Below are 144179 nucleotides of genomic sequence, written 5' to 3'. Positions count from 1 at the left end.
AACGGTCACACTGTCTGTCTGTCTGTCTGTCTGTCTGTCTGACTGACTGTTCAAAACACTTTTTCTCAAGAACGGGTGGACGCATCAAGTTGAAGTTAGTCACATATTGAGGTCTACGGTTACTTGGCCATGTAAAGAAGTGAAGCATCTAAGTCCGTGCTATCAAAGGATACTGCCATTTATCTCTCATAATTTGATACTCCCAAACTCACTCATCAAAACCTAGAGGGTACTTCCTCTGGACGTAGAACAATGCAATTTGGCAAGAAGAAAGGTCTCGCAGTATACATAAAGGAAGAAAATCAGAAAATGTTAATTTATATCACACAAAAAATATTTAACATTTGTTATCCAACTTCAGACTTGAAATTGAAATATTCGTGAATGTATTGGAAACCGTGGGACCGATATCTTGCCAGTATCAATGTCGATGACAGGCAAAAGTCGTAGAAGAGATCCTAGATTCCTGGAGCCTACAAACTGTCAATATACATAATTAAGCTTGTACGGAACATTCATTGCGTGAGTTCTAATCGAAACTGGCCAATTTTTTCGTCTAATGTTGTAGGTATGGATATTATTATTATTATTCTCAAATTGTGGATTAGATAAAGTCCGTGGGTGAACACCACATATTATTATTCTTACTGTTCTCTTCTGTGCGTTCAATTGGGTCACCCCCCCCCCCCCCGAAAATTATTTCATAACACATTATTGAGTGGAAATGCCAGGACATTGATTCGTTTGTTTCAAAGACTAGCAGTCATACGAACAGCAAAAGTAGCTGACCTTAATTGGTTGAGCAGCTCATTAAAATGCTTCTTCCATTTCAAGTTTTCTTCAAAACGTACACACAAAAATAGCCTGTCGGCCTCCTCCGAGCAGTTCAGTACTCACACACAAACATTTTTTTTCGCATTTTTGTTGCCATGGACCCATCTTCAGGTTGTCTACTGTATAGCGGCTAGTTTTAATTTTCAAATCTGCGACTGCAAGGGTCACCCAGAATGTAGAATTCATAATTTTCAGTGTTTAACGGATGATAAATACTTTTTAATGTTGTTGACCAATTTGTCTGAAATCGGCCATCGTGATGTTACATAAATATCAGACATTCTTAGCTGACCTCTAAATGTTTAGTGGTGCTCTTCATATTAATCGAAGTGTTCAAATAGTTGATCACGTATTTGAGTAGCATTTAACAACGTAATTAACAAAATGTTGCTTTTTGTTCGAATCTCTCTCTTCCCTCCGTGGTGTCCTCCACGGTCTTCAGGCAGCGGAAGCTCTGAGCAGCTAATTGTACAGAACCATCGTTACACCTCTCCGAAGTGTTGTTTGCAAGCTACAACTGCGCTGCGTGAGAAACGGCAGGCGAAAACACGTAACTGACCGATTCGACGTGACTTCTGGAGCTGAGATATTCTACAAGACTGCAGTACGTCTTGCGAAGACAGGCGGGCGGTAATCCTAACAACCCGTCAGTGACGTTGCAAGAAATAAACCGAGCTTACAGTCACGCTGGCAAGACCTGTCATTTCGCCTGAGAGATTCCGAGTCTTACGACATCTCGTGTGCCGGGCTCTTTCCCCTGATGTAGGTCTGCCATTCAAAGGGATTGTAGCAGCTGACCGCGCAAGTCGGCGTTAAGCCAGCAGACGCACTACACGATGTTGCAAAAAGATTCGCTCGATTTCACAAGACTAGTATCTTTCTTCTGCTTTAACGAAGACAAAAACTTAGGATGCATTTTAATTTTCGCATCGACACTGTAAGTTTACCTCGACGCCGTTTGTAAGTAAACGGTAGGGCTATCTCTAGTGTATCTCGCTCGCTAGCTCATTCATTAACCAGCGCTCCGAATCGAGAACATGTCAAAAATTTCATTTTTCAAGTGGACGCAGCAGCAGAGGCAGTAATCCAGTGTAAGCTGCATATAACACCTTTCCTTAGTAATGAATTGCATCAAAGATGGATTTACCGTAAGGGGCGCACGGATCTCGCATTGTACCACTGACCTCCAATATCACCTGATCTGGCGGTTTGCATCTCTTTTTAAAGTATACGTGAAAAACTCCTAAGTGGCTACCCTTCCTACAGTTTTGGGTGAACTGGACTCCGCATAGCAAAAGTAGTATACAGGGTGTTTATAAATGAATATCGGGGTTTTAACGCTTTATAATATTTATTATATTAAACTTACAGTTATAAATGATATGTGAAATGAAAGAGCAACTGCCGGCCGAAGTGGTCGTGTGGTTCTAGGCGCTGCAGTCTGGAACCGCGAGACCGCTGCGGTCGCAGGGTCGAATCCTGCCTCGGGCATGGATGTGTGTGATGTCCTTAGGTTAGTTAGGTTTAACTAGTTCTAAGTCCTAGGGGACTAATGACCTCAGAAGTTGAGTCCCATAGTGCTCAGAGACATTTTTTTTTTTGAAAGAGCAACTCAGTCTTACTAAGAACCTCATAAATGTTCAATGTGAGCACCATTTGTCACACAGCAAGTCTATAGCTGAGTTCTTCCCAAACGTTGATAAGTGTGTCTTCAGTGATTGTAGCAACAGCTGCTTCAATGCGGTTTCTTAAATCAGGGAGGTCTGCTGATAGCGGAGGCACGAGCCTTGATGAAGCCTCCAAAGGAAAAAATCACATGGCGTTAGGTCGGGTGGGGGCCATGCAAATCAAGCCCTGTCATTGGGCTCCTTGCGGCCTATCCAGCTCTTGAGTACGGTGAAGTTCAACCAGTTGCGTACTTCGCTATGTCAGTGAGGTAGTGCACCATCTTGCTGGAAAATGAAGTTCTCTGGCTCATCTTTTTCCAACTGAGGGAAGAGCCATTGCCCTAGTGTATCAAGGTAAGAAGTGCTAGTTACAGTAGGTTCACCAAAAATGAAAGGCCCATAAACTTTCCGCCGGGATTCGGCACAAATGGTACTCACATTGAACATTTATAAGGTTCTTGGCAAAACTGTTGCTCTTTCATTTGACGTATCATTTCTAAGTTTAATTTAATAAATATTATAAAGCGTTAAAACCCCGATATTCATTTATAAACATCCTGAATTATACAGTAGTTCCAGACATTCTCGAAAAGTATCGATCGAGTTTAATTATCCCCTGCACATGTATTGCTCGTCTGGATATTCGCGAAAAATAAATGAAAAGTTGGTCGCAAAAGTAAGTGAAAAAGTGCCACTAGCCTGTAATGCACGCGTTTACAAGATGCAGCGCAGTAAAATCGGATAGTTCTTTCGAAAATAAAATCTCTGTAATCTTAATTCATCCACAGCTTTTTTCTTTTTTTCGTTTATGTAGATAATATCGTCTAGTGAAATAACATGGATGTTCCTGAACCACTTTACATTTTGCGGGGCGCGATGAATACTTCCGGTGGTCTGGACTTTGAGGATGAAGCATTCGTGCATACTATTGAAAAGTGAAGCGCAGAACAGTTCCAGTTCTTTTACAGCTCTGCTGTTATAACTTCTGGTAGCCTTGAAGTAGCCAGATATATGTTCCCGGCGGTTCTTTCTTCTACGTATTTACGCACTTCATGCTGCCCGAGAACCACAGGCTAAGGTAATCGAGTGTATTCAGTGTTTCTGTGATTGCGAAAAGATGTCTGTTATTGAAAGTATATTAATAAAATTTGTATCTACGGTCTAAAACGAATTTTTTTCTTTGTAGTTGTAGTTTCGTGGCAGTACAAAAACAGTATTTTGCGATTTTCCCTTGAGAAATGAGACAATACCGCTGATGCGATAATTGTTTATACAACGATATCAGTTATTTAGGAAATAATCTCAAGGTAGTCGTAAATGAAATTCACGTGAAAGCAGTCAGCAGTACCCAGTCGGTTATTGACAAGATTGCGACACTATTCAAAGATTGGAAGGAAGGAGATAGAGAAGATCCAAAGAAGAGCGGCGCGTTTCGTCACAGGGTTATTTGGTAAACGTGATAGCGTTTCGGAGATGTTTAGCAAACTCAAGTGGCAGACTCTGCAAGAGAGGCGCTCTGCATCGCGGTGTAGCTTGCTGTCCAGGTTTCGAGAGGGTGCGTTTCTGGATGAGGTATCGAATATATTGCTTCCCCCTACTTATACCTCCCGAGGAGATCACGAATGTAAAATTAGAGAGATTCGAGCGCGAACGGAGGCTTTCAGACAGTCGTTCTTCCCGCGAACCATACGCGACCGGAACAGAAAAGGGAGGTAATGCAGTGGCACGTAAAGTGCCCTCCGCCACACACCGTTGGGTGGCTTGCGGAGAATAAATGTAGATGTAGATGTGGAAGTAAGGAAGGAAGTTTACGGTGTAACATGCCGTCGACGAAGGGAACATTAGATACGGGGCCCAATCGCCGACTGGGGAAAGTGGGGGAAGGAAATGTGCCGCATCCTTTCGGAGGAACAAGCGCGGGAAAACTAAATCCGGACAGCTGCCCGAGGATTTTGAACTGCCGTTCTCAAGACGACGGGTGCGGTGTGTCACCACAGCGACACCCCCTTCGGTCGACATAAACAAGACTGTTCACACAACACAATTAAAAAAGTTGAGAGAGCTGATAAATGAAGGATTAATAATAACTTCCGACGACAAATATCTGCGGCGTTTAAATATTTGTAAGCAGTAATCCGTAGGAATAAACATGGAACATTCTGCAGGGGCGTTTGTACCTAAAGTAAGCAAGATGGTTTTTTTCACTGTCAAAATGTAGAGAATCTAGTTTGTAACCGAAAGAAATCTGTTATTTAAACAGTAATACCATCCGTACTGTACCATTGCTTGGATCTGATTGCAGTATACGTGCAACTACAGTGGCAGGAGTCGTGGAAAAGACACACAGCAGCCCTGCTGGGATATCCAGCGCGAATGCGCAGTGTTAGATTCACGGGAAATTGCCACAGACATGTTGAAACATTTGCACTGGCAGAAACTAGAAGGAAGGAGTCTCTTGTCTAAAGGAAAAGAGCTTACAAAATAGCATAAACAGATTTCTAGAAGTAATTTCAGCATGCTCTTCAGTCCCTTAGATAAATTTCTTGTAGGATCTGAAGATTCTACTGCGCTAGTAGCTGCCTGCTCTGCTCCGTATTACCTATCATGCTTCACATGTGTAACAGAGTGAAGAGCACCCACTGCTAAGCGCCTGCAGTGGTTTACAGCATACAGAATAGAAGATAGTCCCATCTGGACGGTCCTGTACTTTTAGTATAGTTCAGTGGTGCCGTTTGGCACGGGCGCTGTGGATATGGTTGGAAAGTGTGCCGTTGTTCCAGCGGTAAGTGTCCGTTACAGAGACGGCTATTTCAGTTACGTGCCCACTGCTCCTTCCGTAGGCTAAAGTGTGGCAACCTTGTAACGAGAAGCCCCTCACTGTTCTGAAAAACTATCGCACATACGGAGGAATACTCACATCGAGGTCAGCTCTTGCAGTTACTGCAGGAAGATGAAATTTCAACAAACATTTAGTGGGAAGCAAAAGTGCCACATACAAGAGGATATGAGAATGTGCATTGTCTTTGGAACACTGTAGTTTGAGGGACGTTCACATCTACTAGTTTAGACATCTCCAAGGCCATAGAAATCTTACTAGGCGAGCTGGGCAGTGGGTATGACACTGAGGATCAGATTTAAACTGCCTATTTTTCCAGGGGCCGCTAAATCGTTGTAGGTCAATACATGAAGATTTCGTCCATGATGCCCTTGTCAGTTGTCCATACGATCCAGTGCTGTTACAGGAATCTTTATAGCTCTCCGTTTCATTTTAAGCTCTAAAATTGATATGAACATCAGTTGAGGTGTCGAGGTACGTTTTGTTCTACACCTCGCTGAAAAGATGGCTGCTTCAGGAGCAGGGGCTGCCCAGACGCTACCATTTACTCCAGTGATTCCGATCTCATCTGAGAAACCTGCCCGTCATCAGATACTGACTCCACGGACAAAGTTTAGTCCAAATTTCAGAAGGTGTTCTTTTTCTTTCTTCGAACACTGATTTTTAAAATGAGGAAAGTTAGGCTGTATTTAGCTAATGTTCAAACAAGTGTCAAATTTTTCGTTGTTTTATTAAACCAAGAATTGAGTCAGTGAGACAACATGCTCTGTTCATTTGAAATAACGTTTTGTTACATTCACTTTGGCCAATAGCCACCGTAAGTCGTGCTCTACGTTCATTCCCTCGTTTCTGTTCCCGTTCCTATCGCAGTTTAAAAAATATATTTTCAAGCCACCAGTCTTGGACGTCGTATTTCTTTCACAGTGGTGAGGTCGAGCTGTATATTTACGTAGCAGTGATACAGTAGTTCTGGGCCCATGGCCTCCAATGAAAGTTCACTGTCTACAATGAAGGTAGACGATTATCACGGAACCTGCTTCCTGTGTTCCAATCCTTTAACTTACAACTTCTTCTTCCCGCAACACCCTCAAAAATCTTTTAAGTTAGGTCCGCACACTGGACTTTTTGTAATAGCATCATTACTAGACTGGACTGTCTTCTTCCGAACGCGTAGAAGCCGGAATACTTCAGTCCGCCACTCTTTTGTGTCCAGTCACTGCCAATCTTGGAAACAGATCCATAGTAGTATATAAATAGCCCCTTGTTGGAAACACCTCCAGTTGTCAATTTCGCTCAAATCTGAACATAACTTTCACCTTATCATTCGTAAGCGTAAACAACAATGTGCTTGAATTTATCGTATAAAGAGAGTTACAACCAAACGAGATGGCGCAGTGGTAAAATATTGGGCTCGCATTCGGAAGAACAGCGGTTCAAATCCCTGTCCAACCATCCAGATACAGACTGTTGAGGCAAGACATTACTAGCGTTTTTGTGGACTACTGAAACGCAGTACAGAAGCGATTCTGTGTGGCTTTGGTTCGACAAGTCCATGGTAGGTTTTATAGAGCTATGTCGAAGCATGTGTTTACACACCGGTCAAACAGTTCCCGTAAATTACGGGCCGTTCGTTAATGAGCACGGGGCTTGTTCCCTCCAGCGTTCGGGATGTGTTCCATCAGGTTCAGATCAGGCTGTTTCAGTTGCCAAGAAACCAACGTGAGTTTACTATCAAGTTTCCAGAACCACTGACGGAAGATAACTCACCGTTTGTAATGGCCATACGAGTTATCCGTTTCGACCAGTGAGTCAGCAGCGAAACCAGATAAGTAGCTGCTCCTTATGAGTCCTGTGGAGATAGCTTCAGAATGTCAAACTGTGCAAACAGACGTGAGATAACGGCCTGGCTAAATCAGCCGACTGCCTTACGAAGGCTTTCAAAACGCGAAACACAAGTGCTCACTTTCCCTGTGTTACTCGTGAAACCCTAATGTGAGTGAGGCTCTCATCCTGGTTGTCAGTATTTGTTAGTGCTCTGGAGGAAGTAGTTAAGAAGGAAACAACGTCTTTCGCACGTCATTGGGTGAGCAATGCTGTGGATGCGGTGTTCTGGGAACCGAAAGGAGAGGAGCTACCGTAGATCTCAGCGGCTTCTCCATTGACGTGAGGCTCGTATCCCGTGGGAAGACGCGCCAGATTACTTGCCCATCTGCTCGTGGGAATCCGGCAACTGAGAAACTGAAAGTCGGTCGCGGATGTTCGCAGGATAAGTGGATTTCTGCCCCGTGTACTGCTGTTTCTACTTGTTAGTATGTAGGTTGTATGGTTGCCAAGCATCCGTCAGACCCTCCAAGTGCTGCGCCTGCAGAGCATGTACGACTCTGGCAACTGTTCATTCATAATATTTATTTATCGATATCATTAGCAAAGAAACTTGGCAGATAGTGCTCGAATCGGCTAGTCCATTGCAATGATGAGCTTTGAACGCGGTGTGTCATATTGTCAATCTTTGCGTGTTAGTGTACCATTTGATAATCAAACGTTCTCGGAGTATAAGACTTATACACTCTTCCCCTCTTTCTCAATGTTGTCGTCCCACTGCTTCGTTTTGGATATTTTTCAGCAGTTTACAGTAGAAGAAAATGAAATTTTTCATGCGTGAAGCAGTAAGAAATCATACACACCTAATTACTTCCCTTGATGAAAACAGGCAAAAGGACAAAATACACAACAACCAGTAAACCCGCGATTCTGTACGGAATCGAACTCCCTTGTATGAAACATCTTCAAACTTGTGATTACTTTACGAATGAGTAAATGTGTTAAATATTTGTCGTTAAGCATGTGAGCGAGAAAAGGGTTAGAAAAGATTTGAAAATACGTTTGAAGGTTGTTGGAAGTCTCTGATTGCTCTCATAATCAAACACTGGATGAGTATAGTACAATTCTGCAGGTACATTCAGTGGTATGTTCAAATGGCTCTGAGCACTATGGGACATAACAGCTGTGGTCAGCAGCCCCCTAGAACTTAGAACTACTTAAACCTACCCAACTTAAGGACATCACACACATCCATGCCCGAGGCAGGATTCGAACCTTCGACCGTAGCAGTCACGCGGTTCCGAACGAACGCCTAGAACCGCTCGGCCACCACGGCTGGCATTCAGTGGTATATGTCGACGCTGTGTGCACAATGTTTTACGAATCTAGTTAGTAGTAAAGGAGTGAGAAATTATAAAGTCATTCCTGATTAAGCAGTTTTACTGCGTGAACAGCAGAATGTAATGAGATATACTTTTTTCCTTTCGTAATTTTGTGGTGGGTATCGGTGAGAACTACTTTCATAAGGATTTGAAACTGTGCGTTAAGTTTTTTTCAAGTCACTAAGTCCTCTAATTCTTAGATGATAGGTGAATGAAGTCGTGGTATTTCCGTTTCGTGCGTAGTGCTACCTTGAGGTACATAACAGTATTTCTGTCTATAATATTCTTTTACCGCTTAAAACCTTGAATATAAGAGTGTACCTCCTAAAGAGTAGATTATTTCAACATTTCAAATTTTTAAATGTGGTCTCCAACTACACAGAACATAGAAAATAAAATGTTGTTGCCCATGAAAATTGTTAGATAGGCAGCCTGCAAATGGGGCAGTGCACTGTGGACGTTGAAAGGGATTAGCCATTTAGTAATATACACTACTACACTTGCCTAATATCATGTAGGGCCCCCGCCAGCACGCAGAAGTGCCGCAACACGACGTTGCATGCACTCGACTAATGTCTGAAGTAGTGCTGGAGAGAACTGACACCATGAATCCTACAAGGCTGTCCATAAATCCGTAAGAGTACGAGGGAGTGGAAATCTCTTCTGAACAGCATGTTGCAAGGCATCCCAGGTATGCACACTCATTTTCATGTCTGGGCAGTTTGGCGACCAGCGGAAGTGTTTAAACTCAGAAGAGTGCCCCTGGAGTCGCTCTGTGGCAATTCTGAACGTGTAGGGTGTCGCATTGTCCTCCTGGAATTACCCAAGTCCGTCGGAATGCACAATCAACATTAATGGCTGAAGGTGATCAGACAGGATGCCTACGTACGTGCCACCTGTCAAGAGCCGTATCTAGACGTATCAGGGGTCTCATATCACTCCAATTGCACACGCCCCACACCATTACAGAGCCTCCACCAGCTTGAACAGTCCCCTGCTGACACGTAGGGTCCATGGATTCATGAGGCTGTCTCCATACCCGTACACGTCCATCCTCTCGATAAATTCGAAACGAGGCTCGTCTGTCGGTGTTGACGGGCCCAGGCGAGGCGTAAAGCTTCGTGTCGTACCGTCATCAAGGGTACACGAGTGGGCCGTCGGCTCCGAAAGCCCATATCGATGACTTTTGTTGACGGTCCAGCATTGAAATCTGCAGCAGTTTGCGGAAGGGTTGCATTTCTGTCAAGTTGGATGATTGTCTTCAGTCGTCGTTGGGCCCGTTCTTGCAGGATCTTTTTCCGGCCGCAACGATGTCGGAGATGCCTGATATTCACGATACACTCGTGAAATGCTCGTACGGTAAAATCCCCGCTTCATCGCTACCTCAGAGATGCTGTGTCCCATCGCTCGTGCGCCGACTGTAAAATCACGTTCAAACTCACTTATATCTTGATAACCTCCCACTGCAGCAGCAGTAACCGATCTAAATGCGCCAGACACTTGTCTTATTTGGGCGTTGTCGACCGCAGCGCCGTATTCTGCCTGTTTGTATATCTCTGTATTTGAATACGCACACCTATACCAGTTTCTTTGTCGCTTCAATGTATATGTGCGAGCGCCACGAAAGTAAGTTTACTTTCGGCGTTAGCAGACGACGACGACGACGACGACGACGACGACGACGCCCCACCATCAACGTCAACGTTCCAGCTTCTTCCCGAAACACTGACTCAAACGTCCGGTTGACGGCCTGTGCAAATGCTATCATTTCGATTGCATCGGGGAATGTTTTGACATTTCGTTCCATCCTGTTACGTTCGATCAAGAGTGAACAGCCCTATAAACGAGTCACACAACGGTAAGAAATATAGGTTAGCCAGATATCACAATTAAGATGGACTTTTGGCAATATTTCAAAAATGGTTCAAATGGCTCTGAGCACTATGGGCCTTAACTTCTAAGGTCATCAGTCCCCTAGAACTTAGAACTACTTAAACCTAAGTAACCTAAGGACATCACACACATCCATGCCCGAGGCACAATTCGAACCTGCGACCGTAGCGGTCGCGCGGTTCCTGACTGTAGCGCCCAGAACCGCTCGGCCACGCCGGCAGGCTTGGCAATATTTACCCTGTAGTTGCCACAGCAGCGAAACATCTTTTTATAGCGTTATCTAACGATACGCTTGCTCTATCTGCGACGCACGGACTAGACCAACACAATGAAAGTATTCGGCCGTTGCCATGTGAAAGCGACTAGGGACAACATTACAAGCCAAAATCTAAATCGATGGATGGGTATCAGAAATTATCTTCTCGCGAGTATCGTGCTCAGAAAAGGCGAGACGGAAATTTGGCCGGCCGGAGTGGCCGTGCGGTTCTAGGCGCTACAGTCTGGAGCCGAGCGACCGCTACGGTCGCAGGTTCGAATCCTGCCTCGGGCATGGATGCGTGTGATGTCCTTAGGTTAGTTAGGTTTAATTAGTTCTAAGTTCTAGGCGACTGATGACCTCAGAAGTTAAGTCGCATAGTGCTCAGAGCCATTTACAGAAATTTGCGTTCGGTTACCTTGATTTGGAGTTTCTCGTCAACCTGCGCAGCTATGTAAATGCGGTACGGCTATGCTTCCCTCTCCACCTTCGTTTTTGGTATGTACGTGACTGTGCTGGATATTAGAAGATGACCAAAAGCAAGTAGTGATTTTTATGTAGAGATTTACTTCTTTATTCAAACCATAATTAGTTTAACTTATTTGTGCTACATATATCATGCAACGTGACGAGGATTTCCGAATTAAAAACCGGAAGTAAATTATCATGGCTGCTAGGACAAACAGTAGGAAGTGGACCATGCATTTGGTTTCTCTGACTAATTAATTCGATTGCACAAACGAGCGTAGCTTCAACGACAAAGTAATTGTTCCATACGCAGTGCAAAAGCAGACGACACCGTCCCGGACACATGTAGTATGTGAATTCAACCGTCAGAAGGGGGTTGCATATGCCTGAATCCCATTACAACTTTCATGAAGAACCAAACATTTGTAAAATAATGACCGCAGGATTTTAATTTTCTGTGGTTGCAGGGTTTAACATGAAGATACATTACCCAACTGTGGTATATTAGAGCACTTTCCATGCCCGTGTACACTTCTTCCCTCTTGACTTGGTGCCCTCCCACTCCTCTTCCTTCCAGATCCAGTTTTATTTGAGAGATCCACCGTTTCCTGTGCCGGCCTTCAGGTGCTTGTCTTCAAGTTCGTTTTGAAGCCATTTTTCGCTGTTCTTTGATTCACCCGTTTTACATGTCGAAAAGCATTTCAGCCATGATAGTCGTATGGTTGGTTCGCTTGTGTTTCTTTACAGATCTTCATTTCGTATTTTTTATTTTATTAATTTTTGGAGCATTGACATCAGGAAGTTCATTTCTGAAGTCAGGAGACTACTGCTGTTGATGGTACAGGTTTCAAGCCAATACACGGTGCAGATATTTCTGTTGGTGACTGAGGACGGTATACTGAATAACATTACAGCAACATTTACGTCACTTGCAGATAAATAATTATAGTCATCACAAGTTAAATATTTTTAGGTTGGTCAGTACCTACAAAAATATATGGCGAGAACAAGCCAGTAATGTGTAATACATTTAGTGGTGCATTACTACCGTGTAGAAAATATCAGGTCGTAAAGTTTGTGACGTGTTTGTGGGAAGACTGTTCGATGCAGAGAAGAAACAACCAACACACTAATGTTTGTATATATTAAGGCAGCAAATAAAAAAAAATCGCTTATACCTGTTACACCCTGAACAGTAAAATACCGGGTGATCAAAAAGTCAGTATAAATTTGAAAACTGAATAAATCACGGAATAATGTAGATAAAGAGGTACAAATTGACACACATGCTTGGAATGACTTGGGGTTTTATTAGAACCAAAACAATACAAAAGTTCAAAAAATGTCCGACAGGTGGCGCTTCATCTGATCAGAATAGCAATAATTAGCATAACAAAGTAAGACAAAGCAAAGAAGATGTTCTTTACAGGAAATGCTCAATATGTCCACCATCATTCCTCAACAATAGCTGTAGTCGAGGAATAATGTTGCGAACAGCACTGTAAAGCATGTCCGGAGTTATGGCGATGCACTGGCGTCGGATGTTGTCTTTCAGCATCCCTAGAGATGTAGGTCGGTCACGATACACTTGCGACTTCAGGTAACCCCAAAGCCAATAATCGCACGGACTGAGGTCTGGGGACCCGGGAGGCCAAGCATGACGAAAGTGGCGGCTGAGCACACGATCATCACCAAATGACACGTGCAAGAGATCTTTCACGCGTCTAGCAATATGGGATGGTTCTAATAAAACCCCATATCATTGGAAGCATGTGTGTCAATTTTTACCTCTCTATCTACATTATTCCGTGGTTTATTAAGTTCTTAAAGGACGAACCAGAGCATCAGTTGGGGAAGGATAGAGAAATGAAATGATCGTGTTGTTTTTCTTTCTTTCTTTCTTTCTTTTTAGCAACCGCTGGGCATTTGCCTTAACGCAACCACAGAAATCATAGATGGGAATGGCAGGACTGAGATCTCAATCTTTGCCCCCCGAATAATAAACTAGATACGCCTCTCGTGTGTGTGTGTGTGTGTGAGAGAGAGAGAGAGAGAGAGAGAGAGAGAGAGAGAGAGAGTGAGTGAGTGAGTGGAGGAATATTTAAAAGATCTGTGGCTGTGACTTCGCACAGCCATCGGTTCGTACTACTCCCACAGCGCACCTGTGGTTCACTCCTGACCACAGACAAAGATATGTTACACTGTGCCTTGACACATCTGGCCGCCACGGCGGTACGGGGGATACCGGAAGGCGTGGGCGGCGGCCATCCATCAGAAGCCTCCCTTCCTCCCCCCTCCCCACCCCCATTTCGATGTGGGCGGGGTCCTAACAACTTCCGACGCTGCGACGGAGCTGTCGGCTGGCTTTGGCCGCCCGGCTCACTTGCTGGCTGATGGGCCGGCGACGGACGCGCCGCAAAGCAGCGCCACGCCCCCCTTCCGCCCGCTGTCTGTCATTAGCCCTGCTGCCTGTGGCACGCTTTTCAAAGGAAGCGCTGATAACAGGCCGGCTCGCGGATGAATCACTGTGGGCCCGCGTTGTCGTAAATGTAATAGAAAATGTGCCGTAATCTCTCCATTTACCACCATACTGTCAGGGATCACAGTGCTTTAGGAAACTCGTACGTCGGAAAGTTCGTTGAACTGCTTTTCATTGGTTGTGAATATTAACTCTTTATTTGATACTTTTTTAAAGTTGGAGAAAATAAATTATTATTTTTATCCGTCATAACGCTTTTTGGATGAAAATAAGTATTCACATCAATTTATTTTAATATATCATATCTCTCGTAAGCAATAAAGTCCATCCACTGAACAAAATAATCCTTTACTTTTTACATAAAAAGTGAAATGAAATGAGCGTTTGGCATCATTGGCCGGGAGGCCCCTTACGGGGCAGGTCCGGCCGCCTTGGTGCAGGTCTTATTTCATTCGACCACAGATTGGGCGACCTGAGCGCCGGATGGGGATGGAATGATGATGAAGGCAACACAGCACCCAGTCCCTGAGCGGAGAGAATCTCCGACCCAGCCGGGAATCGAGCCCGGGCCCCTTATGATGGCAGTCCGTCACGCTGACCATTCAGCTATGTAAATCACTGTAAACGTACCTGTTTTATGTTTTGTAAAAGTAAGTTTCTTCAGGCATTTGCATTGGTCCGGCCAATCTGCAATATTTCAGCGTTTAATGAAAACAAATTGGCGACACTCCCCTTTATCAATGGGCTGTGCCATTTTCTTTTAGCTCTTCTATCCACATGCTACTGCAAACAAGATGAAAAATCAGTAATTTTCTTTTTTCGAGGCGATAGTCAAAACTCCGTAACTACCACTCCGAAATATAAAGTTGTTCTGCTAAGCAAAAAATGGTTCAAATGGCTCTGAGCACTATGGGACTTAACATCGGAGGTCATCAGTCCCTTAGAACTTAGAACTACTTAAACCTAACTAAACTAAGGACATCACACACATCCATGCCCCAGGCAGGATTCGAACCTGCGACCGTAGCGGTCGCGTGGTTCCAGACGGAAGCGCCTAGAACCGCTCGGCCACACCTGCCGGCTTCTGCTAAGCAGCGACGGAAGAAGCAATTGAAATTTTGAATGATTATTGCGATTATTAACTTGCCGTTTTCTCGAGTTCGATTATCACCATCATAGGTCATACCAACCTTTCGTGACCTTCAAAAGTCTAGTATTTGATGACTGAGAACATGCCGTTTACCTTGTAAAATAGCCCCCCCCCCCCTGAAAAAAGGAAAGCACCCCTGGCATATCATTTTCGGTCAGATCATTGTGAAGGCTCCATCCATTTGACACTATCTTTCTGTTCTTGAGTGCAGATGTTTAGTGTCGAGTGGATATCTGAGCTTGAGGTCTTAAGCAGTTTTCAGTGATACGGAATTTCCTATGCTTTCGGGAATATGGGCTTCTCGTTATCTATATTACAGAGTGCGTCACAAGGGATTCATGAAATATGAAAGTTGTTAAATTTCACTATAAACACTGGAATGCTTTCTGCACCTTGTAGACTCAAGAATGAAACAGAGGAAAGCTAGAATTGCACATCGTTCGGTGTTAATGCTGAATAATTGAAACAGTGTTGGAAGGGAAGAAAATTTTAGTGTCTGGATAGAATTACAAAGGGACTCCCGCAGGGTTTAATTTTGGGTCCACTCCTATTCCTTATACGTGTGAATAATCTTCCTTTCAACCTTCAACAACTTACTTATTACTGCGTTGGCCACACAAACCGCAGGCCTCACCAATCAGCCTCCTCCAGCATCCTCAGTCCATGTATTCTTCTTCAGACAGCCCCAGCGTACTCTTATCCTCTCTGAACTGATCAGTCCATCGGAGTTGTGGTCTTTCCTGTGGTCTTTTGTCTCCAATATCTTCCTCCACTACCTACCTGATGATCTGGCCTTCTCGACGCATTACATGTCCATACCATTTCAGTCTTCTTTTTTCGATCACTGCCACAATGTCCATCGACTTGTATAGCTCCTGCAATACACAGTTCTTTCTTTTCCTCCATTCATCTCCATTCTTCACTGGCCCAAAAATATGTCTGAGGATGGCATTCTCAAATGTCAGGAGTTTTATTTCCATCTTTTGGGTGATGGTCCAGGTTGTATTATTGTCTTGTAGATCTTGGTCTTTGAGGATCTCGATAGAAGCAGGACTTTAACAGTTTTCCCAGAGCAAACCTTGACCTGCTTCTACTTGTATTCGTGCAGTAATTTCCTGGTCTATCTCGTTCCTTTCATTGAGTATAGCCCCAAGATATTTAAAGTCTTTTACCCTTTCAAAGACTTTGTCCTCCACCTTCAGGGGTCTGTCATCATTTTCTCTGTTAACTACGATGTATTTTGTCTTATCCATATTCAACTTCAGGCCTACCCTCATTGCCTCTTCCATTAATGTTTTTGTCATCTGAACCAGCTCTTACTCTTTCTCTGCTATTAAAACTACATTATCCGCATAGGCCAGAGTGTTGATCCTTCTTCCCAGCTGTATTCCTGTCTCTAGGCTATCTACCTTTCTCATGGCTCTCTCCAGTACCAGGTTAAACAGGAGGGAGGAGAGGTAGTCTCCTTGTCGCTAGCTCTAACTTCTTTGATATGTTTCCATTTACTTTCACCATGCATTTTGTCTCCTGGGTGCATATCTGTGTCAGTTTTATGAGTTTTCTGGGAGCTTGAGCCCTTTCGACTTCTTGCCATATTGCTTGTCTATTCACACTATCATATGCTTTTTGGAAGTCCACAGAAAGGCAGTGAACATTTTTGCGGAATTCTCAGCTCTTTGCTAGCACTTGCCGTATTGTATGTAACTGGTCTACAGTTGACTTTCCCTTTCTGAAAGCTGCTTGTTGGAATCCCAGTACTTTCTTGACATGTGGTGTTAGTCGCTTCAGTAACAACATGCTCAGGATCTTATAGGCTGTACATAATAGTGTGATTCCTCTATAGTTGTTACATCTCACTGGGTCTCCTTTCTTTAGTATAGGGCAGGTGACACTCCTTCTATTCTTCTGGGATCCTTCCCTTCTTCCAAATTAAGCAGATTAACTGGTATAGTCTCGCTTGTAGAGTAGCTCTTTCCTCCTTCAGCATCTCTGCAGGTATGCCATCTATTCCTGGTGCCTTCCCCCTCTCCAACAGTTTTATGGTCGCTCTTACCTCTTCCATGCTTGGTGGTTCATACTCCCCCAATAGCACAGTATCTCTGTTTTATCTGTATGATTCTTCTTCTTCATTTTCTGTTGTAGCACTCATGGTGTTTACATCCACATTCGGGAGGATTTCGAAGTAGTTTTTCTATTCCTCCATAGCTTTTTCATTTCATCTGTGATTATCTGTCCTTCTTGACCTCTGATCACGTCAATCCTTGTCACGTCAATCTTTTGTATTTCCTACTGTCCGGTCTTCTTCTGCCTGTTTTATTTTACTATTTATGAATTCTCGCTTCTCTGTTCGAAGGACTTGTGCTGCTTCTCTAGCTGCTTCCATGTATCCCAACCTTGTTCATTCATCCTGTTCGTTTGTCAGCCGTAAGTTTCGCAGATTTTCTCTTGGTGACTACGTCTCTACATCTATCATAAAACATTCTCTGCTCTTCCTCCTTTTCTCCATTGGTTTCAGCGCCTCACTTGCAGCATATTTTAAACCTGTCTTGATTTTCGACCAAAACTTTTCAATATCATCTTCGTCTCCTTCTATGGAAGCAAACATGTTTATAGTTTCAAGAGCATATCTTTCGTTAATGTGGTCCTCTTTCAGTAGGTCTGCATTTTTTTTCTGGTCTGCTTCTCTTCTCCTGCTGTACAGCTTTCTATCCTCTCCTGTATTGTTGTCACCACAAGGTAATGGTCTGATCCTATTTCTACACATCTCTGAGATTTTACATTCTGGATAGAACTTCTGTGTCTGGCATCCAAAAGTATGTGGTCTATTTGGTTCTGAGTCTCCTGGTAAGGTGACTGCCATCTTATCTTATGGATGTCTTTGCGAGGAAAGTAGGGACTCATAATTATTAAGTTTTTTGAAGCTGTCAGACTGCCTAATCGCATTCCATTGTTGTTAGATGAATCATGCTGAATGTGAAGGCCAGCGTAAGGTCTCAAAATATCTTCTCTTCCTACTGTAGCATTGGCATCACCAAGGAAAACTTTCATATAGTATGTTGGTGCAGCTTCATACACTGATTCTAGGTCTTCGTAGAAACTGTCTTTTTCACTGTCATCTTTATCTTCTGTAGGTGCATGGAATGAAACCAGAATTGTAGAATTTTTGTTTTACTCTTATCCAGCATCTTCTTTCATTAACAGCCTTGAAGTCCATGATACTTCCCCTTACTCTGTTGGCTACTGCAAAGCCTACTCTAAACTGATGTTTACCTTCTTTATTTCCACTATAGAAGTAGCTTTACCAATTTTCTTTATGCATTCCTTCTCCAGGCCAACTCATTTCTTGTAGTGCCACCATGTCTAGTCCGAACCTATTCAGTTCAACAAAGATGTTATTTTTTTGGCAGACGATACTAATATTATAATACATCTCTTTAGAGAGAAGTCAACAGAACGGATCGTTAATGGTGTTTTTTAACAGAATCATCAAGTGTTTCTCGGATAATACTCCCTGAATTTTGAAAAAAGAACATACTATACTTAGCTCTCTGCAACAAATAGTCATACCAGCAACTGATGTATCACATGAACAGGAGACAATAAATAGTGTAGAATGCTCCAGATTTTTCTGACTACATATTGATGATCACTTGGACTGGACGATGATGTTACTGAGCTTCTCAGGCAGTTGAATTCAGCTACTTTTGCTCTTTGATGATAGTTAGTCTTGGAAACAAACGAATTAACCTCTTAACATATTTTGCTTTTTACCACCAAGTAATGTCTTGTGGAATAATTTTCTGGGGTGAGTCACCACTTATAAAGAAAGTACTGACTGCACAAAAGTGAGCAGTAAGAATAATTTATGGTGTTCACCCACGGACGTCATGTAGGTACTTCAAGGAACTAGGCTTTTTTAACTGCGCCGTCATAATACTTATTCACTAATGAAATTCGTCATAAATAGTCTATTGCAATTTGAGAATGCCAGTGATGTGCATACCTACAAAATTAGAGGGAGAAATGACCTTTATTACCCATTATTAAAGCTGTATGTGGTTCAGTAAGGAGTGAATGATGCAGCAACCCAATAACATATGTGACGGGTAGCAAAGCAAGTTTTAAATTTAATCAAAAAAAATTCTCTTGGTCAGTTCGTTCTGCGCTATGGACTTTCTTCTGTTTAAAAACTAGTAGCCTATAAGAAAAAACACTTATTTTTAAGTGTAGTTGTTTGAGTAGAACTAAAAAAGAATGTGTCATCCTGCATCATGTATACATATCTTGTATCGTTTCGATAAAACAATCGTGGTCTATGGAACACGTAACTAAGTAACGTCTTAGACATTAGGGTTGGAGTGTTGACTAAGTAGAAGAAAAAATCAGTCGTTACAGAAACCATCACTGCCTTCTTCCCAAGCGATTTCTGGAGGACACTGTAAACCTAAGTCACTGTGGTTGAATGGTGATTTGAACTTTGCTCTTCCTTTATATGAGTGCAGAGTTTCGCTCACCACACCGTTTCACTCTGTTATATCTGTGACCGTCTGAATACTTTCATGTACCAACTGAAATACGTAACCCAAGTAGATTTCACACACAATATAAGATTAAAAATTGATAAAGTCATTTCATGTTGAAACCAATCTTACATCCTGTGTGTGCGTTAGTTAAGAGTGTAAATACATACCAAAATGTTGTGCTTAGAAACCACAGAGTATAACCATATGTTTAAAGTAGGCTGACAGCGTTGCTAAGATGTGAAACGAACGAAATTTGAAACTGTGTAGTGTATGTTCAGTTCTACTATCTCAGTAATCTGAATATCAAAATTGATTGTTACCTAATTTGAGAAGATAGTTTACTTCAGAAAATGGCCGAATTATTGACTGTTGAGATCCACTGAAAGAGAACTTTCTTGGAAATAGAAAGGCGAATAAGATCTTCAGTCGAGTATAGAAGTAAGAATAAAGCATGTCACGGTGATTCGGCTGTTTCTCAAGAGCGAGCAAGTGAAAATGTTGACGCAATCACCGCTAGCTGAAGCAGCCTGACATAAGACTTCACTATCCACATCCGTCATCTTCTTCATTCTTTATGCAACACACTGTGCACTGAATTCGCAGTCGTGATCCCTCAGTAAGAGAACTTTTTCTGCTGTGGTTGTGCAAAACGCTGGCTGCATCAGTGTTGGTTAGGTGACGTGGGCTAACCCAGAAAACACTTAACTAGGTGACTGTGGTCTGGGCATCATGTCCAACGACCAGTTTTTTTGTGATCATGTTTCACTTCAGTTGATCAGGTAGCCGGCAGACTGGCCACAAGAGGAGGGGTGAGGGTCAGAAACATTAAAGCGGTGGCTCAAAAACTTTCTTAGAGGGGAACCTTTGTTAACCGCGCCTCACCTACGAACCCGCATTTATTTATTGAATTTAATCGTAGATCTCTATTGGCACATGGAGAACCGTTTCTCCAGTTAACGGCAAGGAATTCGTTTGTTTACACCTTCAATTCTCTCTCTCTCTCTCTCTCTCTCTCTCTCTCTCTCTCTCTCTCTCTCTGAAACTAGATGGGACATTGGAATGTAAACAATAAAACTCACTGGAAAACTGGTTCGAAGATTGATAGATATAATGAGAAAAGACTAAAGGCAATCCATAACTTCAGTAGAACTCATTCAGTGTAATTACTTCTATAACAAAGAATAAACGATCATGTCTTGACGCATCACCTGACTCAAGTGTCAGCTTAGGACATATGCAATCGGACATTTCATCAGGGACGAAGTAATTCTTGTTTTCAAATCGACGAGAATACGTGGAAGTCCGTTCAGCAAGTGTAGTTTATGTACTGCGCAATAATGGTACAAACCCACAACGACACACAACACTGGCGGAGCAATGTACCGCAAGCACAAACGTGCGACGAGGGCGTGAGTCTGATGTAAACTACGGGCGACACGCGAGCTGTTAGTAAACAGGTAGCAGATCGCGGCGATGCGGATAGTTGTGTGTTTCTGCTCGTTGGCATTGTTGTGCAGGCAGACACGGAACTATAATGTTTACCAACGACACCACTCACAGTGCACACCCTACGAAACTCCGTGGGGGACACCTCTTTGTTGCACTCGTCTGATACGATAAATTCAGACGACAGTCCCCAACAGATCACTAATTATACGAAAAGTATCTGCTTAATTTGAGCACATACCTTACATATATTGCACGTCATTGTCGAAAAGTGTATGGAACATACAATAGGAATATAAAAGCTAAAGAATAACATCCACACAGACATTCCAGTTTTGCCACCCTATTTAAATACCTTTTTTCACTTTCTAGTGGTGCACTTCTTATATAAATTTTCAGATGTGAAATATGCATTTTCTATTTGTTGATTCGCTGGAGATTTTTGTGAAACGTCACGCTAAGATGTTCCCACTTCATGTACAGAGTAGTCAGAAACAGCCTGGAAAGCTTGTAAGGCTGTTGCAAGGTAGGCGTCAAAAAATGACTCTGAGCACTATGGGACTCAACATCTGAGGTCATTAGTCCCCTATAACTTAGAACTACTTAAACCTAACTAACCTAAGGACATCACACACATCCATGCCCGAGGCAGGATTCGAACCTGCGACCCTACCGCAGGGTAGCCTATGCTGAGAAATAACTATTAAGGGAAAAGTCAATATGTTGCACCGTTTCCGAATTAATGTGCATTGAAGTTAGCCGATCAGGCCGTACGCACGCGGCCTGCCAGAGACAGTGTCACCAAAAGTGTTCTTCGTTTGGATTCCTAAACCTGAACAACAGGGCGATGGAAAAACTGGGTAAGGGGCGGTAGTAAGGATCGAACCCGAGCCAAAGGATGAGCAGTCTCGTGCTCTTATCATCTGCGCAACTGACACTATTTGCATCTGACGGGCCGCTGCCTGTTTGGCTAACTTCGATGCTAATTAACCCCAAAACGGTGAAACGTACCAGTTTTTTTCCAAACAATTATTTCATTGGACAATCTACTCTGCCACACCCTTGCAAGTTAGACTGTTTCTAACGCCGATGTACTGGTATATACGTACATTAATAACTTTTGAATTATTTATGCCTCTGGTGTGTGTAACCATTGTGTGTGCCAATTGCACCGCACTGCAACTAAGGAGGATAAATGTTATGGAACTGCTGGATGAATCATGTAAGCTGTGGGGAGAAACTGATGGAAAACACATGAAAATTAGCTGTCTGAAAATTGCATCGTATGCCTCCAATAAATGCACAATTTTGTCCGAACACGAATTTCTCTTTGGATTTTTGTGCAGACTTGATTAACACTGTACAACTACACCAAAATCATCTCCCACCACCAAGTCGTTTTATTTTTTTCTATGGTCACAACTTTCGCGTTCTATCTATCATTAATCTTATATGTCGTTTGTTTTAAAAAAGCCAAATATAATGTGTTGTGCACAAATAGGTAGAAAGACCCATTCTTGCATGATTACACGATTGCAGAACATTCACTGGTAACAGTCACATCCGTAAAATATCTTCGGGGTATGCGTATGGAATAGTATGAAATGGAACGACCACATAAAACTAATCATAGGTGAGGCAGTTGCCAGACACAGATTTATTGGAGAAATACTGAGAAAATGAACTCCACCCACAAAGAAGACAGCCTACACAACCCTCGCGCGACCGATAGTTGAATATTGCTCTTCAGTCTTGGATCCATACCAGACTGGTTTGATGGAGAAGATCCAAAGAAGAGCAGCGCGTTTTGTTACAGGTTAACTTGCTGTTGCTGTTGTGGTCTTCAGTTCGATGACTGGTTTGATGTACTTCTCCATACTACTCTACCCTGTTCAAGCCTCTTCATCTTCGACTAACTATTGCAGCCTACATCCTGTATTCATCTCTTGGCTTTCCTCTAAGGTTTTTACCCCCTCCTCTCTTCTCTCCAGTACTAAATTGGTGATCACTTTTGATGTCTCAGAGTGCGACCTACCAACCGATCCCTTCTTCTAGTTACTTTGTGCCGCGAATTTCTTTACTCCCCAATTCTATTCACTAGCTACTCATTAGTCACGTGATCTACCCATTCATCTTCTCCATTGTTCTGTAGCACCACATTTCAAAAGCTTCTATTCTCTTCGTGTGTAAAGTGTTTATCGTCCATATTTCACATCACCTTCTGACACAAATCTACATTCGATGTTAACAAATTTCTCTTCTTCGGAAACGTTTTTCTTGCCATTGCCAGTCTACATTTTATATTCTCTCTACTTCTGCCATCATCAGTTATTTTGCTGCCCAAAATCTAAGACTTTTACCATTTCCTAGTCTGATTCCCTGAGCGTCACGTGATTTTATTCAGCTACATTCCTTTATCCTTGTTTTTCTCTTATTACTGTTAACTTATATCCACCTTTCAAGACACTACCCATGACGATGAACTGCTCTTAGATGATCCGTGTTGTTTTTGAGAGGATTACAATGCCATCGACAGATCTCAAAGTTTTTATTTCATTTGCTTGAACTTTGTAATTCCTTCTCCAGATTTTTCTTTGCTTTACTTCACGGCCTGCTTAATGTAGAGATTGAATAACATAAGGGATAAGCTACAACCCTGTCTCACTCCCTTCTCAATTGTTGGTTCCTTTTCATTACCCTCAACTCTTATAGCCACAGTCTGGTTTCTGTACAAACTGTAAATACTCTTTCGCTCCCTTTATTTTACCCCAGTATTCCACTCAAAATTGTCAAAAGCTTTCTCTAAATCTATAGATGCTATAACCGTAGGTTTGCCTTTTCTTAACCTATCTTCTATGAGAATGCGTAGGTCGGCATTGCTTCGAGAGTTCCTATATTTCTCAGAAATCCACACGGATCTTCTCCGAGGTTGGCTTCTACCAGTTTTCCCATTCGTCTGTAATGAGTTCGTGTTAGTATTTTGCAGCCGTGACTTATTAAACTGATAGTTTGGTAATTTTCACATCTGTCAGCACCTGCTTCCTTCGGGATTGGAGTTATTATATTCTTCTTGAAGTCTGAGGGTATTTCATCTGCCTCATACATCTTGCTCACCAGGTGGAAGAATTCTATCACGGCTGGTTCACCCAAGGTTATTAGTAGCTCTAACGGAATGTTGTCTGTTCCTGGCGGCCTTGTTTCGACGTAGGTCTTTCAGTGCTATGTCAAATTCTTCACTCAGTATCATATCTTCCATCTCATCTTCATGTACGTCCTTATCCATTTCCGTAATAATGCCCTCAAGTACATCTCCCTTTAATAGAACCTCTATATACTCAGTCCACCTTTGTGCTTTCACTCCTTTGCTTAGTACTGGTTTTCCTTCTCAGCTCTTGATATTCATACAGGCGATTCTCTTTTCTCCAAAGGTCTCTCTGATTTTCCTGTAGGCGGCATCTATCTTTCCCCTATTGATATATGCTTCTAAAACCTTACATTTGTCCTATAGCCGTTCCTTTGTGGACATTTTGCTTTTCCTGTCAGTCTCATTTTTAGGCGTTTGTACTCCCTTTCGCCTGCTTCGTTCAGTTCACTTAGTAAGCGCAAAAGGGTCAAAGAGATGCTTAGCCAGCTCCGATGGCAGACGCTGCTAGACAGGCATTCTGCAGCAAAGTGTGATATATTGTTAAAATTCCGAGAGCGAATGTTGTTAGAATATTCAACCGATATTCTCTTTCTCCTATGTATATATGAAGAAAAGTTCGTGAAGATGAAATTAGAAATATTCAAGCTGACACGGAAGCTTACTAATAATAGTTATACCTGCGAACTATTCGTGACTGTTACCAGGCTAAGGGGCGAAGCGACAATGGTACACAACCCAAGGTGGCATGCGGAGTATAGATGTCCGTACGTGTAGGTGTATGGTTTTTAGACACAAGCATTATATATAACAATTAAACTGGTAGGGTGAGCACTTGTTTTGCATGGCTGGTGTCTATAGTAGGATCACTGCAGTCGATACGCCAGTGCGAGGTAGCATTGTATGTTTTACAGGAAGTCCAATTACAATCTATTTATCCCTCACTGCAACTGTCGAGAGATAACTTGTGGAGTTAGTAAAATGAGATTGGGCCAAAGCGAATGCCAACTGGGAATATATTGAAGAGTTGTCACATACGGCTTTCTCCTGATAACCAAAGTAAGCCTTCCGAAGACTTTTGTTGGAAGATTCGGACGATTTTGTTGGTTATTGTTCCAAAAGAATGTTAAAAACATGTGGATGTGAAGAATTTCAGTATTTTCATGCAAGTATCACTACGTAAGCCGGAGTGGCCGCTCAGTTTGAGGCGCCATGTTACGGATTGCGAAGCCCCTCCCGCCGGAGGTTCGAGTCCTCCCTCAGGCATGGGTGTGTGTGTGTGTGTGTTGTTCTTAACGTAAGTTAGTTTAAGTAGTGTGTAAGTCTAGGGACCGATGACCGCAGCAGTTTGGTCCCTTAGGAATTCACACACATTTTCGCTTCGGAAAGTAAACAAGGGGGACTTCAATAAAAATTCAGAAGGAAACTAGAATGTAGAAACTATTTAAACTTATTCTGGGACAACGCTTCCCAATCAGAATTTTTTTTTCCGTTTTACATCTTTCATTCCCTACTTGTGAAAGTTTGCAGTCTACCATAGTTTTATTTGCACTTCTACCATCTTCACTATCGACAGCACTAATCCGGCTAGATACCGCAGGCGTGTAAAACAAATACTTACTCTGAGATTTTTATTGTAACGAAGATATATAGTTTTTTTGTATCTGTTTAAGAAGCAAAAGCGAAACACATAATCATATTTCTATGTATAAAAGGAAATTTCCTGTCTAATTGATTCATCACCGGGCAGTCCAGACCGGTAAAGGGGTGGTGGTGGTGGTGGTGGTGGTGGTGGTGGTGGTGGTGGTGGCGGCGGCGGCGGCGACATTCGGTTTGTGGGCCGCTCTACTGTGTGGATATTAGTGCCCGTAAAAGTTCCCAATCTTTTCACTGTCCAGTCTCTCCGCTTTCCCGAATGATGATGAAATGGTAACACAAATACCCAGTCCCTGGGCGGAGAAAATCTCCGACCCGACCAGGAATCGAATCCGGGATGCACAAGCAGCAACGCGAGCCACTAGAGCGCGAGCTGTTGACTCTAACGGAGTGAAATAGGGATGAAAATTTTTCTGAAACTGTATCGCTATTAAAGCAATTTTGATGCTAGAACTACGGAAAGTGGTATTTTGTTTCACTGTCAGGAACACATATGCAGGATTTCTGGAAATTTAACCGCTGTGAGAGTCAAATAGTGGGCGAAAGTATTTGAAAATAAATCATTATTAAAGAACTACTAAAGCATTTTTAGAGCTACATCTTTGAAAATCGGCTAGAAATAAAAATATTTGTGTTTTTTGGAAGTTCAACCACTAAGGAGGTGAACTACGGGATGAAAGTCTTTAGGGAAACATTTCGTTATATTAAAGGAATTTTAAATCTAAATATGTCGAAACTGGTATTTGACTTGTAAATAAATGTGCTTCAGAAGTTGAAAGTTTCTATGGAAATATTACTATTGAACTCAAAAGGCAGGATAAACAAAGACCTGACTCCAGCTACCAGGATCGCTTTTGGCCAGAAGTACATTCTGAAAAGATCATACTTTTTTGGCCTTAATTAGCGTTAAAAGCGTAGATGATGATGCATTTTATGGACAACGTAAAAAATTCGATGAAAGAAAAACGAAGTCTGTGCAGACCATACAATCTATGAGAGCAAAGCAGCACCCTCTAAGCCAGTTTATAATAAATCTCCTCGAAGACTGTTCAATCTTACACCATCTGTTCTCTCTTACGGTCCAACCGAGAGAGCTTTACTGAAATGATCTCGGTCACTCTTTCGCTGAGTCCTCTGTGGACTAGAGGGTAGAGGTATATAAAGATGAGCTCCACTGGTAAACACGCAACAAAAGTAGATCCGAGAGATGAGCCAGGGCTCCGCGGCGCGGTGCGGCGCGCAGATGGATTCCTAGGAACGTCAAGAATGCCTCATTGTTAGCCACAGGTCGCGTCTGTCTGCGGCCGAGCCTGCTTGTTTATTCCGGGGCCCGGCGGGACAAACGGTTATTTACACATGAATTTCAGATGAGGGCGAGGCTTATTCATGCCGGATAATAAAGCACTTGCGATGCGGCCGTGGCGGGCGGGGGTGGTCGGCTGGCCGCGCCGCTGTCGGCACGCCGCTCACGTCCAGGAGGGGACAAAAAGGGACGCACAGTGCCCGGGCACCAGCGGCCTGCGGAAGGCCTGTCCAACTGAAGCCGCACAAATACACTGCTACTGGCGTCATATGCACGGTGTGGCGTAATTAATTGTGGAAACTGACACCGGTGAAAGTAGATGGTAGGTCTCATAGGAGCAAAAAACTCCGACCAGAGGCTGGTCCGCAAACGACTCTTTGCGAGATAATTTCGAACATTTGGTTGAGAACGGCCACTGACTCCAGTATGAAATATTGCCCTGCAGAATGAATTTTAACTCTGCAGCGGAGTGTGCGCTGATATGGAACTTCGTCGCTGATTAAAACTGTGTGCTGGACCGAGACTCGAACTCGGAACCTTTGCCTTTCGCGAGCAATTGCTCTACCGACTGAGCTACCCAAGGTCAGTCAAAATTCATTCTGAAAGCATCGCCATGTCTCCTCAATATCCTTTCTTCCAGGGATGCTATTGCTGCCAGTTTCGCAGGAGAACTTCTGTGAAGTTTGGAGAGTAGGAGACGAGGTTGTGGCGTTGTGAGGACGGGCCGTGAATCGTGCTAGGATAGCTCAGTTGGTAGAGAACTTGCGCGCGAAAGGCAAAGATCCCGAGTTCGAGTCACGGCCCGACACACAGCTTTAGTCTGCTAGGGAATTTAATGTTGTGTTCTGAGTGGTACAAACATACCGGGTGATCAAAAAAAGTCATTATAAATTTGAAAACTTAATAAACGACGGAATAATGTAGATAGAGAGATACAAATTGACACACATGCTTGGAATGACATTGGGTTTTATTAGAACCAAAAAAAAAAAAGAAAGGTATTGCTAGACGCGTGAAAGATCTCTTGCGCGCGTTGTTTGATGATGATCGTGTGCTCAGCCGCCACTTTCGTCATGCTTGGCCTCCCAGGTCCCCTGACCTCAGTCCCTGCGATTATTGGCTTTGGGGTTACCTGAAGTCGCTAGTGTATCGTGACCGACCGACATCTCTAGGGATGCTGAAAGACAACATCCGACGCCAGTGCATCACCATAACTCCGGACATGCTTTACAGTGCTGTTCACAACATTATTCCTCGACAACAGCTATTGTTGAGGAATGATGGTGGACATATTGAGCATTTCCTGTAAACAACATCTTCTTTGCTTTGTCTTACTTTGTTATGCTAATTATTGCTATTCTGATCAGATGAAGCGCCATCTGTCGGACATTTTTTTAACTTTTGTATTTTTTTGGTTCTAATAAAACCCCATGTCATTCCAAGCATGTGTGTGAATTTGTACCTCTCTATCTACATTATTCCGTGATTTATTCAGTTTTCAAATTTATACTGACTTTTTGATCACCCGGTATATGAAATCTGTCAACTTTTTCGATCAATTCTCCAATTAACTGAGCTCAAATTTCAGCGACAATATACTTCAGGAAAAATACTAGTTAGCATGTTACATTTTACTATTTGGCATACAGGGGATTGGCTAAAAATACGGAAACACTGCGAGAAATTTATGCTTGAACGTAAATGCAGATGCTAGCCAAGCCTGCAGGCTGCGCTGTGCTATTTCAGCATCGACAGCAATTGTGCTCTGTACTCAGTACGAAGCATGTATCTGTCGTGATCAGATCAGTCTTCTCTGTAGTTGCGAGTGCATTTTGTTGGAGTCAAGTGAACTCTATTGTGGACATATTGTGGTGGTCGTATTGCAAGTGCTTCCGTAACCAAGGTAGCCGAAGTGTTTGGTTTTTCAAGAGACGCCGTTGGCGAAGATTTATACTGCATACGGCGAAATCGGAAAAACGTCATCCGGCAAGTCACAACGGGGACGAAAGTGTCTATTGAGCGATCTTGTCAGACGGCTGAGCAGGCCGCGGCGGCCGTGCGGTTCTAGGCGCTTCAGTCCGGAACCGCGAGACTGCTACGGTCGCAAGTTCGAATCCTGCCTCCGGCTGTGTGTGATGTCCTTAGGTTTGTTAGGTTTTAAGTAGTTCTAAGTTCTAGGAGACTAATGACCTCAGATGTTAAGTCCCATAGTGCTCACAGCCATTTGAACCATTTTTCAGACGGCTGTTGAAGCGGATTGTTACGATAAATAAGAGGACGACAGTTGCAAAAGTCACTGCAGATCTTAATGTCGCACTCGCGCACCGTGTGAGCACCGTAAGAGCACGAAGGGAGGTTCAGACGCAGAGAATTTCAGGGCGAGCTGCAATTCCAGAACCACTCATCAGTGATGTAAATACCTGTTACCAGGGAAACGTGATACCGAAGCCATAGAAACTTGACCATTGAGCAGTGGAAGAAACTAGTTTGGTCGGGTGACTTTGTTTCAGACAGCCTCCAACTTTTTTGGCGAGTTTACGTCCCAAGAGTGAAACATGGCGGGTGTTCGATGGTGATTTGGGAAGCTATATCACGGTGTTCCAAGGCCCCAATGATTACTCTGCACTTTAGCATTATTGCCATTGATTATGTGACTATTTTGGCTGATCAGTTAGATCCCATGGCACAATCTTTTTTCCCATTGGTAAAGCTGTATACCAAAAAGACAGGACCCCTGTCCACACAGCCCACATCGTGCAGGATTGGTTTTGTGAACACGAGGATGAATTCACCCATATCCCGTGGCCATCACAGTCACCAGATCTCAATATCATTGATCCTTTGTCGTCCGCTGTGAAGAGAAGGGCACATGATCGCTATTCACCCGCATCATCGTTACCTGAGCTTGACACTTTTTTTGCGAAAAGAATAATGTAACATTTCCATTAAAACCATACAGGACCTGTATTCATCCATTCCGAGGCGACTGTTTTGAATACCAAAGGCTTTCATGCACCCATTAGGCATGATAATGTGTTTGTTTTTGGGGTTCCCATATTTTTGTCCAAACTCTGTACACTCATACTATAAGAAGGAGATTTACCACGTGTCGTTCTTTCATTTGGATACAATGCCGCACTCATCTCGCCACGAATTCTTTTAGGCACTCCGATACCAACTTTTAAATCTTGACGGGACTGTGCACTTTGATCCTCCACTTTTCAAACTTATGAGTGGGAGTACTATACACACCACAACTGAGATGCCCCCAGACAGAAAAACCAGAGGATTGAGATCATGTCAGCCTGGAGGCCAATGTATGTCCCTTGCTCAACCAAACTTATCCATGATGCATCACATTGGCCCGTTGCAAGTTTTACACCAGCAACAAAATATACCGCCGTCCCATCATGCATGTTACACGTTCCCCGAGTCATGGGCGAAATTCTATCCTGGCTAGATGGTAACCCAATCCCAAATATTACATTTCAAATACATCGTTACTACCTAGGATAATAATTCATACTGAATTCAGTGGGAGCCCATAACCACACGTTCGTATTGTTTACTGGAACGTTTTTGCTTCATTGTCGTACACTGCCACCCTCGTCAATTTTCACTATTAAGTATGATACACCTAGTATATTACCAAGGTCAGCTAACAGTGACGAATTTAATGGAGGCGGGGGGAGGGGTAGGGGGAGGGGGGGAGCGTAGTTCAAATCCTCCACGACTATCAAGACCCATACCTATCACCTACCATTCTAGGTCATGAACCGCCTGAATGTTCTTGACTGGACAACATCTTTCGCTCACAACAGCCTGAGTACCAGCTGTGTTGTTCATTCACCACCAGCAATATTTCGAATAATTATCCTCTTTCAGCTTGTACAACTGCTACTTCTATCGCATTCTCCGTTTCATACTCAAAGCTGGTCTACAAGCAGTACAGAAACCAAACCGCATTTATGTCAGTTATAGGAAATGAAAGGGTAGTTAAGAAGGGAATGAGGCAATGCTGCAGCCGATATTTTTACATAGAACAAGCAGTAAAGGAAACCGAAAACAAAATTAGAAAGGGAAATAAATAAAAACAGCAAGATATGTCCATGACTTTGCAATTCTGTAAGGGACGACAAAGGGAGAATAGTGGAACAGAATGGATTGTGTCTTGATAAGTGATTATTAACTGAACATCAACAAAATTAAAACAACGGTAATGTAAAGTAGCCGAATTAAATCAGGTGATGCAGAGGGAATCAGATTAGGAAATGATAGACTAATAGTAATGGAAGAGGTCTGCTATTTTGGCAGAAAAATAATGGACCATTACAGTAATTAACGGGACATAAAACGCAGACTGGCAGTAGCAAGAAAAGCTTTCCTTGCAAAGAAAAATTCGTTAACATCGTATATAAATCTGTTAGGAAGTCGGTTTTGAAAATAGATGAGTAGTTCAAATAACTAATGAGAAGGTACTGAATCGCATTGAGGAGAAAAATCTTTGATATCACTTCAAACAGAAAGGAGCTAGGTTTTTAGGGTACATCTTGAGACGTCAAGGAAAATTTGCTTCTTAGTGGAGTACGTATGGAGAGAGAAAAAAAATTGTAGATGGAGATCAAGGTTTGGCTACAGTGAACAGATTCACACACATATAGGTTTGAGGCGTTATGCAGCTACAAAGACAGTTGCACAGGCTAGACTAGCGTGGAGAACTGCATCAAGCCGTTGTTCGGACTGAAAATCACAGTAACATCATTGCAGTCATTGTCCTCTAGAATTCTTCCCATTTATAGTTTTCTTAATTACATCATTAACAAGTCCTCCGTACGCTAACATCACAGTTCATGATCAAACAACCGTTGCACTATTATTGGACCATGCACTCAAAATACATAGCGCTCGCTTTGCACATGATGTCTGTAAGGATGATTTCGACTGCGAGTCATGCTGTAACCGAAGAACTTGGATATGTAGTAGAGGCCGGATGGACGGATAAACCGAGGATAAGAAAGCGCGCCTGGTAACCTCATTCAGTGACGATACAGCTTCAGTACTATGAGGAACAAATTTAACTTTTCGGACTATTTTCCTTGGAGTATCTGGCGATTATAATTACAAAGACTTCTTCGGTAGGTATATGCAGCGTGTGAAGTAGTTCACAGTGCATTACTTTCAACAAGTACCTAACTAAGTGGTACAGCGATATTAGAGACAAGCGCTGCGAAAATTACCGGTGCTTTTGTTAGTCCCTAAATGACAGTGCCTTTTTCTTCAAAAGTCTATTGTTTCTTTCTTGCTGCGGAAGGTAACTAGTTTCCTTTCATTTTAGTTTCATGTTTACGATTGCGATTCTTTGCGTTAAAGAAAACTGTATGAGTTCACACTGAATATCGTAGGTGTCAATCAGTACGTATGTCGTGGCCAGTCTTAACACACGAAGATTTTTGAGAAGTAAAAGCAGTGATTATGAGAAGTGATAATACACAAAACTGCAAGTATTTTGTTGGCATACATTATACTCTTAACTTTATCGCCCATTGAGATAGTGAAACCACTTGTGTACTTAATGGGACTGTTGCCTTCTTAAGGACATTCGAGATCTTACGAAGAGTGATGTAACTGTCGTTAATGTTTCCACTAAAGCTTTTCGAAAGAACTCCTGAGAAAATTGCTGGACTTGACGACAAAGGCTAGCGCAGTTTTACGTCCACTGACACACGAACATCTTGCAACGGGACTCAAACGCCACAATCCTTATATGTAGCGCGCTTTCCGGCTATTTTCACTGGGTTTTGCTGCAAATACAGCAATAGCTACATAATTGTTCATCTACTCAGTACAGCTCTCCCATAAACATATTTGCTTTAGTATATCCGTATATAAAAGTTTTTTGTCTTTTTTTTTAGGGCGAGTGGAGCTAGACGTTTTCGCCCCACACATTACCGTTAATTGTCGAAAACCCTGCTAAAATATCTCAAGCCGCTTGTCAAGTATTTCAGTCTTTGACATCTTCCCTGCAAAATTAACGATTCCTAAAAGCTTTCAACAGTACGTCCTGAGAGCGATTATGTTACTTAATATGTGTATTGGACTTTGATTTCATTCATACGAAAAGCGTTTCTTTTGAACATAAAGGCTAAGTTTAATTTTTTATAGTCTCTTATTGAACAGTGGAAAAATTTTCTTCCCTCTTCTAGAGCCGCGAGATACAGCATTTTTACGCACTGTAGTCACCTTCAAAAGAATGAAGGTTCAAACCTCATATAGACTAGACTGATTTACGCTTGCCACGGGGAAAACCGTATAAAGTGGTGATCGATAGTACCAAAATTCTGCTCAATTCCGCTTATAATAAAAACAGAAGATCGGTCGATGACGAGTAAATGGAGTAGGGCAGCAGAAAACCTGCTGGGCTAAGGCCTCCGGACAACGGTTCAGATTCCAATCAAAATCACTGGAGCTAAGATACGCACAACACAGTCCATACATGAATAATTCATGATAATAAAAGCATACTTATATATTCCATGTATACTGATTTTCGAATATTTATTTTTATTGTATTATGATAACAAAACTTACATGATTGGGAGACGATACGTGGGTGAATAATAGATAAATAAAGAATACGTTTTGCAAAAAATGGTTCAAATGGATCTGAACACTATGGTACTTAACATCTGAGGTCATCAGTCCCCTAGAACTAAGAACTACTTAAACCTAAGGCCATCACACACATCCATGCCCGAGGCAGGATTCGAACCTGCGACCGTAGCGATCGCACGGTTCCAGACCGAAGCGCCCAGAACCGCTCGGACACAGCGGCCGGCACCTTTTGCAGAAGAGGTTGTGGCCTTAGGTATAAAACAATTACGAAATGGTAAATCCTTAGGACTGGATAACACATAGTGAGGTGACAAAAGTCATGAGATAGCGATATGGACGTATACTGTTGGCGGTAGTATCTCGTACACCACGGAAAACGCAGTGACTGACGGCCTTCACTGGGAGCAGCGGCGTTTGCAAACAGTTGTCAGTGCTAACAAACAACACTGTATGAAATAACCCCAGAAATCAATGTGGGGCGTATGGCGAACGTACGAGTATCAGATAATACAGTACGGTGAAATTTGGCGTTAATGGGCTATGGCAGCAGACGACCGACGCGAATGCCTATGATAACACTACGACATCGCCTGCAGCGCATCTCTTGGGCTCGTGACGATATCGGTTGGACCCTAGACGACTAGAAAACCTCGGCTTGATTAGATGAGTCTCGATTTATGTTGGTAAGAGTTAATGGTAGGGTTAGATTTTGGTACAGACCCCACGAAGCCATGTACTTAAATTCTGAACAAGGCACTGCTGGTGGTGGCCTCGTGTTGGTGTGGGTTGTGTTATATGGAATGGAGTGTGTCCTCAGGTCCAACTGAACCGAACATTGACTGGAAATGGTTATGTTAAGACTACTTAGAGACCATTTGCAGCCATCCATGAACTTAATGTTCCCAAACAACGATGGAGTTTTTATAGACAACAATGCGCCATGGCACCGCGCCAGAGCTGTCCGTGATTAGTTTGAAGAACATTTTGCACAATTAGAGCAAATGATTTGGCCACCCAGATAGCCCGACATGAATCCTATCGAACGTTTATGGGGCATAATCGAGAGGTTACTTCGTGCGCTATATCATGCACCGGCAACACTTTCGCAGTTATGGACAGCTGTAGAGGCAGGGGCTTCCAACGACCTGAGTCCATGTCACGTAGAGTTGCTGCACTGCGCTGGGCAAAAGGAGGTCCGACACGATATTACGAGGTACACAAAATTCCGATTCCTCCAAAATGCAAAGGAAATTGGGCTGGAGGTGAACGAGGACGAAAACTAAATATCTTGGAATATCACATCGTCGTGTTCTCCCTCCCTCCATTGTTGTAGACGGGCATACCTTCGAACGAGTTGAAGATTTAAACTACCTGGGTTCAATATTAACCAACAAAAGTTAAGTGAGGAAAGAAGTACATCAACGCATAACAAGTGCTAATCCCGTGTTCTTTAGTCTGAACAATCTTTTTTAAATCTCGTCTGATATCTCAGAAGAACAAAGCCCATCTGTACACGACACTGGTGAGACCAGTACATTTATACGGCTGTGAAACTTGGGCGGCATCAGCAACGGCTGAAGATTCAACATGTGCGTTCGAAAGAAAGGCACTTCGGAAGATCTGTGGACCTGTCTACAATAACATGGAAGGTAAACGGGAAATAAGAGAGAAAGGAGACCTGTACCAGAGATTTGGAAAGCCACACATTGGACGAATATTGGGACAGAGGCGACTGCAATGGTTTGGCCACTTCTTACGGATCCCTACCTGAGAGAGTCCTCTGCTCTCAACCCACAGAAAAGCACCCGAGAGGACGACCAAGAACGCGATGGAAGGGTCGGGTGACGACGATCCTTCAAGGAGCGGAACCGGTGGCCGTGGAGGATGGTGCTAGAGACCGAAAAAGTTGGAGTGCCATCTGCAGCAAATATCTCCTCTCTTGTGATTGACAGATATTCCTTTTATTGGCGTTTTTTTGTTTGTACTGTGTTTTCCCTAATGTTCTGCTGTAGGCCTCAAAGGCCCGTTAACGCAATAAATCATGATGATACAAAATTTTTTGTCACCTCAGTGCATATGCCAAAGTCATCAAAGAAAGCAGAAAATTATACAAGTTTTAAGGAAATTGCTCTCAATAATTCGCTAATGCAAGGGAGGGTGGTCGGTTTTGGAAATGGGCGAAAGCAGTAATACTAACCAAATCTGTATACAAAATCTCAGCCGCGCGGGATTAGCCGAGTGGTCTAGGGCGCTGCGGTCATGGACTGTGCGGCTGATCTTGGCTGAGGTTCGAGTCCTCCCTCGGGCGTGTGTGTGTGTGTGTGTGTGTGTGTGTGTGTGTGTGTGTGTGTGTGTTTGTCCTTGGGATAATTTAGGTTAAGTAGTGTGTAAGCTTAGGGACTGATGACCTTAGCAGTTAAGTCCCATAAGATTTAACACACACAACAACACTAAATCTCAGTCAGTCTAGAAACCATAGACCAAGGTGTCTGTTAAATACACTGGTCGAGGTTTAATGCTTACTCTCCTGAGGCAGACAGCTGTCGCAGTAGTAGTTTCACAGCCTAAGTCAGTGTCACTTCGACCTCAACAAAGGCAAATTCATTGATTGCAATCAGCAGACCATGTAAAAGAGATACAGAAAATTAAAAAAGAATACGGTGTAATCACAATAGTGTTTGCGCGAATGGAAGAAATACAGATGCTCCAAAGTTTATATGAGAGATTCACTGACCACTGTAGATTGCACAACTGTGGAATGAACTGCTGGCACACTAAAAGTAGTCAAAGAAAGATACACACTTCCAAAAGGCATCGCTTTCGAGCCTGTATTCTGAATCTTGGCGATTGAGAACCTATCCTACGTCAGGTGGAAGAGGACGGTCATTTTGACGGGGCAGTACCATACGCTGACTTTATAGTGGCAGTAGGGTCTGGAAAATCGAGAGCTAATCCGGAATTACTGGCAAATGGGTTCCTCCCCTGGAAGCAACGACTGCGCGTGAACGATAGACTAACCGTAGCCAAATGGACAACTGTATACATACTCTTAAAAGAACAACTCTTATTACGCAGAAATCCCCAGTTAAACTAGAAAATTTTTCTGTCATTAGACAAACCACGACACATTGCCTCCGAGACCACCAGGCCGTAAACACATTAATACAGGCGCGCACAACGCGTGTGACGACATGCACATATTTATCCGCGATTGCACTGGCAACTTGGCTGCTGCATGCCGTGAGGGTATGACCTGATCGGCTTCCCAACAAGCATCTGGCACACACTCGCACCCGCGAGGTCTTAGGCGCCTTGGCACGGTTCGCGCGGATTCCCCAATCGGAGGCTCGAGTCCTCCCTCGGGCATGGATATGTCTGTTGTTCTTAGCATAAGTTAGTTTAAGTAGTGTGTAAGTCTACAGATCGATGAGCTAAGCAGTTCGGTCCCTTAGGAATTCACAAACATATGAACATATATGATAGCGAGGCCCGGTTCCTGAAGTAGAAGGGAGAGAAACTGGGACAACAGTAACACTTGCCCAGCGATATGCCTATTTCTTCCCAATATTCGCGAACGAGTTGTCAGGAGCCGTGTTAATCTCAGTTAAGGCATGAATCACTGTCAATACAACGCGCGTATCTTTTTTAACTATACACCGTTAACAAATAGTAAAATTATATCTGGCTGTGTGGGATACAGGAACTTATGAAAAATGGTTCAAATGGCTCTGAGCACTATGGGACTCAACTGCTGAGGTCATTAGTCCCCTAGAACTAAGAACTAGTTAAACCTAACTAACCTAAGGACATCACAAACTTCCATGCCCGAGGCAGGATTCGAACCTGCGACCGTAGCGGTCTTGCGGTTCCAGACTGCAGCGCCTTTAACCGCACGGCCACTTCGGCCGGCAGGAACTTATGACCTCATCTGTAAAGGAATTAGGGTGTCAAATCAGTCCTTATACAAACTACTAAGAAATCGTTCAGTAATGCATGAGAATGGACAATGACACTTATCACAGTTTGCCGATATGAAAAAAAATGGTTCAAATGGCTCGGAGCACTATGGGACTTAACATCTGAGGTCAACAGTCCCCTAGAACTTAGAACTACTTAAACCTAACTAACCTAAGGACATCACACACATCCATGCCCGAGGCAGGATTCGAACCTGCGACCGTAGCAGTCGCGCGGATATGAAGAAAGATATCTGTTCAGCCTGCGATATATACCAAATAGTCCGCACCCTGCACGCCACAATCTCCGTAATAGCGAAAGGTAGAATAATAGTGCAAACCTGAGCGAGGATTAAAATGAATAAGCATATGCAAGTAATGTTATCGATGGGGAGGATGTGAATGCGAATGTTCTGTACGAAACTCTTCACGTGCAACCATTATCACATTCTCGCGGGCGTAACATACAGGTCGTTAGTAGCCGCAGCAGCAGTGAGGGGTAGATTTAATGCGAAAGAACACTTAAGGTCTCCACCATGCTGCATCGACTGGGGGGCCCAAATATCAGCACACGTGCTAGCCATTTAACTCGAGACACCTCAGACAAATACACAGTATTTACACGAAATACGCTAGACGTAATACAAAACTCTGTAACCACACATGTAATTAAACTGGGTAGCACTAAACGCACATCGCATTCCCCTGTTAGCAGATGCTGTCGTGCCGATGGAAAACAAACTGCATGTAGCGGTGGGCATTCTCCTCACGGATACACGGGTAATTTTGTTGACCCATTGTGCCTTCCAGAATGACCTGGTCTCCCAGGGAATGCCACGAAAACATTCCTCAAGCCATACCGCTCTCTCCTCCCGCCTGGACCCTCCCGACGATTGTTGGCGTGCAAATTTCAGCCTTCGTCACAGACTAACAGCACCATGGCGGCACGAGGACGGTTTACAAACTTAGCCGTATCGGAAATGGTTCCACCTTTGGCCCCAAGGCCAATGATCATGCGTTTCTGGACGTCAAATAAACCACTCCATTTCTGCATTACGACGTCGACTGTAGTGTTTCCCCCTCCACTCCCCCCGCCCCACCCTTCCCGCCAACGGCACTTTGTGTATCCTCTCCACCGCCAATGTTGCCACCTGTCATTTGTGAGTGGTTACTGCACTTCGACGCCGAACAGAGCCGGTGGTCACGTTAATGTGACGGGGTCGTGTATAAAGCCAAGAGGTATATATCAGTAGACTGTGTTGATCATCGATTATGATGGAAACAAACAAATCAAGCGCTTCCCAACCTAAATTCATTTGAGCTGAAATTAAATAAACTAAGAGGATCTGCAAGGTTTCGTATCCTGTGACAACTTACACCCAGAAAAAGACAGCAATACACAGATTTCAATGGTTTTCTTGCATCACTCACGGGAGAAACTGGATGTTTCCTGCAGCTGACCACGACTGCTTCCTTTCCTATCCGTCACCAAATGCGGTTGTGACCCATCTTTATCTGCTGCCAAAGAGACATTATAGCTCTAACTTTCCTTGCGATGTTTTCTGCTGTAGCAGACAAAAAACTAGTGACAAATGATGCTTTGTAAGTCAGTGGTTATGAGTTTGAGTACCTGCGTTTTTGTCGCAATTTGTGGCACTTAGCAGCGATGCCATGTTGGCTATTGACATGGTAGCTTCAAATTATACACAAAATACGGGTACACTGATGAGCCAAAACATAATGACTACCTGGTTAATGGCTTGTTTGTCCATCTTTGTAACGAAATAGATCACTGATTCTGTGTATCAGGCATCCGACAGTTTGTTGGTAGCTTTGTGGAGTTACGTGGCAGTAGATATGCACTCACAGGTCACGTAATTCGCGTAAATAACGCACCGCTCATTTGCGTACGCGGTGATAGCACCCGATAGCGATCCTGAAGGTTCAAATGGCTCTGAGCACTATGGGACTTAAGAGCGGAGGTCATCAGTCCCCTAGAACTTAGAACTACTTAAACCTAACTAACCTAAGGACATCACACACATCCACGCCCGAGGCAGGATTCGAACCTGCGACCGTTGCGGTCGCGCGGTTCCAGACTGAAGCGCCTAGAACCGCTCGGCCACTCCGGCCGGCGACCCTGAAGGGTTCCGTAGGATTTATATCAGGCGAATTTGGTTGCCGGGATATCAACGTGAGTTCATTATAATTCTCGTCAAGATCACTGTAGGCACGGGCAATTATACTGCTGAAAGATGGCATCACCGTCGGGGAAAATATCAAGCATGAAGGGATGCGCATGGTTCGTAGCTGTCAGCATGTCTTCGATTACAACCGTAGGTCCCACGCAAGCGAATGAGAATGCCTCCCATTGTATAATACTGCTCCCACCAGCCTGCATCCGTGGCGCGCTGCACGTTTCGAGCTGCCGTTCGCCTCGATGACGGCGTTTGCGGAGACGACCGTCGACTTAGTGTAGCAAAAATGTGATTCACCCGAAGAGCCGACACGTTTACACTGATCGACGGTCGAATCCCGATGGTCCCGTGTCCCCTGCAATCGCAGTTGACGATGTCCTTGGTCAACAGGTAAAAACGTAGCCGTTTTCGACACACTCGTTCACAGGCTCAGTGTAATAATAATCTGGCCTTTGCCAAAGTTGCCTGTCTCAATGGATTTCCCCATTTGCAGCTCACATCTTCGCTAGGGTGATTCCCCATCCGTGTTTTCTCCGCTTACATATTTTTGTTACCGAGCGAGGTGGCGCAGTGGTTAGCACACTGGACTCGCATTCGGGAGGACGACGGTTCAATCCCGTCTCCGGCCATCCTGATTTAGGTTTTCCGTGATTTCCCTAAATCGTTTCAGGCAAATGCCGAGATGGTTCCTTTGAAAGGGCACGGCCGATTTCCTTCCCAATCCTTCCCTAACCCGAGCTTGCGCTCCGTCTCTAATGACCTCGTTGTCGACGGGACGTTAAACACTAACCACCACCACCACCATATTTTTGTTACCCCTTCAGTTGCCCGTAACGCCACCAGGCGGTAGTCAGCATCGCGGCGAGTAGTGGTCATAATGTTCTGGCTGATCAGTGTATTATTGACGACACATTTCGAATCTTGTACTGGAAAGATGAAGGCAACGTGATCGATCACCGGTAATGGCCCAACCTCCCACCTCACCCTTCATCCCTACTCACACCCCGCCGCTTCATCGACCACCTCTCTCTCTCTCTCTCTCTCTCTCTCTCTCTCTCTCTCTCTCTCTCCGTCTCCTACTGTAGCGCGGGCTGGTGATGAATGAAGATTTGCCGTCTGTCAGGGCAGGCGCCGTATGGAGGGAAAGTCCCCGTGATGAATCTGACAGGATGAAACGTGGCCCTTGTTGGCTGCTGAGTTTGAAAAATGATCCGCTTGCTGTGATACCAACAGCAGCGTCATATTACAGCCCAGTTGTACACTTCAGTCTATCTTCTGTTAAAGCGTCCACGCTCTTCGGTTCATATGACGTCCCTCGGGTCAAACCACGATCTTATTTGTACGCGCAAGTAAATACATTGCAACGTGAAAATAGGTGATATTGTTAAAGTTCCAGCATTCTGTTGATAATGCTTCATTGAGCAACTTGCACATACTTGTTATATAGACCTTTTATTCATTTCATTGCGTGAAATTCCGATAATACAGATGACATAGATCCCAAACGATTCATTTTTCAAATTATCGTTTGTCGCCTTCTTTTACAAACATCCACGTAGTACACTGAAGTGCATTGAATACCACTGAATCTAATGTTCTTGTATTTTGAATGTAGACTGCATACTCATATGTTATTTAAAATATTTACTACTGGCTTAGATATGTGTTCTATCACTGAACGCCTATACCGACAGATCGTGTCTTTTTTGGCTCTGCCGCGAAAAGAAGGGAAAAAAAAATTCCTTAGACATTTAAGGTCTGCGAAGTTCCTTCGAAGACCACGTGCGAAGCTGTTTCATCAGATGCAGATAGGCATAATAAATAGAAGATGTTATCTTTGAAAAGAAAGTATTTTCATTGTGAAATCAATAAACTGATATGTCAGTCAAATTCGGTTAGGTGTTATTAATATAAATTTATTTTTCAAGATTACTCACACAGTGATTTAAAAATTAAACAGTCCGACATCGTTTCTGGTATCCTTAGATTGACACTGGGTAGCTGTTAATTAGTTCTCAAACTGATATCAATCATACAAGCGTCATTCGTAGTTCTCATTAAATTGATAGGCGAAAATTTAAAAAACGCATTACGAATGGTGATAATTCTTCTAGCTGCTATATTGCATTAGGAATTGAATCTGTGACGTAATAAATTCGAATAAAAGTTTATTTGTTCAATGTGGAAAGCAACAATAACTGACGACTTGATTGTGAGAATGTAATTCTACATTACTGCCATGCAGTACTTCCACTGGTTTTCATTTAACAATTTCCTTAACTCTTATAAATCTCTTAAACAATTCCGACTTGCGTAAGATCAGCATATCAAGCAGTGTTGCTTTGGTGAAAATAAAGCTATTTGGCTTTGAAAGATATAGTGTTCTTGAGTAAGGATATGCACTGTTTATTTTGAAAAATAGGAACACAACTTGTATTTTACAATGACAAAACCACATTATGAGTAGCACAGATTAACATAAAGTTCAAAAGACAAAGTGAAGACAATCATGGAGAAAAAACTGCCTCTGCTCCACGCCAAAATAAACGTAGATAAATTCAGAAAACAGAAACATACCAATTCAGACACTCGCAGAAAAATTGGCAGTAGTCACATCCGAATCTATAAACAAAAATGAGCTATTCAGCGTATAGTAAGCAGCTAAATCATTAAGAGATATATGAGAAACTAATCGTTACTGTACACTTATTCTCAGCATACCAACACGCATTGTGAAAATAAAAACGAGACGCGCGATCCGATAAAAAGATTCGCTGTTTACACTATCACTCCACTAGATGACAAAAAAACTAAGATAATAGTTTGTTTCACAAGAGTGTATACAGCTATTTTCCTTATCCTGGCCGGCCGTAGAGGCCGAGCGGTTCTAGGCGCTACAGTCTGGAACCGCGCGACCGCTACGGTCGCAGGTTCGAATCCTGCCTCGGGCATGGATGTGTGTGATGTCCTTAGGTTAGTTAGGTTTAAGTAGTTCTAAGTTCTAGGCGACTGATGACCTTAGATGTTAAGCCCCATAGTGCTCAGAGCCATTTGAACCAAGCCATTTGAACCTTATCCTGTTTAATGTGAAGCAACAGTTACTGCGGGTCTGCCATTAACTGTCAGTTTTTCATATGCGACCTCTCTCCTAGAGTTACAATAATTCAGCTGTTGGTTATCTGTTAACAGAAAATACTACGAGCAATCCATGCCGCCCTCGTACCTCATCTGAAATCCATTTGCCGTTTACAATTACAATGTAGACGCGCCATCTGTACAATTATCTCAATGAAGTCTGCACTTGCCACCTTCACCTCAAGATTGTCATCTCTGACTACTCAGGTTTAACGTTTCTCGCAATTATTCAGCGTTAAAAAACTATTTATTTGGAACCCAGAAACGAAGAAACAGGCGTCTTTTGCAGCACTGTGTATTTCAAGAATACCCGTTACTATCGACGGCGCAAAGGAGAACGATTACCCTGATATTTCATGATTTGCCAGGTGTTCCAAGATAAACAAAAGCTGGTTGGGTTTTCTTTGATATTCAGAAATGTTGCACGCAACGTATATAAGTTTATACTAGGACGGAAAAATATTGCTCGCTTGTGTGTAATGGACGCCATTTTTTCTGTTCATAAGCAACTTTCACTGCAGATTCTAAAAATTATTGACGTAGGACATGCATTGGATTGTACATGAATTAAGTTTTCTATCTGTAACTATGTATAAGTTTCAAACATGTTGATATATTAAAACTGTAACTAGACCAGTGTTCGAACGCCGACCATGGGAGAGGGTTCACTGACATGACCGTACAACGTTTCTTGTCTGTTTGGGCTCGTTTAGGCACTGCAAGCACATCATAAAAAGTATCCAGTAAACCTACTGATTCAGCGCACCCATGACTCCTTATAGCGGCTCCAGCACGGTGGGAAGGAACCTGGCCACGTCGGGATACAAGGAAACGACATGGCCGACAAAGAAGCCAAGGAAGCATGTCGGGATGGTGCTGTCCATCAATGTCCTATCCCGTTGTACGCCATCATTTTATTTTCTGTGGGAGACTGAATGGTTGCAGGAAACCGAAAACAAACTGCTGTCGCTCAAATCGATCACAAAGGCATGGCGGACTTCATGTCAGCCTCACAGCCGGAAGGAGGTTCTGCTTACCAGGTTTCACATCGGACATAGTCCTTTAACACATGGCTCCCTCCTGCGGCTGCCGGATCCACCACTCTGTGAAGTTTGTGGCGTGCCACTTTCAGTTCAGCACTTTGTGGCAACGTGTGTCCTATATATTGTCCTCAGTCTCGCTGGAGATCTGCCCACCATCCTCGCAGAGACTGATTCCAGGGTGGTGAAATTTTGTAAACTGTCAGGCCTCATCCCTCAATCGGTGGGGAAGGGAAGCAGACCTTAACACATGATAAAGTGCTCCGCATATAGGGACAGCCTTAGTCCCCACCCATGAGATCAGCAAGCTGGCTTTTCGTCAGGGCGCTGATGACTATGATGTCGAGCGCCCCTCACTTCAAATCATCTTCATCATCATCGAGTACGCTGCAGAAGTTTCGTTGAGAAGCTCTTACACGTCCTCTACACAGTTTTAATTTCTCCTCATGCGATTTTCGTTTTTTGGAGCCCCGAAGATGGAGATTTGTGGCTGTCGATCTGTTAGGACGGAGAAGTCCACACCTAGGCACAATCATGGCTGAGTTGGCCTACCACCATTCACCATCCAGATGGGAACAATTAAATGATGGCTCTTTAAATGCTTCGAAATCGATGGTGCAGGGAAGCTGAAATTACTTATCGATAAATACATGTCATTAAACGGGCTGCATAGAGGCTAACGTGTCTACCCAGCGACCACATCTACGAAGATAGTTATGAAGGGATAAGAAGATCCGTCGCTAGGTATTTCCCATCACCATCAACCGTCTGGCATCCTCCCCTGGACCTCCCCACCTGGCACAGTCTTCAGCGACAAGCATCCTTGCTGCTCGTGCATGTGATTTATCCATCTTCTTTGAAGCTGTCATCGCGGTCTTTTCTTACTTTGCTGGAATCCAAGAAAGAAATTCCTTCCTCCGTCTGCCATCCATTCGCGTGTCAGTACGTCCTGCCCATATCCTTTTCGTGATGGTCGCAACTGCATCTTCCATTCAGTTTGTTCTCTGAACCATTGTTTTGTTTTCTTGTGTCTTCCACCGTTTTCCCAATATTTATGTCTACATTGCTCGCTGAGAAACTATCAATTTCTAAATGCTTTTTTTTTTTGCGTAAACTGTCCGTGTGTCACAGCCATAATTAATAATCGGCCAATATCATTGACTGCAATGTTTCAGACACATTGAAAGTCAACTTTCACTGTTCTGCTCACATAGTCGTAGTCTTCAACAACCCCAAAAACAAAAACTCACCAGCTGTCCCTTATAACATGGTTAATTACGACACTTTCGTTACTGATTCATTGGCTACGCTATAAATTATTTTAATCTTATTGTAATTGATATTTAGACTTACTTGCACTATTAAGTTAGTCCAGTCGCTGTCGACTTTTACGTACAGCAGAGGTAAACAGCACATTGTCATCACAGAAACGACAGTGGTTCGCTTGGTTCCATTTACACGTGTCGGTGACTCATAGCCCCAACTTGAGTATCCGAATACTTACTATAGGTTTGCTGGGAGTAGCTTCAGTGATAAGGGATCTCCTCGCTTGTCTCCTCTCTCGTTTTTAAATTTTCTACAATCTTGATGAAGTCCAAAGAAAGTTGTACGTTTGACGTATATATTCAACGAATGAGGTATGTACAGAAAGTAAGTTACACATGTCATCCTCACGCTAAGCCCATTGCGTAACAATAGTGGCGTATTGTCAGGAAAGAGCACAGGTTCACGGTGTCCTGTAGATACAGTTCTATTGAAGTACGGGTAACAGATGCACCACAGTGCGCGAGTGAGAGGGTCTGGCAACTGGATATGTACTTCAGAGTTGAAGTACGCGACACAGTACGATTCTTGAGGGTAACACGTCTAAATTACACACAGGATCACCGCGAAATTCTAGCAGTGTATGGACCAATGCAGTGTCGCGTCCAGCCTTAGTGAAATGGTACCAACAATTCGGCCAAGGCCTCACAGACGTAGCTCATGCTGGTGGGGAAGGCACGCTATCGACGTCGACCACAGACGACAGCGTCCAGCCGTTCGGGGAACTACACCACTGGCCATTAAAATTGCTACACCACGAAGATTACGTGCTACAGACGCGAATTTTAACCGACAGGAAAGAAGCTACTGTGATATGCAAATGATTAGCTTTACAGAGCATTCACACAAGGTTGGCGTCGGTGGCGACACCTACAACGTGCTGACAGGAGGAAAGTTTCCAACCGATTTGTCATACACAAACAGCAGTTGACCGGCGTTACCTGGTGAAACATTGTTGTGATGCCTCGTGTAAGGAGGAGAAATGCATACCATCACGTTTCCGACTTTGATAAAGGTCGAATTGTAGCCTATCGCGATTGAGGTTTATCGTTTCGCGACATTGCAGTTCGAATTGGTCGACATCCAATGACTGTTAGCAGAATATGGAATCGGTGGGTTCAGGAGGGTAATACGGAACGCCGTGCTGGATCCCAACGGCCTCGTAATACTAGCAGTCGAGATGACAGCCATCTTATCCGCATGGCTGTAACGGATCGTGCAGCCACGTCTCGATCCCTGAGTCAACAGATGGGGACGTTTGAAAGACAACAACCATCTGCACGAACAGTTCGACGAAGTTTGCAGCAGCATGGACTATCACCTCGGAGACCATGTCTGCAGTTACCCTTGACGCTGCATCACAGACAGCAGCACCTGCGATGGTGTACTCAACGACGAACCTGGGTGCACGAATGGCAAAACGTCGTCTTTCCGGATGAATCCAGGTTCTGTTTATAGCATCATGATGGCCGCATCCGTGTTTGGTGACATCGCGGTGAACACAGATTGGAAGCGTGTATTCGTCATTGTCATACTGGCGTATCACCCGGCGTGATGGTATGGGGTGCCATTGGTTACACGTCTCGGTCACCTCTTGTTCGCATTGACGGCACTTTGAACAGTGGACGTTACATTTCAGATGTGTTACGACCCGTGGCTCTACCCTTCATTCGATCCCTGCGAAACCCTACATTTCAGCAGGATAAAGCACGACCGCATGTTGCAGGTCCTGTACGGGCCTTTCTGGATAGAGAAACTGTTCGACTGCTGCCCTGGCCAGCACATTCTCCAGATCTCTCACCAACTGAAAACGTCTGGTCAATGGTGGCCGAGCAACTGGGTCGTCACAATACGCCAGTCACTACTCTTGATGAACTGTGGTATCGTGTTGAAGCTGCATGGGCAGCTGTACCTGTACACGGCATCAAAGCTCTGTTTGACCCAATGCCCAGGCGTATCAAGGCCGTTATTACGGCTAGAGGTGGTTGTTCTGGGTACTGGTTTCTCAGGATCTATGCACCCAAATTGCGTGAAAACGTAATCACACGTCATTTCTAGTATAATATACAGGGTGTTTAAAAAATGACCGGTAAATTTGAAACGGCAATAAAAACTAAACGAGCAGCGATAGAAATACACCGTTTGTTGCAATATGCTTGGGACAACAGTACATTTTCAGGCAGACAAACTTTCGAAATTACAGTAGTTACAATTTTCAACAACAGATGGCGCTGCGGTCTGGGAAACTCTATAGTACGATATTTTCCACATATCCACCATGCGTAGCAATAATATGGCGTAGTCTCTGAATGAAATTACCCGAAACTTTTGACAACGTGTCTGGCGGAATGGCTTCACATGCAGATGAGATGTACTGCTTCAGCTGTTCAATTGTTTCTGGATTCTGGCGGTACACCTGGTCTTTCAAGTGTCCCCACAGAAAGAAGTCACAGGGGTTCGTGTCTGGCGAATAGGGAGGCCAATCCACGCCGCCTCCTTTATGTTTCGGATAGCCCAAAGCAATCACACGATCATCGAAATATTCATTCAGGAAATTAAAGACGTCGGCCATGCAATGTGGCCGGGCACCATCTTGCATAAACCACGAGGTGTTCGCAGTGTCGTCTAAGGCAGTTTGTACCGCCACAAATTCACGAAGAATGTCCAGATAGCGTGATGCAGTAATCGTTTCGGATCTGAAAAATGGGCCAATGATTCCTTTGGAAGAAATGGCGGCCCAGACCAGTACTTTTTGAGGCTGCAGGGACGATGGGACTGCAACATGGGGCTTTTCGGTTCCCCATATGCGCCAGTTCTGTTTATTGACGAAGCCGTCCAGGTACAAATAAGCTTCGTCAGTAAACCAAATGCTGCCCACATGCATATCGCCGTCATCAATCCTGTGCACTATATCGGTAGCGAATGTCTCTCGTGCAGCAATGGTAGCGGCGCTGAGGGGTTGCCGCGTTTGAATTTTGTATGGATAGAGGTGTAAACTCTGGCGCATGAGACGATACGTGGACGTTGGCGTCATTTGGACCGCAGCTGCAACACGGCGAACGGAAACCCGAGGCCGCTGTTGGATCACCTGCTGCACTAGCTGCGCGTTGCCCTCTGTGGTTGCCGTACGCGGTCGCCCTACCTTTCCAGCACGTCCATCCGTCACGTTCCCAGTCCGTTGAAATTTTTCAAACAGATCCTTTATTTATCGCTTTTCGGTCCTTTGGTTACATTAAACCTCCGTTGAAAACTTCGTCTTGTTGCAACAACACTGTGTTCTAGGCGGTGGAATTCCAACACCAGAAAAATCCTCTGTTCTAAGGAATAAACCATGTTGTCTACAGCATACTTGCACGTTGTGAACAGCACACGCTTACAGCAGAAAGACGACGTACAGAATGGCGCACCCACAGACTGCGTTGTCTTCTATATCTTTCACATCACTTGCAGCGCCATCTGTTGTTGAAAATTGTAACTACTGTAATTTCGAAAGTTTGTCCGCCTGAAAATGTACTGTTGTCCCAAGCATATTGCAACAAACGGTGTATTTCTATCGCTGCTCGTTTAGTTTTTATTGCCGTTTCAAATATACCGGTCATTTTTGAAACACCCTGTATTTGTCCAATGAATACCCGTTTATCATCTGCATTTCTTCTTGGTGTCGCAATTTTAATGACCAGTAGTGTAATTCGACGCAATCGTAGATTTTCCGACGATGAGCATATAGGCATAGTCGTTTTCGAATGCTTCGTGACCATGAAGCGGGTTTCTATCGGCGAGGAAATGAACGAATAGACCGGTCAGATCATTGTTTGGACTTGGCGACTGTGTTGAAGAATAGTGTAATACTGTAATGTATCAGTGTCAGTTTGGAGTGCAGTGCCGCATTCAATAAAAGTACTTGGCCTGCTATAATAATGTGTAACTTACTTTTTGAAGTTCCCTCATACTAAATAACGTAAACTGAATCAGTTGTTTGTTTTTTCAATGGCCGTTTGTGCATACTATACTGGAACAGAGGTGAAATTTTTCACAGAATCAATGGGTCAACAGCCGAGCGAAGTGGCGCAGTGGCTAGCACACTGGACTTGCATTCGGGAGGACGACGTTTCAATCCCGCGTCCGGCCATACTGATTTAGGTTTTCCGTGATTTCCGTAAATCGCTCCAGTCAAATGCCTGGATGGTTCCTTTGAAAGTGCACGGCCGACTTCCTTCCCCGTCCTTCCCTAATCCGATGAGACCGATGACCTCACTGTCTGCTCTCCTTCCCCAAACACCCCAACCCAATGGATCACAGAAAAAAAATCTTAATCCTTACAAACGACGAAGCAGCGGTGGCAGTGTTATTAAGAAGTGTGATGCAATGTTCCTTCGGACATCCATGCATCGTACTTCTTAATAACACTGCCACCGCTGCTTCGTATTTATTCACAAGTACTAGGCCCTCGACTCTCAATAAATACGTCCTTCCTGGACGGGAATATGCGTAAACACAAGCTGCGACATTGTCGCGAAAAAACAGTGACCCGTATATGTAATAAGTTTCCTTTAATTTACGTCTATGGTCACAAACTTTTTGTTAACAGATTACCGGTTTCGGTCTTCAATGACCATCATCATATCTGTAGCGTTTTTGCTATTAACAAAAAGTTTGTGACCATAGACGTAAATTAAAAGAAACTGTTTATATACGTAAACGTACGAGTGCTGGTTGTTATACGTGGACGACGACGTATGGAAGTTTGTCTGGCCGTGATTCGTGCACGGGTAGCCGAAGCGATTAAGGCGACCGCTCGCGTAAATTGGGAAATATGGGGTGTAGTCCCGGTCCGGCACAAATTTTCACTGTCGCAATTCCATTATACACCCGATGGTAGCTCATCTTCGCAACTGCGAATACATTCCTGTAATTCATATCCATTACTCCTTTCTATAATTTCATTCGCGACCCGCAGATACTCTGTTGCGCAGCATCCGCTTCTACAGCCAGCTTGTTCATTTGCTTCATAAAAAATCCAGTATTTTCGATTGCGCTTAACAAACGAGGTGCGATATTTCTTGTCATCGAAATTGAATCTCCACCTTGAGGCAATATTCCAATTACGATCTCGTTCCTATTTATCTCACCACGGTACCAATGAACATCAAACCGATGAGCCGGAAGCACTGGGGGTAGTGATCTGGGCAAGAGCTCGAGAAGGCGATAGTCGGCTTATGTATGACGCGGCTACTTTAATTAATCATGCCGAGCGGCTAATGGAGTGCGGTGCAACAAATCACGAACGGGGGGCGGAATTTTCTGAGGCCCCCGGCTCCGTGGCGCCTCGCCAGGAAACAAGGGCGGCCGGAAGTCGATCGTAATCTCTCGGCGAGGCGGGCTACCTGCCTGAGCGGAGAAAGTGCGGGCGAACGAGCCGGTAGCGGCAGGCTGCACTGCGCATGCGTGGTAGTGCGAGCGCGCGCTCCTCTGGGAAAGGCCGAGCCTCGACTACGGGCTTGTTTGCGGGTCCAGCCGCTGGTCCGTGGCCGGCTTCCCACACCGGCCGGCACGTGGGAACGCCTACTGTGCACTGGGACTCGTGTTCATAATGACTGCCACCACATTCGCTCCCTTCAACTACTAGCGTTAATCCCCACATACACTGCACTACGTATTATTATTTTCTTGTCACGGACAGTAATTATTCTGAGGTGAACAAGTCATGAGATACCTCCTGAATATCGTGTTGGACCTGCTTTTCCCCGGCTTGTGCGGCAACTCGACGTGGCATGGACTCCACAAGTCGGTGGAATTCCCGTGCAGAAATATTGAGCTGTACTGCCTCTACAGGGTGTTACAAAAAGGTACGGCCAAAATTTCAGGAAACATTCCTCACACACAAAGAAAGAAAATATGTTATGTGGACATGTGTCCGGAAACGCTTACTTTCCATGTTAGAGCTCATTTTATTACTTCTCTTCAAATCACATTAATCGTGGAATGGAAACACACAGCAACAGAACGTACCAGCGTGACTTCAAACACTTTGTTACAGGAAATTTTCAAAATGTCCTCCCTTAGCGAGGATACATGCATCCACCCTCCGTCGCATGGAATCCCTGATGCGCTGATGCAGCCCTGGAGAATGGCGTATTGTATCACAGCCGTCCACAATACGAGCACGAAGAGTCTCTACATTTGGTACCGGGGTTGCGTAGACAAGAGCTTTCAAATGGCCCCATAAATGAAAGTCAAGAGGGTTGAGGTGAGGAGAGCGTGGAGGCCATGGAATTGATCCGCCTCTACCAATCCATCGGTCACCGAATCTGTTGTTGAGAAGCGTACGAACACTTCGACTGAAATGTGCAGGAGCTCCATCGTGCATGAACCACATGTTGTGTCGTACTTGTAAAAGCACATGTTCTAGCAGCACAGGTTGAGTATCCCGCATGAAATCATGATAACGTGCTCCATTGAGCGTAGGTGGAAGAACATGGGGCCCAATCAAGACATCACCAAAAATGCATGCCCAAACGTTCACAGAAAATCTGTGTTGATGACGTAATTGCACAATTGCGTGCGGATTCTCGTCAGCCCACACATGTTGATTGTGAAAATTTACAATTTGATCACGTGGAATGAAGCCTCATCCGTAAAGAGAACATTTGCACTGAAATGAGGATTGACACGTTGTTGGATCAACCATTCGCAGAAGTGTACCCGTGGAGGCCAATCAGCTGCTGATAGTGCCTGCACACGCTGTACATGGTACGGAAACGACTGGTTCTCCCGTAGCACTCTCCATACAGTGACGTGGTCAACGTTACCTTGTACAGCAGCAACTTCTCTGACGCTGACATTAGGGTTATCGTCAACTGCACGAAGAATTGCCTCGTCCATTGCAGGTGTTCTCGTCGTTCTAGGTCTTCCCCAGTCGCGAGTCATAGGCTGGAATGTTCCGTGCTCTCTAAGACGCCGATCAATTGCTTCGAACGTCTTCCTGTCGGGACACCTTGGTTCTGGAAATCTGTCTCGATACAAACGTACCGCGCCACGGCTATTGCACCGTGCTAATCCATTCATCAAATGGGCATCTGCCAACTCCGCATTTGTAAACATTGCACTGGCTGCAAAACCACGTTCGTGATGAACACTAACCTGTTGATGCTACGTACTGATGTGCTTGATGCTAGTACTGTAGAGCAATGTGTCGCATGTCAACACAAGCACCGAAGTCAACATTACCTTCCTTCAATTGGGCCAACTGTCGTTGAATCGAGGAAGTACAATACATACTGACGAAAGTAAAAATGAGCTCTAACATGGAAATTAAGCGTTTCCGGACACACATCCACATAACATATTTTCTTTATTTTTGTGTGAGGAATGTTTCCTGAAAGTTTGGCCGTACCTTTTTGTAACACTCTGTATAGCTGTCCGTAATTGCGAAAGTGTTGCCGGTGCTGAATCTCTTGATCTCTTGTTATGCTCCATGTAGGGCGATCTAGATGGTCAAATTATTTGCTCGAATTATCCAGAATGTTCTTCAAATTAGTCGCGATCAATTATGGCCCGGTGACATGGCGCATCACCACAAAAATTTCATCATTGTTTGGGAACATGAAGTCCATGAATGGGTGCGAATGGTCTCAAAGCAGCCGAACATCCAGAGCACGTAGTCTATTCCATGTAAACATAGCCGACACCATTATGGAGCCACCACCATCTTGCAAAGTGCCTTATTGATAACTTTGGTATATATCTTCGCGGCGTATGCAGCACACTCGAACCCTACCATCAGCTCTTACCAACTGAAGTCGGGACTTATCTGACCTTGTCATGGTTTTCCAGTAGTCTAAGGTCCAACCGGTAAGGTCACGAGCCTTGGGGAGGCGCTGCAGGCAATGTCGTGCTGTTAGCAACTGCACTCGCGTCGGTGGTCTGCTGCCATAGCCCATTAACGTTAAATTTCTTCCAATAACACTGCATTCTCTGAGGTGACATACGCAATACATATTCTTTCAAGCCCTACTTTCGTTGGATTGCTCTTTCATTTAATGACTATACCCCCAGTTTTTTGCGTATTTCGGATTTGTGTAGTCTTTCACAGATCTAAGAAACTTCATTTCTGATATTTCAAATTATGTTAGGGGACATCCGTTAATTACGTTAACTCAAACTGGGAGGAGTGCGGTGGGTGGGAAGGGGAGGGGGGCGGAGAGACGTAGAAAATATCACCATATTTCATTTAAAGTGGGCTGAGAGCAGTGGAAACCACGCGTCACCTTTTCAGTCAGAGAATTACGTTATAATAACGGATAATATTTTACTTTATGTATTTAATCCCGTTCAAAAATGGTTCAAATGGCTCTGAGCACTATGGGACGTAACGTCTGTGGTCATCAGTCCCCTAGAACGTAGAACTACTTAAACCTAAGAACATCACACACATCCATGCCGAGGCAGGATACGAACCTGCGACCGTAGCGGTCGGACGGGTCCAGACTGTAGCGCCTAGAACCGATCGGTCACCCCGGCCGGCATTTAATCCCGTGCATTGATAATGTTTAAGTTGCCAACATTCTTCTTGGCCTCTCTAAACTGAACTGAAAGCCTTACAAGTGCGCATATCCGGGATTCCCCGATTTGAAACAAGTGCTGCACAAGTGTTCTCCACCGCACCGGTTGTAGTTACTGGAACGGGTATAAAGGCGTTGTTTTTGCGTTGAAGATGAATTTGTATGAAAACTTTTACAATGTGTGTGCAAGTGGCATGCGGACAAGTCGAAACACATGGCTAACACTGCTTTCGTGAAATCTCAATCTCTCTCTCTCTCTCTCTCTCTCTCTCTCTCTCTGTGTGTGTGTGTGTGTGTGTGTGTGTGTGTGTGTGTGTGTGTGTGTAACTACTCAGTGTTGGTAAGTTTAAAATAAAGTACTTTTAATCACGCGTTAAAAACACTGTATAATGAGCTTCGTAAATAAAACTTAGTTTTTTTTTTTTAAGCGTTCTAATCAATGTTTGAAGCAAATATGAAAATTTTCATTTTTATCCGACTATGGGTTAGACCTCACGTGGGGGAGGAGGGCAGGTGACCGTACTGTAAACAAAAGCTCTCATGTATTTGATGAACGTCACCAGAAGATCTTTTGATCGCAATGACTAACTTTATGCTGTGTACAGTGCCATGGCTTTACAAAATTTAAGTTAACCCTGTAATATTCTTATCGTGAGATATATGTTGATATGGGTTAATAGTCTTATTTATATCTACCTCTTCTTGAAAATTAATGTCACATCCTACATATTGGAAATGGAACACCTGTTATTACCGTACTGATGATTACCTTAGTTCTTATGGGGTATTTTAACAGAGAGGCGACTGTTTCCTGTTGATATCTTCAGTCTATAATTTAGGAAAAGTAAAACTTTACAGAATGATTATTATCAACACGGAGCACCACCAAAAACATTTAATCATTCCTCCAATTTAGCTATCATCAGTGGTGCCACCACGCTACTAGACAACTACTTGTCGCTCCGACTACTCTGTTTATCGTTTCCGATTCTCTGCCTACAGCGGTCCGCCTTCAGCCGAGGCAAACTTTGTAATGGTTCTAGTGTTGTCATTGTTACGGTGTCAGCTGAGCCATACGCAGTAATTACAAAGTTTATTGTATTTCAAATTATCTTCTATACAGTGTGGGCAAATTTCTTGCAAGATTCGGTGCATTCAAATTAATACCGTTCCTAACAGATCGTCCTTTCTGTTCCGTGCAAATCACATGGATAGTATATTGGCTGAACTGGGTAGGACTGAAATATGCAAAAACAAAGTCACGGCGAAAGATAAAGACGAATAGAATGTTTCTTTTTGCACAAAATGAGAGCTCTTGATTAGAAGAGTGCAAATCTGATATCGGCTTTTGTCAAGGCAAACTACACCGAAGAGCCGCAGAAACTGGTACCCTGCCTAATATCGTTTAGGGCCCCCGCGAGAACGCAGAACTGCCGCAACACGACGTGGCAGGGATCGACTAATGTCCGAAGTAGTGCTGGAGGGAACTGACTCCGTGAATCCTGCAGAGCTTTCCATAAATCGGTAAGAGTACTAGGGAGTGGAGATGTCTTCTGAACAGCACGTTGCAAGGCATCCCACATATGCTCAACGGTGTTCACGTCTGGGGAGTTCGGTGGCTAGCGGAAGTGTTTAAACTCAGAAGAGTGTTCCTGGAGCCACTCTGTAGCGACTCTGGACGTGTGGGGTGGCACTGTCCTGCTGCAATTACCCTAGTCCGTCTGAATGCACAATAGACATGAATGGATGCAGGTGATCAGACAGGATGCTTAAGTACGTGTCACATGCAGAGACGTAGCCAGAAGTATAAGAGGTCCCGTATCACTCCAACTGCACGTGTCCTACACCATTACAGAGCCTCCGTCTTCTTGAACAGTCCCCTGCTGACATGCAGGATTCATGAGATTGTCTCCATACCCCTAAGCGTCCATCCGCTCGATAAAAGTTGAAACGAGACTCGTCCGACCAGCGACATGTTTCGAGTCATCAACAGTCTAATGTCGGTGTTGACGGGCCCAAGCGAGGTGTAAAGCTTTGTGTCGTGCAGTTATCAAGGGTAGACGAGTGGGCCTTCTGCTCTGAAAGCCCATATCGATGATGCTTCGTTTCATGGATCGCATGCTGACATTTGTTGACAGCACAGCATTGAAATCTGCAACAGTTTGCGGAAGGATTGCACTTCTGTCACGTTGAACGGTTGTTTTCATTCGTCGTTCGTCTCGTTCTTGCAGGATCTCTTTCCGCCCGCAGCTATGTTGGAGATTTGATGTTTTACTAGATTCCTGATATTCACGGTGCGGGAAAATCCCCACTTCACTGCTATCTCGCAAATGCTGTGTCCCATTGCTCGTGCGCCGACTGTAAACACCACATTCGAACTCGCTTGAATCTTGATAACGTGCCATTGCAGTATTGTTTAAAGCGTCACATTTTGGGTACAGTTAATTATCTAAGAGGACATATATTCACTTACGGCTTTGGCTGAAATACCTTAATTGCTTAAAAATGCTCTTTGAAGCACGTATTGAGAAGAAAGTTGAGTAGCGCTCTCGTGTCAGGCTTGGTGGGATTGGTTCATGAAAACCGTCATGGAAATGGTCTCCTACAGATCATATCACTCCCAGTATGATGTCGTTCTGGCAGTCAATAAATCCTAATAATCTTGTGTATAGCTTCTAAAAAGGAAATCAAAAGCGAAAACTTGGGCCACGCAATGAGAAATGATGAATTAAATATAACTAAAAGGATCAACAGCAAAAGATTCGAACAGATTCAAGCAGTTAAAGCTAGAAATGTCTATTGCGCAACACCAGCACCATCTTTTATTGGGTTATGGTGAATAAAGGTTCTCCCGTCTCAAGCGCCCCATTAGATATAATTCGAGTGCTAGAAGTCGATGCTGGATTGACAGAAGAAAGCTGTGAAATCGACAGAATTATGCACCGTCCAGTCACATTAATGTTAACAGCTGTAAAAAGCCTGAATTACCAACTTCAGGAGTGCAGACCGTTGCGAGGCGGGCAGGAAGAGATTCGATAAGGTTTTGGAAGATATCGACAAGGATGTGGGGCCGTGACGCTCCAGTACCGTGGCCAGCTGAGCTAGGGCTTTTTTTTCCCGATGAAAGTTCATGGCACGAAAATCCCGTTCCAGGCGATCCCACATATTTTTGATTGTATTTAAGTATGAGGAGTTTCATGGGCAAGGAAGTATGGCCAACTCACCCTGGTGCTCTTCGAGCCACACACGGACTCTGCGGGCTGTGTGACACGTTGCATTGTCCTGCTGCGTTGACCCATTGTGCGTCCCAGAATGACGAGATCGCCCAGTGAATGCTTCGAAAACATCCCCCAGATCATAACGCTTCCTCCTCGGTCTGGACCCTTCCGACGGTTGTTGCGGGGTGTTTGCTTTCAGACGTTTCACGCCGTACACGCCAACGGCCAGCTGTCATGTGAAAAGACCACCTGTCGCCACTCAGTGAACGTCCAGCTGCAATACTCGCATGCAAATACCTGCCTTCGTCGCCGATGAACAAGAGTCAGCAAAGGTACATGAGCCAGGTACCTGCGGAGGTCCATGCGCAGCAACCTTGGCTGAACGGTCGTTGAGGAGACACTGCTGGTGGCCCGTTGGTTCGTCTGGGCGATCAGCTCCTGAATAGTTGCACGCCTGTTCGCCCATACACATCTCTGCAGCCGTCGTTCACCCTGTCACCTATGGCCCGTGACGTACCACAGTCGTACCGGTGACGATTTTTAATTGCGTTTTTTTTTTTCCATGCACAGTATACTTTAACCACGGAGGCATGTGGACAGTTCAGAAACATGGCCGTTTCGAAACTTCTTTCATCCTTGGCTCGAAAGCCAATGATCATACCCCTTTGGACGTAATATAAATAGCTTCGTTTCCGCATTATGAGAACGAATGTCTCCCGAGTCCTCCCAGTTAGCACTGCTAGTGCTGCCATCTACATTTACATCTACATTGTTACTCTGAAATTCACACTCAAATGCCTGGCAGAGGGATCATCGAATCATTTTCATACTGCTTCTCTACCATTCCACTCTCGAATGGCGAGTGGGAAAAAGGAACACCTAAATCTTTCCGTTCGAGCTCTGATTTCTCTTATTTTATTATGATGATCATTTCTCCCTACGTAGGTGGGTGTCAACAAAATATTTACGCATTCGGAAGAGAAAGTTGGTGATTGAAATTTCGTAAATAGACCTCGCCGCCTAGGAAACCGCCTTTGTTTCAGTGACTGCCACCCCAACTCGCGTATCATGTCAGTGACACTCTCACCCCTAATGCGCGATAACTATCGTATTTTTAGTTGGCTGTCAGCCATTACCTTTATTCTGGAATTTACCTCCCCGGATCATTTCATCTGCGAACCGTTTGAAGCCTTGTACCGGCGACCAATCGTCCGCACAGCGCGTGGAAATTTGTTCGGCGAAGAAAATCGGTGGGCGGGAAATGGGAATCGAGGACCGTGCTTCAGCAGAATGCGGGCTCCTGGTTCCACGTCACACAGAGAGATCAAGCCGATCCATCTGCTGGCCGACAGCCGCCAAATAGTGTCTGCACGATCAGCCAGCCGTCCCTCGGGACCCAGTTTACTCGCCTCTCCACCATTTTCGGCGAAAGGTTACTGGACGGTCGAGACTACGTTTTGAGAGTTATTCTGTAATACGCTTCGTATTATCAGCTGACAGCCTTCATCAGGCCTGTTCTCACATGTATTCCCCCTTTTTTTTGCATATGTGTATAATTAATTTAAAATACTTCTTTATCTATCTTACATATCAAATCGACCGTCCACAACTTATTCTCTCACGTGATTTGCGAATCAGTCACGTGAGCGATTGGAGCACAGATGCAGCGTAAGGGATAGTCAGTCGGTATCTTATAAACCATAAGGCATACGTCATATGATATTGTACAGGGTGTTTCAAAAGTGATGGTCAATATTCAGGGATATGACAGGAACCACCATTCGAAACAAAAATGTCAGGTAAACATGGGCTACAAAACGCCTACCTTAAGAGCTAGGAGCAATTCTTGATCTTCGATACTGTGACACAAATCTCTTCTCCTGTAAGCTCTTTGCTTTCCATATTTTGGGAAGAGGTAGTATGGACCAAAACAAGAAAAAAATGTCAAGTAAACATGTGTTCTAAAATGCATACCTTAAACGTTATGAGCACTTATTCGTTAAGAGTTGCATTCAAAAAGTAGCGAAGATGAACACGTGCTCATATCTCTGAAGGTACGCATTTTAAAGCACATGTTTATTTGACATTTTTTTCTTGTTTTGGTCCATACTACCTCTTCCCAAAATATGGAAAACAAAGAGCTTGCAGTAGAAGAGAATTGTTTCACAGTATCGAAGATAAAGAACTGCTCATAGCTCTTAAGGTATGCGTTTTAGAGCCCATGTATACGTGACATTTTTGTTTCGAATGATCATTTCTATCATATCACTGAATATTGACCATCACTACTGAAGCACCCTGTATTTTGCTGGGTGCATGTTAGTCAAGATGGAAAAGTTCGTCTCGGAGCAGAGCTGCACAGTACTGAGAGAGGATACTGGGGCCATCCCGAGAACGGGATCGGCAAGCAGGTAACTGCTGGCAACCACGAAGCTACACAGTAGATCACGGTCGGCGACCCACCGGCCTCTTTCACTTTGTATACCAAACGGTATCACAGAGAGGGTCTGGGCGAGCCCTGGACACGATAACATCTCGTCGACGACCGACTCGGGTCGTTTCCAGTCAGGAGCTCCGCTTTGTCCGTCTCGAATGTTGTCCTGCTATTCTCGATATTTTGCTGCTTATAGAGTCTGGGACTCTCCCAGACACAGTGTGTGGAGACAATGTGAGTAGCCATTACAAAGATGATCGGAGAAATTTTTTGCAGTGTTTTGAAGCGAGCCGAATGGAAAGGACTGGAGGTTGTTCAACAGCTTTCATTGGCAGTAACATGCAACTCGAGATGGCCGGATCCTGGGAACAAATTTCCATGTTTCCGATTTGCTGACCAGTTAAGCCTTTATGCTCGCTGGTAGATGTAGAGGAAAGGAGAAGGAATTTTTCTGACAGTCATGGGAATATTTTTTCTCACGTTAGACTTTTAGTTTTTGGATTTCGGCCATGTGCCTAGTCACAGACAGTGTTGAATTTATTTTTGATGCGACTGTGACTTCTCATCCGCGTCTGTTTTCTCGTGAAGAAAACGAGTAATAGTCCGTACAGCCAGCGCACTCCAGCCAATAGCATCTGCAGTTCACCACCTTTCTGGCTCAGCGATCGGCGCCACTCTCTCCGGCTTCGATCACTCCAGATACGGTAGGTTGGCATTTGCAATGTATTTCTGCCCTTTCAGGGCCTGTGCCAAGCAACAAGAAGCATGGCTTAACGTCTGACCGTAACTTCAGACAGTGTTTTGATGCCCAACTCTTATAGTCGAGATGTAACGCAGCTCCTTCTCGCTAAACCAGTTAACCATTGTTCGTATTGTTCCCGGCCGCGGCTTCACCATTCACTTCTTAACTGTCACATTACGCCATCAGCTGTAAGTTTACGGCACATCAGTTAAGTCCGTGTACTCCTTATATTTCATATCCGTTCCTTTCTATGTGCTCTGCTGGTATTCATGCACTCCCTACGTTATTTTACATCAAGGTTGAGATCAAGGATTATATGCCCAGAAATTATTAAGTCAGCATCTTAATCAAATTTTCCAATACGATACTGGTGGCGGCCCTTGCACAGTAATTACTCAAGCATAAGTTTGTCAAAGCAAATCAAATCTGTAATCATTAAAATTCAATGGGATTCATGAGTTTTCTTCCTGTTAGAAATTCTGGAATAAAATTGAACTATTTTCCAAATCAAACGGAATGTATTTCGTAATAAATAAGATTCTCGATTATTAAACACCCGAATTCTCCAGCCATAAATGCGTTAACTAACGTATCACCCTCCTGACATATTCTGCATATTTCTATTCGATAATATCGAACGGAATACTTTCCTGGATATTCAACACTTAAAACGTAGGTATTGATAGCGCAAAAGCGAGCAATAAGAATAAAATGTGTTCACCCACGGACGTCGTGTAGGCACCTCTTCAAGGAGCCAGGCATTTTAACTGCGCCGTCACAATACATATTTTCGCTAATGGAATTCGTCATAAATAATCCATCACAATTTGAACCACTGTCAAAACTGTCAGTGGCTCAGAGACGAGTTCAATATGCAGCAATAAAAAGTTTTGATAATTTTCCTAATAATATAAAAATTTGTGACAAGTAGCGAAGAAAAGTTTTAATTCTAATTGAATGTCAGTGCTCCTGGGCAACTTCTATTACGTTGACGAGTTTCTTCTTAAAAACTGATAGCCAGTAAAAAATTATTTTTAAGTGTAGTTGCATGAATAGGAATGATGTGTTAATATTAACACTAATCATGTATGCATATTATGTAAACTGAGTCTTTCCCGATCATCTCGGTAAAAGAATCGTACAAATTGTATATGGAATATGTAACTAACTAACGGTACAAATTGCAAGATACTTAATTAGTGTTCCCCATGCGCTACAGTTGAAACTTTTCGTATGTCCTCTTGTTCCGTGGGGTAATTTTGTCATTATTCATGATCTGGGGCAGCAGATCTGCAAGTCTTGACCAATTGCATGCCGTTAGAGATTTCGTTGAAGCGATGCTTGGACTTTACCTCCACCGACTTCTGGTATTATTCGGACGTTTAATAATACAGTAAACAGTAATTCTGATTTTACCAATTTGGAAGTCACCGTAATCCGGACGCTAGTAAGTGAACCTTTGTACTGTACAGGACATCGTTTGCTCGAGGCTCATTTATTGTAAAATGACGAGCACATCCCCTCTCTTCCCATTCAGTTTACCCATTGTCAACAATGTATGTTTCATTAGTGATCGTGGAAGCACAACCAAGTCAAAGGCTGCTCAGGTAGTTTGCTGAAGACCGCACTATGAGTTGTGTTAGACTATATCTCTGTGATCGCTTAAAAGTGTGTTAATGTGTCGTGCGGTGCAATACACTGACGGAAAGTGAATGATAAGATCCAGGTGGTGCCTCTGCCCAGAGTGTTATAACACTCTGCGTGCACTTTTTACGAGACTGAATAAATTCGCAGTAAAAATGTCTGACATTGTGTTAAGCCATGTCGATCTAAACGGAAAACGAAGAGGAGAACTAGATAAAGACCGTCGAAAATTGAAGATGCTGTGTACACTTCGTGCAGACAGCTCTTTGTCGGTGTTCGTGTAACAGGAATTGAACTCCTGTCTGCAGTGGAATGATTTGCAGATAAATTGCGCCAAACAGCTTTCAAGACTAGTACTGGATGTCTATTGATATTCTCTCAGAAGAGTGTGGAGAGAAAGTTCAGATGAACCGCTTCATAAAGAATTAGGGACTGTACCAGAAGAGCGAAATTTGTCTGTGGCACAAATCTACAACGCAGACGAAGGTGGCTTGTTTAAAAAACCGCCCTGACAATACACAAACCGGCAGGAAAGCCATTTTAAAACGTGCATGTAAAGTGAGCGAGGGACTATTCACTGGTCGGTGTTCTAATGTTGTTGGTAACACCGTTTCATATCATTCGTATGGGGAAATACGTAAAACCTAGAGCAATCAGAAATCGATGCAGCACTTCCTAGTCACCAATAAAGCTAAGAAAAAGGCTTGGGTTACCACTCACTTATTCTATTACTCTTCAAGAACAACTTCGTCTCTGAAGTTCGGGAATACCAAATTAAAAGGCTGACATTCAAACATGAAGATAGGAGAGCGTTATTGACTGTAGACACTGCTTCTGTTTATCCCTGTGATCTGCCTAGTGATGATGGACTGATTAAGTGTCTCTTTCTTCCTCCAAACACTTTTTCGGTGATCCAGCAGTAACGGTACCACCGACCACTTTAAACGGCAATCGGTGCTAACGTTAAACCTCTGCGAGGAATTTTTAAGTTTTGACCGTCAGATAACCTAATGGAAAGAGAGCAGTCAAACTGGGATTCGTTTCAGAAACACTCCAGTAAGTTGTAACATTACATATTAAAACAAGTCGCCAGCCTAATTAGGCATTCTTGTGTCAAGCACAACGATAAAGCAGAAGGCAGTTTTACGGCTAACCTTGACACAAACACTAAAATCTTTCCTTATTATCTGGTCACACTACAACACAGTAATCTGACCATGCAGATGAATGCGCTACTGACAAGCAAATGGCCAATGAGATAGTCAACAGTAACGTACGCCTCTCAACAACAAGTACCTTATATGAACTAGGTGTAACAGTTTATAAAACCAATTACCGACACACATGAAACTAGTAGCAATACTGAACAGGGAAAGCTTTAAATGATTCAGAATTTAAATCATGGGGTCTGTTAATGATAATAATCTATAACTTCATTGCTTAGTACAGAGTATCTAGGCCTGTGCATTAACCAACTTGTATTAGAACAGATAACACAGTAAATAGTTCTTTCTTAAACTTGTTTTGATGCAAATAAACAGAATGAAAATCTAACTCTACGTAAGTAATTGGCTTTGTTCAATTTTCCACCAAATAGTTGATTCCAAGACCCGCTAAGCTTACTGTTGTTCCAAAACTATTCTATCCTTCTATCCCTCCCTCCTCCCCCGCCATTCCCAGGGCAACCGTTCTCCTACAGTACACCAAACTGCTAGAATATAAAGCCTACACTTCTTCCCTCCTCCCTCCTCTTCCTACCGTAGTACGGTGAAAACAACCACACAAGGCATCAATCATGCAAAAATTTGACATCCTGCAGCGAACATAACATTTTACTACAAAAATCTCTCTCTCTCTCTCTCTCTCTCTCTCTCTCTCTCTCTCTCTCTCTCTCACACACACACACACACACACACACACACACGTACGTGAGAGAGAGAGAGAGAGAGAGAGAGAGAGGGGGATAGAACGAGAGTGGGTCACTCCCTAATATAATTTATTAGCAGTTAAACATCACTAGTGAGCGAACTGCCAACAGCCGGCCGGAGTGGCCGAGTGGTTCTAGGCGCTACAGTCTCGAACCGCGTGACCGCTACGGTCACAGGTTCGAATCCTGCCTCGGGCATGGATGTTTGTGATGTCCTTAGGTTAGTTAGGTTTAAATAGTTCTAAGTTCTAGGCGACTGATGACCTCAGACGTTAAGTCCCATAGTGCTCAGAGCCATTTGAACCCTTTTTTTTTTATTCGAACTTGCAACAACCGAAGCCGCCTAATTTATCTAAAGCGCTTGAGGCAAATGGCAGGTGTTTTCTTTGAAATGGACATGGCCAATTGCCATTCCGATTCTTCCCTCATCCGACCTGTCTTTGATGATTTCGCAGCCGATGGGGCGTTTAACCCTACTGTTCCACATTACCAAGAAGAGAATGTCACGCACTGACTGTCGATGCACAGTTTGGCTCTTATGCTGTATATCATGCTTGGCCCTTCTTCCAGTCGCCATGCTGCGTTTTTCAAAGCCTAGAAAAACTGTCATCTACAGTGAAATTGCATTGATTCAGGCTAATTGGCAAGAGTCTCTGTTTGAGCTATAGGAATGGTTTCTAAAATAGTTATCTGACACTTTCACTTGTAATACAGCCCTTCTGTTAATGTAATAGGTAAATAAAAACTAGATAACCTTTGTGTTGCAATGATATCACGATAAAGAACAATAGGATCAAACAAATTGAAGTTACAATGTATACATTCAATGTCTTGGAATCAGCTATTTGGTGGAAAATTGAACAAACGAAATTACTTAGGTAGAGATAGAAATTATTCATAAAAAAAATTCGGAATGTAGTGTTTAGCATTAGTTTCATAAACAAGTAGACTGTAGTGTGTACAGATCAGAACTTGTCATCTGCAACTCCAAAATTATTTCTGTTTATTTATGTTTGAAATTACTGTTTAAAAGTAGCCGGGTTCTTTTATATTTTATAGTTACAAGCATCTCGTGAAAATAATACTAGTCCACGAAAAAAAAATTAACAACTCGCAAGTTATCGAAATGATGTCAAACTGACTTTCGAAAGAATCATCCGGACGTTCACCCTAAGAAAATTAAGGAAATCACGAGAAACCAAAATTTGTATGACCGGACCAACAAATGACTCACCGCCCTCTCCGCTATCAGCCTAGCATCTTGTCGCTGTTCCTCCGCTCTCATATTGAGATGTCTGCTCAAGCATATGAGCCACATCAACTATTCATAAATAGGCTATTATATACGGTGCTGTTATCCACTCCAGTTTGCGATGAAAATGAGGAAAGAAAATGGAATAAAATCGACAGATGTAAAGTTAATTTCAGCAGTATCAAATGGTTCAAATGGCTCTGAGCACTATGCGACTCAACTGCTGAGGTCATCAGTCGCCTAGAACTTAGAACTAATTAAACCTAACTAACCTAAGGACATCACACACATCCATGCCCGAGGCAGGATTCGAACCTGCGACCGTAGCGGTCACGCGGTTCCAGACTGAAGCGCCTTTAACCGCACGGCCACACCGGCCGGCTTTCAGCAGTATCCCAAGAAAGTTTAATGGAAAAGTTATTGATACCATCTAGTGGAAAACGTCGGAAGCTCAATTACGCGGTTCGCAGGTGATCCGGTTCTCAATAAGAAGGTAGCAACGTCAGAAGACTATAACGATTTCAAAATCTTAAACATGACTGCGATCCAGTAAATGTATAAATTTGAAGAGGTTCCAAAAGCCAGCCCACCAGCTGCAAACGAAAGTTTTGGTCAAGGACTAAATAAATCTTTGGTTTGTAACTGGTTGGCTGCTTTTTGCAACCTCTTCACGTTAGAGATTTGCAGCAGGTCGTCCAGAAGACTAATTAATGTTGCAGGGATTGGCAGTTGACCCTGTATTGAGCATACATTGAAAAAGAAATTCACTACTACACAACAGCTCTGCGAATGACAAATTGCTGGAAACAGTTTCCGCCGTAACATATCTAGGAAAAACCATCCGGAGCGATCTAAGAGGAATAATGACATAAAACAAATAGTAAGAAAGCAGATGCCAGCCTGAGATGTACAGGAGAAGGAACTGTATCTCCTCCGCGAAAGAAATGGCTCACAAAACACATGTTCCGCCAGTTCTTGAACACTGATCATCAGCCATTTATTAGGTAGGATTAATAGAAGAGACGGGGAAGATCAACTGGAGAGCAGCAAGATTCCTCACGGGATCGGTAAGTCGGCGTTTGGGCGTTAGAGAGATACTTAACAAGCTGCAGTTGCACGCACTACAAGGCAGGCGTTGTGCCGCTTGGAAAGGTTTAAAAAAATGGCTCTAAGCACTATGGGACTCAACTTCTGAGGTCATTAGTCACCTAGAACTTAGAACTAGTTAAACCGAACTAACCTAAGGACATCACACACATCCATGCTCGAGGCAGGATTCGAACCTGCGACCGTAGCGGTCTCGCGGTTCCAGACTGCAGCGCCTAGAATCGCACGGCCACTTCGGCCGGCTGGAAAGGTTTACTTTTGAAATTCCGAGAGAGTACATTCCAGGACAGGTCGGACAACATGTTACATCCTTCCACATACGTCTCGCAAAATGACCACAACGAGAAAATTTGAGAAATTTTAGCTAATGCGGAGGTTCATGGCACCTTCATGAATGGATCAGTCGGTGGTATCAGACGTACTCTCCGCCACACACAGTAAGATAGATTGAGGAGAATTGATGTAGATGCGGTAAATTTATTCGTCAGAGTCCTACAGCTGTTTCCATCCCGCTAATGAATATCACATCAGTGTTGCTGTGATCTACAGCCGCAGCAGGGGAATACTGTATGTTTAGTTGCAATGTTGTGCTCTGTACCACACGAAATATTGTGCTGGAGTTACCAGAAATCTGTATAGAAGTTGGTTCGTGGAAGGCTGATGAACATATTACTTTTTTTTTTAACAAACATGCTGCTTGAAATAACAGCTTTCTACAGCTGAGTCCGCTGCTAATTCATTCCATTGTGGTAAACAGTCTTTAAGAGCATTCGACTGTTTCTTTGTTCTGTCGCAAAATGCCTCGTGTAGATACTGCCCTTGTGTTCTTCAGGAATTTCTACCTGCCTCACTTCCGCTGTGTTTGTGTCCCTCTGGTATTTCTACCTGTCTCACTTCCGCGGTGAGGTCGGAACCCTTCATCTTTGCAACCTTCACAGATATATGGCGGAGAGTCGTTGGCACTTGAGGAATTCGAACTGTGCCGTTGAGATCTGCAGAGTGCAGCTGATTGTCGGGCACATTCGTGAATACTTTCTATCCATCACATAAAATAGCAGTCTGTGTCTGCGAGAATTTCCACTTCAGCTGTGCAAATTATAGTAGTGAAGGACCATGATAACCGCTTAATTTTTAAAAATATTCGGCATTCTCTAAATGTACATTCTCAGGAGAAGACAGGCGCTCGAAGTGACAAAGTGAACACATAAATGTAACCTTAACGACAACGTAACTACAGACTGTATTAGCTCTGCCCTCTGTATAGAGGTGGCTCATACGATAGAAAAATCAGCGTTAAAAACAAAATTAAGGTGCCCAGTAAGTCCTTTGCTTGAACGATGGCTTGAAAAACTCTTTTGGAAACAGGTTTTTACGCACTTCTTAAAAGGACACGAATGCCCTGCACACGAGTATGGTAAAATAGCACTGCAGGTGATGGATACATCTTACGTATAACGTAATACACAGTGGACGTAAAGAAACGTTTTCATACGTTTTGCCTCTAGTAAGTTGATTTTAGTTTCTGCTTCACGGTCGACTTCATACGATCTTCGTCGAAGATGTTGCTAATAATTAGCGAAGACTACTTGTGAGTAAAGCCGTGTGGCGTCCGTGAGCCGCACATGTTGCTTATTGAACCACGTGTCCCCATCCTACACTCAATCCTACGCCAAGCGTGTCGTCATATAATACCTCTGAATACTTTTCCAGTAGGACCCCACGTCCTGTTAATACCGATACATTTAATTTCAGTGAAGACTTCTACCATTCTATTGTGTCACTTTGACCATTAAAACTTAGTGACAGTGAAAACTAAATGATCTGTATTAGCTGCTACTTCTGCTAAATGTATTCTCGAGTTAATGTCTAAGCATATTCATCTCTCTACAAATCTAAGCTGAGGACAGTGTTTCTGTCTTTATGTGTTATGTCGGCGTCGTCTTTTCTAGGACTGGATGCGTGCAGTGAGCACACCCGTTTTTTATTTATATGTTGGATTTTAATATGTGCGACCATTCACTGATGTTAGCGGAGGAAAATAAAACAACGAGAGACGCAAATGATGCTGTGATAGTCGCTTATGCGACTTCTGTACATAAAACCAATGTCTTGCCTTCCAACAGAAGACCTGATTCATTCACAGCAGTCTACAGTATCGCTGCACATTTGTCGCGCGTCTGGCTCTGACGTCGATCGTCTTGGAAACAACGTAGTTTTCCTTAACGAGCAGCGGCAGAGAAGAGGCGGTGTGCAAGCACAGCCTCGCGTTTCGCCACAGGTCGCCGTTATACCCTGACGCACCTGTCGGCGGTGCATTCTGGAAGCAGGTAGAGAGAGTGGCTAACGGGAATGCGCGGGCGTTCCTTCAGTGAATCACCGCACTGCCTTTCAGGGGCGTTACAAAAGGGACGGGCGTCTGAGGCGTGGGGAGACTTGCTATTGTCCAGTCAGCAGGTATCCCTAACGTGACTATTTGCCTTTAGGCATAGAGTAATATATCTTTGTGCTTTGGATGCAACATTTTGGATGCTCAAGTTTCCCGTAGTCCAACAAGAGTCAGGAACCATATCCACTTCCTCCCACATACATATATCAAGAGTGATCACAGCCATAAAATCAGTAAAATTAGAAATCGTTCGAAGACTTACCGACTGCCGTTCTTACCACGACTATTCAGGAAACGTGGAGGGGGGGGTTAGTGTTTCCCTAAATACCTCTGACGAACACCGTAGTGGGATGACTTGCAGAGTATACAGATGTGGATGTGGCTCACCAGCTTTATTTTCTTTGCAGTAGTACTTGCAGTCACATGAGAGAGTATCAATAACTTTCTAGAACTGGATCAGCTAATTGGATTCCGAAGAGGCTCTGCCATTCCCACAAAAGATGTTTTTCCTTGAACCTGGAAGGTATACATCACCTGGTTAATATTAATATCTGTAGTTAACGACCATGCACTGTTAACAGAAAGTGGGTATATTCCACTTTATGCACTGCCCGTACAAATGTAACATTTCTGGATAAGCAAGTCTGCATGACTATAAGAGAGTGGCATATCCACCGTAATTCTAGATGTTTAACAAAAAAAAAAAAAAAAATGGTTGGTCAGATTGCTGCATTTGGAGTGAGGAAATTGTTTTACGTTGTCACCATGCCACAGTTATCAGCAGCTGCAGTTCAGTTGGACGAGTACAGGGAGAATGTACGCCAATGCTTATTTCATGGTGCAACTGTACTCCAAGAGGAGCGTGTTTTAGAAGTAGTGAAAACGACTGGTTCCCCGATTCGAACCCACCCATTGCCTAAATTTTGGATAAAGCGTTGTCACCCACATTCTGCCAATGGCTTTGTCAAAGGAGGTTGGAGAAGCGGACAGAGTTCGCGGGCTACGTGTTGCCCTTAGGGTGGGGAAACTCCCTCTAGAAGGCGGAAGAACCAGCAATGATCAATACCTTGAGGAAGCTGGAGCCAATGAAACCACTGTTTTAAAGACACAGAATATTTATCCACAGGGATTGAGGCCTTAAATTGAAGAAAACAATCATGGTTCTTCATTGGAAAAAGATTCCGGATTAGTCCCACATTCGGATCTCCTGGAGGGTAATGCCAATAGGGAGGTGACTTTGAGAAAAAGATTAAATAACCTACGAAAGGATAACATTCTACAAGTCGTGAGCCGGAGCGTGAAATGTCTGCACTTCGAACGTCATAAGGAAGCTAGAAAATATAAAGCCGGAAAACCAAAGCTCAAGCTAGAGCTAGTAGGTGTCATTGAAATTAAGCGTTAAAGATAACGATTCATTGTCAGGTGAACACAGATAATACTAGTACAAACAGCAGCAGATAATTGTTCAAAGGGAGTATGTTTTGTTACAAACAGGAAGGTATATTGAAGAATGAGTTGCTGTGAACAGTTGAGTGATAGTATTATTATCAGGATCGAAAGCAATCCAACGCCAACGAAGATAGTTGAGGTATACATGCCGACATCACAAGCAGAAGATGATGAGATAAAAGAACCACATGAGGACTGAATGGGTAATTCAGAATGTACAGGGATATGATAATCTAATAATCATGGAGGACTGGAACGTGGTAGTATGGGAGATATACAACCAAGAGTTACGATAGAATATGGACTTTGTTGTAGGAGTGAGAAAGGAGAAGGAGTAATTGAATTCAGTCTTCAATTTCAGTTAGTAAGGACACTGTTCAAAAATTGTAAGATTAAGAACTGTACTTAGAAAGTGCCAAACACACAGAAAGATACCAGCTGGGTGACAACATGCTGAGAAAGAGATTCCGAAATTAGGTATTGTATAATAAGATGCACCGAGGCTCAGGTATAGACTCAGATCACAATCTAGTAACGATGTAGTATATATTGAAGTTTGCGGAAAGAAGCACTGAGGAATTACATGATGCGTTTGAAGTTTCTAAGGTTGCAGATCCTGCGGTAATGAATACGACAGACAGTAGGCAGCTCAGTTTAAGAGGAATGAACGTATATGAAAAGGATAATCACAGTAGTTGGACTGGCAAACATAGGCATAAGGGTGGTAACTGCGACGAATCCGTGTGCAACACAAGAAATACTTCAGCTGATCGACGAAAAAAGGAAGTAGAAAAATGTTCAGAGAAAGGCAGGAGTGTAAGTCGCTTAGGAGTGAAATAAATAAGATGCGCAGGGAGTTCAAGGCAAAATAACTGCAGGAAAATGTGAAGAAATAAAAAAAAGAATTTCTTCGGAAGGAGTGTTCTAGCATATAGAGAAGTGAATACGACCTTCGCTGGAATAAAAAAAAGACAGGAGGCAACATTGAATGCAATGGGAATTCCACTTTTCAACGCAGAGGAGAGAGTGGATGGAGGAAGAGTACATTGAAGGCACCTATGAGGGGCGGACTTGCCTAATGACATGACAGAAGAACAAACAACAACTGGGAGTCTATATGGAAGACACAGACGATGTAGTATTAAGGTCTTACTTTAACACAGCTTTGGAAGACAAGCGATCGAATAAGGAGAAGCGACAACCGACGTGTGTTCAATTTATTTAGTAGAATCTATAAGACTGGTGATTTACCACTACACTTTCGAAAAAATGTCATCTACACAATGATGATGATAGCAAGGGCAGATAAGCGCGAGTACTATCGCACAATCAGCGTAACACCTCTTGGATCCAAGTTTCTGACAAGAATAATATACACTCCTGGAAATGGAAAAAAGAACACATTGACACCGGTGTGTCAGACCCACCATACTTGCTCCGGACACTGCGAGAGGGCTGTACAAGCAATGATCACACGCACGGCACAGCGGACACACCAGGAACCGCGGTGTTGGCCGTCGAATGGCGCTAGCTGCGCAGCATTTGTGCACCGCCGACGTCAGTGTCAGCCAGTTTGCCGTGGCATACGGAGCTCCATCGCAGTCTTTAACACTGGTAGCATGCCGCGACAGCGTGGACGTGAACCGTATGTGCAGTTGACGGACTTTGAGCGAGGGCGTATAGTGGGCATGCGGCAGGCCGGGTGGACGTACCGCCGAATTGCTCAACACGTGGGGCGTGAGGTCTCCACAGTACATCGATGTTGTCGCCAGTGGTCGGCGGAAGGTGCACGTGCCCGTCGACCTGGGACCGGACCGCAGCGACGCACGGATGCACGCCAAGACCGTAGGATCCTAGGCAGTGCCGTAGGGGACCGCACCGCCACTTCCCAGCAAATTAGGGACACTGTTGCTCCTGGGGTATCGGCGAGGACCATTCGCAACCGTCTCCATGAAGCTGGGCTACGGTCCCGCACACCGTTAGGCCGTCTTCCGCTCACGCCCCAACGTCGTGCAGCCCGCCTCCAGTGGTGTCGCGACAGGCGTGAATGGAGGGACGAATGGAGACGTGTCGTCTTCAGCGATGAGAGTCGCTTCTGCCTTGGTGCCAATGATGGTCGTATGCGTGTTTGGCGCCGTGCAGGTGAGCGCCACAATCAGGACTGCATACGACCGAGGCACACAGGGCCAACACCCGGCATCATGGTGTGGGGAGCGATCTCCTACACTGGCCGTACACCACTGGTGATCGTCTAGGGGACACTGAATAGTGCACGGTACATCCAAACCGTCATCGAACCCATCGTTCTACCATTCCTAGACCGGCAAGGGAACTTGCTGTTCCAACAGGACAATGCACGTCCGCATGTATCCCGTGCCACCCAACGTGCTCTAGAAGGTGTAAGTCAACTACCCTGGCCAGCAAGATCTCCGGATCTGTCCCCCATTGAGCATGTTTGGGACTGGATGAAGCGTCGTCTCACGCGGTCTGCACGTCCAGCACGAACGCTGGTCCAACTGAGGCGCCAGGTGGAAATGGCATGGCAAGCCGTTCCACAGGACTACATCCAGCATCTCTACGATCGTCTCCATGGGAGAATAGCAGCCTGCATTGCTGCGAAAGGTGGATATACACTGTACTAGTGCCGACATTGTGCATGCTCTGTTGCCTGTGTCTATGTGCCTGTGGTTCTGTCAGTGTGATCATGTGATGTATCTGACCCCAGGAATGTGTCAATAAAGTTTCCCCTTCCTGGGACAATGAATTCACGGTGTTCTTATTTCAATTTCAAGGAGTGTATGTTGAGGATATGTTTGACGACGATCAGTTTGGCTTTAGGAAAGAGGCAGTTCTGCTATGCACTCGGTGCTGGAAGGAAAACGTAAGAAAAACCAAGCCACGTCCATAGGGTTGATCGACCTAGAAAAAGCGTTCACCACTGTGTAATAGTGAAATATGTTCGAAATTGTGAGGAGGATAGGCGTAAGGTGGACGTGAAGAGGGGCAATGACAATATTTTCTAGAACGAAGAGGGAAAGTAAGACTGGTAGACGAAGAACGAAGAGCTCGAATTAAAAATTATATAAGACAGCGTTGAAGACTTTTGCCCCGACTGTTCAGTCTATACATGTAAGAAACGTGATCGAAATAAAAGGAAATTTTAAGACTGAGATAAAAATTCAGAGCTCAAGGATATAAATGACAAGATTTGGCAATGATATTAGCATCCACGGTGAAAGTGAGAAATAAATTCAGGGCCGGCCGTTGTGGCCGAGTGGTTCTAGGCGCTTCAGTCCAGAACCGCGCTGCTGCTACGGTCTCAGGTGCGAATCCTGCCTCGGGCATGGATGTGTGTGTGATGTCCTTAGGTTAGTTAAGTTTAAGTAGTTCTAAGTCTAGGGGACTGATGACCTCAGATGTTAAGTCCCATAGTTCTCAGCCATTTGAATAAGTTCAGGACCTGCTGAATGGAACAGAGGGAGCTGTAGAGCTTGAAAACTGTAGAGGAAGACAAAAATAGAATACATCCAACAGCGTACCCTACGAGAACAACGATGCAATTAATTGCTACTTTAAGGTGAAAAGATTGGTCCTAGAGTGGAACTCGTGGTGGACCACATCAAACCAGTCAGACGACTAGCGACTCAAAAACATATTTAAAGGTAACATTCCGGTATTCTCTGGTCCCGGTATTTGATTGCGGGGAAAGGCAGTCTGAATGGCCGGGCGGAGATCTGAATCATCGATCCTCTCTAATGGAAATCCAGTGTTTTAAGTACTGCGCGAAACAGTCGGTGACGGAATGTTGCTCATCCTCTGTTAACAGTGTGTCTTGCTGGACTGTGAATAGGTTAAACGAAGTAAGTAGGCACGCTGATCTACAAATTACACTGAAAAACATCCGACGATCTGTAAGCACGAACTACGGTATTGAACACCCCCTTCATTTAATTACCTGAAGAAATCTAACAAGCAGCCACTTCTTGTATAGTTTTTTCCAATGTAAAGACACGTTAAGGGGTTTCGTCCATCTTCAACAGACCTCGTATGTGTATATCTCCGTTAGCATAATGTTTTATACCCCTGCATTTCGAATGCAGCTGCTGTATTTGCTTTGTAATTTGCGGCTCATTTTTCTTACTTTATCTGTATAGTACAATCATTTTCAGGTTAAATGATGCAGCGCATCATGCAACATGTAGCCAAATAACGTTTTTGTCTATTAACATGCATATATTAACGTCGACATTTGGGATTTAGGAAATAATTAACATGCGCCGGACAAACAGTAAACAACTCTACATTGCTTCTCAAGAAGAGAATAAATGGGAAAAAAGATGAACCCTGGCATGCTACATGCAGTAAGATATGCTTCTTTGTCTGAAGTGAGAGTTCTTTTATTCAATTTTTCAGCCTTAGGTCAAACAAACAGTACTGAAAAATACAATAAAAGAATTCCATCACAAGACAGTTATTGGAATCCGTTAAGCAGTGTGCGTATAGTCCGATTAAAATTACTCGATTGTTGACAATTTATACTTTGTAGCTGGTTTCCTCCAATCAGAGCGCTCAATGTCACGCCCAAACCGTTCGCCGTTGCTAAACTGCCACAACAATTAGATCACTTTCAATTCCTTGTCCGGCTTTCGTTCTTCATGTGTTTCGTCACGGCGAGATCTATTTACGAAATTTCAGTCACCAACTTTCTCTTCCGAATGCGAAAATATTTTGTTGAGCCCAACCTACATAGGTAGAAATGATCATCAAAATAAAATAAGAGAAATCAGAGCTCGAACAGAAAGGTTTAGGTGTTCGTTTTTCGCGCGCGCTGTTCGGGAGTGGAATGGTAGGGAGATAGTATGATTGTGGTTCGATGAACCCTCTGTCAAGCACTTAAATGTGAATTGCAGAGTAATCATGTAGATGTAGATACCAAATCTGGGTCTGGCCCTTATCTTTCATATTGAATCACATCGCGCGACACACACACACACACACACACACACACACACACACACACACACACACATTATATATATAAAAACCGATGTTAACGAAATACATTTCATACACAGCGCTAACCAAACACTACTTGATCCTTCCGCACAAGATGCGATTCAGCGTCATGTACACAGTTATTACAACCACAGAGATCAGCTTACTTTAGATAAGCTTCGCATGACACCGCATGGAGTCGAATTTTTGAAGGCCGTCAATTAATCTTTGCGGCTGGAACTCCAGTGTATTTTGCAGAATAGTGGGTTAACGTATAAAGATGACAAATACAAAATCGAAGGTTCGACTTTTGTCAAAAGCAGCGAATTTTTCTTATTTTTTTGAAGCTAATTAAGAATGGTTTAAATGTCTCTGAGCACTATGGGACTTAACATCTATGGTCATCAGTCCCCTAGAACTTAGAACTACTTAAACCTAACTAACCTAAGGACATCACACAACACCCAGCCATCACGAGGCAGAGAAAATCCCTGACCCCGCCGGGAATCGAACCCGGGAACCCGGGCGTGGGAAGCGAGAACGCTACCGCACGACCACGAGCTGCGGGCAGCTAATTAAGACTATGATAATCAACTTTATTCAGTTATTTGGTTTAAATGTTTTTTTTTATTTCTAATATTTTGCCGCGTTATTTTCATCATCGCATCGACTTTTTTTATTTGCTCTTATTTTTCTTCCTATCATTCTTCTTTCGTGTGTAATCTGGCAGTGTCACTACAAACTGCACCAAAGTGCCAACCAGGACTGTATCGGTTGATAATGCGGCATTTCATGTAGCCAATGTGAGGATGGGTTCAGTAGCCAATGACAGTGAAAAATTATAGTTTGCTTCTACTGCTAAAAGTGAAATTTTTCTGCGGAATATGGCTATACAAACAAGCATATTACGAAATTTTTCGGTCTTGAGTGTGCTCGTAGAGGTAGGCCTTAAACGCCGTCAACAAAGCGATCGTAATTTCAGTTCTGCCGCAGACTATTGATCGCCGTTTTCTCGGATAGTGCACATCACGAGGTTGTGTTTAGTACAGGACATGAGCTTAAATTCAGGGCTACAAAACCCGTCGTCTGCCGCAGTTCGGTCATTTGCCGTTTCATCAGCTGTCGACAGAGCATCTCCCAGAATTCGTGAAGTGATCTGCCATGTTTTTGTCGCCAGTAACAGAGCGGTAGCCAGCAATGGATGTGGCAACAATGTAGCGGCAAGTGACAGACGTTAACTATAAAGTGATTTTAATCGGACTCTAGTCTTCATAAAGCAATAGCATTTAACTCCTGTAGCAATATTCCCTTTACATACCGTGGCTTCAATGTAAAGGCACCATCTACGAGATTGATTTGCCGTGCGTAGCATACAATTAACTTAATAACAGTATTAAGTTACATACGGAAAGATAGAAGAAAATTTTAGAAAGATTTACTGTAATTATCTACTTAACCGGTTCACGTGTCGAATAACGTGTAGACAGCCGCGAGCTTTGACTGGAAGCGTCGTCGCGCTAATTGTGTGTACGCATTAAATCACACAGTGGGAGCGCGGCCCGAGAAAAGCAGCGGCCGCTTGCCTACGTGTTGGCTACAGCCCAAAGGCGTGCCTTCTAAACGAGGCATTGAGGAATGTCAGGCTGGAGGACCACTCGGTATGTGTCTAAATGTGATGCTTAATGCCCACTATAAATAATGTAATGCTATTCTTCCCCAACTTACACGTGCCTATATAATGTTGTAAACAGCTTCTTCTCAAGAAATCATTCACACCTCACTTCACTCAAGCTGCATTCCACAGATTTAATTATCATTCCGAACAAAGAAAGAAGTTTCTACTGTTACATAACGATCGTCTAAAGTGCGAAAGATGTATGTTCTCAAAGTATTATAGAAGCTAACGTATCTTATTTCAGTTAGATTGGAGATTTTTTAAGATATTTTTACAGAAGCTTTATTGGTCGTGCAAAATGCAGCCAGATAGCCAATGTTACTTTTCTTTCCAAGTTGTGTCGCCAGCAGCATACGTCTTGAGTATGTCTGACTATACATTTATTCTTTTCAAGCAACTTAATAGCCTAATTAATAACAGTAAATAAGCATGTGATAATTACTATGATATTACCCTCCCTGCTGATGAGGGAAATGAATGGATGGAAAGCGCTAGAACACATACAGTAAACCACGAACGGAAAGAAGAAAATAGACGGAGAATATCCAACACACAAATTATTCATATTTCCCTAAACCATTTCGAGCGAATACCAAACTGATCGCTTTGATAAGACAACGGCTGACCCCTGTAATTTACACTATGTGATCAAAAGTATCCGGGACATCCCCAAAAACATACGTTTTTCATATTAGGTGCATTGTGCTGCCACCTACCGCCAGGTACTCCGTATCAACGACCTCAGTAGTCATTAGACATCGTGAGAGAGCAGAATGAGGCGCTCCTCGGAACTCATCTGACTTCGAACGTGGTCAGGTGATTGGTTGTCACTTGCGTCATACGTCTGTACGCGAGATTCCACACTCCTAAACACCCCTAGGTCCACTGTTTCCAATGTCATAGTGAAGTGGAAACATGAAGGGACACGTACAGCACAAAAGTGTACAGACCGATCTCGTCTGTTGACTGACAGAGACCGCCGACAGTTCAAAAAATGGTTCAAATGGTTCTGAGCACTATGGGACTTAACATCTGTGGTCATCAGTCCCCTAGAACTTAGAACTACTTAAACCTAACTAACCTAAGGACATCACACACATCCATGCCCGAGGCAGGATTCGAACCTGCGACCGTAGCAGTCGCGCGGTTCCGTACTGCGCGCCTAGAACCGCTAGACCACCGCGGCCGGCGCCGCCGACAGTTGAAGGAGGTCGTAATGTGTAATTGGCAGACATTTATCCAGACTATCACACAGGAATTGCAAACCGCGTCAGGATCCACTGCAAGTACTAGGACAGTTAGGCGGGAGGTGAAAAAACTTCGATTTCATGGTCGAGCGGCTCCTCATAAGCCACATATTACGGCGGTAAATGCCAAACGATGCCTCGCTTGGTGTTAGGAGCGTAAACTTTGGACAACTGAACCGTGGAAAAACGTTGTGTGGAGTGAGGAATCACGGTACACAATGTGGCTATCCGATGGAGGGGTGTGGGTGTGGCGAATGTCCGGTGAACGTCATCTGCCAGCGTGTGTAGTGACAACAGTAAAATTCGGAGACGGTGGTGTTATGGTGTGTTCGCGTTTCTCACTATCACAGTACAAGCGCCTCCATTGATGTTTTAAGCACCTTCTTTCTTGCTACCGTTGAAGAGCAATTCGGGAATGGCGATTGCATCTTTGAACACGATCGGGCACCTGTTCATAAAGCACGGCCTTTGGCGGAGTGATTACACGACAATAACATCCCTTTAATGGACTAGACTGCTCAGAGTCCTGACTTGAATCCTATAGCAAACCTTTGGGATGTTTTGGAACGCCAACTTCGTCCCAGGCCTCACCGACCGACATTGATACCTCTCCTCAGTGCAGCACTCCTTGAAGAATGGGCTGCCACTCCCCAAGAAACCTTCCAGCACCTGATTGAACGTAGCCTGCGAAAGTGGAAGCTGTTATCAAGGCTAAGGGTGGGCAAACACCTTATTAGATTCCAACATTACCGATGGAGGCCGCCACGAACTTGTAAGTCATTTGCAGCCAGGTGCCCGGATACTTTTGATCACAAGTGTAAGTACTGCTTGATAAAACCTTTCCTCCCGCCTTTCCTTACTCTATGGGCTACAAACGAACTGAACGAAGTGGTGTACATATTAAGGTATTAAGAAAAGCTCTAGGACTTTCGGAACGTTAACAATCTGCTTTTCGGATCAATTTCATTTGTTGTTGTTTGCAATGCACCTCTCGAAAAATAAATTGATGGCAAGTAATTTGTTATACAAAACTAATTATTTTTTCTTTCTTTTCAGGTGAGTGGAGCTTGTGATAACTGGAACAAAAGTAACAGGGTGAGTGAGAACTGTAAACAGACCTCATGGAAGAGCAGTACTGACGATATGAAACCTGAATGCCATAATTCGTACTGACTCATGTTCGTGAGACATACTGAAATGTTAGAGAATATCTTCTCTGTATTCGTCATAAGTGTATCTATTGTAGACCTTTTACTTGTGTATGACTGTGAGGAGTTTAGTTTTTGCGGTGTTGTAGGTGATAATGAACATGAAAGGACGAGGTAGGATGAAACCTGCTGGTGGTGCTTACATTTCTCATATTCTTACCGAATACCAACAAGTGGCCGCCTAACTTAACTCCAAAGACCACCTTTTGTCTTCACATTCACAGCAAACTGCAGACACGTTGGTGATGGAACCGAGGGCCGTAACGCTTAGTTCGGTGACCCGAGATGTACTCCACCTTCTACCATTTACTACTAAATGCTTAGGAAATTTTTTCCATCACCAATATTGCAAGTGACTACCTCCAAGACAAGGGCGACAGGATTTAACGTCGCATCGATGAAGAAGTCACTAGAGACGGAACACAACGTAAGCTAGTGGAATATTGTCGAAATGTACAAATCTAAATGGCATCAGCATGTTGTTAGAATAGGAGGAGGAGGTTGTTACACAAGTTGCCGCAACGTCAACTTTTAGGAAGTCTAAATCGTAAATTTAATGTAGTCGTTGTATGGGAACATACCCAATACTCCCAATATTTCTTATGGATAATTATGATGACCTATCCGTGTTCTCCTGCCTGCATAATACAGAAATTATTCTCACTGTTAAGCGAGTGTGTAATAATTTCACTCTCTATCCCTCAACAAAAGAAGTAGATGCGACGCGCCATGCCCAGATGTAATTTGTACACAGAAATTTGAACTCTTAACATTGCTATTTCTAATATAATGATGCACGAATCACGTGCAATTTATTTGTAGAGTGTAAAATACAACTCTTCCCTGTAGGTGGTATTTGCACGGCTAAATATATGATCTTTTTTCCCTCCATACGGAATGTCTGATTTGCTTTTATATTCCAGTGGAAGTATATCCCATCCACGAAGACACACTTTTTCAAAACCATATCACTATAGCACAAGAGTACTCGTGGACAATATGTTTAGTGGAGGACCTGAAAGGACACGAGAATAAATGAAAAGGAGAGTTAGAGGTCTTCCCGGTGCAGACGTGATTTGGTTGATATCGATTTATGTAACATTATGTCGACCAAGTAGCTTGTATTAATTCAACCTTACGCAGCACAGGTGATAAGACACGTGGAGCAGGAAAATAATCGTTCAACGGAAATTCTGCTAGGGAGGCTTCCAGTCCTGATTTAAGAAAAGGGGGAAGTAATTAGTAATTCCAGGTGCTCTAATGCTCGTTGCTCAGTGGGTTTGGGGGCATATTATAACTCCGTAAATTTTAGTTTAGAATCTCATTTGTTCCTGCGATATTTTGAGTCTTTTCCCATATTAGAGAGGTATGTATTTGTGAAAAATGAATCGTGTTTCAGATTTCATTGTGAATAAATGTCTTCATCGCAGTTGTGAAATGGTTAACAGATAGAACGAGAATTAGTCACTCGCCGCGTCTTTGTTTCCATCACATCGTAAAAAGGCCAATTCACACAGGCTGCTGCGGCAGCGGCACGTCAACTCAGACGAAGTTACGTGATCTCAACTCGCTTGGCTGTCTGCAACTGCTTGCAATCAATAACAGAAATTAATAAAGAACGAATAGCAAATAAGTAGAATAACAGCTGATATCAATAAGGAAAATCTCGACGAAACAAAAGTGACCAAGGCTGTGTATCCGGGGGTTGGGGGGGAGGAAATGAGCTTGGGGATCACGTGATCAACAGTGGATGATAACTTCAGCCGTCAAAATGTTGTTCGCGAGAAACCTTCACAGTGCAGTGACGTGACGTGACCCAATAATCAGAGTAGGCTACCATCTGAAATGCATTGTGTTGTGGAATGTTTTGACGTGTCGTGACATTACGTGGCGGCTAGTGTGAATTGGCCTTAATACAATACATAATCCTATACAGTCTCCGGATGTACTGCTGAGTGCCCGTCTCTAATAGTCGTTGACAAACACTCTGATTTCCGCAGCCTCTTCGTTATTTATGTCCCAGTAGATTCAAGTATGGATTATATAATCTGTGCCCGCTCAAACGAGATTACGTGCTTATTCGTAAGGATGTGTTCAGCAACACGGAGAACTTTGTTTTACAGCTCCCCCTTTTCTGTATTGTAATTGATCGGAGACGCCATCGTAGATGAGTGTTCAGTTAGTTTTAGTTTGCCTTTTGGCTTAAAGTTGGGATCTACCAAAACTAAGATTCGAAATTTATGGTACAGTGGATGAATAACGTAGTAAATGGTATCCTGAATACGGAAAGAAACATGTTTTTTGTGTGTTTGTTTGTTTTGCGCATAATTAGAACTGCATATCGGTCATTGGTAGTCCACTGAGAATTATATGTCCTTGCAAAATACCAATTGAATAGTTCGGGTAGTAAAAATTAGTTCAACGTGTAACGTCTGCGCTTTTATGTAACCAAACCAACTACTTTCACCACAAGCGGAAATATAAAACTATCTATATAATTATTGTTGTTCTTTTGTACTCAGTGTAACCTTCTTCGTGATCAAAGGTAAGAGTTCCCTGTCGCTGTTGATAAATTCCAAAGTTGTTTACGAATAACACAAACATATTTTATATAAGCTCGACGAAGCATTGAAGCGATGTTTGATTTTTTTCTTTTGTATTTTCTTTATTTTACCATTTATTTATTTATTTATTTTTGAGGAAATTGCGCTTTTTAGTGCTATGTGATAAATCTTCACTGTTTTGATCTTTTATTTTTACAACAAAATCCCTCTGTTTGAAGTTACAGATCAACAGTTTTCAAGAGAAATACAATTAAACATCAATAATTTCAGTTTTTCTATAACTATAGTTAATCTTTTTAGTAACAGATACGAAGACAACTATGTAGAACAAAAACGTTTCTGGCCCTTCATATATTCTCATGCAGTTTTTAGAAGGTTCACCGATTCCAGTTTCTACGGGAGCCTAGTAAGAGACCAGATCGAAATGTGGTGACGATGATACGTATGCAACATACCTAAGGTACATGTAGTGCGATTACGATCTTAACAGGTCAAAGCTTTTAGGGAAACTACCGAAGTCTACACTTACTTACGATAGTCTACAGTAGCCTACAGTAGTTTTACAACTCTACGTTTGGCATTACTTTCATACGCGTTAGCTGTTCTCACAATGATGGCGTCTTTTGCTGATTATAACGCTGTGAATCCAGATTCGTGGCAGCGGATTAAGGTGGAGGCGGTATCGTTTGCCTTACGCAGCAGGACTGCCGGTCTGACGAATTCCAGATAAACACAGGCTGCGGCCCCTTGCCGAGATTGGGCCTGGATACGGAAAGACAGCAGGGCCGCCGCATTCCACGCCAGCTAGGCGTGTGTTGTGCTCAGCAGAGGCGCCGCCAGACGGCGCGCGCCTGCGCAGTGTCACTGGCGGCTGCAACAGCAACATCTCGCTCGCCGGCCCCTCTAGAGGCTGCCTGCACACACACGAGGGAGCAGCGTGGTAGACACTTGTTGCCAGTCACCGCCAGGGTGCGACCAAGCCAGCTGAACAACGCATCGTCTGTATAAGACATAAAGAAAATGAATGCTCCAAAACTAGCTGCAATGAGAGAATATATTTTTAATATTTTACACGACAGGCCTGTTTAGGCTTATTGCCATTTACGAGTTACGTCTGGTTGGAGGCGACGACCATATTGCATCGATAGTAATTTTTTTTCCATCATTTCTTGGTAAGTATAACACTTCTTGATGTTACGAAACGTAAAATACGCGCTTTTGTCAGATGTTCTGATAGTTCAAGTTTGACAGTTACTGCGATAATATACGTCAAACTTGAACTGTCGGACTTGAGCTGTCGGACTGGGAACTGTCGGGCTGGGAGCTGTCGGGCTGGGAGCTGTCGGGCTGGGAGCTGTCGGGCTGGGAGCTGTCGGGCTGGGAGCTGTCGGGCTGGGAGCTGTCGGGCTGGGAGCTGAACTGAACTGTCGGACCCGTATATTTTATGTTTCGTAACAACAAAAAGTATTATACTCACCAAGAAATGACAGGAAAAAATTACTAGAGATGCAATATGGTCGTCACTTCCAACTAGACGTCACTAGATAATGGCAATAAGCCGAATCAGGCCTGTCGTGTAAAATATTATAAATATTGCAGCTAGTTTTTGGAGCATTCCTTTTCACTCTATGTTACACGGACTTATACTATGCTGCCAGCACAGTGGAACCTAATGTGCTGTCTATTGGACTGTTGTATCTGCATTCTTTTTTATCGCTGAAACGACCAGTTTTCGGATGCACTGGTTCTTTTAGCGTCCAGTTTAATCTGGCTGTTACAACCAATCAACCGGTTTCGAAATAACCGATTTTCTGTTTTTTATTGTTATTACTTCTAATAATGAAAGTAGGCTTGGAAGAAAGATGGGAAAGGTAAATAAATAAAACTGCAACCAGTCACTTTCAGGCTCCTCTTCAGATGGTTATCCGGAGGTTACATATCTACTTCAAGCATAATGCTGGGTGCTTGCTTAAGACAGTATGGACGGCACCCAGCATCATGCTTGAAATACATATCAGACTTCGGGGCTGCCATTTGAAGATGAGCCTCAAAAGGTTCTAAAATTGGTTCATGGACTAATAAATAACCATTTCAAAAAAAATTGACAAACTGCCTATTGGCTTCTGTCTCGGGTTCTTCGGCCGACGTTCATCTAATGATTTTTCTGACGTTTCGCCAGCACGAGTGGCTGGCATTGTCAAAGCTTCACCCTCCATTGCCGGTGGTGAACTGGAGGCGAGCTCGCGGCCGCAGACTATATGTACCTGGCGCGCCAACGTCCGAGGGCTTCTCCGCGGTCATTTCCGGTGCGGTTCTCCTCTTGCTACCTGCGACGGTCGTTCGCTGCAGTACGGGAAGCCAGGATCCGTTTACCTTAAGGCTTTCCTCTTTCTTGTTGAAACTGTTCGCGTGTTTTTGGATTTCTACAGCTTCTCTGAACAAGCGCGTGTGATAGTGCTTCTCTACAGCCAGAACTTCCGTGTCGGCGAATTTTATTACGTGGTCGGTCTCATTCAGTGCGTGCTCTGCCACGGCCGATTTCTCCACCTGCCCCAACCTGCATTGTCGCTTATGCTCTTTGATCCTGGTGTTAATGGATCGTCCAGTCATTCCGACATAAACTTTTCCGCATGTGCAAGGTATACGGTATATTCCCGACATTGCAAGTGGGTCTCTTTTATCCTTCGCCGATCTAAGGCACTCTTTGATCTTCCTTGTCGGTTTGAAAAACGTCTTTACGCCGTGTTTGCGCAATATACGGCCGATTCTGTCCGTCACTCTGGGAATGTATGGCAGAAAGGCCGTACCCGACATTTCTTTTTCTGGTTCCTTACTTCGCCGAGTGTTTAGCTCTGTTACACTTCTAATGTAATTTGTGGAGTACCCATTGCTCCTCAGAACAGTTTCCAGGTGTTGCATTTCTCGTTTGAGGTGTTGAGGCTCACATATTCGTCCTGCTCTCGTTACGAGCGTACTAATCATGTCTCTTTTCTGGCTCGGGTGGTGGTTTGACAGTTTGTGCAGGTATCGGTCCGTGTGTGTCGGTTTTCGATACACGCTGTGTCCCAGGTTTTCGCCGTCCCTTGTGACCAACACATCTAGAAATGGTAGTTTCCTGTCCTTTTCTACCTCCATGGTAAATGTTATGTTGGCATGGAGGCTGTTCAAGTGTCTCAGGAATTCACCGAGCTGTTCTTCACCATGGCTCCACACCACGAAAGTATCATCGACGTACCTGTACCACACCTTAGGTTTGCAAGTCGCCGAGTCCAGTGCCTGTGCTTCGAATTGTTCCATGAAGAAGTTGGCCACCACTGGACTGAGAGGACTACCCATGGCAACACCTTCCAGCTGTTCGTAGAAATCGCCATTCCACGTGAAATAGCTCGTGGTGAGACATGCATGGAAGAGCTTTTTGATGTCTTGCGGGAACATGGAACCGATGTGCTCCAGAGCGTCGCTGAGTGGCACTTTCGTAAATAACGAAACAACATCAAAACTGACCAGGATGTCGTTTGGCGCAAGTTTCAGTTTCTTCAGCTTCTCAATGAAATGTCCTGAGTCCTTAATGTATGTGTCGGTCTTTCCCACGTGTGGCTGGAGCAGAGAGGCCAAGTGTTTCGCCAGTTTATACGTTGGTGAGCCAGGAGCGCTAACGATCGGTCTCAGTGGAACGTTGTTCTTATGGATCTTGGGTAATCCATACAGCCGAGGTGGTAGGGCTTCTGTGTTGCACAGGTTTCTCTGTATGTCCGCCGGCAGAGAAGACGCCTTGATTAATCGATTCGTATTCCGAGTGATACGCTGCGTCTGATCTGCGCTTAGTTTTCGGTACGTCGTCGGATCTAATAGGTCTCGGATCTTTTGCTCATAATCTTCGGTCTTCATTACGACGGTCGCATTCCCCTTATCGGCAGGCAGTACCAATATACTCTTGTCGGCGTTGAGATTCTTAATGGCTTGTACCTCTTCTTTCTTCAGGTTGCAAGCTGGTGGTTTTGCTCGGCGCAGTATCCTGGCTGTTTCAGTGCGTATTTCCTCTGCCCTTTCACAAGGAAGGGTCCGAATGGCTGCTTCGGTGTTGGCAATGATGTCCTCCATAGGTATAGTTCTCGGGATGATAGCGAAATTCCCTCCTTTTTGAAGGACTGACACTTCCTCTTCGGTCAATTGTCGTTCAGTGAGGTTGACCATTGTGTGTGACATGTCGGGAATCGCCTTGTCGGTCTGCTTCCGGCATCTTTCAAACTTTTTCTTTTGCCGCTCGGTGCAGCGCTCGAGTTCGTTCTGCATGCTCCTGTGAGTGATGCTGTCGATCTTGTCCCAGTCGTCTCGATGCATTCTGCTACTTAGTTGATAGAAAATGTCCAGAAGTTCCTGATCCGTTCTTGCCAAGTCTCTCCGTGTTGTATGTATTCGCTCACGAAGAAAAGCTCGTTCCATTCTGTCGTAGATACGATGTGCTTGGGCGGTGGTGAATAGGCGCTTGCATCTCAAGAACTTCGGTGTAGCACATTCATCTCGGCACCGTGACAGAAATGAATGTGCTACACCGAAGTTCTTGAGATGCAAGCGCCTATTCACCACCGCCCAAGCACATCGTATCTACGACAGAATGGAACGAGCTTTTCTTCGTGAGCGAATACATACAACACGGAGAGACTTGGCAAGAACGGATCAGGAACTTCTGGACATTTTCTATCAACTAAGTAGCAGAATGCATCGAGACGACTGGGACAAGATCGACAGCATCACTCACAGGAGCATGCAGAACGAACTCGAGCGCTGCACCGAGCGGCAAAAGAAAAAGTTTGAAAGATGCCGGAAGCAGACCGACAAGGCGATTCCCGACATGTCACACACAGTGGTCAACCTCACTGAACGACAATTGACCGAAGAGGAAGTGTCAGTCCTTCAAAAAGGAGGGAATTTCGCTATCATCCCGAGAACTATACCTATGGAGGACATCATTGCCAACACCGAAGCAGCCATTCGGACCCTTCCTTGTGAAAGGGCAGAGGAAATACGCACTGAAACAGCCAGGATACTGCGCCGAGCAAAACCACCAGCTTGCAACCTGAAGAAAGAAGAGGTACAAGCCATTAAGAATCTCAACGCCGACAAGAGTATATTGGTACTGCCTGCCGATAAGGGGAATGCTACCGTCGTAATGAAGACCGAAGATTATGAGCAAAAGATCCGAGACCTATTAGATCCGACGACGTACCGAAAACTAAGCGCAGATCAGACGCAGCGTATCACTCGGAATACGAATCGATTAATCAAGGCGTCTTCTCTGCCGGCGGACATACAGAGAAACCTGTGCAACACAGAAGCCCTACCACCTCGGCTGTATGGATTACCCAAGATCCATAAGAACAACGTTCCACTGAGACCGATCGTTAGCGCTCCTGGCTCACCAACGTATAAACTGGCGAAACACTTGGCCTCTCTGCTCCAGCCACACGTGGGAAAGACCGACACATACATTAAGGACTCAGGACATTTCATTGAGAAGCTGAAGAAACTGAAACTTGCGCCAAACGACATCCTGGTCAGTTTTGATGTTGTTTCGTTATTTACGAAAGTGCCACTCAGCGACGCTCTGGAGCACATCGGTTCCATGTTCCCGCAAGACATCAAAAAGCTCTTCCATGCATGTCTCACCACGAGCTATTTCACGTGGAATGGCGATTTCTACGAACAGCTGGAAGGTGTTGCCATGGGTAGTCCTCTCAGTCCAGTGGTGGCCAACTTCTTCATGGAACAATTCGAAGCACAGGCACTGGACTCGGCGACTTGCAAACCTAAGGTGTGGTACAGGTACGTCGATGATACTTTCGTGGTGTGGAGCCATGGTGAAGAACAGCTCGGTGAATTCCTGAGACACTTGAACAGCCTCCATGCCAACATAACATTTACCATGGAGGTAGAAAAGGACAGGAAACTACCATTTCTAGATGTGTTGGTCACAAGGGACGGCGAAAACCTGGGACACAGCGTGTATCGAAAACCGACACACACGGACCGATACCTGCACAAACTGTCAAACCACCACCCGAGCCAGAAAAGAGGCATGATTAGTACGCTCGTAACGAGAGCAGGACGAATATGTGAGCCTCAACACCTCAAACGAGAAATGCAACACCTGGAAACTGTTCTGAGGAGCAATGGGTACTCCACAAATTACATTAGAAGTGTAACAGAGCTAAACACTCGGCGAAGTAAGGAACCAGAAAAAGAAATGTCGGGTACGGCCTTTCTGCCATACATTCCCAGAGTGACGGACAGAATCGGCCGTATATTGCGCAAACACGGCGTAAAGACGTTTTTCAAACCGACAAGGAAGATCAAAGAGTGCCTTAGATCGGCGAAGGATAAAAGAGACCCACTTGCAATGTCGGGAATATACCGTATACCTTGCACATGCGGAAAAGTTTATGTCGGAATGACTGGACGATCCATTAACACCAGGATCAAAGAGCATAAGCGACATTGCAGGTTGGGGCAGGTGGAGAAAATCGGCCGTGGCAGAGCACGCACTGAATGAGACCGACCACGTAATAAAATTCGCCGACACGGAAGTTCTGGCTGTAGAGAAGCACTATCACACGCGCTTGTTCAGAGAAGCTGTAGAAATCCAAAAACACGCGAACAGTTTCAACAAGAAAGAGGAAAGCCTTAAGGTAAACGGATCCTGGCTTCCCGTACTGCAGCGAACGACCGTCGCAGGTAGCAAGAGGAGAACCGCACCGAAAATGACCGCGGAGAAGCCCTCGGACGTTGGCGCGCCAGGTACATATAGTCTGCGGCCGCGAGCTCGCCTCCAGTTCACCACCGGCAATGGAGGGTGAAGCTTTGACAATGCCAGCCACTCGTGCTGGCGAAACGTCAGAAAAATCATTAGATGAACGTCGGCCGAAGAACCCGAGACAGAAGCCAATAGGCAGTTTGTCAACAAATGGCCACGAAAGCCTTAACAATTTTCAAAAAAAAATTGTTTGCAATTTTATGTATTTACATTGAATAAACAGTCACGGGTTCTAAAACATCCCTAATGGATAAGCTTAAAAAGCTGGAAAAACTCTAAGGAACGAGTAGAATATCACGATCGATATGGGGTTGAGGCTGCAGCAGAAATATGTCTCCAGCAAAGATTGCAAAGGTGAAGGAAATGGGCGTGGCGTCAGTGGGGCGAAAGTCACAAGATTACGACACTCCTATTTCGTCACTTTTGGATGGTACCGATTTTTCACCCCGAAGCAACCACAAAGTTAAAGGCGCAATTGTTATCCTAAGTTTATAGCACGTCAGTTAAATTATAGTTATGCCAGTAACATTTACCTTGTCTTCCAAGGAACATTGTGGATATTTTCTCCTTATATGATATCGCAAGTCAGTTGTGACTCCTCCCATTTTCAATCTTTTAAAGCAAATGGAGTATTGTACATCACTGCTGTTGCATTTCGAAAATTGCTTTCAAAATAGGGATTGCACCTTTCTGCAGTGAAACTGATGTCGAAGGACGACTGCGAGAAACTACAGTAGCGATCAAGTGAGGGCAAGACTTGCACGTACGTTCGTAACACCTAATATCCCATGCCACAATGCAACATGTACGTTTTTTCTCTGCAACGCTTTACTGATTTTTACGGTGTGTGTTTGTTGCTACTTTCTGACTATAGACGTTGTTATTAAAATAGTGCTTATCACTTTTCCAGATTTCTTTAACAGCGCATTACTCCAAAGCACTTGAAATGTCACGAATAAATATTACTCTTTTTTTAAAAAAAGTTTTCATTAAATGCCAAACATTTTAGCTCTGCTAATATGGCAAACTGATATTCTAGTTTCTGTACTCGTTTATTAGTTAAAAAGCGAAAAGAAATACCGAAATACCGAAAAATACCGGTTATTCAGAACTAAAACTCAGATTTCGGTTTTAACTGGTCGGTATATCCCATACGTGTACCATACAGTGTGAAGTGGAACTCAAACGACAAAACTTCGGAGAACTCACCGTGTACACTGTGGATGAGGGACTACGATTGTGATATAAATTGACGGTTTATGTAGGCTATATACAACTTAGCTATTCGAATTTAATGCGATTTATAGTGGCATTGGCTAGTTTTCAAACAATTACATGGCTGCATAAGGATTCTACAGCGTTCCATGGTCATCTGTGTCTCTTATATATGCCAGTAACACATTCACTCTAATTATGCAGTAACTATTTCACTATATTTATCTATAACGTGTTTCGTCCAAATTACAAGTATGTTGTAAACGTTTATCGCTTAAATGTGCCCTTTGTGCCCAATGGGAATCGTGTAAGGGATGAACATTAATGAAACTGACAAACTGCAGGGACGGATTCCTGACTGGAAACTGAGCAAGAACGATGCTACGGACACGTGTCCGGAAATGGACGGTGCGCGTGCAACGACAACAAAGCGCCCCGTATCAGTACTGACTTGCAACGCATCCCACTTACAACGGATGTTCAAACTGGCCTCGTTGAGACTGCAGGTGACAATGATAGTGTTTGTCATGCAGGATAGACATATTCGTACTTTGGCTTACACCATGTTGCCTCGCTACTTGCCTGGAGTTTGTACTAGGGTTCGCCTCAACATCCTATAAAAATGTAAATGTGTGACTTGGGCCTCCCGTCGGGTAGACCGTTCGCCGGCTGCATGTCTTTCGATTTGACGCCACTTCGGCGACTTGCGCGTGTTCATTTCTTAGGAAATTCTACGAGCGGATATGTTCCCCCTACCGCAGTTGGAGCTATGCACTCACTTTTGCTAATATGCGACCGAAGAAATTCAATTCCTGATCTTTCCTGTCTCTGATAGAGACTATGCAGAAAACAGATAGAGCAGTAATCAAATAGTTTACTGTCAATAGCTTAAGAACAAGATTCCTCTACGAGCAGCTAATTCTGTCGTGGTCCATTATTTGACAATGCATACTGCAGGGCCGGCCGTAGAGGTGAATCGATAAAATGTAGCTGCGTGCCTAGGTACTGCGCCAATACTACCGAGCCAATCATTGCATAAGGCTGTTATCGAAAACACGCAGTGACGTTACAGTAAACAAGTACAGTGGTGACTAAGGAAAAAGCAGCGCAATGTCAATGCTTTCAGGTCAGTGGCGCATCTGCTATCAACCCCAGTGTCGTGCTAACTCACGATTAGGCGAGCAAAGCGTCCTCACTACTACTTGCAATAGTCTTGTGATCAACTAGTACAGTTTACGATATTTCACGTGTTTACGTCACAGTATCAAAAATAACTTTGTGGACGGACGAGATGTCTTTAAATTTATTGCTGATGAGGAAAGCAAATCTCGAGGGCGGAATCAAAAGGGATAAATGAAAGTGCTTGTGACATATTGTGCCGGTGATTTGCAAATAACGGAAGGAGGGTCATCGCGCCATAGAGAGACGTTAGAGTATCCAGCATGAAGAAGAAGAAGAAGCGGTGTGATCACAGTGTTGCTTTGAGAATGTCTAAATATGGAAATAAGAACCAAAAGCAGCAATTTCTGAGATACTATGCAGTTTAGAAAAAAGTGTTACAAAACTTTAGGGTCAGAATTATGTGGGATATAGATATTTTGCCGGCCAGGGTGGCCAAGCGGTTGTAGGCGCTACAGTCTGGAACCGCGTGACTCCTACGGCCGCAGGTCCGAATCCTGCCTCGGGCATGGATGTGTGTGATGTCCTTAGGTTAGTTAGGTTTATGTAGTTCTAAGTTCTAGGGGACTGATGACCTCAGAAGTTAAGTCCCATAGTGCTCAGAGTCATTTGAACCATAGGTATTTTGAGATTAGGGACCAATGATAGAAAAAAAATATTTTAGGCGGTACGATGTCTTAAGTGAGCAACGAACATGAGGGGTGTGTTGTCGCGTCTTTAATTTCCTGCGAGCGGATCAGAATGGGAGCTAGACGTTAAATCCAGTAATGAGGTGGCTCGTCCAACTCGAAGTCCTGGTGCTGGAAAACAAGCTGGAAATTCTTTGCGGGTAAGGGAACTCGGTGGGATAAGGGACGTATACTTCTGGTGAAATAACTGAGATGAAACACGAGGTAGAATAAGACCACTGTCGAACCCTAAGAGGCACCAACACATTGAATGTATGTTGGGCAATCCTGCATGTACCCTGTGCAGCTATGTGCCACGAGAAACTAAGTCTCGTCCCGAGGACAGAGTAACTCAGGTCCTGCGTCTGAGGCAACTGTCGGAGGAATCTCTCTAGCAGCACCAGCGGCCCTGCTTATATAGGCTCGTCTGATGCAATCCCCCGCGATCACGCACGTCTCCGGTGTCCTGTCGCCCTTCCAGAACATTCTGTCGTAGCTGGTCACGTAGCTCCAGCGTCCCTTGCCACAAAAACACAACCTCTCCTGCTTCCCAGCGCCCTGGCTGACGTTAAGTTGCTTTCCTACCTGTTCATCTTATGCAATCTTATGCATTTCTATTCACATCCGCGACCCATTCGCGACAGTGTGTTTGTGAAGTATTTCGTGTCGTAACTAACAGCTGACTGTGACATCGAGGTTCGTGGCGCTACTTACTTGCCCTCTAGCCTGTGCTTTCGTTACTCACGAGTTCTGGTTGGTACGATCTGCTATGTAGCACACGAGCATTTGCTAATATTGCGCGTGAATAAGCTCATGTGGAGACTGGTTATTTTCACACGTGACAGACATAGGTTTGTCAAGGGAAAAGTCAGCCACCGTCTAGTACAGAGGGCCTGATGTGGCATATTATATCGCCGAATTCGGTAGCCTATAAAACACACTGGAGATCAGCTGATGGTATTCTTTCTATTTTTAGCAAACGAACAACACGTTTTGCAACTTCGCCTCCTGCAGGCTACTTAAATTTGCACGCGAAACGAACTAACTGGCTAACTGCGATGCTAAATAATTTGGAAACGGCGGGACATATCAATTTTTTTTCTTAACAATTATTTGGCAGCACAACGTCCCATGCAACACCTTTACAAGGTTTTCGAATTGTTTCGGACCACGCTGTATTAAGGACTTCTAAATACATAGTTACAAGTCAGGGTTTGTAATAGACAGTTTCGAATACTTGCGTTGGATGTGTAAGAGATTTAAATTGGTTTCTGTGTTAGTGCTATAGACACTTTCGAGTAGACGGTAGTGTCTGAGGGCATGTTACTGTTTAAACATAGTGGTGCACATTAATTCTCGTATCTTGCAGACATATTCCGCCTACTTTTTTATACTTTTTATAGGTGTTTTCTGTCGACACCAGGCTGTTTGACTTAATGGGTCTGGTAAGACACCGATAAAAAGCGAAGAAAACAGCCAGATAATAGCCCCCAGAAATTAAGAACCTTCAACATGGCAGCGCGTCAGCAATCGTTGGTTAATATATTAAAAAACTAAAAACCCACCTCGACTGCGAAAAAAGCTGCAGTTTATACCGGGTCATCGCCCATCGAACATAGGCCGGTGTGAGGTGGAGCGCACACCAAGTTGAGTAGTGGTTTTGACTCTGTACATATGTACTGTTTGTGTTTTCCTTTTTTTCGTTTATAAATGTGTAGCTATGGTGTTCTTTTAATCATTGACAAAGGTCTTCTTAGGCACTTGTGGGTTTTATTTTTGTTCTGAAGAAGGTGTAGTTATCTACGCCGAAACGTAGGTTAACACTAGGTGCTTTTTTCGCAATCGAGGCGGGTTTTTATTTTTTAATATGCCCTCAGAAATATTAAAGAATGCTGCATAGAAACAGAGAAACATTTTTACAAGAATAAAAAAATGGTTCAAACGGCTCTGAGCACTATGGGACTTAACATCTTAGGTCATCAGTCCCATAGACTTAGAACTACTTAGACCTGACTAACCTAAGGACCACACACACACATCGATGACCGAGGCAGGATTCGAACCTGCGACCGTCACAGCAGCGCGGTTCCGGACTGAAGCGGCTATAACCGCTGGGCCATATCGGCTGGTGATTAATTACGTACTTTAATTAAGAGTGCGGAATTAGCCGAGCGGTCTTAGGCGCTGCAGTCATGGACTGTGCGGCTGGTCCGACGGAGGTTCGAGTCCTCCCTCGGGCATGGGTGTGTGTGTTTGTCCTTAGTATAATTTAGGTTAAGTAGTGTGTGACTTATGACCATAGCAGTTAAGTCCCATAAGATTTCACACACACACAATTAATAGGGAGTGAAGTTTCAGTGTGCTTGCTGAGGCAGTTGTTTGTCGCCGCCGCTGAGCCTGCCCCCCTGCCTCAGTGACCTGGTATTGGTGCGGCGCGAGCGCTCCACGCCATGGGACCCACCCGCTGACTGGCGCAGGGGAAGCACACGCCGCCGCCGTCGGCGCCCAGCCGTATCGTATCGACTTTGAAGTGAATAATGGCGAGCCCGCCGCGGAAGTAAACCGAGCCAGTCGGCGCGAGACGCAATGGGAAATCGATACGTACAGCCGGATCCACTTTTCCGCGAGGCAGGCTTTCCGAGCAGACGTCCGCTGACGCCAGCACCGAGGACGTTGATGGCCGATGCGAAGCTTTTTTTGCTAGTCGTCCGGAGGGCGAAACAACGACTTGCCGGAGAAGCGACTGGGAGTGAGGAGGAACTGTGAAACGGCGTTAGGGAGGTGCGCTGAGGAAATTCACTCTGTCTTGGCACTTGTCCTGTTGCATCATCTGGCCCTGGCTCGGGTGGTTTATGGTTGCTAGAACTGGCGTTGGATCCCATTCATTCACAGCCAACGAGGAGCGTATATGAATAAACTGAGACCACCACAGTAACTTCAGCACTAATACTTCAGATGTCAAACACGCATCATTTACATCCATAAGTCAACCGCCCCCATGAACCATGGATCTTGCCGTCAGTGGGGAAGATTGTGTGCCTCAGCGATACAGGTAGCCGTACCGTAGGCGTAACCACAAAGGAGGAGTATCTATTGAGGGGTCAGACAAACGTGTGGTTTCCGAAGAGAGGCAACAGCCTTTTCAGTAGTTGCAGGGGCAACAGTCTGGATGTTTGACTGATCTGGCCTTGTAACAACAACGAAAAGGACCTTGCTCTGCTGGTACGCTGGCCGCAGTGGCCGAGCGCTTCTAGGCGCTTCAGTCCGGAACCGCGCTGCTGCAACGGTCTCAGGTTCAAATCCTACCTCGGGCACGGCTGTGTGTGATGTCCTTAGGTTAGTTAGGTTTAAGTAGTTCTATGTCTAGGGGACTCATGACCTCAGATGTCAAGTCCCATAGTGCTTAGAGCCATTTTGTGCTGGTATTGTGAACGGCTGAAAGTAATGGGAAACTACTGCCATAATTTTTCCCGAGGGCATGCAGGCTGTACTGTACGGTTAGTTTGCTGATGACGTTGTCATTTTGTCAGAGACAGCAAAGGACTTGGAAGAGCAGTTGAACGGAATGATCTGTGTCTTGAAAGGAGTGTATAAGATGAACATCAACAAAATCAAAGCCAGGATAATGGAATGTAGTCGAATTATATTAGGTGATGCTGAGAGAATTAGATTAGGAAACGAATCAGCAGATGAGTTCTGCTGTTTGGGAAGCAAAATAACTGATGTTGCTCGAAGTAGGGACGATATAAAAATGTAGACCGGCAATGACACGAAAAACGTTTCTGAAGAAGAGAAATGTGTTAACATCGAGTGCAGATTTAAGAGTCAGGAAGACCTTTCTCAAAGTATTTGTATGGAGTGTAGCCATGTAGGGAAGTGAAACGTGGGCAATAAACAGTTGAGACAATAAGAGAATGGACGTTTTCGAAATGTGGTGGTACAGAAGAATGCTGAAGATTAGACGGATCGATCACTTACTAATGAGGTGGTACTGAATACAACTGGGGACAAATTTGTGGCACAACCTGACTAGAAGACGAGATCGGTTGGTAGGACACATTCTGAGGCATCAAAGGATCACCAATTTAGTACTGGAGGGCAGCGTGGGAGGCAAAAACCGCAGAGGGAGACCAATAGATGAATACAGTAAGCAGATTTAGAAGGATATAGGTAGCAATAATTTCTCGGAGATGAAGAGGCTTGCACAGGATAGAGTAGCGTGGAGGGCTGCATCAAACTAGTCTCTGGACCGAAGATAACAACAACAACAATTCATTAGTGAGTAAAATCTAGCATGATTCTCCTTTCGTGTCCTATTCGTTCTTATGACTGTACAATAAAAGTTTAATATTAGCCTCACGCGTTCCACTTAATTTATGTTCGAATTACCTTCAGTTGTCTGATACCCATGATTCGAGTTGGTATACAGTATACGCTAGATACAAGTAGAATCATTTGCCAGGAAGTTTCAGGTCAGAGCACACTCAGCTGCAGAGCGAAAATCTCATTTTGGGAGCATATCCCCAAGCTGTGGCTAAGCCATGTCTCCTCTTCCAAAACTGCTTCTCCCGCAAGTTTTGCAGGAGAACCTCTCGGAAGTTTGGAAGGTAAGAGAGGAGGTAATGGCGGAAATAAAGCTATGAGGACGGGTCGTGCTTGGGTAGCTAAGCCGGTAGCATGCTTGCCCGCGAAAGGCAGAGGTCCCGAGTTCGAGTCTCGATCCGAAAGACAGTTTTAATCTGCCAGGAAGTTTCAATTGGAAACAATTTTAAAAGAATTTTCTACACATAGAACTGACGACTAGCTTCTGTTTTTAGGTTTCAACCCACTTATGCCAAAGATCTTCCCGGACTTTAAATCTGCTCGTAATAAACTACGCGATCATTATTATACAAATGAACTAATGATTGATTAAAGATTTAATGACACATCTCTCCCGAACTAAATTATTTCGTTTGGCTGTCTAGTGTACATTTTCTTTATTTATGTTGTTTTATCCAGTATATTTGGCAGCCTACGTGGATCTTAATCTGTGCCGCCAAACTCACTTCCTGGGTTCGGTGTGGGGCGGCGGTGGGGTGAGTGGACTGCTGTATCCTGTTGTGGGGTTGTGAACCACTGAGGGCTACGGCGGGGACGAAGCCTCTCCGTCTTTTATAGGTCCACAGTTACATACAATACAATGCAAGAATCAATCTTAATCCATAGTCTAACACAACAGAACTCGGTCAATGTAGGTAATGATTACACCTGTGTCAGGTTGTTGTAGCTGATGTATTCGGCGCTATGTTGGCACCTGAGAAACGGTTTTGACACAATCTCTGTCAGTAAGTGACATAAACTGCCTCCTTTTAAAGTGCCCGAAAGTGTAGACATTTCGCTCTTAAATATGTCGACAGTAAATGTAGCCGAAAAGAGGTGAATAAAAATATTTATTTTACCTCCGTCAATTCCTTCTCTGCAGAAGTCCGTACAGTTCTGCAAATAAATACACTTTTTCTTTTATTATAAATCCAGTCACGAAACAAAAATGTTTATTAATAATCCGTAATTAACAAAGATTTGTGGTCCCTGACTGTGTTTATAGTAAAACTCCTGGATCACTGGAAAACCTTACTGCGACTTTGACGCAGATCATGCACCATTTGCCTTGATGGACGTTCATTCAGATATCGTATACGCACCTGTTATGAAAACAGACTCAATCCCAATAGGAAGAGGTTCGTTTGACCATTAGAATTGCTACGGTCGCAGGTTCGAATCCTGCCTCGGGCATGGATGTGTGTGATGTCCTTAGGTTAGTTAGGTTTAAGTAGTTCTAAGTCTAGGGGACTGATGACCTCATATGTTAAGTCCCATAGTGCTTAGAGCCATTTCAACCATTTTGTTTTACCATTAGAGTGTGTGTTCTTTCAGCGAATTTTATGCGTATGTGACACGCCAGATTACTGTCTGAGCTACGAATGTTCTCAGATTTTGCTACGAGAAACTCATGACACGCTAGATCTAAAAAGTAAAGTTTATCTCTAAATGAGGTGGATATTCGGAATATGGTAATCACTTTCTTCTAAAGACAAGCCATAGAGTTGCTCATCATTTTGGGATCCGTACTACGTTGTATTAATAGAAGAGATAGAGCAAATCCAACGTCGAGAGGCGCGTCTCGTCAAGGGATCGTTTAGTAAGCGCGACATCGTTGCGGAGATGCTCAAAAAACTCCAGTGGCAGACGTTTCCGGAGAGGCTTTGTGCATCACGGGGATGTTTACAACTGAATTTTCGAGAGCTTAGGAGCACTTTTCAAGAAGGGTTGGACAACATATTACTTCCTCTCACAGACGTCTTGTGAAATGACCACTACAAAAAAATGACAGAAATTAGGGGTTCGTTCGGAGGTTTAGCGACAAACCTTGCTACATAGTGTTCGTGAATGGGAGAGGGAAGGGGAGAAATGATAATGGCAGTAGTACCAGAAGTAACCTTCGCCATACACTGCAAGGCAGATTGCGAAGTGCAGATGAAAATGTAGAAAATGGCCCCATCAGGCCTTCACAAGCTGAATTTGAAAATTTTATTCAAACTTTTGGTAATTGTTTGATTGTGATTGAATTAGTACATGAATTAATGGGACACATACGTTCTCTTGAACAATTTGCTGTTATATTGTCATATACATCCTCACATTCGTGCTTATCAAAAAATATACATGTTTGTTTCAAATTTCCTATTTTAATAGTTTTACATTAAAAAGTCAATTATTCTTTTTCTTCTCCGGAAGTACAATATAAATAGTCTTGTGGCTGTACATTATGACTCTGAAATGAAATTTCATAATGTTTAGTCACAGGGAACGTAGGGAGAACAATGTGTCAGTTTTACTTATTGCCTTACACTGAAGAGCCAAAGAAAGTGGTACACCTGCCTAATATCGTGTAAGGCTCCCGCGTGCATGCAGAAGTGCCGCAACACGACGTGGCTTGGTCTCGACTAATGTGTGAAGTACTGCTGGAGAGAACTGACACCATGAATCCTGCACGTCTGTCCATAAATCCATAAGAGTTCGAGGGATGGAGATCTCTTCTGAACAACACGTTCCAAGGCATGCCAGATATGCTTAGTTCATGTCTGGGGAGTTTGGTGGCCAGAGGAAGTGTTTAAACTCAGAAGAGTGTTCGTGGAGACACTTTGTAGCAATTCGGGACGTGTGGGGTCTCGCATTGTCCTGCTGGAATTGCCGAAGTCCCTCGGAATGCACAACGGACATGAGTGGATGCAGGTGATCAGAAAGGATGCTTACGTACGTGTCACCTGTCAGAGTCGTATCTAGGACGTATCAGGGGTCCCATATCACTCCAACTGCACACGACCCACACTATTACAGAGCCTCCACCAGTATAACAGTCCCATCCTGACAAGAAGGGTCTATGGATTCAAAACGTTGTCTTCATACCCATTAACGTTCATCCACTCGATGCAATTCGGAACGAGACTCGTCCGACCTGGCAACGTGTTTCCAGTCATCAACAGTCCAGTGTCGCTGTTGATGCGCACAGGTGAGGGGTAAAGCTTTGTGTCGTGTAGTCATCAAGAGGTACATGTGTGGGCCGTCGGCTCCGAAAGCTCACACCGGTGATGTTCCGTTGAATAGTTCAAATGGTTCAAATGGCTCTGAGCACTATGGGACTTAACATCTGAGGTCATCAGTCCCCTAGAACCTAGAACTACTTAAACCTAACTAACCTAAGGACATCACACACATCCATGCCCGAGACAGGATTAGAACCTGTGACCGTAGCGGTCGCGCGGTTCCAGACTGAAGGGCCTAGAACCGCTCGGCCACCCCGGCCGGCAAATGCTCCTTCATCTCCCGGGTCATACAGACGTAGCTTTTCTCATGGGCCGTAATTTGCTCCCACATCCTCTCCAGGCCGGCTTTGTTTTTCGCGTCTAATGATATCTTAACTAACGAAACGTTAAATCCCAATTCTCCTTGATTGAAATGCTGTTACAAGTATAAAGTAAACGATGATGTTTCATTGCTTTTGGATGTAACACAGTGTGAAAATTACTCTTCTCTCACATCATAAGGTGTCCATAATTAGCCTGCACCCGCAACGTGTATACCAGTGTATTTGTGACCGATGAAAAGCATTTTTGGGTCACCATGTGTCATGGATTTTTGCCTACCAACAAAAATTCTTTTATTGTGTTTCATCAATTCTAGAAATAACACCATCTAAGATCTCCAGCTGTTGTTCAATTTATTCTTAAAAGTGCGACCGGTTTCGGTCAAAGACCATTATCCAGCACAGGTTTTTGATAACCACAAGTGTTACACAAACGTACATACGTAAAGGAAACTCAAGGTCAAACACATAACATTTATAAATAACGTTTAGTCATACGGAGGTAGAATGTATGGAGCGTCAGTTACAGACAACTGTCCCAGGACTTGTACTCATCTGGTCTCGCTGCATCGTATATGTCATCTAAGAATATTATATATTTTGGTGTGAGACCAAGACGATGCTGTATTTGATTATATTGTTTATTACTATGGGCCTACATCAGCAGAATTTCCACCTTGAGGTTATATCAGGTAGTTTGAATATCCATATGACATCTATGTCTTAGTTGCTGCCGGCCGGAGTGGCCGAGCGGTTCTAGGCGCTACAGTCTGGAACCACGCGACCGCTACGGTCGCAGGTTCGAATTCTGCCTCGGGCATGGATGTGTGTGGTGTCCTTATTTTAGTTAGGTTTAAGCAGTTCTAAGTTCTAGGGGACTGACGGCCACAGATGTTAAGTCCCATAGTGCTCAGAGCCATTTGAACCATCTTAGTTGCTGTCACGCTGTTGTGTAAGTGTGTTCCTTTGATTTTGTTGGAGCTGTAGTAAATGTTAAGCTTTTGATGGAGCGGTTATTTGTGTAGCTCTTGAATTATGAAAGTTATGACATAATGACGTTTCGTAACAGCTGTATTGACATCGCTGACTCAACTACAAAACTAACTGCTCCAGCAAGAGCTTAATATCTACTACAGCTCCAGCAACACCAGAGGTGCAAACTTAAACAACAGTATGACAGCAACTGAGACACAGATGTCAAACGGATATGAAGACTACCTGATATAACCTGAAATGGCAATCGCGCCGAAATAAGCCTATAGCAATAAACATTATAACCAAACACAGCAGCGTCTTGGTCTCATGAAATAATGTATCATATCCAAGGATTCCTTGATTAGTTGTCTGTAACTGACACTCCATGCATCTACCATTGCATGACTAAACATTATAGACATTATTCAAAATCCAAGATCGCTTAACTACTGTGTACTAGATAACCGGTTTCAACACACTAAAGGTGTCATCATCGGATATGAATGTAGATTAACATTTATAAACCCTCTGGATATAACGATACATGAGGCAGACCATCTCATGTATCGTTATATCCAAATGATTGATAAATGTTAATCTACATTCATATCCGATGATGGCACCTTTAGTGTGTTGAAACCGGTTATCCAGTAAACAGTATTTAAGCGATCTTGGCTTTTGAATTATTTCTACAACAGAGTGATCGCCCCACTACGCATTGTTTATTCACTGCAAAACATTATATATAACTGTTATATTTTTGACATTGTGTTTTTTAATTGTAGATGTGTATGTATGTATATAACTCTTGCTGTTAATAAAAAGTCTATGCTGAATAATGATCTTCGAGCGAAATTGGTTGCACAATAAATGATAAATTGAACAGCAGCTTTACGTGTTACATCATGTCATTTCCACAACTTGCTAATCAGCTCTTGCCTCAAAAGACAGTGCTCTCATGCTCTGCTCGGGCGAAATGTGTAACATATTGCATTTACATTTTTTGTCCACGTCCACCGAACACAGAACAGAACGTTTCGGGCGAATTGTTTGTTACGTAACTTGGAGTTAGACACCAATGCAACAAAATTACACTCAATCCTCACGTAGCACTAAGGTTATAACTGCCGATATCCAGCACAACTGCTTTTGAACGTAATGGTGATCATGCTGAATTAGCCAACGTGGAGTAATGTGTAAAATCAGTACCAAATTATCTGGCCTTGTAAATCTATTAGCAGAGAACACAAATTCAACAGAAGTTCAACAAGATACAGTTTATCAGCGAGTAACCCACTCACGACTATAAGATCTCGATTACGATAACGGACTGTGCGTTAATGATGTTTGAAGGTAAGAAGTAATATTACTTATTAACAACCCGTCGAGGACGATGTCTTTAGAGGCAGAACACAAGGTCGGATACGACAAGGATGGGGAATGACATGGGACACGTCCTTCTCCAGGAGACATCCTGAACGAGTTTGTTTGTAAAGGTTCTGTTATCCTAAGCATTTTAGTGTTCATGATCTTCGGTACACCTGCTCCTTTGTGTACTCGTCCACTGCACCACAGGTATTTTATTTGTTTGGTGGCACCGTGAATGATTTTGCTTCTCACTCCAGTAAAGCTTTCTTCTTTTATTCTCCCAGATTTGTTACAAATCGTCTACTTCTATATTACCCAACGTAACTGCTCCCCTAGTTCTTGTTTATGATTGCATATATGCCTGGGCACTTTGTAAATCTCTGTGTTATTGTGGCTACGGGGCGTATATTCAGTAGTGAGCGACTCAAACACACCGCCTTTAACGTTCGCCTGCTGGTGGCAGAAGCTGGGAACAGCAGCCCGACTTCCCACCTTGATCAAAAGCTGCCACAGAGCCCTCAGTAAAAGGAAACAGTGGGTGGGGGGCTGTGATTCCGCAACTGCCAGGAGGTACCTGTTGCTTTCGAGGTTCTAAAAGGCCTCTATTCAAGTGCCATACTGCCAGAGAGAATTGAAGTACCATTCATTCGAAAGTAATCTACTTATTCGTGGCTCACTCGCGTGGATCGCATGATGGTGTAATTCCTATTGTGAGATATGCCGGTCCCAGATCAGCACTACGTTATTCTGTTTCTATCAAAGTAATGTTTAGTATATCTTATGCCTAAATATGATTTCCTAGGCGTTCTTAATCATACCGGTCTGATCACAAATTTGTTGTTGTTGTCGTTGTTGTGGTCTTCAGTCCAGAGACTGGTTTGATGCAGCTCTCCATGCTACTCTATTCTGTGCAAGCTTCTTCATCTCCCAATACGTACTGCAGCCTACATCCTTTTGCTGCACAGGGTTTTCATAAAATTATATCGTGCTTTTTTTGTTTTGTTTTGCAGGACGATTAATTTCAAATCAAAAACTCTTTCTAAAATACATCTTTCACGTTTTCTTGACCACAACATTACTCTTTTATGAAGAAATTTGTTAACTACGAGTCATAGCACTTATGAATAAATTTATAATGATTTTGGGCTCATTAGATTATTTATTTTCGTATCATGATGATGGTCATATTTATGAGCTAAACTTAAGTTAAATAAAAAGTTCATAAAATACCCTACCGCAAGCAGTACACGACGGCAAAATTAACGGGTGGCAAAGATGGCTCACACGGAATCCTTGTTTATTTGTCAGTTAACCTACTGTACTTTTCATCCTATGCGCTCCGCAAAGAAAGAAAAAAAAACCATGCTATAATACTCCAATAACAGTGGAGCAGTCTTTGCGAAAAATTGATTTTAGAGAAGGATCGTAATGTTGTTCTACTGTTCCACACATACTTTTCTACAGGTGAAGAAGAACAAGGAATAAGCAAGAGTATTACTTATCGAGCGATGCAGTGTACGGACTAAGCCACAGGATCTGCTTTTGGGAAGAGTGAGGTTCAAAATGTAGTTCGTTTCCCTGAATTTCTTAAGGCAAGTGGTGTTATGATTTCTTGGATACAATCGATTCGTTCCCGGTCCATGTCCCGCCGACGAGAAGTTAAATCCTGATATTCCTTAGCATCGCATTACTAGACAGAATAGCAATACACACATTGTTGTTTGTGAAAACTTTAATACCAAGGAAGAGGCAAGTGATTACAATGAAATTTAGTCCTCAGTTTAAGGACTTGACTATACGCAAGTGCCTGGAATAACAGAACCGTATATGCAGTGTCACCGTGAAAATACAGTACGGTGTGAAGCTGTGACGTGCTGCAATCAGTGTTTCTGGACGTCGTAGCTTACAATCAGAGAGGGCGTGGATACACGAGGTATGTGAGGAAAATAATGAGACCGTCAACACTGAGAGCAATCTCACGACGCTGTGTTCTACTTGTGTAGGCCGGTGTGTTCATCCCTTCAAGATGTTGCGTCCCAGTTTCAGCTCCGTACAGCCGTCACGTGATTTTTGACAGCGCCATCAGTGAAGCTGTATTTTTGTTGCGTGTTACAAAGACAGAATAGCGGAATTCAGAGCAACGTTATGAAATGAAGTTTTCTGTTAAACTTGGGGAATCCGTAGATGTGACCTTTGTAAAGTTGAAACAGGCCCATGTGGAACATTCATTATGAAGAGCACAAGTTTTCCGCTGGCAGATATCATTTGTGGAAGGCCGAGAACGCATTGAAGATGAACCTCGCTCAGAGACACCTTCAACTTCAAAAACCAACGAAAACGTCGAAAATGGGCGTGCTCGTATGAGGTCAGACCGACGTTTAACAATAAGGATGTTGCATGCTTTCAGCATACAAGCTAAGGAAAAGGATAAAAAGAATCAGACGGCACATGGTACACAAGATGATACTCCATCATGACAACGCCCCCATGTAACACGGCCACTTCCGTTATGGAATTTTTGACTTCAAAAGACATTACTGTTGTTCCACAGCCCCCTATTCATCTGATCTAAGTCGTTGTGACTATTTTCTTTTCCCGAAATTGAAAAATCTCTTAACTTGATGTCATTTTCGGAGTCTGGAGGACGTTCATAAGAATATTACAGACGTGTTAAAGATCTGACCAATAGAAGCCTTTCTGCGCTGCTGCCAAGACTGGGAACGATGACTCCACGAGTGTATAGCTGCCGAAGGTAATTAATTTGAAGGGGACAATATAAAATCTTCGATAGACAAACAGTCAGTCTCATTACTTTCCTCGTAAGGCTGGCGAACACACTGCCGCGCGGTTTGTACGCGCGTCTACAAAGCAACGGCAGTCGTCCGGCCATACCCCACAAATGTTCGATAGGCGACAGTTCGGGCTGACGTTCATACAAGTGAAGCCGTGTTAGCCGTTGTTCTTCGAACGTGACTTGCACGTTCTTCGCCCTATGTGCTGGGGTGTTGTCCTGCTGAAATACGGCATCTGAAACTGCCTCTAGGAGGAGCCTACGTGATACAGCAGCTGTTGTTAAAGCTTTCCTCGGTAAGTTGGAGACGCATAGTATGTTATAGCTAATAACATCTCCAAACCACCACACTTTTCGTTTGTCGGCTATGCCACTCAGCAGTACAGTCCTAGCCGATTACATTCGCCACAGCAACTTGTAATACGTACGCTACCACTGAAGGACGAGTTGAAGTGGGACTCGTCCGAAAACTCTAGATGCAGGTTAAGTTGGCAGTCATCTCACGCCATGGTCGCATTGTGTCATCCAGTACCCACTTGGCGCTTTTTGCGCCCGTCTTCTATCCACTAATTCCACAAACGCAGCACTGTCGTAGCAGTCTATCTTGTACGAATCGCAATGTCCCGGAACGACAGACCTGTTTCTCGAAGACCAATCATTCTTCCCCGTTCGAGCTCACTTGCTGATACTGAGCCTTTTGACGCTGACGGAGCGTACCTGCAATTTTTGCACATTTCCACTTCGTTTGACAGCTCTGCAGCAACTGAGCATAGCGTAACACCGGCTTGTCCAATCAAAGACTGCGCTGCTGGGCCGAAGTGCATGTCATCTCCCTGCAATCTTAATCGAGCATTACGGTACCACTGTTTACCCACATCTTCTGATTCTGAAGTGATTCAGACCATTCATTCTGGGTGTTGCAGTTTCCTTAAACAATAGTGTATGAATAAGACATTTTGTACACAAAATGTTTTTTAATTTTTATCTTTACACCCCATTCGCTCATTTTCTTATCTAAATTAGGTTACGTCAGCAGTGTGAGGGACTTATAATTCACTACAGATCATATACTTGCTTGTTTTTTCGATATCCACAGCAGTTGTCAATAGGTGAAATATGTGAGAGTGGCCGTTATGAAATCATAGAAACTGATTATTTCCAGCGTTGTCATTTTCGTTTTCCCACTCAAATGTTTAATTATTCGCAGCAGAATATCGAACTGCTGAGCGTCATAATAATGTCTTACCCAAGCCTTCAAAATCTCTCGCTACGCTCAATAGTCGATCTTTTAAGACCGTTGGCTGATATTTGTAATGAGTATACGGGTATGGGAATAGCTGCTTCCAGCTGCAGCTCCGATTAATCAGCTTATATTTCTTGCGGAATGCCACAACAAGGTTTCAACACAGCAGTGCAGTTCCTCTATTCTTTCGTCGCAGACGTTACACTGTAATAAAAAAATAACACAATATGCTGAAAAAACACCCTACTGCTTCATGTTTCCGAGAGATTTAATTAAGTCATGGAAGTCACATGTCCTCTGAACAAACTACCTGTTACGGCACCTGACTTGCTCATAAATGTAGGCATCGTTTTTTTTTTTTTTTTTTTTTTTTTTCCCAAGTGCGACACAACGAGCAGCAGCAAATGAGCTGCATACAACGGCACTCTGCTGATTTCCAACGACACTAAAAGATAAGTCTACAGTAGCAGGAAGAAGGAAGTGAATAAAATCATAGTGTAACAAGAAGTTAGAATATGCTTCTGGGGCTTGCCCAAGCACCTCACACACACAAACATAAGCAAACGCGTGCATATCACTGCCGGATGTTCCGCTGATACGAAAGCAGGCTGACCTTGTGTCTCATACGATAGTGAAGTGGTAGCAAACGAGGTAGTTGCGTTTCGCTGCTACAGAAGTAGAAATAAACTTGCAACGAAAAGAACATGCGGCTGGAGCACATGTCATCCGTGTCCACCGGTTCCGTTACTTCAACAGAGAGGGATGCATCACTGAAATGATGAGAAATTGGGAAAGGGGGGGGGGGGGGAATCGTTAGCGCGGGAACCAAAATTAAGAACATGGCGTCCATGTGCTGAACACAGCTAGCGAACTTCAACAGAAAACTGTGAACACAGAATTTTAATTTTCACTTGGATATGACCCCAATGCACATATATTTTTCGAAGGAGAGTTTCTCTTGGACTGTAACGGAGAGCCCAAAAATCTGTGCCAGAACGTACTCTGAATTCAACAGTGATGAAATACGCTAAACAAAATGGTTATGTACATAGCAGCCATCTGTGACAACCTAGGAAAAAAGCGCTGACTGCACAGGGGCAAGCAGTGAGAATTATACTGTAAGTAACCTGTATGTTTATATGTTAGTAGCGCGATAGACTGCATTAATAACAGCGACAGCACTGTGCGCCCTCTGTAAGAGACTCTGTGGTTGGTCAGACTAGCAGTTGGAGGTGAACAGCCAGCAGTGTTTGAAGTTGGGAGTGAGTAATCAGCAATGATGGAGGTTAGAGGTTAATAATTAGCAGTGTTGGAGGTTTGCAGCATTAGAGCGAGCGGACTATCTGAATGTGCATCCGTCATGAAAATTTATTAGTGATGATTATACAATTTTTTTCAACTGGTTGTCACTTAAGGTAAAATCTGCTAAATATATTGTTTGCTCTGCAACAAAATTTTTCCTTTGTTATGCACATGCCTATTAGTAGTTAGACTTCAGTAGTTAGAATCTCTTATTTAACTGGCAGTATTGGCGCTTCTATCGCTGTAGTTCGTGTCATGAAGATTTTCTGTGAGGTAAGTGGCTTAAGATATGTATGGGTTATTGTTCGAATTTCTTCTAACTCAGGGCCATTCTTTTGTACTAATTATTCGAAGTCAGGTTATCATTTTTGAGCAGTCAGATTGCGTTGTGCTAGGATTTTGTGGGTCATGAATGAATAGAGTAAGTTTGAGCTGTATTAGTCAGGGCAAATTCTGTAGATCAGAAATGGAACGATAAAGACAAGCAAAGTGACACTTGCATTCAGTTTCACTCAGCGGTTTAAGTAAAAATATAATTAAGAAGTTTCAGTATTATGTTTACCCAATCACTGTCTAGGGGGCTCTTTAAGGAGTTACATATTGGCATTGCACCTTCACAATATACACATTCGCTAAAGATATTCTAATTATGTATTGACACTAAAAGCGAAATATTTATTTATTAATCCGTAGAACTCCCTGCCTGCTGCAAGACTTCTAATCGACGTCATTTCATCTGCTTGCGTGTCAATAAACAGCCACTTACATCTCTCCAATCACCAAATGACAAAGCTCATTCACAAATACAATTTTGGAAGGTTAATACTTTGACCTCACAAAAGGTAGTTAAAGAAAATAACAAATCAGCGTTGACACCATAATATAAGCTAATCATGTTATTATAGTCTATCACTAGCAAAGCGTAGAAATAAAGAAGCGATAGTTTCGTTTCAAGCCTAACTTTTCAGAAAATACATGCAACATAATATTAAGAAATCGTGACTGACTGCAGATGGCAAACCGGAGCAAAATATCAGCAGTACTGCGAATGTCAGACAGCCTCACAAACACTAATATATTACAGTACAGTACCTATTTCGTGCTAATAATGTTAGGAATGTAAATACTGTAATCTCATAACTGTATATATAATCGAGCAAAATTCCTTTGTGTATTACATCATAAAAGACTGACGATAGTGAAACTGCACCTAAACACACGTGGGTGGTAAACAAGGAGAAACCGCTCTTGCTCAAGGCTGAACCGTATTTAGGTAGTTACATACTCCTGAGTATTTGTTTGACGGCGCTGTTTTACCCACAGGTGCATATCCACGACTTCCTTCATGTCTAAGTTTATTTTAGTGTTACGTTACCAATGAAAAAAAATCTTTACCTAATGTATCTTTGTTTCGCGCTTGCATCTCACGGTTAGTAAAAACATGAAAATTATAAGGTGGCTGACGTCAGAGTTACCATTGAAAAAATATTACAAACGAATACACTGATAGAAGATGGGTGGCGCACGCGTTTTGTCAACCTCTCCACGATGCTGATTGCCGCATGCTGACGCCGCACTTATTTACTGAGGGAACTTTTTTTTTTACGTGGTAGCCTGTGGCGTCATAGTTACAGCATCAACCGAGACAAACGTTAATTAGATTTATATTTTACGTAGTAATTTTAGTGACCTTGCCAACTGAAGATTTATTCAATGTAGGCAGTACCACAGATCGCCCCGCTGACGTTGTCAGAAATATGTTAAATTAAGCAGAATGCTGCATTTTTGTTTTTTACATGGTTCAGTCCATTACAATAAAAACATTGCCTCACAGAGTGGTAGGACTGGTTCATGAAGCTGTTCCGCTTAACACCGATTGTCTCACTGCCAATGAAAGGTAGTACCTACTTTCAGTAAATGTTGGCAATGTTTGCAATAATTTCCAAATAGGAAACCAAATACGAAAAACTTGAATCCTATGATAGCAACAAATTTGAGTGATATTTATAGTCTGCAGACTGATCAATAGGTCGCTGAGAGACATGTTGCTGACTAAATGTAAAATGACTTCATTAATCCACTATTACGTGTTTCGGTGTTTGCCATTATCATGATGATGATGATGATGATGATGAGTCCCATACTTCTTTACAGAGCGTAGGGGAGCGACGCGGGAGAACCGCGCCGCCTTACTAGGCAAGGTCCTAGTGGAGGTGGTTTGCCATTGCCTTCCTCCGACCGTAATGGGAATGAATGATGATGATGAAGACGACACAATAACACCCAGTCATCTCGAGGGAGGAAAAATTCCTGACCCCGCCGGGAATCAAACCCGGGACCCCGTGCTCGGGAAGCGAGAACGCTACCGCGAGACCACGAGGGGTGGACTATCATTATCATACAAATCGAAAAAAGTTTTCCATCACCCCGGTTACCAGAACACCTGAAGATAGACCTTGTCTGTGGATACTTATCACAGACACAGTCCCTTCGACTGTTCAGAGATGTCACTAAACCCGCCCAAAGATGTAAACAACTATGGATGAGCAGTACCTATTAGACGGAGGGGGTCCGACAGCAGATCAGTTCCTATCATTCCACCAGGGAGGAGGTACACGGCTCGTGTTGTCTGTAGTTCAATCATGCCTTGACGGTCAACACCGTGGTTCGAACGCGTCCGCATTGTTACTTTGTGCCAGGAAGGACTCTCGGCAATGGAAGTGTCCAGGCCCCTCGGAGTGAACCAAAGCGATGTTGTTCGCACATGGAGGAGATACAGAGAGACAGGAACTGTCGAAGACATGCCGCCCAAGGGCTACTACAGCAGTGGATGACCGCTACCTACGGATTATGGCTCGGAGGAACCATGACAGCAACGCCTTCATGTTGAATAATGCTTTTCGTGCAGCCACAGGACGTCATGTTACGACTCAAACCGTGCGCAATAAGCTGCATCATGCGCAACTTCACACATGACGTGCATGGCGAGGTCCATCTTTGCAACCACGACACCATGCAGCGCGGTACAGATGGGCTCAGCACGATGCTGAATGGACCGCTCAGGATTGACATCACGTTCTCTTCACCGATGGGTGTCGCATGTGCCTTCAACCACACAATCGTCGGAGACGTGTTTGAAGGCAACCTGGTCAGGCTGAACGCCTGAGAAACACTGTCCAGTGAGTGCAGCATAGTCGAGGTTCCCTGCTGTTTTGGGGTAGCATTGTGTAGAGCCGACGTACGACGCTGGTGGTCATGGAAGGCGCCGTAACGGCGGTACGATACTTGAATGCCATCCTTCTACCGATAGTGTAGCCATATCGGCAGCATATTGTCGAGGCATTCGTCTTCATGGACGACAATTCGCGTCCCCATCGTGTCCATCTTGTGAATGACTTCCTTCAGGGCAACGACATCACTCGACTAGTGTGGCCAGCATGTTCTCCAGCTATGAAACCAATCGAACATGCCTGGGATAGATTAAAAAGGGCTGTTTATGGACGAGGTGACCCACGAACCACTCTGAGGGATCTACGCCGAGACGCTGTTGAGGAGTGGGACAAGCTGGACGAATAGTGCCTTGATGAACTTGTGGGTAGTATGCCACGACGAATACAGGCATGCATCAATGCAAGAGGACGTGCTACTGGGTATGAGAGGTACCGGTGTGTACAGCAGTCTAGACCATCACCTCTGAAGGTCTCTCTGTATGGTGGTACAATATGCAGTGTGTGGTTTTCATGAGCAATAAAAAGGGCGGAAATGATGTTTATGTTGATCTCTATTCCAATTTTCTATACAGGATCCGGAACTCTCGGAACCGAGATGATGCAAAACTTTTTTTTTTTTTCATGTGTTTATATTCTGGAACTGCCAGCAACTAGCAGACGTAGGAAGTAGTTGCGTGCACCACTAGACAAAGTAGTTATATGTTGTAACGCGAACTCACGTGAGCATATCAACGTGTCATGCGAGACGACATGTTTCAGTAATTTGTAATTTCAGTTTAATATCGATTTTCACTTATATTCTGGCGAGTATTTTTATTGTCACGGTTTGGATCCTAGAAGTACTCTGCAAGCTTTTCAAAATGACAACTGAATCATTACCCTACCCAAACGTGTTTCCACGATACACCAGTTTTTAACATTGCATGAAGCTAATTCGTAACAACCACGCGCTTGCGCCTACCCTGGTACGGTGAAGACCTTGATAAAACAAATATTGCGCGACATACTTATAGGTAAGATCTGTCTGTTGTGGGCTAAACCATAGTTCACGCGTTGATAGTCTCGTTGTTATTAGCGATTCAAATAAGATAGTATTCTGTCACACGAAAGAGTTCGCCCCACGAGCGAAGAGACGTTTTCACGTCAAAATTGAAGCACAGAATTCTGCTTTTCAGACGTACACTGTTCGAGTGGATACTCCAACGTAACTATGAACTTAGATGTTTTGTTTACATAAATACACTGAAGCGCCAAAAAAAGAAAGAAAACAGGTACAGACATGCATGTTCAAATTCAAAGATGTAAACATGCAGAATACGGCGCTGCGGTCGGCAACGCCTATATAACAAGTGTCTGGTGCAGTTGTTAGATCGGTTACTGCAGCTACAATGGCAGGTTATCAAGATTTAAGTGAGTTTGAAAGTAGTATTATAGTCGGCGTAGAAGCGATGGGACACAGCATCTCTGAGGTAGCGATGAAGCGGGGATTTTCCTGTGCGACAATTTCACGGGTGTACCGTGAATATCACGAGTCTTATGAACATCAAATCTCCGACATCGCTGTGGCCGGCGAAAGATCCCCCAAGAACGGGACCAACGATGACTGAAGAGAATTGTTCACCGTGACACAAGTGCAACCCTTCCGCAAATTGCTGCAGATATCAACGCTGGGCCATCAACAAAAGTCAGCGTGCATACTGTTCAACGAAAAATCATCGCCGGCCGCTGTGGTCTAGCGGTTCAGGCGCTCAGTCCGGAACCGCGCGACTGCTACGGTCGCAGGTTCGAATCCTGCCTCGGGCATGGATGTGTGTGATGTCCTTAGGTTAGTTAGGTTTAAGTAGTTCTAAGTTCTAGGGTACTGATGACCTCAGAAGTTAAGTCCCATAGTGCTCAGAGCCATTTGAACCATTTTTTTTTTTTTTTTGAAAAATCATCGATATGGGCTTTCGGAGCCGAAGGCCAACGCGTTTAGCGATGATGACTGCACGACACAAAGTTTTACGCCTCGCATCGGCCCATCAACACCGACAGTGGACTTTTGATGAATGGAAACATATTGCCTGATCGGACGAGTCTCGTTTGAAATTGTATCGAGCGGATGGACGTGTTTGGGTAACAAGACAACCTCATGAATCTATGGATCCCGCATGTCAGTGGGGGGGGGGGGGGGGCAGTTCAAGATAGTGAGGGCTCCGTAACGGTGCGGGGAGAGTGCAGTTGGAGTGATATCTCTGGATACGACGCTGACAGGTGGCGCGTTCGTAAGCTTCCTGTCTGACCACTTGCATCGATTCATATCCATTCTGCATTCCGGCGGACATGGGCAATTCCAGCAGGACAATGCAGCACCCCACGCTTTCAGAATTGCTACAGAGTGTCTGCAGGAACACTCTACTGAGCTTAAACACTTCCGCTGGCCGTCAAACTCCCCAGACATGAGCTTTATTGAGCGTATGTGGGATGCCTTTCAACGTGCTGTTCAGAAGAGATCTCCACCCCGTCGCACTCTTACATATTTATGGACAGCCCTGCAGGTTTCGTAGTGTCAATTCCCTCCAGCACTACTTCAGACATTAGTAGAGTCCATGCCACGTCGTGTTGCGGCGCTTCTGCGTGCTCGCGGGGACCCTACACGATATTAGACAGGTCTACCAGTTTCTTGCGTGCTCGCGGGGACCCTACACGATATTAGACAGGTCTACCAGTTTCTTTGGCTCTTTAGTGTATTAGCGCAACAAATGACTGATAGTCTTCACAAGGTTGCCATCCAGCACTCACAAAAGTTTTGAGTTCCCTGCATCGGGCGTTGCCTACAAAATGTGTCTAATTTTTTAAGGACACAGGATTCGTACTATCGTATACTTCGACCTGTGCTGGTTATCTCGATTATGATGATGATGATGATGAGCGTTTGGCGTCATTGGCCGGGAGGCCCCTCGCGGGGCAGGTCCGGCCGCCATATCGCAGGTCTTATTACATTCGGCGCCACATTGGGCGACCTGCACGCCGGATGGGGATGAAACGATGATGAACACAACACAACACCCAGTCCCTGAGCGGAGAAAATCTCCGACCCAGCCGGGAATCGAACCCGGGCCCAGAGGTCGGCAATCCGACACGCTGACCACTCAGCTACTGGGGCGGACATCTCGATTATGATAAACGCTGTATTGATATTGCCCTGCAGGGTTTGGGAAATTTAGGGATCGCGAGAGAACTCAAGGCTGTCACAGTACGTTGTGGGCGACTTCCATTCAGCAGAAGGGAGTAGCGGCTGCTGCGGACTGAGGGAAGTGGCGGAGGAGCGAGGCTAGAGGGGCGGTGTTATCGCGACTCGGCTGATAGCGAGCAGACACCTGCCTGCCATGTTGCGGCGCGCCAGTTCGGTGAACGCCTTCCTCGGCGACGGGCGGCCAGGACAGCAGGCAGAGAGGCGGCGGCCGGGCCGAGATAGCAGCCCGCTGCGACCAGACCGTCCAGTCGTGTCTCTGGGAACGCGGCCACGCAGCGCCGTGTAGCGCGGTGCTCTGGAAACCGCTGACGGAGCCGCCGCCGCCACCACCGTGTCCGACACTCGGCGTGCGCAGTGGGAAATTGCACAGATCGCAGACGACTCACACCGAAACGTCCCTTGCACCCGCCCGCCGACTCCCACTTGTAGTCTCGGCCAAGAGTCACACGTTATTCTTAGCTTGCGGCGCTCGATGCAAATTACACGATTTAGTGTATAACACTGCTGCTCCGCTTGTTACACCGGCACGCAGTTTAACCTAGTTACGACAAGTTTTATTTCTGTCACAAGGCACCCACGTATAACACTACTGCGGTAGCAAATGTGCCAAATATGGCCTAAACTTGCAGTAAATGTTACCCTCTGAGAGAGTTTGGAAAATTGACCGAGTATACCTAACGGAAGGACTGGTATCGAACCTTAACTTCGTAATAATAGCTGTAGGTAGACAGCAGAAAGAAATCATTTTGCAAGAACTAACAGCAACTGATTACTGTTAAATGAAATAGTTATACAGTCACCAGTCTAATTAGGCATAACAATGTAAAACATTATTTATAAAGAACCTATTTTTACTAATTCAAACCGAACTTTCATTAAATACTGTTCTGTGAAGTGCAGTGAACACACCCAAATGGACAAATTACGCAGTGAGTAGCAGCAGTTGTCACTTTACCTGTAAAGTCGTCACAAGATTTGCAAATAAGCCCTTTCTGTTACATAATTTAATCATCATAAGATGAACGTCAACAAAAGCATAACGAGAATAATGGAATGTAGTCGAATTAAATAGGTAATGCTACGGGAATTAGATTAGGAAATGAGACGCTTAAAGTAGTAAATGAGTATTGCTGTTTGGGGAGCAAAATAACTGATGATGGTCGAAGTAGAGAGGATATAAAATGTAGACTGGCAATAGCAAGGAAAGTGTTTTAGAAGAAGAGAAATTTGTTGACATCGGCTATAGATTTAAGTGTCAGGATGTCATTTCTGAAAGTATTTGTATGGAGCGTAGCCATGTATGGAAGTGCAACATGGACGATAAATAGTTTAGACAAGAAGAGAATAGAAGCTTTCGAAATGTGGTGCTACAGAAGAATGCTGGAGATTAGATGGCTAGATCACATAACTAATGAGGAGGAATTGGAGAGAAGAGAAATTTGTGGCACAACTTGACTAGAAGAAGGGATCGGTTGGTGGGTCATATTCTGAGGCACCAAGGGATGACCAATTTAGTATTGGAGGGCAGCGTGGAGGGTAAAAATCGCAGAGGGAGACCAAGAGATGAATACACTAAACAGATTCAGAAGGATGTAGGTTGCAGTAGGTACTGGGAGATGAAGAACCTTGCACAGGATAGAGTATCATGTAGAGCTGCATCAAACCAGTCTCTGGACTGAAGACCACAATAACAACAACAATTTAATCATTACTTTTGCCTTTAACTAATATAGTCTAAACTTGCTCTTCGCAACCCACACAAGACCAGATCGCACATTATAATAGCAAAGTACAATTAATACACACATTTACTATACAAAATCAATAAAGAGACACAACATACAAACCTTCTACCTTTGCTTCTCAGTAGTCACTTCAAGATTCATTAACCAGAAACCTACTAATCGGACTTATCCTTTTTATTATGATGGGAAAGAAATGTGGTCCCACAAACTATTCCTTTCATTGTGACAACAAAACTATACACACTTTCAAAATTATATAGCATTAAGGTAGCATTGGAGTACTCTTTCATTTGAGACCATTAATTTTGTACCATTTTAACACTCTTCACCCTGAAAAAACCTCTACAAAATCAGAGATAATCTCCAGTAAACTTATAATTCAAACAACCTCAAGACCACTTGTGGAGCACGTAGTTTTTGGAAACAACTTTAAAGCAACAAACATTAGAACATTTTTGTTTTCCAAGTAATACTCTTTCCTAAACTGATATTCAAGTCCATTTACTACTTAAGTTTCAAAACACTCAGACATACATATTGTCTTTTATATGTATGAAAAAAAAGTAAATTTTACCCTGCATGTTAAGAGTACTGGCATAACTTTGCAACACATCAATAATTTGCACTGTAAAACTGTTAATGCTTTTAATGGAAAGGAAGCATTCGGATTTCATCACTTAAAGGAGAGGATCCTACTTGGATAAGTGCATAGGTTGGACACATTGTTCAAACACATTTTGAATATTAGGATTATATTTTCACAGAACCAAACACAACATTACTGGTTCATACAGTAATACAGTTCTGACCTTTCGTGTGTGTGACGAAGTGGTAGCGCGGTCGTGGTGGCGAGCATGTGGCGGCTACGTGGTCTTTCCATTGGCAGTAATTAGCTCTATTTACCTCTCCTTGGCGTTGTTAATATCATTTTTAGAGCTTTCCCCAAATCGAGAGCACCATTTTCCAGCTGCATATTACATCCGAGGCCATTCCATTCCAACTGCAATACTGTAAGCCTTACTCGGCACCTGCTCTGTTTACTCATCAGTTACTTGCTACCGACTGACTACTGTGCTCTCTCACCCGCCGCCCAGACTGAGCGCCACATCCACCTTTTCCTAGCGCACCAACTCACTTCCGTTGCAGAGGGGAGCTACTTTGGGTTTCACTTTATAAAATACAAAGTCCCTATGTATGAACCAGTTATTACACAGTTGCCAGCAAACATATTTTAAAAAATCTGATTATTTAAACATATTAAGAAGTCAACACAATCATATATATTTAAATACCACTTCCCTCCAAATAATACAAATAACTTGCAAAGAGTAAACATGTCACACTACCTTTCCACTTCTTTACAGTAGAACAAAGACATCACGTAGTGAAGAATATACACTTGACATTACGCAGAATTAATCAGTACAAGTTATTAACAATATTAATTGTAGTGTTACAAGTACTCCGCGGATTTTTCCGTTTGCTACGGGGTAAAGTCACTCCAAGTAAGGGTCGTCAGCTTCGCTTTGATCTGTGAGACGGTATTAAATTTCTCACCACACCAGAATCTATAATTAAAATCCCTGCAGCAATCGAACCACTTTCAGAAAGGTTCCGGGATACGACAACTGCGACTTGGATACGTACACCGCAAACAGTTTAGTCACCGCCCCTCAGCTAGCTGCTAGTATCTTCCGCCGATAACCTTCGTAACATAATACAGAAATACAGTTCAAAGTGAAAAGGAGAAGACAGACAAAATGACACCACACTCAGATTTCCACGGAAACGAATATACAATGTGTTCGGATATTCCCTTTACAAACTTCTTGCTGTTGTAGAGTGAGTACATAATGTTCTGAATAGGAGCCCATGCCAGGAAAGGTACCGTTTCCGTTCTACGGCGGCTTCGATTCAGATGTTTAACTCATTCACTTCCGTTTGAGGAACTCAATTATGCGTGATGTCGTACAATAAATTATTAGGTAACAATTCGATAGGAAACAACGAAACATCCATTTACCACTTAAGCACATTTTTAGTGTATTAACACTTAAACTTTACGTTATTCCAAAACGAAAAGCAACCTACAATATTGATGCGTTAAGACAGCGACTTTATGTGTCTGCCACCAACGTTGATTCACATTTTGTACCTAGAGGCACGTTCCTATACATTCTCTCCTTCCCACCTGATGTCTCTTCAGTTTCTAGTGCAGCGGCGAGAACCCGTGTCAGCAGATATTCCTCTGTCTCTGCAGGAGTATCGTCAGTTAAACGAATTAGTCCGTAGGAGTTAAGTCCGGCGATTGAGGCGACCACGCTTTTAGACCACCTCGGCCTACCCATCTTTCACCATATCGTCTGTTGAGATGCCTCCGAACCGCACGTGAGAAGTGAGGTCGTGCACCAGCAAGCTGAAACCACGTTCCCTCATGGATGTTCATCGGCACAGCTTCCAAGAGCTGGTCCAATATGTTTTGTGGGAAGATCAATTGCACAGAACAAGTTAGCTTGTGTGGAACTGGACATGGAGCGTTACAGCTGTGAGCTGAAAACGTCGTAGAACGCAAACAGTACGTCTCTTTTCAAAATACGAGGGCAGTTCAATAAATAATGCAACACTTTTTTTCTGAAACAGGGGTTCTTTTATTCAGCATTGAAATACACCAGGTTATTCCCCAATCTTTTAGCTACACAACACTATTTTTCAACGTAATCTCCATTCAATGCTACGGCCTTACGCCACTTTGAAATGAGGGCCTGTATGCCTGCACGGTACCATTCCACTGGTCGATGTCGGAGCCAACGTCGTACTGCATCAATAACTTCTTCATCATCCGCGTAGTGCGTCCCACGGATTGCGTCCTTCATTGGGCCAAACATATGGAAATCCGACGGTGCGAGATCGGGGCTGTAGGGTGCATGAGGAAGAACAGTCCACTGAAGTTTTGTGAGCTCCTCTCGGGTGCGAAGACTTGTGTGAGGTCTTGCGTTGTCATGAAGAAGGAGAAGTTCGTTCTGATTTTTGTGCCTAAGAACTCGCTGAAGTCGTTTCTTCAGTTTCTGAAGAGTAGCACAATACACTTCAGAGTTGATTGTTTGACCATGGGGAAGGACATCGAACAGAATAACCCCTTCAGCGTCCCAGAAGACTGTAACCATGACTTTACCGGCTGAGGGTATGGCTTTAAACTTTTTCTTGGTAGGGGAGTGGGTGTGGCGCCACTCCATTGATTGCCGTTTTGTTTCAGGTTCGAAGTGATGAACCCATGTTTCATCGCCTGTAACAATCTTTGACAAGAAATTGTCACCCTCAGCCACATGACGAGCAAGCAATTCCGCACAGATGGTTCTCCTTTGCTCTTTATGGTGTTCGGTTAGACAACGAGGGACCCAGCGGGAACAAACCTTTGAATATCCCAACTGGTGAACAATTGTGACAGCGCTACCAACAGAGATGTCAAGTTGAGCACTGAGTTGTTTGATGGTGATCCGTCGATCATCTCGAACGAGTGTGTTCGCACGCTCCGCCATTGCAGGAGTCACAGCTGTGCACGGCCGGCCCGCACGCGGGAGATCAGTCAGCAATGATGACACACGCTTTGCCCAACGACTCACCGTGCTTTTGTCCACTGCCAGATCACCGTAGACATTCTGCAAGCGCCTATGAATATCTGAGATGCCCTGGTTTTCCGCCAAAAGAAACTCGATCACTGCCCGTTGTTTGCAACGCACATCCATTACAGACGCCATTTTAACAGCTCCGTACAGGGCTGCCACGTGTCGGAAGTCAATGAAACTATACGAGACGAAGCGGGAATGTTTGAAAATATTCCACAAGAAATTTCGTGTTTTTTCAACCAAAATTGGCCGAGAAAAAAAATGTGTTGCATTACTTATTGAACTGCCCTCGTATTATGTACTCACTCCCCTCTGCAAGACCTATAAGTTTGTAATTGGAATTTCTGAACATCCTGTATTTATTGGCTTCAGTGAAAATCTCGCCAGGTCTCTCTCTTTCACTAAAACACCACCATTCAGATATCTTCTTGGCTCCACAACTTTGCGTGTAAATGGTCCCTGATGTGCAAGACAGAGGTGTACAAATTCTTCAGCCTGTCAGCCCCTATCTCTGCCGCAACCATTAAAGCACCTCAACCTGCCGCAAAGGAAAACAAACCTACAGTACGAGGTGCATTAAAGTTCTAAGGTTTCCGATTTTTTTTTCTCCGGACTGGGAAGAGATAGAAACATGCGCATTGTTTTAAAATGAGTCCGCGTTCATTGTCAATACGTCCCAGAGATGGCAGCACCGCACGGCAGATGGAATTTTACCGCCAGCGGCGAGAATGAGAACTGTTTTAAATACTTAAAATGGCGACGTTTTCCTTACTTGAACAGCGTGCAATCATTCGTTTTCTGAATTTGCGTGGTGTGAAACCAATTGAAATTCATCGACAGTTGAAGGAGACGTGTGGTGATGGAGTTATGGATCTGTCGAAAGTGCATTCATGGGTGCGACAGTTTAATGAAGGCAGAACATCGTGTGACAACAAACCGAAACAACCTCGGGCTCGCACAAGCGAGTCTGACGACATAATCAAGAAAGTGGAGAGAATTGTTTTGGGGGATCGCCGAATGACTGTTGAACAGATCGCCTCCAGAATTGGCATTTCTGTGAGTTCTGTGCACACAATCCTGCATGACGACCTGAAAATGCGAAAAGTGTCATCCAGGTGGGTGCCACAAATGCTGAAGGACGACCACATGGCTGCCCGTGTGGCATGTTGCCAAGTAATGTTGACGCGCAATGACAGCACGAATGGGACTTTCTTTTCGTCGGTTGTGACAATGGATGAGACGTGGATGCCATTTTTCAATCCAGAAACAAAGCGCCAGTCAGCTCACTGGAAGCACACAGATTCACCGCCAGTGCTGAAAAAATTATGGTGTCCATGTTCTGGGACAGCGAGGGCGTAATCCTTACCCACTGCGTTCCAAAGAGCACTATGGTAACAGGTGCATTCTACGAAAATGTTCTGAAGAACATATTCCTTTCTGCACTGCAAGAAAAACGTCCGGGAAGGGCTGCGCGTGTGCTGTTTCACCAAGACAACGCACCCGCACATCGAGCTAACGTTACGCAACAGTTTCTTCGTGATAACAACTTTGAAGTGATTCCTCATGCTCCCTAGTCACCTGACCTGGCTCCTAGTGACTTTTGGCTTTTTCCAACAATGAAAGAAACTCTCCGTGGCCGCACATTCACCAGCCGTGCTGCTATTGCCTCAACGATTTTCCAGTGGTCAAAACAGACTCCTAAAGAAGCCTTCGCCGCTGCCATGGAATCATGGCGTCAGCGTTGTGAAAAATGTGTACGTCTGCAGGGCGATTACGTCGAGAAGTAACGCCAGTTTCATCGATTTCGGGTGAGTAGTTAATTAGAAAAAAAATCGGAGGCCTTAGAACTTGAATGCACCTCGTATATGTGCACTGAAGCGCAATGTTTAGACCAGGCTAACTGGGGTATCCGCAGGCCTGGCAAGCTTAACAGGACCCGTTCAGTCTGCTGCACCTGACAATGCTGCGCTATCAGTTCAACGTGACTAGCCAGGTATATGTTTGCGAAGGTAGTTTCACTGCAGTTCATTCGTCATACAGATGGCATCGGCAAAACGAACAAACCAAACTTAAAGAAGATTGAGGAGAAATTAAGAAATTGGGAATATGTACCAGTAAGGAAACACTTAAAGTCCAGCAGCAGAAAAGCTTTCGTTTATGAGGTAGCTTCAGATAAATCAGTAGGTGTCTCACAAAGAAAACTGCGTAAAAAATTATTACACACTCATTCAGGAATCTCTAATATGTTACGACATGTCTGTAAATTTGATCAGCTGTTTCCTCACTCCTGAAATGTTTTGAAACAGGAAAAGACCTAGCGTCTGACATGGTGTGTGCTAAGAACTTGATGCCATTTAGCAGTATTTAGGCTTTCTAAATTTAGAGAAAATATTGATTGAAATAGGAAAAAAATTGGCTCAATGGGTATTTAAAAAAAAAACCTTCTGATAGTATGGAACGTAGCGCGAAGAAAGCTTAGTATGGAGCTGTTTCTTTCAGTTAGGTACTTCTCATATTGACATAATGTGAGAAATAAACTTTGTGTTGGATGAAATGCATTTGGAGAATTTTGAATGAACTATTTTGGCCACTTAGAATGAATTCAGCGAACCCGCAGTACGCATCCTGGAAAAAGTAATTACACTGGTGTAACTGTGGTCTTGGTTGGATGGAACACGCTGAGGTTGCAGAAAACAGACTTCAAAAATCTTACGTTAGTTGGCGTTGCAGTATAAGAGATATCTTCAAGTTCTAAGATGCAACGGATTTCGAGTTTGAGATGGCTCTGTTTACTACAGGAAGCATTTTTTAGGGATGACCTGGTGATAGTTCGAATTGAGACTAGCCAGTATTAGCCGAAGGAGGGTGAAGCTGCGGAGGAAACCCTCCATGTCGAAATAAAAAAAATAAGCCCGAAATACACCGAAAAGAAGAAAAGCAAATGAAATTCTCTATTTTCTGGCCTACAATGACTCAAAATGAATATATATTACATTGAGGCTCGTCTCGCTATACTCGGGTAAAAAAAAAAAAGACTTTTTATCAAGTTCCGAACGCTACTCGCAACACTATAACAAAAGCGTACAGAATAAATTGGTACGTAGCGTACCACTGCGATATGATGGGCAGCCAAGGAAGATTCCTTTAGCCTGCTTGTGTTGGACACAGCTTGGCTTGTATGGGAGTAAACCAGCTTGCCCGTTCTGCTGATATGCGCGGCAGCTTGCCTATCTGGCTAACAGACAAGCATGGACAGGTTAAAAGCTGAGTGTGTATACCTCTGGTGCAAAAGGTATCAGCGCAACCAATCGATAGCGTGTGAAAAATTGCATCATTATTTTGACAGTACGCAGTTATGACCTTCTAAATGTAGGTTTGCATCTTAGTCGGTGAACCGACAAATGATCGGTACTGAAAGATGAAGAAACGGCAACGTTTAAACGTAAAGAACGAGAGCTGTTGAAAGTCGTGACCAGTAAACATCATGTGACTATTCGACTAACTTTCATTCAAGGCGAACGAAAGCTTACAGGGCTTATTTTGTGCTATTATCCACACATTTCAATTTCATTGCAAAATAATAGACCCTGACAGAGGAAGTAGGGCTTATATATAGAGCAAAATAGCGGACTGACGTTCCCTGCTCATTTATTAGATGATGACGATAACAAGACTGTCCTTTCAGTACAACAACATTCGTCTAACAGCGTAATTGGTACAACGGGACAGGGATGTAAAAACGGGGAAGTGAGTGATGATGAAGCCTGCTTTAAAGGTGCAGTATCGTTGCATACCGCTTTCCCCAGTCCGTAACAGAGGAATACACGGAATGAGCTGTCGCCTTTTGGAAAAGTGAAAAAAATGGAAACCTGTCTTCCAGGACCGTCAAGAGGTACTTTGAACTATTAAAATGAGAAAGAGAGCTGTACATGTGTAGTAGATACCTTGAAAACCAGGGTACGCATGAAATAAAAAACTTTCCAAGATCAACACATCTGTCTAGATAAATTTAGTAACGCATACTTGGAAAAGATGACAATTCACGACGTTAATGTGCAGCAGTGGGGCCTTTAAGCCGCAATGAAGGTGGAACTAAAAAAGTTTGAAGCATCTGCTGGGTGGGTTTTACTACAATCAATAAACTGTGTAATTGGACGCTAGTAATTACTGCATGTGATAAGTTTGCTGCTAACACAAGAGCTATTATGCAAACGGTCGGTGGGCAGAATGTGTGTAATATGAATCAGCGTAGTTTTGATTTGGAAATCACGTCCGGTCGATCTCTTGCCAAAAAAGGGATGAAAGACGTCGACATAGCGTGCAGTTCAAAAGGTATCTGCAGATGGACGCTTACTCTCTGTTCTGTTTGTAGTTTTAAAAGAGCCAATCGGGGCGTTTGGACCGCGAGTCAAACAAAGCTTGTTTCATACGGACAGTATTGTAGGAGTCGCCTCATTTTCAGGTAAAGTCAGTAAGGAACACATCGAATGTGGTGATAGAAGGTGATTTGTTGAAATCGTACAAGATGACAGCAGAACTGCTTGAATCGTGGATATATTTTCCGGCCACAAAAGCTTGTTAATTCATGAAGAGAACGGAGATTGCATTTTAGTTCGTGTATTGACGAAACCACCAGGTGGAGCAAGATACTGTCAACCGCTGGAGGTTTCTGACTTACGCATATTTAAGGGCATCGATGTGGACTTCATACAGAGTAATAACTTTAAAATGAAGCCTCTTCTTCACAGGCTGTTTGTGCACCAGTATTTCGACCAGTCTTTCAGTACGCTTGATATCGAAACGGCTACACGAGTGACCGGCCAGACCACTTTGAAAATCCATTGAATTACTTTTCTGATATGGTAACGTGTTTTGTTCGTTGTGTGAAAGTGCGTGGATTCTAACATGTTACTGATGCCAGAGATCTCTATATTTTGAACATATTTTATGCTGCGATTCACAAATGCAGTGTAGTTGAATGACACGAATGAGTTTGTCGTCGTCGTCGTCGTTGTTGTTGTTGTTGTTGTTGTTGTTGTTGTTTTCAGTCCTGAGACTGATTTGATGCAGGTCACCATGCTACTCTATCCTGTACAAGCTTCTTCATCTCCCAGTATCTACTGCAACCTACATACTTCTGAATCTGCTTAGTGTATACGTCTCTTGGTCTCCCTCTACGATTTTTGCCCTCCACGCTGCTCTCCAATACTAAACTGGTGATCCCTTGATGCCTCAGAACATGTCCTACCAACCGATCCCTTCTTCTGGTCAAGTTGTGCCACAAACTCCTCTTCTCCTCAGTTCTATTCAATACCTTGTCATAAGTTATGTGACTAACCATCCAACGTTCAGCATTCTTCTGTAGAACCACATTTCAAAATCTTCTATTCTCTTCTTGTCTAAACTATTTATCGTCCATGTTTCACTTCCATACATGGCTACACTCCATACAAATACTTTCAGAAACGACTTCTTGACACTTAAATCTATACTCGATGTTAACAAATTTCTCTTCTTCAGAAACGCTTTCCTTGCCATTGCCAGTCTACATTTTATATCCTCTCTACTTCGACCATCATCAGTTATTTTGCTCCCCAAATAGCAGAACTCCTTTACTACTTTAAGCGTCTCATTTCCTAATCTCATTCCCTCAGCATCACCCGACTTCATTAGACTACATTCCATTATCCTTGTTTTGCTTTTGTTCAAAAAATGGTTCAAATGGCTCTGAGCACTATGGGACTCAACTGCTGAGGTCATTAGTCCCCTAGAACTTAGAACTAGTTAAACCTAACTAACCTAAGGACATCACAAACATCCATGCCCGAGGCAGGATTCGAACCTGCGACCGTAGCGGTCTTGCGGTTCCAGACTGCAGCGCCTTTAACCGCACGTTTGCTTTTGTTGATGTTCATCTTATATCCTCCTTTCAAGACACTGTCCATTCCATTCAACTGCTCTTCCAAGTCCTTTGCTATCTCTGACAGAATGACAATGTCATCGGCGAACCTCAAAGTTTTTACTTCTTCTCCATGAATTTTCATACCTGCTCCGAATTTTTCTTTTGTTTCCTTCACTGCTTGCTCAATATACAGATTGAATAACATCGGGGAGAGGCTACAACCCTGTCTCACTCCTTTCCCAACCACTGCTTCCCTTTCATGCCCCTCGACTCTTATAACTGCCATCTGGTTTCTGTACAAATTGTAAATAGCCTTTCGCTCCCTGTATTTTACCCCTGCCACCTTCAGAATTTGAAAGAGAGTATTCCAGTCAACATTGTCAAAAGCTTCCTCTAAGTCTACAAATGCTAGGTACGTAGGTTTGCCATTCCTTAATCTATTTTCTAAGATAAGTCGTAGGGTCAGTATTGCCTCACGTGTTCCAATGTTTCTATGGAATCCAAACTGATCTTCCCCGAGGTCGGCTCCTACCAGTTTTTCCATTCGTCTGTAAAGAATTCGCTTAAGTATTTTGCAGCTGTGACTTATTAAACTGATAATTCGGTAATTTTCACATCTGTCAACACCTGCTTTCTTTGGAATTGGAATTATTATATTCTTCTTGAAGTCTGAGGGTATTTCGCCTGTCTCATACATCTTGCTCACCAGATGGTAGAGTTTTGTCAGGACTGGCTCTCCCAAGGCTGTCAGTAGTTCTAATGGAATGTTGTCTACTCCCGGGGCCTTGTTTCGACTCAGGTCTTTCAGTGCTCTGTCAAACTCTTCACGTAGTATCGTATCTCCCATTTGATCTTCATCTACGTCCTCTTCCATTTTCATAATATTGTCCTCAAGTACATCGCCCTAGTATAGACCCTCTATATACTCCTTCCACCTTTCTGCTTTCCCTTCTTTGCTTAGAACTGGGTTTCCATCTCAGCTCCTGATATTCATACAAGTGGTTTTCTTTTCTCCAAAGGTCTCTTTAATTTTCCGGTAGGCAGTATCTATCTTGCCCCTAGTGAGATAAGCCTCCACATCCTTACATTTGTCCTCTAGCCATCCCTGCATAGCCATTTTGCACTTCCTGTCGATCTCATTTTTGAGACATTTGTATTCCTTTTTGCGTGCTTCATTTACTGCATTTTTATATTTTCTCCTTTCGTCAATTAAATTCAATATTTCTTCTGTTACCAAGGATTTCTACTAGCCCTCGTCTTTTTACCTACTTGAGCCTCTGCTGCCTTCGCTACTTCATCCCTCAAAGCTACCCATTCTTTTTCTACTGCATTTCTTTCCCCCATTCCTGTCAAATGTTACTTTATGCTCTCTCTGAAACTCTGTACAACCTCTGGTTCTTTCAGTTTATCCAGGTCCCATCTCCTTAAATTCCCACCTTTTTGCAGTTTCTTCAGTTTCAATCTGCAGTTCATAACCAATAGATTGTGGTCAGAGTCCACATCTGCCCCTGGAAATGTCTTACAATTTAAAACCTGGTTCCTAAATCTGTCTTACCATTATATAATCTATCTGATACCTTTTAGTATCTCCAGGGTTCTTCCATGTATACAACCTTCTTTCATGATTCTTAAACCAAGTGTTAGCTATGATTAAGTTATGCTCTGTGCAAAATTCTACCAGGCGGCTTCCTCTTTCATTTCTTAGCCCCAATCCATATTCACCTACTACGTTTCCTTTTCTCCCTTTTCCTACTACCAAATTCCAGTCACCCATGAAAATTAAATTTTCGTCACCCTTCACTATCTGAATAATTTATTTTATTTCATCATACATTTCATAAATTTCTTCATCTGCAGAGCTAGTTGGCATATAAACTTGTACTACTGTAGTAGGCGTGGGCTTCGTGTCTATCTTGCCCACAATAATGCGTTCACTATGCTGTTTGTAGTAGCTTACCCGCACTCCTATTTTTTTATTAATTACTGTACCTACTCCTGCATTACCCCTATTTGATTTTGTGTTTATAACCCTGTACTCACCTGACCAAAAGTTTTGTTCCTCCTGCCACCGAACTTCACTAATTCCCACCATATCTAACTTTAACCTGTCCATTTCCGTTTTTAAATTTTCTAACCTACCTGCCCGATTAAGGGATCTGACATTCCACGCTCCGATCCGTAGAACGCCAGTTTTCTTTCTCCTGATAACGATGTCCTCTTGAGTAGTCCCCGCCCGGAGATCCGAATGGGGGACTATTTTACCTCCGGAATATTTTGCCCAAGAGCACGCCATCATCATTTAACCATACAGTAAAGCTGCATGCCCTCGGGAAAAATTACGGCTGTAGTTTCCCCTTGCTTTCAGCCGTTCGCAGTACCAGCACAGCAAGGCCGTTTTGGTTAATGTTACAAGGCCAGATCAGTCAATCATCCAGACTGTTGTCCCTACAACTACTGAAAAGGCTGCTGCCCCTCTTCAGGAACCACACGTTTGTCTGGCCTCTCAACAGATACCCCTCCGTTGTGGTTACACCTACCGTACGGCTATCTGTATCGCTGAGGCACGCAAGCCTCCCCACCAACGGCAAGGTCCATGGTTCATGGTGGGAGTTTGTCATAAAAGAAGTAACGTAGCGCTGTTTAGTTATTAACATCGTTGATTTACATCATTTTCTTTGGACTGTAAAGCTAACACCGTTAAAGTGAAATACATTGACACTGTTAAAGTGAAATACATATGCAAGAGCTGAGCTATTCTTCGTTTACAAAGGAGTTGCCGCTGCTGATGGTACACAACTGAAGCCGCTAACAAGATTTGTCTGTGGTGCTGTTGATATATGCAGGTATGTTTGTAACTAGTCTCATGTAATATCAAATTAAATAAAAAAAGCGTACTGTTGTTTTTATTTTTCTTTCTTTACATCCGTGTGAAGAAAATATCGTGTACCATGAATTATCTTGTCTCGCTGTTTAAATAGTTTTGATCTAACTGAATGTTCTCCTAAGAAACGCCAACTGAACATCTCGAACGGACAAATTTGATATCAGAAGAAATAAAATTCCTGAAAAATTGGGCTCCTGTCAACATCTCCTGCAACATACATACCTTCGGATACATACTAATATGAGAACTTCCTAACTTGGCAAGGAAAGGTGGTCATTGGCCTCAAGCCGCCATTATCTACTTAAAATACTTTTAAGAGAGAAAATCAATGGCGTGACTTTATCAAATCATTCTGTACAAATTAAATATTATCTTCGTGTCAGAGTTCCTCATTTTCATAAACAGCATCAATAAATGTTGAATTTAGACTGCGTGAATAAAGAAGTCTTGGTACGGTCCCACTAATGAGTCACATACAGGGGCTTACTGAATAACGCAACTATTTCTCAATGTAATCAGATACCTGCTATTCTGCAACGCTACATTCCTCCGTTGAGAAGATGAATTGCCACCTGTCTTCCGCTCACGTATTGCTCTTTTCAGAACCCGAGATAGACATTTCTCTTCTTCTTTTATTCATTAAAGGCGTGATAAATGTAGTGCGCATCTACATTGCAGTGTTTCCTGCTGCTTTTTTTTTTCATCGTTCGAATACAACTATAGTCCTTTTGTATGCTTCATATGCTGTACACATACACACAGTGCAGATAACATCTTGCAGTAGGGGTGTACAGTAAATGCTCATTACTTCCAAGACGAAAAATGAAAAAGGTGATAGAAGCTGAGGAGAATCACTGAACTTTGCATCTTTTTTCAGCGCCTCGTACAAATGAGTAATCAGTGGTAGATTCTTCCCTGCATTCTAACTCTATGTGAGGAACGAGCTGATGACTAAGGCGCTCGACTCGCATTCTGAAGGAGCAGTGTTTAAATCCTTGCTCAGTCACAGATTTTGATCTTTCATTGCTTCCATAAATCACTAAACGTGAATGCCAGGATGGTTCTCTTGGAAGTGCCAGGGCCTGTTTCCTGTCTCGTACTTGTTCATTCCAAGCTTGTGTTCTGTCTGTAGTAACCTTGTCGGCGACGGTCTCTTTCTTGGCCTCTGTGGACGACGTAGGGAACCTGTTATCACTTGATACAAGAGCCCAAAATATCTAAATCGAATCTCACCTGTGGTAGCAATCGTCATCCATTATCTAGTGGTTCTGATAGAATTTCCATTCAACTTTCATTGAGGGCTATCGATGCTACCACTGTAGTGGTTGGAGGAAAAAAGACGAGAGATGTCTGTATTAAAATCCTAATCGCCACCACATGCCTTTATTGAACTTCAGATCTCTGGGGAGCATTCTTCCGCACAGGAAAATAGCACGCTGTTGATTCAGATCGCAACGTTCAGAGACAGCCATCCAAATCAGTGCTCGTCAAATTTATTTGCTCAAGAGCCAATGCTGGCATTATGGGGCGGCATCTCGGGCCGCCTATGTACCGGTCTTATTGTTAATGGTAACGTACACAAATCAGTATGTTATCAGCGCCCACTGCACTAGCTATACAAAGAGCGCGACTAGTTGCCCAGGGGCCACCAAATGCTCATCGTTAAAAGTCGCCACCATTCGGAACACGTCGCATTGACTGTTCTATTTCATATTGCAGACACTCTCAGCGACTACAAGGCTGTGACACTGTAATTGCCTGACGAAGAGTTGTTGGATTGCCTGTGTGAGCTGATGATTCATTGGTTAATATCAGTAATTACACTTACATTTAAATGAATTGGGCAACATGAGACACGATCATAAAGGTTTACTAAAGGGTCTTAATGTCATTTTTCTTCTACTCATCGTCTTGCATTACAACAACCTTAATTTAATTTCATATTCCTTGCTACAAAAATGTACCGTATTCGAACTTTTGAAGATTGTCTATATAATGTGCCTTCACAAATCCATGCAACTTCCGTGCGAAATTTGTACCATAGCTATTGATAGGGACGAGTCGCGCATGCCTGTCAGTTGCGTTCCCACTCTCATATCCTCTAACCCTGCAGAGGCCACTTTACTTACCCCTCTACCCCTGCGGTGAGCAACCAACTTTATTTAGCTACGGCCGACTTAATTGAAAATTAAGCACGTTTTAATATATTAGTGTTTCTGCAAGTATTTTTGATTGTTACTGAGCGGGAAAACTACGCTATTAAGAAGCTCTTAACGTTAATTGACGTTTTTGAATGCTGCTGTTAGTTACTAGCAAGACATACGGCAGAAACCCGTGGGTCGCACGAATGCTCGATTCGGGCCGCATGCGGCCATTGGCCGCAGTTTGGCGACCACTGGTCCGCGCCATCAAACTCGGTAAGTAGATAGCAGAGTAACACCTCAAGGGATTGCTACCAATGGCTGAAAAATATAGCACAATGGTTAAGACACGACTCGTTTTCGGACAGAGTGGGGTACAAGTCCTTGAATTCCTTTTATGGTTTATATTTTACACATTTTCTAGAAATCGTTTCAGTCGGTTACCTTAACTGTATCTTCAGTTGGTTCCCATCCTTATTCACTGGTCATATGTGTCTCTGTGATGAACTCAGTGTTGACGGTATGAGAAATTCCGCTGTCTTAGCAACTTATACATTACTATCGAACCAATAATGCGCTATCGGTGTGGGCAATGTGCGACCTAATTTGTTGGCTTAACCCACCACCATCATCATACAGAATTAATACTTAACACTTTTAAGTGAATAGAAAAGTCAGTAAATAATAAGGAACGGTCAATATTTCGGCAAATGAGTGGAACACTCATTTGACCTAGCGAGTTGGCGGAGTGGTTAGCACACTGGACACGATGGTTCAAACCAGCGCACGGCCATCCTGATTTAGGTTTGCCGTGATTTCCCTCAATCGCTTCGAGCACAAGCCGTGATGGTTCCTTTCAAAGGGCAAGGGCGATTTCCTTCCCAATCTTTCACTAATCCGAGCTTGTGCTCCGTCTGTAATGACTTAGCTGTCGACGGGACATGAAACACTAATCTCTTCCTACTCCAGGAACGCTCATTTGAAGCAAAACATTTCATATGGCCGTGTAGGTCCTATAGTGATGGTTGCCGACATAAAAGTGTTTACTATGTGTTTGTTTTTGGTCTAGTGGTGCACACGTATGTCTCTCAAACACCCCTGTTTGACGTTTTGTTTTAGCGGAACCTATCGTCTTGCTTCCAGCGTCTTTACTCGAGTGTCTTTCTGCCATGAACCTAGCGCGCTGAATGCGCAGTTGTCGATGGTGTGTTGTGAGCGACGGAGTGCGACGGATTGGAAGTTTATCAGAAAGAAGCATCGGTCAACTGTGAAAATGTCGTAGTTAAAAGTTCACACATCTGCAATAATGAAGAATATACAGATTGCTTCTGAACGTGTAGTTCAACAACCTGCACAGGAACAGCAAAACATTGTTGAAATGGTGACTTAATACTAATACCAGCTCACGGCGATTTTCTGCACGTATCAATGTCCCACGGACATGTGTATGGCGAACATTACTTCGGAAACTTATACCCATTTCTAAAAATCGTGTCCGCTCTCTTCATATTGGCGACAATCCCTCACAACTTGATTTTTGTCACTCGTTAACGACAATCGTTTTTTGGTTCAATTAATTGAGTGATGAAGCCACGTTTACACAGTATGGAACCAACAACCCACGTATTAATCATATAATCATAGATGGTGACAGGAAAGTCCACACGCTCAGTGGAAACCAGTTTCAAAGTTCATTTTCGAGAAATATTTGTTGCAGAGTGATCGGTAACATGATAGTCCAGTCACTTTAGAAGTGTGAATGACAGGACAGAATTCCTTGCCTTTTTTTTTCTTTATTTCGTTTGGTGAACGTCTTGAGGTCGTGCCTTTAGTCGCACGGATTGCAATGTTCTGCCGGCATGACGGATCCCCTCCACATTTTACCCTCCGTGTCTACCGTAATTACCTTATCACTGGACTGGTCGTGGTAGTACAATTAACTTGTCACCAAGGTCGCCAGACCTGTGCCATTATATTTTTGTTTATGGGGTTGAATGAAGTCTGAGGTATACAAACGAAATGTGTGTACGCGAGATGAACGGCTTGGTCGCATTATGGACGCCGCTCCCTCATTAGGGAAGGTGCAAAGTCACTCAGACGAGCGACACGACACGTTCTCCCAAGAGGCCACAAATCGATTGAAGCTGATGGCGGGATATTTAAACATTTATTGTGAACTGCAACAGCTATAACAGGTCATGTAGGATCATGATCAATGGTGATTGTTTTAAAAATATGTAATTTTCAATTGACGCTTTGTAAAACGCATGTTGCGATGTTCACTAACTGTTGCACATGTCTACATGTGTTAACCCGACAATGTATTGAACCACACAGAAAATAAATAACTGTCGACATTAAATGTGTCTATCTCGGAAACCCCCGGGGTGGCCGAGTGGTTCTAGGCGCTACAGTCTGGAACCGCGCGACCGCTACGGTCGCAGGTTCGAATCCTGCCTCGGGCATGGATGTTTGTGATGTCCTTAGGTTAGTTAGGTTTAAGTAGTTCTAAGTTCTAGGGGACTGATGACCTCAGAAGTAAGTCCCATAGTGCTCAGAGCCATTTGAACCATATCTCGGAAACCATTCGGAATAGGGCATATATCCACATTAAGCTTTTGCTTCAAATGGTAGTTCCTGTCCTGAATATTTACGATTCCTCCTACGACAGCCTGTACAGAAATAAGTAAAAGTCTGAGTAAATCTTCTAGGATTAACGATGTTGAAAAAACAAGGTTATAATTTAAACGAAATGAATGATTATTGAATAATATTCATACTTGTGTTTATAGTGGCCTCACATAAACAGCTGATTCGAATAAAAACAATTAAACAACACTTAATGTATAAAGTGTGAGTGGAGCATCGAACATAGAGGCAAGTGTGAACAAAATTCATTGAACTGCGCGTTAATTTACGAAAATCAGTAGCAGACACTCAAGTTACCAATCACGACATAAGTTCACTATCCTAATTAACCACTGCGGTTGCATGCATTAAGGCCATCATACAAAAGTATTAATATTAACTGCAGCAAACAATTACAGTTCACAGCTGCCTCAAAGCTCGTACAGGAAGTTAATGTTTGTGTAGTCACGTAACAATCTGTCACCGAAAACGCTGTCAAATATTCTAAGTCTAGTCAAAAGTTCATGTATGTAACTCACATTCACAAAACTCCAAGTCCAATCGAAAGTTGAAATATGTAACTCGCCCTCACAATCTACTCGAAATCCAATGAAAAGTTTAATATTTAATTCACGCTCACAAAATATTAAAGAAGTTAGAGTACGTAACGGACGCGGGTGCATTAGTTAAGGATATGTAGAAATAATGCTGCCTTCATATTACTTGTAACTCTGGAAGAGTTATAGTATTGACTCATTATCATATAAACTTTGAAATAAACTGTTCTATAATTCTTTAGACACAAGCATGATTGGAAAAAGTAGTTTGTTGTGGTGTTTACTGACATTGTTAACTTTTATTTCACTCTTCATGTGATCAAATTGCTTCAGTATTTCTGTTGTTATTAGTGTTATCTAGTGTAGTTAAAACAGTAGCAACTTTCGTAATATTTACGCTAAACTTGAAGATGCAATAATCCAGTCTCCTGGCCGCGATGTTTCCTGTGTAATTGGTTTTTCTGTAACATCTTTGTAGGGCGTGTGAAGTATTTTTGTTGAAAATATCATGTTCGTCTTTCATTTTAACCACCTTAGCCGTCACTGAGTCGTCGTCTCCCTTCAGCCAAGCGCGCACGCTCGGGTCTCGGGCAAAACCCACATCCGCCTTTCAGCCCCCAGCTTACCTGCATTCCTTGGCTCGGACAGCAGCCCACCGCGAGGTGTCGACACACTCACCACTGTCTCCCGCTTCGCGAGACGGCTTCTTGTAATGTCACGTCAACCTGACTTACGTTCTCCACAGGTAGAAAACTTGAGAATCGTATCTGTTAACTATGAGTTACATGTCCATATCTTTATTAATTTTCAAACTAGAAAGCTGCGAATTTAAAACATTATCAGGCACATTTCGGTATCTGCATTATTTCTGAAAATATAATGCATTGATATGCCTGAAATGGACTGGCCTGCTCAGAGTCCCTATGTGAACCCAGTGGGACATCAGTGGGATGTGTTAGAACGTCAATTTAGCTGCAGACCCCAGCATCCGACATCACTATCTTTCCTGGCTTCGGCTCTGGAGGAAGAATTGGCTGCCATTCCTCCACAGACATTCAGGCCCACATCGAAAGTGTCTCCAGCAGACTTCAAATGGCTCTGAGCACTATAGGACTTAACTTCTGAGGTCATCAGTCCCCTAGAACTTAGAACTACTTAAACCTAACTAACCTAAGGACATCACACACATCCATGCCCGAGGCAGGATTCGAACCTGCGACCGTAGCGGTCGCTCGGCTCCAGACTGCAGCGCCCAGAACCGCACGGCCAATCCGGCCGGCAAGTAGGTTAATGATCAGCTACTTAGCACATGAGGAATATTTGGATAGTGTAGTCTGCAAGCTTTCGTGGACGCTGTCATTGAAGGCCAGATCATCTTATGAATAAGTTAAAGAGGAATATGAAGCAGCCTAATCACTAAAAAGGTCTTACCATCGGTAACGAAATTATTTATCTTTTATAGGTCAGTATCTTTTTGAAAGTGGTCTATCTGCCCAAAAAGAAATGAGGCTCAAACGCCGATTTTTCTTTCTCAGAATGATATTGTAGGATAAAATAACAGGGATATTACGTAGCACCTGATGTATCTCGACACTGTCCTGCTGTCACGTGTAATACTTTCTCAGTAAAACAGCGGGAGTAGTGCACCCGAACAAACCTGCGGCTAACAAAAATATTTACGTGCGGCATGTCTCTAGAGCAACGGTAATACTCTGAGAAGTCAGGGAAATACTGTGTAGGGACATTAAAGACAGATCTGCCTCATTAATAAATGGTATCTTGAAATTCGCAAAAATCTGTTCTCTTGGTGATGAATTTAACATTGTTCAGTTATCATCTAGCGGACAAAATCTAAAATAATGTCTTGTAACAAAGTAAATGTTTTCATGGAGACACGTCTGCTACTATAAAAATACTTACACTGCAGTGCGGTGCTCTTGTTGTTTTTACATGACCAGACACGATTAATCGCTAGGTCCAGTAAGTGGTTCTTCTTCTGTTCATGACGCAGTTGTAGTCATTATTAAATTTCATGGTGGCGACGTTGTTCGTCAGGAACTATGGCATGTGAAGAAGTCAGAAGTGTCTGTGGAATGTTCTTTTCTTTCTCTTCCTCACACAGCTTTATTGTTGTTTAGCAATATTTAAATAATTAAAGCAGGGTAAGTGAAATTGGTGACGACGTAGACTATTTACGAGAGCCTGACTGTCCCCCATCTGTTTCTTTATTATTATTATTATTATTATTATTATTATTATTATTATTTATTCGTTGTTTGCCGGTAACGTAAAATACTGACGTAATGACATCGGTTAAATAAGTTTAGTACACCGATGAATTCTGTGTGATGTCAGGGAGATGATTTGAAACGAATGCATCCACAGGAGGAAACAGAAAACAGCTAGCGCCTCCTCACAGTCTTAACTACTTCTCCTTGCTGTTGTAAAATACCATCGCTTAAACCAAAAGAAAATACACTAATTAAATATTTATAGCCATTACAATACAGGTCTTCCAGTTACTGTGCTCAACACACATACATAGCCGGCCGGTGTGGCCGAGCGGTTCTAGGCGCTACAGTCTGGAGCCGCGCGACCGCTACGGTCGCAGGTTCGAATCCTGCCTCGGGCATGGATGTGTGTGATGTCCTTAGGTTAGGTAGGTTTAAGTAGTTCTAGGTTCTAGGGGACTGATGACCTCAGATGTTAAGTCCCATAGTGCTCAGAGCCATTTGAACCATTTTGAACACATACATAGTGTTAAGCCTCAGAACCGGACGACGATTACAACGGTGGCGTAATGATATTCTGGTGTGTGACGTCACACATGCGCAAACAGATGTAGAGCAGTACTTTGACAATATTTTTTTCCTTTATGCATTCCTCTCTAGATAAAGTCTGAAGGTATAAAACATAGGTCCTAATTTGAGGAGCGTTTGATATGTGTTGTCACAGAAGGAAAGAAAATGAAGCGACTCATAGGATGAGTAGCTTCTTCGCAAAATCCGAGAGGAAAGGAATGTAATGGAAAATACTCGCTGGAAAAAGGGACAGCAGGACAAGACAAATGGCGTTAAAGACTTCCGCGAATAAATTCCATGTCCCTGGGGGAGGTCGAATTGATATTCGGAGATAAAGTTGACGAAGGAGGGGAAGGAGTCGCGGCACGCATCGAAAAAATGTCTCAAAACAGACAATGAAGCTGTTTTTAATGTGTTGCATTGGTACATAGGTTCGTAATGTTTTTTTTCCGTAAGTTTAATAATAAAACAGATACAGGTGACAAAGAGTTTTGCCATCAGTAATATATTCTCTTTCACTATTTACAACAGTGTACCAACGCTGGGATATCATTTCAATTCCGCGACTGTAGAAATCACGTGGTTTTGAGGTTTTTAGGAGAAGAACTCCCCGAGCCATCTTCGGAGAGCATTAAAAAAAAAAAAGTTCAAATTGCTCTGAGCACTATGGGACTTAACATCTGAGGTCATCAGTCCCCTAGAACTTAGAACTACGTAAACCTAACTAACCTAAGGACATCACACACATCCATGCCCGAGGCAGGGTTCGAACCTCCGATCGTAGCGTTCGCGCGGTTCCAGACTGAAGCGCCTAGAACCGCTCGGCCACTCCGGCCCGCAGCGCATTTTCACATCCGGAAAGGAAGTTCCGGTCGATAGAGAGCGGAAAAGGTGAAAATCTGAGGGCTCAAGATAAGGTGGATGTGGGATGACTTCGCAATCCAACTCCTGTACAGTGTTTTTTGTCAGTCTAGCCCAGAACGCGGGCGGGCGCTATCGTGGAGTAGCACTACCTCACGTAGTTTCCCTGGTCGTTGTTCATGGATTGCCTGTGGAATGTCTCTCAGTTGTTGACAGTAAATGTCAGCAGTGATGGTACACCTGGGAGAAATAATTCGTAATACACTATACCGTAGCTGTTCCACTAGATGCGTAACATTACCTTTTGTGGATGCGCGCTAATGTTCGTACAACACCTGCGCGAATCCACAAAAGATAATGTTTGGGCTCAACTATTTCTTCCTTTTCCGTATGTTAGCATAAAGACACCGTTCCTCATCACCAGCAACGACCCTGAACAGGAATGGTCGGTGTTGTTCGCGAGCCAATTGGTGAAGAGCAAGCATACATGGCCAACCGCTGACTTTTGTGATTTTGGCTTACAGCATGTGGTACCCATACACCAGATTTTTTAACCTTCCCATTCCATGCAGATGTCACGCAATGATGGAATGATTACAGCTCCTCACATCTGCCTGTTCTCGAGCACACTTACGTGAATTATTGTGGAGTAATGCGTTTAAACGATCTTCATCAAACGCCGAAGGTCTGAACGTGCAGAATCACTAATGTCAAAACGATCCTCCTTAAACGAGAAAACCATTCATTTGGCGTGTTCTGTCCAACGGCTTTACCCCCTTACAGGGCGCAAATGTTTGTGACTGTCACCTCTGTGGAAGTCAAACACAAGAATGTATCAGAAATGCTCAGATTTTTCCACTTGGCCTTGCACTTCCTTGGGTCCGCAGCTCCAGATTACAACATGACAGTATGTAAAGTCAAACTGCAACAGTGAACTATTAATAAAAATGACGATAATAAAAAATCGATAAACAAACACACAGCAACCGGAACGCTAACGTGCAAAACAAAAACGCCACGAAATTTGTGCACCAGCGTAGAAAATTGTGGTACATACTGATCTATAAGCGTAATGAGACATCCAATGGAGATTTAAAGGTGACAGTTAGGTCAAATAATTTTTGTTATTACACGTATCTTAGGTATGTCGATGAGTATTTATGTCCACCAGAATGACGACGTCGTAGGTCAAGAAAGATGGGTGGTATCGCAAAGTTCAATATACTCACGATCTTCCAGATTTGCGGCTAAATCGCAATAATGAAACAGCCTCGGAGACTAATAGCGCGGAATCACACTGCAAACCTGCGCTCTCCTCACTGTGGTACACACTCTCGGACGCGGTACCCTTGACACGATTTGAAAGCGGATGTAACCGACGTACGACGCCCTGTCACCCGTCTGTTCCACTTCTGTGCCGCCGGTGCCGCTTCTCGGCTGCAGTGTAGCGGCGACATGGAGACAGACGCCAAGTCAGACCACTGGACGGGTCTTGCTGCGGCGTCTGAAAGCCGAGACCTGCGCGCGCCAGTGCGGCCAACATTCCGGCGCCCCGTCAGCCCGTGAACTCGCCGCTTATTCGTGAGCCCTCGCCGTAACTAATGCAGCGGTGGCGGCGCTTAATGCACTGCCCTGGAACGGCGCCGCACCCGCACTAGGCGACGCTTACTCTAGCTGGGAGCTCGTCCCACGTCCCAGCCGTGCCAAACGTACTGTCACGGTCCGTGCACAAACTCCATAAATTTCTTCTCACGTCATGTCTGCAACTATACTGATGAGGCAAACATGACGACCACCCGCTTAATAGCCTGGTGACCAACTTTGGAACACAATAAAGCAGCAATTCTGCTCAGCACGGATTCGACAAGTGCTCGATAGGTTTCCGGAAGTATCTGGCTTCAGACATCTACGCACAGGTCACACCTTTTCTGTAAATTACGGGTTGTGACTTGTGAGCGCAGAGCTTGCGGCCGATAGCGTCCCGTATGTGTTCCACAGGTTCACATAAGGCAAATTTGGTGGCCAAAACATCGTGAGTTCACCATCATGTTCCACAAACCACTGTACCACTGTACTCTTCGGCACGGGCAGTTATCCTGTTGGAAAATGCCATAGCTGTCGGTGATGACAGCAAGCATGAAGGGATGCCTGTGGTACCCAGTAAAGTTAAAGTAATCTACAGCTGTCATGATTATTTAGATTACTACCACAGGTTCCATGTAAACCATGGTGAATGTCCGCTGTAGCATAAATTGCCCACCGTGGCGCGGAGCATATTTCGGGCAGTCTTTCGCCTGGATCACGGCGTATCTCGTTCAAAATGGTTCAAATGGCTCTGAGCACTATGGGACTTAGCTTCTGAGGTCATCAGTCCCCTAGAACTTAGTACTACTTAAACCTAACTAACCTAAGGACATCACACACATCCATGCCCGAAGCAGGATTCGAACCTGCGACGGCGGATCTGGACATGACCATCCACCTGGTGTAGAAGAAACACTATTTATCCGACCAGGCGATACGATTTCATTGATTCACGGTCCAGTCTCGATGATCCTCTGTCAGCCGCAATCGTAAATGACGATGTCGTTGGGTCAACATGGAAACACGCACGTGTCATGCGTTGTGGAGCCGCAAATCAGCAAAATGCGCTGAACGGTGAGCTTCGAAACAGTTGGGCCTGCATCATTAATTTATGTTGTCAGATATTCCACAGGTCGCGCCTCCTATTCTGCTGCACAGAGGGCGTAAGTCTCCGACCTCCATGTTCTATGATGAGGCGTGAACGCTCGACAATTTGTCGCCTGTTCGTGGTTTCATTGTTCTTTAATCACTTACCGTAGATGCTCGCGACCGGAGGACGTGAACAGCACGCCAGCTCCTCCATTCCAGAGATGCTCGTTTCCAGGCGCCGGGCCATAGCGTCCAGCCCCTTGTCCAAATCGCTGACATCAGTAGGTTTCTCCATTTACAGCCGTATCGTCACTCTAGTGATCCCTCATTCCACTCTGTTCCGCTTATTAGTTTCCATACTGCGTCACGAGTCTTCAACGCCAACAGTTTTTTGTCCCATGGTTGACAGTGGTCAAAAGTTTTGGCTCACTGTGTACACCTACAGTCTGCGAGTTACTGTGATGTGTGTGTGGAAGATAGTACTTTTTATTGTATTGTGTATTAAGCTTATACTCAGTGGCGTGGCTAAATACCGGGATGCAATTCCAAAGGTCACCGGCCATTTGACCATCTTCTTCTGTGCGGATACACAAACAGTGCCCGAACTCTTACGGGTATCGGCAAAAAGCTACGGGTAATGAGTATAATGGGCAGGGGCACTTTGAATAAAGTATGGGACAATAAGTTGTAATGTGGGTCTCACGGGAGGCGTGCCAGAGATAGGTCCCTGCAGACGCACTATCCTCTGTGTCCTCGTTGGCTCAGGTGGATAGAGCGTTTGCCGTGTGAGCAGGAGATCCCGGGTTCGAGTCCCGGACGGGGCACACATTTTCAACTGTCCCCATTGACTTATGTCAACGCCTATATGCAGCTAAGGGTATTCATTTCATTGTAATTTAATTTTAGGATTTTTATCCGTTGCTTACCAAATCTTTCACCTCTCTATATGTTTGTTAATGTGAAAAATGCCGAACTGCGTCGTGATTCGAACGGAGTCTACATTAAATTTTAGGTCCCTCTGTGACGAGCTGAGTCAGTCAGTTCAGAGGTTAGATGAAAACTACGATGTACCACCTCCAGTAGCACCACGCCAAGTAGCGCACAGTAGAGGTCAAACCAACTATCTGGTCGTTGACTACCTTGTATTTACGTTTCTTCCCGTTGCGTTCACGGACAGAGCGTTGCAAGAATGACTCACGTACACCTCTGTGCGAAATATTATTTGCCTAGTACTATTTGCACGAACTACGCGGTGAAGACGTGAATGAGGCTGAAGAATGTTCGTGCGCTCCGTTCTGAAACACAGTTCCTCAAATTTTCTAAGCAAACTGTCGCGAAATATACGGCTCTTTCGTCGCGCGTGTGCCAGTTAAGATTTTTTAGCAGCCCTTTTTCTCTCGTCAATCGAACTTGCATTAGCCCATTTCCACTGCTCTTTGAATATTCTCGATGTCAGACGTAACAGAAGTCCATACGTACGAGCAGCATTCATATATGGGACGTAGAAGTGTTCAGTGTAAAATCTCTTTTATAGACAAACTACAGGTTCCAACTACACCACTCATTTGTCATAGGTTGCCATTCCGTTTGCGTAAAACTGAGCCTATGGTGTTATTTCACTTCTTGTCTCTGTAAGTTGTTACTGCCAATGTCTTATGACGTGAGTGACTAATTGTGTCGTACAACTCCTAGAGTCAACTGATGCTACAGTTTTACGTCTCATGAGCTGCAACACTCTGAACTGAGAGCTAGTTGCCAACTTTTACAACGGACTGATGTTTTGCCGAGATATAACTGGATATTTTTGCTTGATATTTCCTTGTACATAACTCCATGATCTGCAAAAAGTCTTAGTCTGACAGTAATACTATCAGCTAAGTCATCAATATACAACATGAAAATCAAAGGTTTTATTACTCTCCCCTGCAGCACACAAGACATTACGACAGTGTATTTACGTGACTCGCCATCAGGACAGCGTGCTCCGTCCTGACTCTCGAGAAGTTGCCAAGCTGGTTGCAAATCACACAGGAAAATATTTTCGTTATAAGGCGTCTATACGGTACCGAATCAAAAGCCTTGTGGGTGTCAAGCAATACTGAATCCACATGATTTGCTCTACTCGTGGCGTGGAGCATATCGTATGTTATCAGGACTAGTTGGATTTTTTTTTATTCCAGGTATGGTTATTGTTTCAACTAGGATTCTGCAACAAATAGGTGTGTGTGACATGGGACGACTGTTCTGTCGATCAGTTCTATTTCCGTCTTGGTAGATGATTGTGACCTGTGCTGTTTTCTATTCACATGGACATATTTGTGCTGAAGCTATGTGCGGTAAGTTGTGATCATTAGTGGAGGTTGTTTACTTTCTACAGAACGTGATAGGGATTCCATCGTCCTGATATAAAGTACTTCAGTGTTAACTATGGCTGGGCTGCCTTTATACAGCTGCTTTTATCGGGAACGACCAAAATCGCAGTACCTTCACCTTTTTACTGATTGGATTAAACCACGTTCTGAGCTAGCTGATCAACTAAACCTCGTTAATCAGTTAAACCATAATATGGTATTAATGGGCTGAAACAATTAAAAGAAAGAAACTAAACTTCGCGATCGGAAGCAGAGGTCTGCGCGATGGAGGCCGGTCGGTGTGTCATCCTCTGCCAATGGCGTCATTCCAATGCGATATGGGGGAGCATGTGGTCAACACACCGCTCTTAAGTCCATTGTCGGCCTTCGAGACTTTAAAGCCGCTTCTTCTGATTCAAGCAATACCTCTCCTGGCATCACGAGGCTGATTGCAGTCCTTTCCAGTCTTCTAACTATGCAGGACCAGGAAGTGAACCAGGTTCCTCCGCACAGCAGTCCGAGGCGCTGACCACGTAGCTACGGAGGTAGACTCGAGCTAAAAAGAACAGTAGTTTAATATTTGAGAAATATATAAGATGTTAAAATACAGGTAAGCCTCGTGTGAAAATTTATCAGTGCTGGACGTGCGTCAAATAATGTTTACAAACAATAAAATGATGAAAGACATGCCAAAGAGGTATACAAATATACAGATGGCGGCGGTATAGCGTACACAAGGTATAAAAGGGCGGTGCATTGGCGAACTGTCATTTGTACTCCGGTGATTCTTGTGAAGAGGTTTCCGGTATGATTATGGCCTCAAGACGGGAATTAACAGACTTTGAAAGAGGAGTGGTAGTTGGAGCTAGACGCATGGAACAGCCCATTTGGGAAATCGCTATGGAATCCGTTATTCCGAGATCCACAGTGTCAAGAGTGTGCCGAGTATACCAAACTTCAGGCTTTACCTGCCAGCACGGACAACGCAGGGGCCGACGGCCTTCACTTAACGACCGAAAGCACCAGCGTTTGCGTAGAGTTGTCAGTGCCAACAGACAAGCAACAAAGCGTGAAATAACTGCAGAAATAAATGTGTGACGTACGGCTAACTTATCCGTCAGGACAGTGCGGCGAAATTTGGCGTTAACAGGCCGTGGCAGCAGACGACTGACGAGTGCCTTTGCTAACAGCACGTCATCGCCTTCAGCGTCTCTCCTAGCCTCGCGACTATATCAGTTGGATCCTAGACGACTGGAAAATTGTGGGATGGTGAGATGGATCCCGCTTTCGATTCATAAGAGCTGATGGTAGGGTTAGAGGGTGGCGGGGATCCGACAAAGCAATGAACCTAAGTTCTCAACAAGGCACTGTGCAAGCTTGATGGTGGCTCCATGATGGTGTGGGCTGTGTTTACATGGAATGAACTGGTCCCTTGGTCCAACTGATCCGATCATGGACTGGAAATTGTTGTGTTCGGCTACTTGGAGACTATTTGCAGCCATTCATGGACTCCTTGTTCCCAAACAACAATGGAATCCTGATGAATGATAGCGTACTACGTCACCGAGTCGCAGTTGTTCGCGATTGGTTTGAAGAACATTCTGGATAATTCTAGCGAATGATATGACCACCGAGATAGCCCGACATGAATCCCATCGAACGTTTGCGGGAGATAATGTAGAGGTTAGTTCGTGCCCAAAATCCTGCAACGCCAACACTTTCGCAATTACGGACGGCCACAGAGGCAGCAGAGCTCGATATTTCTGAAGGGGACTTCCAACGACATCTTGAGTCCATGCTACATCGAATTGCTGCGTTACGACGGACAAAAGGAGGTGCGACGTGATATATGGAGGTAGCCCATGACTTTTGTCACTTCATTGTAGACTACATCAACTCTTGCAGAAGTCATCTCCATAAAATCGTCCCATGGACCGGGAGGTTTCAACCACTGTGGATAATGCACCCTTAATTTAATAATTCAGGCGCTTAATCATTGGAAATTAGCACATCTCAGAATATCTTTCCTATTATTTTTATCAACTATCGGCAAACTAGAAACTGTGATATTCTTTGCCTTAAGGACCTCACGTAGTTTAGAGTACCTTTTTTCGCGACCTTGAAATACGCGTGACACTGCTGACCTTGGCTACACAGCGAAGTTGCCCCGCCACCGCTGCCGGCCTGGCCTTGGCTCTGCGCAGACCTGGGCTGTTAGGGATGCATGGACAGGGTTCTGCAATTGCCGGCTCGCCCTTAGGTGTCAGACAGCGGGGGCGGCTGATGATCTTACGCAGCCAATATCGCGCCGGCCGGCTGGCCAGGCACCTCGCCTGATTTCCCCAGGGCGGCTGGGCGTCTGCGCTCTGGCGGTTTTTAAACTCGATCCTGCGGACGAACGCTGCCGCAGGTCTGGCGTTGTCCGACTCACTCCAGAATCAGATGGTGAAAAAGTGGGGAGTCAGAAGTTTGTCTTCGAGAAACCTGAAAATCCAAAATTATTATTACAAACTTGCAACTTCAGTCCTGACAATATACAGGGCTACCATACGATAAATAAT

Source organism: Schistocerca nitens, chromosome 1 (assembly GCF_023898315.1).
Source record: "Schistocerca nitens isolate TAMUIC-IGC-003100 chromosome 1, iqSchNite1.1, whole genome shotgun sequence".
Taxonomy (NCBI): Eukaryota; Metazoa; Arthropoda; class Insecta; order Orthoptera; family Acrididae; genus Schistocerca; species Schistocerca nitens.
The sequence above is the reverse complement of the archived record's forward strand: the minus strand, read 5'-3'. Positions refer to the sequence as shown.